This window comes from Aphelocoma coerulescens, chromosome 2, assembly GCF_041296385.1.
Source record: "Aphelocoma coerulescens isolate FSJ_1873_10779 chromosome 2, UR_Acoe_1.0, whole genome shotgun sequence".
Taxonomy (NCBI): Eukaryota; Metazoa; Chordata; class Aves; order Passeriformes; family Corvidae; genus Aphelocoma; species Aphelocoma coerulescens.
The window spans coordinates 140900711-141044889 of NC_091015.1; the positions used below are offsets into that span (position 1 = coordinate 140900711).

The following is a 144179-nucleotide window of genomic DNA, read 5'->3' on the forward strand; positions in this document are numbered from 1 at the left end:
TTTCTCTGCTGCCACACAAGGCACCTAAGTAAAGGTGTCTCTGTCACAAAGCTAACAGAAGCAACTCTCTGTATGGCAGATGTTTCTGTAGAACATGAATGCAGAAAATTCTCAAACACTGTATCATCCACCCTGAGACACTGCGACACAGAGGACTTCATTTTGAAGCTTTACTAATAGAAAAATAATAATAACTTTATGGTAGTTGAGAAAACCCTGTTTTGACTGTACTTTTGTGACATCAGGCTTTAATTCAAGCCCCAGATTCTCTCTCAACCATGATTTTTTACTCCTGACTTAGCTCAGGCTTGGTTTGTTAGTCTAAGTTGCAATACCCTTTCCTAGTAAAGCAAACATTAGGTATTTCTAATCAATTTTTTTCTAGACTGTTGTACTGACAATACCACATGTAATTGATTGCCTACCATTTTTTCATTATCTGGTCCTCTTCTTCTCTTGGGTAATTGGAATATATTGTTTGGCTGGACACCTAACTTAGGTTACTTTGCGTTTCTGGTGAAAATTCCTGCCAACATAGTAAAAAGACCAAGAAGGAAGTTTTATGTCTACAAACAGAAGTCCATACGCTTCCACACAGTAGTTCCTTTCTGATGTACTGGGAGTGTGTATTCATCCTGTGGTCACAGTCTAGGGTACAGGATGTGTGCCCAGAAAACATTTACAGCCACTAAATCATCAGAAAGCTTCTCACTGCACATGCTGATACCACCCATAAAGGGATTTTCTTAGATGTTCCCTACTGGTTTTTTTCCTTCATTTTTTATTTTAAACCACAACACTTTCTGCAAAGTCAAACACTTAGCATTTAAGAGTATTGAAATTAATACGTGCAGCCTTAATGATAAATCTGTAGGAGCATCTATTACTCTTGAAGGCCATTGAACCTCACAGGAAAACACTGTAGGAAAAATTTCAGGATTATAATTATGTCATGACCCTGTCCTTCCTTTCTTTAAACTCATGCTAGTCATGTTTCTTGTTATTCCTCATAAATAACTTGTAGTTTAAAAGTGTAAAAAACTTAATTACTCTCCCAGCCTTTTCTGTCTAACTATAGACCCTGCTTGTGAATGAAGCCCCCTTCATTCCCATGTAAAGCAACAGACAGGATCACATAATGAAACAGATCTTCCAGATCAGAGTTTAATAGAAATTAGAGGGAGGTAGAAGGTCTGGGCTATACTCTGATTAACAGCTTCAATAAACCAAAGTAGTATTTGGGGCTTTTTCCTATGCTGCTCAAACCTGAGGCACTGAATTCCCATTATCTTGTTTCTTCTTATATAGAATTAAGCAGCTCCAAAGCTTCTTTCTGTACCTGAAAGAAATAAATGTAACATAACAGTGCCAGTTATAGGCTCTTCTAGCAAAACTTCCCTCACAAGCACCCAATGTTTCACTGCAGTTGTGTAAATTCAGAACACTCCTAGGAATAGTCATTTTTCTTCTGTAGTTCAAGATGCTCAATACTTGAAACGAATAGGAATAAAACACTTAAGCCAGTGTCTTCAGTGTAATTCATTTACTATATATATGAAGTTTATTTGTGTTGAATACAGATACTAGCTCTTGATTTGCTACAGTGAAATAGTAGCATGCAGGAAGCTGTCCCACCTCTGACCATACCCAACCAACCTAGGGTTTACAACACTGGATAGCAACTAGAAGTGCAAGACCATTTCTGAGGCTCTGTTTGCCTAAGGTTTCTGGTTAAAACCGAATAAAATTTTAATATGATCTCTAACATTCATATTAAAACACCCCCCTACAACAAACAAAACAAAACAGCAAAAAATTCTCAACACCCTCTCCTGCCTCCTCAAACCACATGAAAACCTCCAGCCCAACAAACTTCTGGTATTGACATAGCAAGCCATGCACACAGTGTAGGCCAGATACCTCTGGGTATCTGCAGTAAATGTACAGAAAACCTAGTTATGCTGAGACAAGAATTCAAATGTCTTTGCACAGGCCAGTTTCCTTCATAGTGGACTATCAAGTCTAATTCCCAATGAATTTTGCATTGTACACATTGAGCCAGAGAATGGGGAGAATACCACCTTTCTCAGTTCAGCAGCTCTGCACCCCTCTATGATACTAGGAAATAGATGTAGCGGGAGGCCACAAGTAGCTGAAGCAGATCAGCGGTTTAACAACTTGGCTACTGCACAGAATTCACTCCTCACTGTACTTTTTGTATGGTTCCTAAAGAAAGACAAGTTTTTGGGATCACTGGTTTCAAGTGTGCCTCCAGCTACTAGTAACTGTCAGAAGAACTGACCAATTTCACACACACCTGAGACCACTACTCCTTTAGGCTGTTAAATTCCTAAAGATTTTGCAAGGCACTGGAGGAATGTAACACTCATATTTCCACTGAAAGATGTTACTAAAGGAACTCACTTTCAGAAGAAACAGTTTGAGGCTGACTAGAGAATCTACAGAGGGATTCTGAAACACTACCTCAGTAGTGTTTTTTCTGAGGTGTGAAATGCAAAAATCCTATCAAATGTATTTCTTATGATTAGGACATTCAGAGTGTTGTATGGACATTCAGAATGTGCATCTCAACTGCAGCTTACTGCTAAATGAAATAGAGTCAATCAACTGTAAGAAAAATGAATTGGAAATGAGGCTTTGTTAGTCCTGATGTTAACAGGATTGTTTATGAAAGGTAACTGCACCTGCTTTGGTTTATACTGAATGCCTTACCAGGTATGGACAAACCTAATGGATTACCTCTCCTCGAAGTACTTAGAATGTTTATGTAGGAAGCAGATGCCTACCCTCCAAACCAGAATCCTTCTGTGCAGTTTCGAAGGGTAATTAAGTGACTCATGTCATCTAGCATTTGCTAGATTTGCTGTCCAAGATACATTTCCTTAATTTGTTTTATTCAGATTGTCTGGATCTCTCCCTAGGGGCCTAGGAAGGACTGCAATGTTAAGGTTTTGGTACCTCTGTGGTTTTTTCTTCCTTGTGTTCACATGATTGTTAGCTATTCCAAACTGTGATTCCTACCTTACCCATTTCAGGCATAGGAAAGGTCAATCTGTGTTCACAAAGAAACTGGCTAGTGCAGGTGCCTGCCTGAAGTTCAACACAGCTAAGGCTGGATTGTTGTTAGCAATATGAAACTACCATGAAGAAGAAAAGATAACGGTTCTCTACTATGAATAAAACAAAATTATTTCCAACCACTGTTTTCAGAGGTGGCTGGTAACATACTAGAATTTTTTGGTGTTGATGTGATTCTGAATTATAGGTGCTAAACTATAATTTCCTCTGAGTTAATTTTATAAAACATTCCACTGCCATGATGTCATACATGTTGGGTACAATATATGATTGTACTATTAAGGTTCTTCCTACCTGTTTGTCCTCCTCTGTCTGTGCAGGATACTCCTTTGCTTTGCTTAACCACAGAAGAGCCATCTTCTTATTGTTTAACTTCAAGTATGTTTTCCCCAAAAAGAGCAAATTTTTGCTGTAGAAATTTGGATCAGCTGCATAGAGACAGATGAAAATCTTTAGATGAGAATTAGCAGCATACTATACTTTGATACTATATACTATACTTTGGTACTTGTTTCAGAAAACAAGAGTAGTTTGGCTCTGGATCAGAAGGAAGCCAATGTAAAAATCACTTGGTAGATTTTGGTCTCATAAGCAATTATACTAACTAGCAGCTTGTTAATATAGTAAATAATACTAGATTCCTCACAAAGAGCAAAGCAGTGAGCTTAATGCATAACAGCTTTGCTTTGCCGGTTTTGGCTTTTCTGGACCTAGCACATACAACATGCAATGCAACCAGCTTAGCAGGTAAAGGCAAGGGAAAATAGGGCACATTTCCTAGCACATGCAGATACCAGCTTAGTTTTTGCTGCACAGAAGAAAACAAAACTATTTGTATCTACACAAAACATTTTTTAAAGGAAGATTTAAAGCTTGCTTTTATAAAGCATCATCCATTATTAAAGAGTAATCTTGTCTACTGTTCATACTTATAGCAAAGGCTCTCCCTGCTGCTGGATTTAAGGTAAGGTTTCAAAACATACGGAGGTGTTTTGGAGGCAAATTTTGAGATGAAGTTCACTGTTCCAGTTCACAGCTGCATTACTTGACACCCAGGGGAAGACACACTATGAGCTTTTCCTTTAAACTTCACTGATTTAACTATGTACAAATCTTTCATAGAACACTGTCTTCCCTTGTCTTCCTTTATCTTTCAGCTAGTCAGTTTTGCTTATGGCTTCACTCCTGGAGAAATACCATGTTCACTTTTTATTTTATATCATGTGGACAGTTTAACTGTCAGGTTGGCACTCTTGATCATAATACCTTCTGAAATAATAAAAAGTCTGCTTTTTCTGTTTTCTATTTAGAAAACGGAGAACTTTTGAACTCTAAGAAAATTCTGAAAAAGTAACACAGAATTCCCTTTTTTATTTCTTCTGCCCCCCTGCACTCCAGTTGAATTCCTTGGGGAAGAGTACTTTATTCTCAGGAAGGTACAAATTTCACTTTAATACTTACTCTGAAAAAACCTTCATGTTACACTGTAAGTGGTGTATACTAGGTGTGTAACATACTTTTTAAAGTGTGTAACATATTTTTAAGTATCTCTGATAAAATGTTCCAACGTAACAGCACAGTGTGCTGACTGGCCCACCACGTTTATTAGCTGATCATATGCTCCTGTTTTGGGTTTGGTGGCTACAGTAATTAAGGTGATATTGACAGCTAGAGTTTTACTGCAAGTCATCAATCCTAACAGATATTTTTCAGTCAAAACAAGTCACAAGTATTACCTTCTTCTGCCATGTGGAAGTAACGAAGAGCCTGTAAAAGACAAAGTTGTGTTCTTTAAAGTGGAGAATAAACTCAACACAACAGTCAAATTGCAGCCTTATGCACATACCTGAAGGAGGAGTTCCTATGAAAATGTGTGGATCCATGATATCCAAACATTTTCAACTAGTTTCCCATCCAGCATATATGAAATTTCAGTCCATCCCTACCTTTTCCTAATGGTATTAGTTGGAGGGAAAAAGCTCTCACAGAATTTGAAAGTGTGGACATATCTACAAAACAGATTTTGTACTGAAACTGCAGAAGTCCTAGCAGTACAAGTTTACTTCTTCAGCGACTTTTAAGTGCTACAGAACTGAATGCTGGGACTGGCATGATTCTGGCAGTATTTGAAATCCTGGCTGACACTCTGTATTCTTCTGAGAGTGGTTTTTCAGCAAAACTTACAAGCTTGACATTCCATTAAAAAGTTTTATTTCTTTTTCAATCAGCTCTTAAATTGCCTTCTGTGTAACAGCAAGCGGTCTTCTACAATCACTTTCTAGTGACTCCTGCCCCCGCACTTTTAAGAGAACAAAACAGTTATTGGTTGCTCTAAACAAACAAAGATTAAAACAGCTGCAGCAAACTTTTCTATTACCAATTGTATTGTGAAGTTTCTATATATGTACGGGTGTTTAAGTAAGATCCACACTGGTTTAGACAAACACTGGTTTAGACACACTATTTTAAAAGATAAGATCTGGATAGCATGTTTTAGGGTGTATGACAACAGAAATCTTCATAGAAAAGATGAAGAAAACTACTTCCAACTGAAAAAAACCCACACCACATGTGGCCAGAGAATGAAAGGGTATTTGTTCATCTTAAGTAACAAAGCAAGCTGTTGCTTTTCGCATTTAATATAAGGGGACAAATTCTATTAGAACTAGCAAATAAGTACATGGCATAACACCACTGTATAAATCATCAGCACTGGACTAGTACAGACAGTTATCTGGAACAGAGCATGACACTAAATACAAACTAGGTTACATATAGCTTATAGCTTATTAATTTCTATTGCACAAATTACATGAAATAATTTTCACTATTCTGTGTGTGCTAATTGTTTCTTTGGTTGGGTTTTTTTTTCTGTGTAGCAATTTCTAAATAATAGAAATCATCATCATAATAAAGCTGAAGAAAATTAAAGGTTTTTATGTTTTTAGATATCCTTTACTGTCCTGTTATATTCTCATTTTATTATTGACAGTTGTAAACTCACAACTCTATGCTTATTCCATAAGCAGAGGCCAGCTTTGTCAGGAAAATAAGTAAAAAGTCTATCATTAGCTTTCTGGGGGGAATAATAATCTGTGAAACATTTTCATAATGTACCTCTTGAAATGTGGAGGTTGGTGGTGTGGCAAACAGCGTCGCAGCTATTTTTCTTTGGTACCATGGCATCTCAGCAAAGGAGTAACACCTGAAGCAAAAAGACATGTTTGTATCTAAAATTCACATTTCTCTTGTTTTCGAGCAACAGTCTCATAATTGTTGTTGGACATAAAAACTGGATGTCATAATTGTTGATTCCAAGAGTCAAAACTGCAGACACACTGCAAGTTCTATAAGCATGTTCTCACATCTGTACAAGAAAGTAACAAGATGTCTGAAGCTGCTACTAAAGAAGTTTTGGTGTGTATTTTGCTGGGAACTAACTACATTAGCTAAAACTGGGACAATTACTAAGCATGAGACAGATTTTGAGCTTGGATGATTTATGTGTATTTTGTTCTAATGTATTTGCAAAAACAGCACAACTGAGTAATGTCATTGCCTTACCTCAACACTACTTTGCTTTTCTCAATTATTAATACAAAGTAGATCTGCAGTACATTCCTGAGACTCTGATCTATAAGAATGAAAATAAATTCAAGAATCAAACCACTGTGTTCTAGGCTAAGCCATGCTATGCTGTTTTTCTATCTACTAAATAACACAGGTAATCAATCAGTCAGTTACCTATCTTATTGGTGCTGGAAGGATTAAACATTTTTATTGAAGCATTTCAAGTGCACAGAACATTCTGGATGTAAACATTAAACAATGCTATTCACTTTAGTAGCCTCCCACGATGAGATTACAATTATTACTCACTGTGTAAAATAGAGCATTCTAGAGGAGGTGAAAAATTAGTAACTGTAAATGTTTGGAGGAGAGGGGGGCGAGACATGGAATACACAGTCTGAGTTGAAATTGTGTCATTAGATGTGCCTATTCAAAACGAGATTCAGTCCAGGACAGATTAGAAAGAGAAAGGAGAAAAAACTCAAGAACTGGCTGATACTAAATGCCAGTTTCAGATCAAGATGGCTCTGGAATTCAGCAATGAGTACATTTAAATATACAACATTTTAGAGCCAAAAGCAGTATTAATCTCACATTTCTGATCATCTTTTCTAATTTTCCTTAGGAACAATGTCTTAAGTACTTTTTAGAACAAGCTTCCTATTTCAAAATGGACCCTGAGGCTTAGTCAGTTAGGAGCATATACTTATGCTTAAAAATCTGGACTATAGCAATTCTTAGATCATGTGGGAATGAATAGTGGATGCCAAAAAAAAAAGTTTCTAAACTAGTAAAAACCTCTGGAGCAGTAGATTGTCATTTTCTCCGATACTCAGGAGTCAAAAAAAAAAATGACAGAGAAATTGACTGTGGTTTTTAGTATATTTTTAAGGTGAAAATACATTGCCTTTCTTTTTTTTCAACCTCTCAATCTTACAATAGAGATCTCCTGTAAAACAGTGTAACACCTTTGGTCTTTTTCAAGCAAATAACCAAAAGTGCTGTCTGGAGTCTCTCACTAACACATAAAACTATATTGCTTTCCATCACACCACTTACACAGAATACCCTGGTTAGTATGGAAAGTTCTATTTCCAGTCCATTTGCCTGCTATGTAACAGTAATTCTTAGTACTATTTTCACTGAGAAGTAAATTAAATTTCAACAATTTTTGGTTAATACATAATACATAAGCTCCCTTTATTTAACATAACTTTTAAAATACTGTATCATGACAGATAATAACAGAAATATTTTCGGAATACATCTCACTTTTGATAGTTTTTCACATATTGTATTAAGTTGCAGCTGTCACTGAAATTCAACGTGAATTCAGTGTTGAGTTTTGACTCGATTCACATACTCCAGAACAAAATGAGCACTACTCACTATCACTTGATGCCCACTTTGGATTCTATGTAGCTAACTTAACGACTGCAAAATGAATTTTTAATAGTTCCATACAAATAAATTAAATGAACAATTATTTTTCGTCTTTTTGAACTGCATAAGAATTAACGGCTAGACTGTTTCAAGGCATGATGTCTTATATCTGTTCAATATGTTTTCATGCTTGTATCAATTACAAGCACATTCTAAATTATTCCAAGCAGTTCTGCAATTCATGCAAGGTATCTTATACTCTTGCATTTTTCTTTGCCATGTGCTTAACTTTAGTTTGAAAATACATCTTACCAAATCCCTATAAGATGAATTGTTGTAGCATCTTTTGGATTCAGTTCAATGGCTCTCTGGTGAGGGGAGAAAAAAGCAACACAACATGTGAAGAAGTTGTTCTAATATGTGGATTAAAATATATTTAAAAATAGACTTGTTATCCTACTGTTAATTAAACCAGACTGATAGTGTGTAGAATTTCAAGGCAATACACTATTTATTCAGTGCACAACTAAAGCAGCTCACCTCCAAAAATCTGATGACACTGACAGATGTCTAAGCACTTCTCTTTAGTAGGTTACTAAAAGTTGCATTTGAGACTTGGCATGTTCAGATTTTGATATAATCTCTGGTGATATAAAATTAGTAGTCCATGATCTTCTCCACTATTTGTCCTTTACTGTTACATAATCCACAGTTAGAAGGACAGCCACACAGCCATTTCTCAATATCAGTTACATTTGATCTAGTCCTAAGAGGTGTCTAAAGCACTTCAGCTATTTCAAGACTCCTTTCTATAGCAATGTAGTTTACTGCAGGAGAGAGTTTGTACTCCTTGTTTCTGGGGCATTTCTGGAGCATATGTCACAGTAACCCAAAGAACAAAGTGAACTAGGAAGTCTGAACAGAAGTACACTTTTGGTATTTCACCAAAACTTAGTTAACAGCTGTCACACAATCTACATATTGGACACATTAATCTTGTCATATGCAAAAAGCTGCATTACCTGGAAATGCTCTTTGATGACAATAGCATTTCCAATTTTAGTCTTGATTCCTTCGTAGTCTCCAACATCACTGAGGCAAATTCCATACCACTGTAATTCAAATAACAAAACCAAAACATTTAACACAGCACTATATTAATAGTACATTTTAAAAAGCTTGCAACCAGAACAGCTGCCAACACCACAGATGACAACAAGCAGTAGGTGTTTATTGTGAACAGCTTGGTCAATATCAGAGCAAGCTGCTGGTTTTCATGTGCAAGGGAATAAACGTCCTCTTCAGATCCAAGATACCAAGGCAACATTTTGCTACCTCTTTGCCTGTGAGTAAAGCAGCACCAAAAAAAAAGGGCAGAATGAAGCCAAGGCCTGAAATATTTCCAGTGAAACTCTACAAAGCCCAGGAACAGCATGCTGAATGTGGGATGTACATTTTTAAGGCTACATCAGGGCAGGAGGAGCTAATTACATCAGCTGTAATCACCCTGATCAGTCACCTCTTTCCATGGTCCTGAACACACTCAATCAGTTTCTGTTTCCCTAGAGGAAGTTCACCTGGAAAAGTCTGAACTCAGATCTTCCATAAACTTTAGGAAGAACTAGAAGTCTCACTCATTCTCAACTGAAAAGATAAATTATGCTGAAGTTTGCTTAAACAGCACAATGACATTTGTTCTGTTTTCTATAAGCAGAAATCAACAAACAAGGTTTCAGTTATTTTGCACGGCTCACCTTGTGTGCTGCAAAATTTGATTCATTTTTTTCAAGTGCCTTTTTTGCATACTCAAGGGAGTCATATGTCAGTTGTCTCTTCTCCTCTGCAGAAGTACTACCAAGCTGAGCCAGATCCCGTGACGACCGTGCCAGCCGCCACAACAACTCTGCATCATCACTAGTTAGGAACAGAAACATTGATGTTTTAAAGCAATTGGAAACAAAGCAAAGGTCTTAAAGGAGTCTTTCAAAGTATATCTCAAGTGGGTGATAAGACAACAGTGAATCATCTGTCATGCTATGCTATGTACAACCCCAAGGTACCAAACAGCAAACGAAAGCCCACCATTACAGACTGTCTGACAATACCTTTGTTCTGCCATTCTGGTCTGCAAAGCAAACACATCTGCAGGAAAGATCTTTGTTTTCTCAAAAAAAATACAGATTTAGAAACCCCAGTGGTACCACTCAAAACACCAGAAGGAAAAGGAGGGCTACTCTGTTCTTAGCTAGATGCACTCTACTGATTTGTATTGATGTCTACTTGGAATACTTAAAACATTATGCATCTTTTTTTCCTCTAATTGTACTTAAATTATTAAATTCTTCCTAGAAAAATACTGAAAAAAACCAGATGAGCCATACCACCAGCACATAAATCTGTGTATTTATGTATTTATTTATATCACCATATCAAATGGTGTATGGCAGGTTATAGTCAAAGCTAAAGGATCTTAAGTTTTATTTTGGTAACATATTGTTATGTAACACTGCTTACACTTCATTATACTTGAGATAACTACCATTTTAGTTTTGGCTTACTAATTTAATAGAGACTTTAAAGTCTTTCAGGATTTTTGCAGTATCTTTTAAGGGATTTTTAGAGTAACAAAACAAACAAGCATGACTGAAAAACTTGAGGGTTAACCCTCACCTTCTACAACTACCAGCTCTTCCTTCATTCATTTTTCCATTAGGAGGAAAAAGATCACAAGTCCTTCTTTCCTACTCCATAAGGGTGAAAAATAGGTTCTCCAGCATTCCACAGTGAGAATATTAGTTGAAAAACTGATACAGAAGAGCACAGAAAAGAAGCCACAGTATGTCACAAGGCAATGAAGTACCTATTTTTATGCTGAACCAGCAACCGATACAGCTTCTCAGTTTCTCCACTCCCATACAGGTAGTCTGCTTGTTCTATCACATCTTCCACTTAGGAAGGAATTAAAATTGTGGAAACAGAAGAACAAATCACAGTTAATTAGGACATTACCACCAAAACCAAAACATTTTAGATCAGGACAACCTAGCTGAAAATGATGTAGCTCATTTTTAGGCCATCACTGCAAACAACTTATAAGCACAGCAGGATTGAGTAAGCAACATGTACATGCACAATGAGGATGACAATCAGTGCCTCTCTAGTGAAACTACAACAGCTTTCAGCAACACAGCTTTGGATGCTGAACAGATTTAATAGTCCAAGGTGTCTTTCTCAGTGCACCAGACTACTACAAATAAGTTATTTTTTAACTTGTGAAAATGACAGAAAAGAAAAATAATGCATGGAAAATGGATCAGGAGGGCAAGTAAAGTAGAGTTGAGAGTAACAAAACCCCTTCATTAGTATATGTAGAGAATTTAAATCTTACAATAGCAAGGAAAAAACCCCAACTTTTAAAAATATTCTTCATTCTCAATATGGCTCCATAGTTTTGCCAGAATATTACTGCAGTTTGAGTGGGTCCCATTATTTACTCACAAGTCAAAACAAAACATTGCTTAAAGGTTTTCAGACTGAAGTCCTTAAGATTTTCCCAAATACAAACCCAAAAAATACAATTAATCTACTGAAACTCCCATGTGTTCAAGATATAAAAAGCAAAAATAATTTTGAAAATCACAACTGGCTTTCTAGAGTATCAATTTATGAACTAAGTACCATTATTTTTACGGTACTGTCTTATTCTAGAAAATACTCTGAAACACAACAGTGGTAGGGGAATATAATTTCCACAACTGGATGAATATAATAATACATAAATTAATATAGTACTTGGAACAGTATACAGGAAATAGAACGATGGAATTAGAAGGAAAAATACCCAAAGGGAAGCAGACAGGTAATTTTGTTTGATGTATGTAACTGTACAGGAGAAGAACAAACTTCAAGTTTACTCTTCTGCCAACATTAAAGCATTAAAAAATTACCTTTTAAGTCAAAAACCTTGTCTAATTTTTTACAGACCTTTTACCTATGCTTATTGTCTCTTTGGTATTACGCCTGGGTCCATGATCAAACTTAGAAGTCACATGTAAGCTCTAACCCCTTTCAAAAACATTAATCATGTTTATAAGGTTTCCTTTTTCAAGTTACCTACTAAATATGGTAGCCACATTTAAAGGCAGCACATTTTCTTTACAAAAGAAGCAAAACATTGAAGGCTACTGAACACAAAAGCCTCCTCTTCATTTCAAAAAGATCCTAGAATATAAATCAGTGCATTCTGGATAATTTTTAACCTTGCTGTCTCTAAATGTCTTCTTTCAACCCTTTCAAAGATAAGATAACGGTCTATGTGGACTCTGGATTTTAGTGTCCAAAATGAGCTTTGTGGTACATCTTCAGTATAATCTTCACTGAACTATTATGTTTGCTTGCTGACCTGAACACTACTAACGTATCTAATGACTAAATGATCAGAACTCAAAACTTCTGAATGCATCTCCCATAAGCTGTTTTATGCAAATTATTATGCTTTTATTACTTTAGAGTATTTTTCAGGTATTTCTATTTTACCCTTATTTTCACCACATTTATTACATGTCTTGTATAGAAAGCCCATTAGCATTGCTTTTCTTGGCAATGTAAATGTCAGATTCATGTGGGAGCACTGAAAAGACCAAAGGCAACTAAGCGATGTTATTTATATTCCTCATGACAAATGATGAATTCTTTATTCATCATTATTATTATTTCTTATTTGTGTACTGAGTAGCTATTTCAAATCTACTCACTGATGCTCCTTCTGCTATAGCACATGAAACAGCTCCTAATCCATTCAAAAATTTATTGTCTGAATTTTTATTTCTATCTGCATAAACATCTAAGATGTTCCTCTTTTTGAGACACAGAGAAACAGGTTACCTGACCTGGCTACTACCTCAACTACGCAGTGAGCGCACATCCAGTTTATGCTCATTCTCCATTCAGTCAGGCTGACTCTGAAAATCCTTATGTAGACAGACAAGTTCCAAGTCTGCAACAATATCCCCTTTTAAGATATTGTTACTGTCCTTCCTGCAGTGAGACTACCCTTACTGAAAGGATGTGAAAAGACATTTTACCACTTGTTCAATTGTTTTCTGGTAAGTGAAGCAAGGCTTTGCTTCCCCCTTCTTCCTGTTAGAGAAATAGAAGACATTTCTCAGTTTTGTATGAAGCGCTATCTTGGTGTTGCTCAACTAGATTAAACAGGAATCACAGAGTTCATTCTGAAAACATAAACTAGTTAAAACTTCTAGAAACAGATTAAGTTTTGGTCTACATTCCTAACAGACCCATATCTTTTCAATAAGAGTTACTTAAAGATTGGACAGCAAATCAGTTATCATCCACCTTGTGCATGTGTTCTATCCCTGACAGGATGAGCTACTAGATCTGCTTTCCATGATACCTGAAATAATCACTTGTTGAAGTGCTACCAGACTACTCATACCCAATTCAAAAGCATCTCGTCATGAAATGATACTGCATGCAGTCTTAATGGAAAAAATCAAAAGCATTACACCATTTCCCGCTATAATTCTGGCACTAAAAGCTGTAAGTTTCACATCAGAATAACCAACATATTTCAAAACTTGAAAATATTACCTTTGAAGCTTGCATGAACCTCAGCAAAGCCAGAAATCAGCTTATGAGCTTCATAAACCAAAAAGGACCCTGCTGAAAGGACAGCCCCCCTCTGAAGGCCTTTTCTAAGCACCTGTGTAGAATCATAAGATAGGTATTAATGAACATTATCACTCCGAATTAAAAAAGGTTTTTCTTGTCTGTATCACTGGTTATATTTCAGATTTTGAGCAAAGAGAAGACTTTAAAATGTTAAAAAAAACCCCTAAGACAAAACGCCACTTCAAGCGAGTACATTTGAAGTACATTCAACAGAAGCTCACAATTACGCCCGAAAACACGAACAGAGAACTAGACTGAATATAAACTGTAAATACAGAGCAAACACAAGTTTACCAAAAAAAAAAAAAAAAAATCAAACCCGTATTGCTCAAGCGAGCCCAGGGCTGTTTTCGCACAACCAAACCAGTCCTTCGCTACGCCCCGCGACGCCGGAGCCTCCACCCGCCTCCCTCATGCCGGCGGAGCGGCTCCGCGGGGGCGAGCGGCGGCCACACCCGTGGGAATCAGAGTGAACTAGGTTGGAAAAGGCCTCTGAGATTACCGCGTTCAACCTACAACCGAACCCCACCACGTCAAACAGAGCATGGCACTAAATGCCACGTCCAGTCTTCCCTTCAACACCTCCAGGGTCGGTGATTCCCCAACCTCCCTGGGCAGCGCATTCCGAACCGGCCGCGCTGCCCCGCACCGAGCGGCACCCCAACTACCTCGGTCCGCAGCCGCCCCCGGCCGCAGGGGCCGCCCATCGCCTCTCGCCGGAGCGCTGTCCCCAGGCCGCCGGAGCCACGGCGGAAGAGCCGCGCCAGCGCCGCCACAAGCACCGCCATCGCCGCCGCCGCCAGCACCGCCCCCCGCCTCCGGAGCAACCGCTCCGCCCCGCGGCCCTGCCCGGGCTCGGGGGCACACAAGGGCAAGGGGCACCCGCTCGGCCAGGCAGCCCGCCGTACCGAGAGCCGGACATTACGCAGCCGGGCCCCGAGCCACACCGGGCCCGAATGACCGCCTAGCCTGCCCGGGGCCAGGGGGGGGGAGACACACGGGGGCTCTGCGCCTGCGCCCCGGGGCGGAGCGTGTCCGGCCGCGCGGGTGTGGCCGCCGCGGGTCGGGGGTCCGGAGGCTCCGCAGGCTCCGCAGGCTCCGCGCTGCAGGTGAGGGTGGGGGCTGGCCGTGCAGCAGGGGCCGCGGCCCGCGGGGGCTGCGCTCTCGGCTCCTCCGCCTCGTCCAGCGGGAGCCGTGCGGGGCTGGGGCTGCAGGGCAGGGCAGGGCAGGGCAGGGCTGCGGGCGGTTGCTGTCCCAGGCGTTCCTCGCGTGAAACGTCCCCGCAGGTGCGGCCGCACGTCCTGCGCCGGAACACGGAGCGCGCTGCCAGCTGCTGCTGCGGGGATCGAGGAATCGCTGCCCCATCCGCCGTCCCGCAGGTAGTGGAACTCGGTGAAGTTAGAGCTGTAGGCCTGAAGGTTTGAGTCCGCAGTGCCGATCTGTGTGGCGGTGTAAACGCCACTCTGAAAAGCACCCTCACCTCTGACAGAGGAGGCTGTCGAGAGTCAGCATCGTTCCTGAAAACCACATGCTGTTCTTTCTGAGCTGCTGGTTGAGTGGGTGGTTGTTTTCATTCTTCACTGTAGTTGCATAATATATACAAGACAAACCTTAGATAAAGTTCATGTTGTCATAACTTACTCTTCCACTAGGGAAAAAGTTTTAAAATGTGAAACGTCTTCACTTTCGTTTACATACTCCTGTCTTCAAAGTCCGTTAAGTAGCTTCAAAGTAATGTGTATTGTCCTGCCTCCAACACTTACATTTATTTTCCTGGGGGGTTATGTCCCTGAAGGTTCGAGTTAAAGATATTTCTGCGGTGGTGCAGGATGTTTGTTTAGTAAAAGTAAATATAGTCAAGCTTAATCCCAGCTATTCTTATTTTCAGTTGGCGCTTTACATTTTAACTTCATATGTGTATAATCACAGAGGTAAGATGTTTCAAAGTGCATGCAGAACACCAACAAGCATTAGAAGAAAAAGAGGCAGGAAAGATGTTCAAGGAGTAGGAGACAGAGGTCTTTTTGTTTATCTGTTGTGGTGTTAGGAAGAATGCAGTTTTGCAACAAGTATGTTTGTGCTAAATATCTTACAATTAATCTATACTGGTTCATTATAGGTGACTGTTAGACTAATTTCAGTTAAGCTATCAAAAGCATAAATCTATTTCTGGTAGGCTGAATAACTAAGGTGTTGTTAAATGTCATCTGCCGGAATTCCAAAGTAGCAGAATGGGTACCACAGTGTTTGTACAGCCTTCTTTTATACTGAATGTTTCTCCAGGATTGAATGCTAAAGGGAAGCCACTCTACACATGTCTGGGATGGAGTTTAATTTTTTATTTTTTTTTACCTTAATTTGATTTTGGAACAAATGCTGTCATTACATGGTTTCCTAAAGGAAATACCTTCAGGGACAAAGTTAAGGAGTAAGCTACCTTCTATTCCTTCCTGTTTATTTCCTGTGAAAGTCAGAATGCTCTTCCAACATAAGTAACGTATGATCAACATAGTATTTGTAGATATTAGCTCCTGTTAAACCCAAAAAAATTACTTCTATTCTTAGATCAGTTAGGTAAAGATTAATACTGGCCCCTCCTAGCATGACATTTGAAGGTGTGGTGTGGCTTGTGGAAGCAAGTAGACAGGAAGTAGAATTGCAGTGTGTTTTTTTATAACCTTAAAGGTCTTTTCCATCGACTCTGTGATTCTGTTTGATTTCTTTGGTTTATCTTTAATATTGCTTTAGATGAGATGCTGTTGCTCAGACATTTTGAAAGGGCATTATTAAGTGTTTGAAGGATTTATGAATAGAGGAATTTTGAGGCTTGGTTGCTGGATCCAAGGTTCTGTTTAAGGAATAGTCTTTAGTGATTTGGATCACTTGCTTCATACTTTGTTCTGTGGTTGAAGGAAGACTATCCTGTAGATCCATTCCATCTCGTAGATGGATCAAGTGCATATTCACTCAGTGCGTTATCAAAGGCACAGTTAGGAGGAAGCTGAATTAGTTCTAGTTGTGGCAGTTTGCTTCTGGTACTTCCCCTATCCAGAAGGGTTGTTATAAATTCCTCGTGGCAGGTGATTAGCATATGTGCAATTATCTGATGTTTTCAGGAATTAGCATGACTGCTGTGTGCTTGTCTTCAGAGCCACTGCCTGTGGATATGCAGAGCATGAATGATGCCTCCAAGGCACAGGGAACGCTGAGTTCGAGTAGCTGTTGTGATACAGAAGTGAAGGGCTGCTGACTGGAAAGCTCTTGGTTTGCATATAGGAAGGTTTGAAATACCTCTGGGCTATAGTAAAGTGCAGTTTTGTGATTGTCGGTTTCAAGGTGTTGTTATTGCTTATACTGAGATGTGCTGGACCATTGCGGGATACTGATTTCATGGACTTTTCTTAGGCATCCTTTAGCTGTGTAAGGATGCACAGGTTTGCTAGAGCATAAATAACATTGGGAGCTGTTACAGTGGTGATACTGTAACGCCTATATCAAACCAGGAGTCCCGTGGAAAAGAAATATATATATGGACGGATTCTTGATAGATGTTTCAGAGAGATGTTTATTTCCCCGGCCGCATGGCCGGGCTCTGCCGAGGAACTGTTACAGTCAGGACCCGAGCTGCTTTGCCCGCGCAGGGGAACACAAACCAACCAGTGGGGAACGAGGCTGACCAGGGGCAGGGAAACCCCGTGCCTCCCTCAGGGCTCCCAGGGCTACAGGACGGGGGAGGGACCCCGACATTTCACCCGTTTTATTTTAATAAAAGGAGAATGAAGACAGCTGGATAACCATAACAAGAACAGTTTCAAAACAAAACAAGCCACCCTCCTGAGTCTTTAAATGTCCAAACAGATTCTCTGGAACATCTTATGGCTGACAGAAGGGAGACAGAACTCTCTGAGCATGCTTTGTGGGGAAACTGAGGCAGGAGGTTTAATTTCTTCCCTCCCCCTTTTCATCCCCCCATCGGCATCGGAGAGGAGTTGTAGGAAAATGGAATTGTATAAGGAAGCCATGGGGTGAAAAACGGATTAGGAATAAACTGGGGATAGGGTAAACTTAGGAAAGGGTTCATATTGGGTATAGGGTAAAAGGGGAAATTAGGCTGTGGGTAGGGAAATTGCTGGGATGGATATTGTTTATAATTTTGTGCATAACGGCTGCCTTTGACGGGAATACCTCCAGGCCCAGTAACATTCGCTGCTTGTAAACCCTTCTTTCCTTGAACTATATCAAATTGAACAACTTCCCCATCTCCTACGCTTTGCAGGTAATTTTTAGGGTTATTCCTTTTAATGGAAGTTCTATGGATGAATAAATCTTCCCCTGTATCATCTCGTGTTATAAATCCATAGTTGTTTTTTACATTGTACCATTTCACAGTTCCTGTGATTTTCGTTGCTAGAACGTCTCCAATCACGTGCTTGCGTGTTTGTCGTGGGTGCCGGTCCTGCGTGGCTGCTGCCTCGCTGACTCCGACGTCTCGGTCAGGCCCCCGCGTTGCGGCTGCTCCGCGCTCTCCGAGCGGCGCTGCTCCGGTGCGTGTCTGGGCTCTGCGCGGCCCCGCTCCGGTGCGTGTCTGGGCTCTGCGCGGCCCCGCTCCGGTGCGTCTCTGGGCTCTGCGCGGCCCCGCGCTGCCATCGCCGCTGGCCCCGTGGCCTGTGAGCGGTTCCGCTCCGCAAACTCCACGCTGCTTCGAGAGCGGCCCCGTTTCGGCTCGGCTCGGCGCTGCGCGGCTTCTCGTGTCACTGTGGAAACCGCCGCTTCTCCCTCCACAGGGCTCTCCGAGCCGTATGCTCAGAGCGGGCTTCCACGCTGACCTCCGGTTCCTGGCTGCTCGTGGCCCACGGCACCCATGGCGCCTGCGGCGTCGCTCCCTCACTCGCGGCCGGGTGGCCGGGGACCCCGAGACAGGGATGGGGTCCGCAGTAAGGCGCGTGCTCCCGAGGGGGCCGGGCACATCCAGCACAGGCACCTCCGCCGGCATGGCTGCAGTCATGTGCTCCTGGGATGGCGGCCGCGCGGTCTCGGCCACGGGAGAAGTATGATCTTCTGCTTTAGGGGTAATGGGACCATACAAATGCTCCTGAAGAGCGTCACTGATTATAAAGGATCCACGGAGAGCTTCTATCGCTCGTCCATCCCTTAGCTTATTGCAGATCTCGTTCCAGAAACACTCCTGACAAGATCCAGGAGGTTTGATATCAAAAAGTAAGTCTCGAGAAATATAGGGGAACCCTTTGAACAGCCAGATAAAAAAGTGTTCAAGATCTCCCGGTTCCAATACTTTTTTGTTTTGTTGTTCAAGGATTCCTTTTACTTCTAGATACATTTTTTTCTGTGGCTCAGAGAGCCCCATTTCCCACGATTCTTCCATAGTCCAGATATGGAATAGCGAAACAAAACCAAGAAGAGGAATCCAAAGTTTCCAGGGTTTACTCACACAAATCAGTCGCTTAGGGATCGGGGATCGTTCTGCCCTCAATTCTCCACCATATGTTACAGTGGTGATACTGTAACGCCTATATCAAACCAGGAGTCCTGTGGAAAAGAAATATATATATGGACGGATTCTTGATAGATGTTTCAGAGAGATGTTTATTTCCCCAGCCGCATGGCCGGGCTCTGCCGAGGAACTGTTACAGTCAGGATCCGAGCTCCTTTTGCCCGCACAGGGAAACACAAACCAACCAATGGGGAACGAGGCTGAGCAGGGGCAGGGAAACCCCGTGCCTCCCTCAGGGCTCCCAGGGCTACAGGGCGGGGGAGGGACCCCGACAGGGAGCCACTGATTTTGATCTACTTACTCTAATCCACCTGTTACCTTATTGAAAAAAATAATTTAATGAAGAGGACAAATCCAGTAATCGAGTCTCTGTTCTTAAAATCTTAAAGGACTTTTCTTGCTGGACTTTTATAATATTTAGTATATATTATTGTCTAACAAAAGCTCTGAGTATCCCCTGAGTATCGTTATTGTGCTGCTGTCATGGATACATAAAACTGTTGGACAGGTTATTTATTTTAAGAGGAACTGTAGTTCCTCAAACCATATGCCTTCAAACCTCTTGCTTTGATTGATCTATGGTAATAACAATTCTTGGTTTTAATTTTCTTTCATTTCACGTTTTAGTGCTACTGTTGGTTGAAGCTTTGGCCTTTGGCTGAGAGGCCCGGAGGCAGAGCTCTGTGGTAAGTTACTGTAACTCTTTTTTAGGAACTAGTAGTTGTAATGGTGAAGTGTCACAACATCCCTTGAAACGAACTGTAAAAAGGATTAGTCTAAAGTATGTGTTCACCTGCATCTTGTTTCTGCAGTAAAGTATTTTAGTGAGAGAGAAGTTTTTCTTTCTTGTGGGTAATGTTAATTATGTAGTCAATCAGTCAGTGGCTCTACACAGAGAAATTGCAATGAAGAATACACAATTTAAGATACTATTCACATTGCATAGTTAATAGGTTGTTTTCCATGAAATGATTGGTATAAAGATACTCTGATAAAGCCTATTAACATACATGCAAGAAACACATGTTCCTCTGGTTTGCTGCTCTGTGCTTAAAATAATTGAATTTTGAACTCAGGAGATCTGTACTTCTTAATTTTCTTGTTGAAGGCACAGTATTACCTTTTATAGTTTAGCTCACTTGAATTGAAACATCACCTAAAATACTTTTGTGTGGGGAAGGTGCTGGGAAGAACCAAGGATTAAAGATGTGCTTAAAGGGCAAACACATGTATACAGGATTTAAAAAAAAAAATCAGCAGAAGGATGTTTAGAAATAACTGTTTTGAAGTAATTTTGTGAGCAGGTGTCTTAGAAGTCAAATTCTTATTTTCTTTGTAGTGGGTTTTGTTTTTTTTAAGTAGAATTCCGAACATGTTCTTTGTCAACGTAACTTAGTGATGGATTTCTATACACGGAAACAAGCCTGACTTGTTATACCAGTGTCCTGCCAATTCAATAGAGCATCATAAAGCTTGTGTAAATAGATGATTCATTTCCCATGCAGAAATCTATGCTTCCGTTCTCATGTACACATATACCTCAGATTTCTTAAATATTAGCTTTTATTTTTGATTGGCATAATCCCCAGTAAAATGAGTGGTATGGTCATTAGGGTTTTATCAGCATAATCTTACTTGTTTAATTCAGAATGCTCTTATTCCTTCCTGCATACAAAATAGTGAATATGAGAATCACGGAGTCATTTAGGTTGGAAAAGACGTCCAAGATCATCAAGTCCAACCTTTGACCTATCACCATCTTGTGAACTAGACCATAGGACTAAGTGCCACAATGAGTCGTTTCTTGAACATCTCTGGGGGTGGCAACTCCACCACCTCACTGGGCACTCCATTCCAGTGCTTATCAACACTTTCTATGAAGAAATTCTGCCTGATGTCCAACCTGAACCTCCCTTGGTACAGCCTGAGGTTATGTCCTCTTGTCCTTATGTAACTTGTTGCTTTGGGAGGAGGCCAACCCCCATCTGGCTATACCCTCCTTTCAGGGAGTTGTACAGAGCAATAAGGTTGTCCCTGATCCTCCTTTTCTCCAGGCTAAACACCCCCAGCTTCCTCAGCCATTTGTCCTATGACTTACTCTTTAGACTCTTGACCAGCTCTGCTGCCCTTCTCTGGACATACTCCAGCACCTCAATGTCCTTCCTGAACTGAGGGGCCAGAAGTGGACACAGGATTCAAGGTGTGGCCTCACTGGTGCCAAGTACAGTGGGACAATCACTGCCCTTGTCCTGCTGGCCACTCTTGTCTTGCTACAAGCCAGGGTACCTTTGGGCTTCTTGGCCACCTGGACACACACACTGGCTGACATTCAGCCACTGTTGACCAGCACTTCCAAGTCCTTTTCTACTGGGCAGATTTTCAGCCGGTCTTTCCCAAGCCTGTAGTGCTGCATGTGGTTATTGTGACCCAAGTGCAGGACACGGTCCTTGGCCTTAGTGAACCTCATACAACTGGCCTTGGCCCATTGATCCAGCCTGACCCCTCTGCAAAGCCTTCCTAACCTCCAAGGTAGGTACAGCTGTCACTCAAGAAGTGATAGCTGTATCTGTACTATTAGAAGATAAAGCTTACTCTCAAGGTTTTGTGTGATTCTTCAAATACAGAACAACTCAAGCTGCTTCTGGTACTTACCTTGTCAGCACATCAGCTGGACAATTTTTCCAGCTGTGTTGCCTGTAAACAAACTGAAAAGAGGAGCCAGAATTCAGATTTAGAGGTAGAATTTTTAGAGAAGCTGGTTGGTTTGTTTGTTTTTTAAAATGCAGTGATGAAATAGGTTGTGAAACAGTCTTAGCTTTTGTAACCTTGTATAAAATGTCTTTTTCCTGTGAGGTGGTCTGTTTCCTCAAGAACTGAAGGGTTACTGTGAGATTTTAAAATATATATATTTATATGCATGTAGCCCAAGATCCCTAGCAATTGTGTTGCTACCAGCCCTATCAGTGAGAAGAAGTATCCATTTGTCATAATTTCATTGTCAGCTTCTTGCAGCAGACATGGCATTTTCTGGCTTTTTCAGTCTGGCACACAGTTGACATAAAATACTTAAGTGTAGCAAGAAGATTAGCTGATCAGGAGTAGATTTTATTTGCAAGTTTCTCATGGCCTTCCTGTGTTCATTTGGGCCCTGAGATACGTAAAAATTATGGATTTTTGGTCTATTGCCATTAGCAGTTCACAGGAACTAGGAAATGTTCTATGACACTAAATAATTTCTATCAGAACAGGTTTGAGACTTGTGACTAAAGACAGTGATGCCAAACCCACTTTATTACAAACCCACTTTATTAGTCTTTTTGTCTTCTAATTAGGTCCTCCTGCTTGTCAGACTGGATGCACCTGTAAATGAGAATATATCATTGTAATACATCTCTGCAAGGTTATCTGGGCAAGCCAACTGACATTGCAGCACGGAGAGGATTGCTACAGTCTAGCAGTTCCCAACTGCGCTTTTAGATCATTCTGATAATAGATCTGTTCCTTTCCAGGTAGAATGCCACGTTTGCAGTTTCTGTTGAAAAACAGACAATGACTCAGTTGTTCAATGTGTACCACTTACCTTCACTAGAATCATCACTGGAGTTCAAAGAACATTCTGATCTATAAAACTGGAAAGCAAGACTAGTCCTTGTCTTAGATTTTTGCTTTGATAATTACAGCTCAAGCAGAAAGACTTGTCATATTCTTAGTTGACCTAATCATGCTCTTGAGCAGCCTAGACATGGCAGAGGATCCCTTGTGACTGTATATCACTGCAGTTCAGATGCACATTATATACAGTAATTTTCAGTCTTTTCCTGTCCAGATTTTTTTTTTTTTTTTGAGCCTGATATGCCCCTGCAATCATAAAAGCTATTTCAAGAAAAAAGACAACCAAGGTGTCACCTGCACGCATTCTGGTGTGCTTTGCCTCCCTTTATGGTGTATGCTACATGGAGGGCAAACAGTTCATAGCTTGAGAAAAACAAGGGTTTTAATTAAAATTGACCAATATGGAGCACAGCTACTTTAGTAACACTAACTAATTAAATAACTAAATCTCTTGTTATGTGTCGTAACTTACTGGCAGTCAAGGCTCATCCTACCACAGCCCAAACAATATAATCTGTCCATGTAAAGTTATTCCAGAATTCCAAATGTTCAAGTAATCCAGTCATGTATCTAGAATATTTTACATTTGGTTTGCCTACTGGATGTGTTGTAGAATGGTATTTCAACAGGTAATGCACTAGTGCTGTCATGATTTGTTTTTGCCATCCTGGAGAGATGGCAATTTGCCAGACTCTGTATTGCATCAAGTCCTCAAGGAGAGGTTGCTTGCTTGCCTGGCAGTGACTGATCCTTGAAGATGTTCATCATCTTTAGAACCCCTACCATCCACCTCTCAAACCTTTGGAACTTTTCAGCTAGCACGGGCTTTTAGAAGTGAGGAGAATTGAGTGAAGCTGGAGTAATTCTTGGTTTCATGCATTTGGGATGATGAGGATTTGTGCAGCACGAGCAGAGCTCCAGCAGATAGTGCTGTTTGAAAGACTCCTGGAGCCTGACTTGACACAGGTGAAGCAAGTGCGCCCTCCGCAGATTCTGTATGGTGTGCAGTGTTGTAAGAGAAGTATCTCTTCTTTACAAAGTTTCACTACCTTAAATATTGCTTTGGATTAATGAGACTTGACTTTTTCTTTCTAATAAGTGTTTTACTAACTTTGAACATTTATAATGTTACTGAAAATCAGGTTGTGTATAACTTTTTGTGATAAAAAGTATCAGTCTTATGGAGAAACATTTTTTTAAGCAAAATAGCAACATTTTTTCTTGAAATGCATTACTATTACAGACATCTTTCACATATTATACAAATATAGATTCCTAATAGTCTCAAAACTTCTGAGGAAGATGCCTTGCATTATTTTTCATCTTGGGATTTTCAAAACTATAAATGGTAAATATTAAAGGACCATCTTGTGATTTGTGAAGGTTTGCTCTTTTTCTGGATTTTGGGTATCCTCCACTTAAATAAATGCATATTCTTGTTACAAGTTGTCTTTTATCGAATATGGAACAGTTGTTGCATTTCAAATGAGTATTTGCATTTTAGGGAAGAGTATTGGCCTTTTTATTCTTCCCTTCTCTATGCTAAAGGATGCTTTTTGCACAGCACCTCTTTTGCTTGATGTCGTGATTTGACACTGGTCAAATGCCAGGCACCCCACGAAGGCTGTTCGCTCAGAAAAAAAAAAATTACCAAAGGGCTTGTGAGTTGAGATGAGGACTGGGAGAAAACACTCTATGGGCAAAACAGGTTCAAATTTAAAGGTATAAAGTAAATTTATTATTCACGGAGTCAGAGGAGGATAATGAGAAGTAAAACAAGCCTTTAAAATAACCTTTCCCCCCCCCCCAGCCCCTCCCTCTTTCCCACCAACAGCAGAGGGAGATAGGGCGTGGAGGGTTTTGGTCAGTTTGTTACTGAAGATATTTTTCAGTTCCTTCAGGGAGGGAAGTAGGCGTCTTTCTTCTGTTATGCTGAGTCCTTACCACGGGCAAAACAGTCTTCCCAAAATTTGCATGGTGTGGGTCACTTGTCCACGGGGTGTAGTCTTTTAAGGATAGGCTGCTCTAGTTTGAAGTAAGGGCTCTCTTTCTTTCTTTCTTTCTTTCTCTTTTTCTTCTCTGTCTATTCGGGTCTTCCACTGGATCACAGCTTCTTCTGGCATCCACCCGCTCCAGCGTGAGCACTTTTCCCACGGGCTGCTAGTGGATCTCTGCATCCCCCGTGGACTTCATGAATTACTGGGGGACAGTTTGTTTCACCATGGTCCTCACCACGGCTTGCAGAGGAATTTTGGCTCCGACGCTTGGAGCACTTCCTCCCCCACCTTCTCCACTGACCTTGGTGCCACCATGTTATTCTCTCTTACATCTCCTCACTTCCTCTTCTTCTCTATCTAGAAGAAAAACTGCTGCACGTAGGTACCATTGCCAACAAGTTCCACTAAATCAAAGATTTTTGCAGTATCCCACAGCACCGAGAAGTTGATTTCGTCTAGGTTCTGTGTCAGGGAGTTGCTCACCATCTTTCCACTGTTGGTCACACGGCCCCGCTGCCAGTGCGTGGGCAGTGCTGGCTGCCGTGGCGCTGGTGCTGTTTACCACCTCTCTTCATGCGAGGTGGGCACACTGGCGCTATTTACCACCTCTCTTCATGCGAGGCGCCGGGAAGGAGAAGCTGCCACCGCTGCCTCTGCCCTTGTGCCCACGGCGCGACGGGCTAAGGGCGCCAGGCAGGCAAGGCTCGCCACGGGCTGCGCTGAGATGGCGGCGGCCACAGGGCACTGCCACCCCTGGAAAGAGCTGCACATCCGCTGTTTTGATTTGCTTCTTAAATGTGTCATCACAGAGGCGTTACCAATTTCTCTAATTGGGCCAGCAGCATGTCCATGTTCAGCCGTCGGAGATTGGCTCTGCTGGAAGTTTCCAGCCACTTCTCACAGACCCCACCCCCCTCCCCTGCTGCTACCAAAAACCAGGCCATGCAAAACCAATACACTTAATCTGCTCTTTTCCCACATTAGATGCATAGTAGGAAAGTTGGTGACATGGAGGAGGGGAGGAAGTAACAGAATTGATGTGTTCATGTGAGAAAGTACTTGAGATGTACAATAGGTGTGAGTACACACACAGACGTAAAGGGGAAAAAGCTGACCCTATTTTTTAGGTTGACTGGATGCTATCCGTCTACCAGTGATTTTGGAAATACTACCTTAACAAAAGAAATGTGGCTATGAGTGCTTTCAAGGACTCTTAGTAAGGAGGAGTTTTAGGGAAGTCAAAGCAAGAAAATTTTGACTGGTTTGAAAATGCATCTCAGTTCAAGTTTAAATTCTGTTGAGTTTCATGAAAACCCTTTCTATTTGCTGTTGCAGCATCAGTGGGAGTTAGAGCATCATTTTGTCAGCATCAAGTTGTTTTTCTGGAAACTGTCATTAAGGAGTCATGTACTGGTCTGCTCTGGATTCTGTGGGAAAGGCACTGACTGTTAATGAACTCAGCCTGGCAGCCAGGAAAGCAATAGGGAGTGGAAAATACCAGTATAAAAAGATAACCAGGAAAAAAGGGGCAGAGTGCTTTTAAGAGGTGTACAAGAAGCCTCAGGAATATTCCCTTAGACCCCACAATGTTTTCTTTCTCCTACTTTCTGTTTGTTCTTCGTCTTTTCCATGTTCCTTTCCCTTTTTGCCTCTAAAAAATCATTCATTTTCATGAAAAGTCTTAAGAATATAGTAAAAGGAAGAAAGCTGAGTTGGGTTAAGTATAGCTTTATATTCAAATACATTGCATGCCTATGTTGCAAGTGAGCTGACTAGATAGAAGCAGATACCTTTCCTTCTGCCTTGGTCTGTTTGATGTCTCATGCGCTTTTAAGATAAATTAATCCAGATGGGTACCTGATCTAGACTGTGAATTTACTGGAGAGAAGGCAAACCTGAAACTAAAGAGGCATGGGAGCTTCCAGTGTAGGCTGCTTGTGGAAGGATTTGGAAGTTTTAGTCTCTAAGTCAAGGACAATTGTACTGTAGAGGTTTACTTCCCCAAGAGTTGTTGGAAATGATCAACTCTATCCTTGAAGTGTATAATTATGGAGGTTTTCTTTTTTTGTTTTTTTTTAAATATATATATATATATATATATATAAAATCTGGTGCTCAGACCTTCTTGGGCTTGCAAATGCATGTTATACCAGTGTGGGATTCATAACTGATAGTCGAGTTGTTTCTGTGGGTTTGTAATATCTGCTGGTCTTAGTTCCAGTGGAGAATGATTGAGGTACTTAAAGAGAAAAATGTAAGAATGTGTTCAGTTACTCCTTTTCTTTTAAATGAATCTTCAGAAAGAACAGTTCCCCCAAATTTATTTGTTACTTGACTTCAAAGTGTTTAACCTTATTGTTAAAATTTGTAGTTGTTTTTCTAGATTTACTAAAGCAAGATCACCTGTTATCTGCTTAAACTCCTTTTCCAATTTTGCCCTGCTTATGGTTTCAGCATTTTGTTACAAAATTTTGGTAGAGGAGTATATAGTAAGATTTTTCCTAAGTCATGGAATTATTAATAATACCTACAATATAAGATACTGGCATTCATGTGCACTTTTGGATTTCATTTAGAGCTTGTGAAGTTTTATTGTTAGCAATAATATACTTCTTTGAGGTATATCCCATTTTTCATTTGGTTCCTCAAGCATTCTAAGAAACCTGATCTTGTTTTTTAAGTGCAGATTTTGAAATTAATTTTTATACCTGTATGGTATAAAGAGTGTGACAGTAATAGTGCTGTAATGTTGGTACATCATAAAGTGTAAAATTTGCATTTTAAACCTCAAATCATCACTTCTGACAAGCTCACACTTCTAGTGTCCACTTAGAGAGTTAATGCATTGTGACAATCCTATTGTTTGCTTTTTACTCCATTTTAATGATGATTTCTGTTGCTGCTTTCTAGTGTGACAGATGGCGGCACAGTGTGTGACAAAGGTGGAGCTGACTATTGCCTGCACCAATCTCTTGGATAAAGATGTTGGTTCCAAGTCAGACCCTCTGTGTGTGCTTCTCCAGAACACAAGTGGTCAGCAGTGGTATGAGGTACAGCCTGATGCTTCTCACAAATCTGTGAAAAACACGTTCTGAATTGTTGGACATTCTGAAACACTATAGCATATGATTTCATTAAAATATTTTAATTTTATTCCAGCACTTCTGAATACTTTTTGTTAGATTATGTCTCTAACAGTTACATGGGCAGCACATTAATAATCATTTGCCATTAAATAGAAACAACTGTCTGATTTTTAGCACTGTTCCCCAGCCATGTGTGGACCAACACCTTCTAAGTGCTTAAATGTGCTTTTATAAATACAGTACTCCAAAACTAGGGTCTCATGCTGGTTTTGACAAGATAGGATTTTATGTTGGTCTTCCCTGTGCAAAAATAGGTCCCACCTTAGAGGGAGTGATGAAAAATAGGTCAGGTGTCCCTAACTTAGAGCTGTGGGTTTTGCAATATAATGTGTATATATAATATTTTGTAATATAATTTATCTTTGATGAAAGGTTTGTAGAAAGATACTCCTTTGTACTTTAATAACTTTTGAATGTATTTAATAATACAGTATTTGATTTGCTTGTAAGTTTAGTTTCTGAAATATTGGATAAATGGTATCTTTCTAATTTCAGGTTGATCGCACAGAAAGAGTTAAGAATTCCTTGAACCCAAAGTTTGCCAAGAAATTCTTAATTGATTATTATTTTGAGCTTGTTCAGAAACTTAAGTTTGGAATATATGACATTGATAACAAAACCTACAATCTGAATGATGATGACTTCTTAGGAGAATTAGAATGTACACTGGGACAGGTAAGTATGCAGATGATTTCCCTTAGAGTCAAATTACTGAAAATCATTAGCCACTTCTACCTTAAATTTATGTTCTTGTGTAGTTGGAGTAGTCTTAAGTTGAATAGGATTCCCTTCATTTGTTTTTTCAAGCTTCAGTTCAGTGTATATACATTTTTATTTGCAGGTCTTGAGATGATGCCCTGAAATGTGCCCTAGGTTGGATTGTGGATTCTCAATGAGCACAAAGTTGTAGTAATTGCTGTTTATTTATTCTAATACTCAATTTCCTATTTTTATGCTCCCAAAAAAGAGAATCAGTGTAGAACAACATATGAGTGTTCACAAGGGCCATGTTATCCTTGTAATCTGCTTTCCACTCAATGCAAGCAGTGATCCTAGTTCTTCCAGCTGTAGGTTTACTTCTATTTCCCAGTCATATTCTGCTATTGATGCTATCACAATTGTGCAGCTTCTTTTTAACTTGTTCTTTTGAACAGATCCTTCAAAGTCACTTGGGATTTTTCCTGCCCTGTATCCTAAGTATTTTTATTTTAAGTGCATTATAAAGTTAGGGGCATTGTGAACTGAAATTCAGTGTCAATTAAAAATTAATCATTCGTTTTTAAAGTAAAGAAGGACCTGTAGAATGGACACACTTCTGAGGAAGCATTTCCTGAATAGGGTAAAATAAAATCAGCTGGATACTGTGCAGGGGAAGGCTGATTTTTTTTTTTTTTGAGTGGCAGACATTGTGTTTATAAATCTGTTTGCTGAATGCATTTATGAAATATGCCTTGCATGCATTTCAAAGGTATGTATGGGAAACTTAACAATTTGTAGTTGGAACCCATGGTATTACCTTTGTCCATGTATGTGTATTATGTTACTAGAAGACGTTTTATTTCTTATTACTCCTGAAGCTCTGCATGTGTTCATCTGCATATGTATTTGCAAAATTTTGAAGTGTATCAAGTATTGCCTATTTATTTGTAGAAGATTATGGGAAGGAAATGTAATGCTGTCATCTTTACAGTAAAGGAAAAATTCCTAAAATTAAATACCTCACTAACTCGTTTAATTCCTTTGAAAATCTATTAATTTGTGTTAGTAATGCTTGATACTCAAATTTTGTCTTGGCAGATCGTTTCTAGCAGGACTCTAACAAAACCATTAGTACTTAAAAATGGCAAACCTGCTGGGAGAGGAAGCATTACGGTAAGACAGTTAAGAAATAAATATCTTCAGAGTTCATCCTTAATTGTTTCTGGGTTTTAGTTTTAGTTAGTGGCTTGAATGCAGTGAGTCTATTCTATAGTGCTGTAAAAAGCACTGTAAAGCATTTTTTTTTTTCTCCACTAATACGTCTCTGTCATCCAATGCAGCCCACCTTCTGTATTACAAGTCCCATTGTATACCTCATTAGGGCATCCAGTGGGCTACTGTTTGGGGCATATCTTTGTCAGTGCCATCATTTATGGTAAATAGATGGAATGCAATCCCAATGTCAAATCAAATTGTCCCTCTCCCTTCACCCCCCTCACCCCCCTCACCCCCCCCCCCCCCCCATTTTTTAATGCTTCATTTACAAGAAAACATGGGGGTTTTTTTAGTGGACCTGTCATAGGAATGCTGTGAATATGAGATAGCTGTGTAGTTCTTGAATAAAACTAAGTATTTTGTTTGCCTACTTAGATTACAGCAGAAGAAGTAAAAGATAACAGGGTTGTTGTCTTGGAATTAGAAGCAAGGAAACTGGACAATAAGGTATTTAAATGATTGCTGTTTCTTTGATAAAGTAGTAAAATCAGAGTCTTGTCAAAGCAGGAAACATTTGAGTATTCATTCTCATTTTTGCTTAAAAAGTAAAATCCATTAAGGTTTTACTTAAACTAGAAAAGAAATTGAATTAAGATTGCTACAGAGTAACTTCATTGACTGTTTTGAAATGAATTGTAATGTATTTCTAAGTAAGATAAATGCATTTCAGGGGTAGGCTGTGAGCAACATGCTCCCATTTTACTGTAAATCCTTACATTTATTCATAAATATAAGGGAGTTTTGGTATATCCATTGGTTGGAATGGCTATATTAATGGCTGCCCATTACCTCTTTGAAATAAATGGCAAAGAGTGTACTTGGTGTTTATAAATTTGTTATGTTAAATATAGGGCTGGCTATAGACAGACTTTTAAAAACAAATTTAGAAAAATAATAAAAAAATGTTTTTATTTTTACCCTTTGATTTAAAGATACTTTTTTGGAACTGGATTAAATCCTTAGTTTCCTGTCTGTCCATTGTAGTACTTACTGGTATAAGTATTCTCTTGCTTGAACTGTCAGGTATTTGATATGTGGACATTTTTATCCTAAATTCAAGGACATTCCCCACTTTCTTTTTCTCTTTCACAGATGGTGGTATAATCAGACTTGCATTTCATCATCTAAAGCTTTTATTCCCTGAATTTACTTTTTGTTACTCTAAGTGTGTGTGTTAACTAGAATTTAATGGTATTCAAGCTACAGGCTGTTCTGAGATAATTGCATGTCATTTAAATACAGGATTTTTTTGGAAAGTCAGATCCTTATCTGGAATTCCACAAACAGACTGGAGATGGAAACTGGGTGATGGTTCACAGAACAGAGGTAGGATATTTTCAGTTAACAACAAATTGGTTAAGGTTATTTAATTTCCAGTGTGTCACAGCACAAGAGATACAGTGCCTTACCAAAAGAATTGACTGGCCTGGGAGCTGACATGCAGACTAGTTAGAAGTTGCACCATCTCTTCCACTGATTTTTCTGGGAAATCTACCTTATTCTCCTTACACTGATTTTGATTTATGCCATTCTATTTGGACGGAAAACACTTTTTGTTTTTTTTTTTTAACTTCCAGCAATCTAGGAGAAAACAAATGTTTTGAAAAAGAATTGCGTACTCACACAGGGACATTTGTCTCAGTTCTACCCACTGCCAGGGTAGGACTTGGGCATTCCTGACTGCTGTTCTCAGGAATGTGTCACCTGGCTGTACCCTTTACTAATGAAAGTAATGGTGCTGAATGCCTGCATAGCAAGGGCAAGCCAAGGAGAATGCAGAGTGAGGGAATACTGCTTGAGCAGCAGCAGCCTTTCACCCAGGAGGAGGTGTAGGGGCCCTGTGACAGCAAGTACCAGGCTAAGAGTAGTTTCAGAATGTTTCACTGTAGTGGCACTTCAGGGCCCAGTCACAGCTGAGGTGCTGTGCCCATCGAAAGTGGTGACTCTATTAAAATTGAAGTATGGATATTGAAGAACTAAAATCCTTTTTGTCAGACTTACAAATATAGTTTCCCTCATGAGGTGGTTCTTCTGCTTAAGGTGTGTTTTTTCTATGATGATTTCAGTCATTAACTTCAGTAATAAATCCAGAATTTGTTGTTTCAGCCTAGAAATGTCTGGTGGATTAGTTCTTTATGTTACAGGTTTAAAAAAACCTCTTTTTGTTACTAACTACTGTTATTATTGATTTAATTTTCAAGAGAGAATTCTTTCTCAACACTCCTACAGTGCTGGAAGTATTACTATTGTTAGGTGTTATTAATTAAGTAGTGCATGTTATGTGTAGTTTCTTGTACTTTTGTAAGATCATTATTCGGTTTATCAGGTATATTTATGGATACTTAACAGTTGACAAATTTTGAAGATCCTTCAGTATTATTTGTAAATAAAACTTATTTAGTGTTCAGCTTGAGAGGCCTTTTATCCTCATGCACTGTTTTTACTTTACTACACCACGAATTTCTTGAGGGCATATTTTCATAAATGACATTTCAGAATAAATAGTAAGTGGAAGTGAATTGTAATCTCCAGAGCACTGATGTATTTAGAAATTCCAATGTATTATTTTTCCATACATTCTTGGTAACTCATGCCTTAATATGTGTGTGTATGTATATATGTGTGGTTATTCAAAGAAAGCAACCAGTATCTTATTTATGTAATGATAAATTTAATTTTTTGCAGTGCAGTAGCTGAAGGATATAGCAGGTGACAGTGAAGTCTAACAAAATATGGAGCTGAAAGAGACCGTCTCTTTTTGAGCAATGGTATTGCATGTTAAGAGTAGTTTGTTTATATCCTATATATTAAGATTTGGAGTGCATTGACAGCAGCATTAGTGAACTTTTTTTTTGCATACAAAAATCATGGCATGAAGGTATGATCCATTATGATGACTGTTTTCCACCCTTGTGAACAATGGTGTTCTGCCTTTTTTTTTTTTTTTTCAACAGGTTATTAAAAATAACCTGAATCCTGCCTGGAGGCCTTTTAAAATCTCTCTCAATTCTCTGTGTTACAGTGACATGGATAAGTCAATCAAGGTAATGTATATTAAATGTGTGTATAAATTAATGCATTAAAAATTAAAATATGTAATAAGGGGAAGAAATGTTATTCTAGGTACTGCATTTTTTTGGTTTCAAATTTAATTGAAAGTATTAGGTTTCTTAATTGAAAGGCACAGATACCCATGCATGTTTTAGGGGAAAAAGGAAAAACACTGTACATTTGTGCTGCATTGTGTGGTAGAAGTTGGTCTTTGAAAGTCTGGGAAACCAGGTGAACACAAGTATCTTTGAAATGTCCAGTGGAGTTTCTTATTTTCATTGTACAGTTCTAGCATGGCATCAGCCAATACTGGTGGTGTTAAAGATATTGTATAGTGAAAGATGCATGTTAAAGGCTAGAATATGCTTTGTTCTATGTAATGGATCTTGTATTACTTTGTTACTGGTGCAACAGCTAACACTGATGAAATTTTTAATATACTGCCTGATAAATTACACTTAATGTACTAGCTAACAGATGTGGGTCAGATACAACTTGTGAATACCAGTTTTAGCAGGTTTTTCTCTTTGTATAAAACTGAATTTTCTGTCAGAAAGTTAACCAAGTCTGTGAAGTGGTAGTTCTACCAGGGCTTTAATGTTTTTTATTTTCTAATTTTTTCTTGAATAAATTGTGTTTAACTTCTGAATGTTTCTCTTCAGGAATTCCCTTTAGGGGTGGAATTGAAGCTAAACAGCCAATCAAAATGCCATTTATAAGCTATTATGATCATGTTAGAAACCTGATACTTTAGCATTTGAAAAAGAAACCCAAAAACCCAAATGCAAGAAACTACTATATTTGATATTCTTCCTCTGGGAAGGAAAACTTAGAGCATGATTTGCATGTGATGGGTATTAGTCATATGACTTGAGGCAATCCTGGAAAATGCTTCACAGCCACAGGGATCTGGGGATTACAAACACCTGGATGTGTTTAAATACATATTTATAGAGGAGACTAATGAGCAACTTTACAAGCCCAGAACCTTCTTCCCTTACTGCTTCTATGTTTTTTCAATCTTATTCTTTTCTGCTTCCCTTTTGCCCAAAACAGCTGTGACAGCTCTTATATCTCCATATACTATAAATAAATTTATCTTTTTCAGTAAACAGCTATACTGAAGCCATAGACCATTTGTCTAAATGTATCTATAAGGAGTTATTCTCAGATCTATCATCATTTTAATAAAGTCTGTTCTTTGGAATCTGATTTCAGAAGTGTAGGTTTATATCCAGAGGAAATAGACTTTACTTGGAATAGTTATGGACTTGCAGACAGGCAGTTTGATTATGCCTTAACTTAGAAATGCAGGATCTATCACTTCAAACATTAAGATGTAGACAGAATTGTATTATGTAATGTTATTGAAGGATTAAACAATGCCTTTAACACTTTTATATGCACACAGTTGCATGTGTAATGGGCTGTTTGTCATAGTAAGTAAAACCAGTGATTTTTCTATGAGTGGCTTTTCACCTCTTTAATGGCTTAGTTTGTGTATGCCCAGCAGTGCACAAACCAAGTTGATCCTTTATCTTCTGGATTCATGGTTGTGTTCCATGTGAGTGTGTTTGCAGTCAGTGAAGTTTTTCTGTTTTGAAAATGTGAGCCTTTCATCTGGAGCAGGCATGCCTAGTTCTGCTGGGAAAAGTATGTTAAATCACATTGTTCCCTATTGCTATTGCCTGTCCAGGAGGGCATATAAGGAAAAAAAGGAAATGCTTCTCTCTTATCTGGAATAAATATTAAAAATTGGCTTAAATGGGTCAAATATGTCAAGCAAGACAAATTTTGATGTCTTTGAAATAAAGAGGAAATACATCTACTAACTGTGCTAACAGGTATCAGAACTATTGGGTCAGGAAATACCTTCAGTTTTAAAATTTCAGCTACTGAAGCACTTGGCTGAGTATTTGATTGGCATAATTTATGGCATTCAGAAAAATTTACATAGCATCTGCCATGAACATTAATTAGCCTGTTGGTTCTTTGGCTGCTTGCAGGATGTAAGGTGCTGTTCAGTGCATGTGCATGCATTTTTTTATTAGTGAATTCAAAATGCTGTAGTAGTGCAAACTGCAAGATAAAGGCATGTTCTGTGCAGTAGAACTCCCAATGTACACATCATGTTTTGTAGTTCAACATTGCTGCTTGTTTTCAGAAACCTAATTTCGTTCAGAAGTTCAAGTGTATGTTGAAGTTGTTTGTTTTACTTTTTTATTTCTAACTGAAATGCTCAAGTAATCAGCTAAATTAGTTCTTGAATATAAGGTACAATATTTTCAGACTTGAAAGATGGACATGCAAATAGCTGTTCAGTTTAAGCCATACATATTCTGAAAATTTTTCTTGAAGTTTGCATTTTGATTCCAAGTAATGTGGGGATACCTACTTGACTCCTGATTTATTATTGTTACTATTTATCATCATAATTAATAAATTAGTATATTTTTCTGTGATTTGATTAAGTTAGCTAGCATGTCTGTATTGCTGAACTGAAATAAAATCAGAAGTGGATGGAATTAATATAAGCTTTTATAGATAAATAGCTTTTTATATAGAAAGGCAGCTGGGTCACGTTTTCAAACAGAAAAAAAATAGGTGTTTTTCACTCCTGCCTTCTTTGGTGGATTGGGCTGTTAAAAGGGTGCGTTGATTTAATAATAAAGCTAACCATTAAACTCTCACTATAGGAAAAAAATTTTTAGTTGACATTCAGGTCCATGAAGTGTGGATCATAATTTAACAGATCCACTGTTTAAATTAGCTAATCTCAAAAACCAAAAATTCAAATATTTTTTCTATGCTTCATATGCTTATAAATTCTATGTAATTTTGGGGATTAATGAAGTAACATAAAAATGTTGCTAAAACTCTTGTGATTGCTTACATAACTGATTTACTAAAGTTTTAGCTGGATGCTCAGATTCATGATGCATGTAAAAAACCCTACATTGTTTTCCTACTCTTCCCAATACCCCATCACTCTCAAAACATAGTTCAGTATAACTGATGTTACTTGCTCATTTAAGACCTGACACTACTTAGTGTTCTCATCTCTCCTTCACTTGAGTGGAAGATTAGATTCGAAACTGAGTGTATTGGCTTCTACCCAATCTTAATCTGTTTAAGTGCAACCCTGTGCAGTTCTAAGACTTAATGTGAGAAAAACTCTGCAATATAAAAGCTACAGGAATGTTTGGGATGTTCAGGTTTGCCATTGCAGTGTTTATTGTTTTTTGGGGCCATTTTTGTTGCTAACACTAAGTAATGCTGCATTTTAGGTCGAGTGCTATGACTACGATAGCGATGGGTCTCACGACCTCATAGGAAGTTTTCAAACCACAATGTCCAAACTGAAGGAAGCGTCTCGGTCGTCACCTGTAAGTGTTACATAGTCTAAGCTGCCTGTGTGCTCTCAACCAGCTGTTCTACTCATATTGGAGCAAAACTTAGGTCCCTGACTTGCAGGTATCTGAGTTATATTAGGCTGCACCTTAACAATGCTACTGTATTTGAGGCTGAATCAGCATTTACATTGTACATCTATTTTCCTAGGATTAATGTCTTGGTTACAGTTTTTATTATTATGTGTCCAAATGCCCAAGCATCAGCACAAAGAAATTATGCTAATCATAAAAATACGCAAATAAAAAAAAATTAGATTGTCAAAAGACAGAATGCAGCACGAATTTAACTACAGTTAAAAGACCAAAGCTTGTAATATTTTTTCAAATATTACTTAATCCTTTATTTTAAAATGTGGCACTTATTAACTATTATATGTACTTATTAACTATTATATGTACTCATATACATATATGTATATGAGAAAATTCAGTATTTTTGCCAATGCACAAAACTGCAGGTGTGTTACTTTAGGTGGCTTTTCTCTAAAATGATATTACCATTCCTGATCTTATGAACTATAACAATTTCCAAACCTTTTAATAGGCATGGTTTACCTGTAGGAGACAAAAGTTGGCATAGCAAATGTAACATAAAAGTATTTGGTTTATGGATATGTGTGTTATCAAGATGTTTTGCCATATTTTCTTTTATTTCTGTAAAACCTGCGGAACTATTTCTGCATTAAAAGTACTGGGGTCTGTATACATGTGCATGCTTGTACTTTTCTAATATTTTGTGTGTTGTATTTTTACTAAATAATAAAAATAATAATAATTCCAGCCACAGCTGCTGGAAACACTGATGCTTTTTTTGAATTGCCATGTCTTTACCAAAAAGAAAGTTGTTAGCAAAACCCTCAGAGGGAGAATGATAAGGAATTTCTTTGTTTGTTTGAAATACAGTTGCCAAAACAAATGTATTTGTAACCTTTTGGGCAAGAGAGGATTTCTGTCTTGGGAATGTGTTTTTTTCTTGCTGATATTGGGCAGGCAGGGTTTAATTTTGCAGGATTATGAAATGAACTGCATTTTTAGTATAAGCCCGAAGTATCAGTTTTGAAATATTAAACTTGTTGCATAAATGATATTATAGCATTTTTGTTGGATTTGTTTGCATTCACGCAGGTTGAATTTGAGTGCATCAATGAAAAGAAAAGACAGAAGAAAAAGAACTATAAAAACTCTGGCATCGTGAGCGTTAAGCATTGTGAGGTCAGTAATATATTCTGGTATGATTCTGTTTTTAAGTGTTAAGGCATAACAACTCTCATTTAGTATATCTTCCATCTTCAAACTGTAAGAAACTTTAAAATGTCTGTAAGTTCCAGACATGGTAAGTATTTAAGGGACTCTGATTCATGTAAGGAGACAAATTGAGAGCTGGATCACATATCTGTCCTCTTATGCCTTCACTTTCTCTCGAACAGAAAGGTTGCTTACCAGTTTGTAAAGTCATTCCTGAACCACTGCATTTCCCAACTCACTGTTTTATGTCAAAGTAAAATTGTGTAACTCTGTCTTAATGTGTTATTTTTATAAAATGAAAGTCCTGTGGGAGCTGCTTTGGTGTCTGTCTGTAGTTTTGTTAAAGGCCTGATTCTGATGCACTGAGTGTATGGTGGCACATGTTGCAAATATCCTCATTGCAGTGGGTGGGTGGGATAGCTGTAGGGCAAAACTAGTGCTTTTCATGGGTAAAGATAACAAATCTGGAACCTCAGAAGTTGCTACAATAATACCAGCTGGCTTTTTTTCCCATTGAATAAAACAAAATTTCTATCTTCCTATTTTTAGATCATTGTAGAATGCACATTCCTTGATTACATCATGGGTGGGTGTCAGCTGAATTTCACAGTAAGTTAAATCATTTGTATGAAGTACCTTTTGAGTTTTGGAACAAATTGAAGTATAGAATTGATTGGCTGTCTGCTTTATTTGATTATTGTATTTTTTTGTTGGTGTTGACTTCATTTTTGTTCCGCAGAATGGAGCAGGAAGGTATTTTGCCAGACTGCTTTCTAGTCTGTTTAGAAAAAAATAGTCTTTACTCTAGGCAAAAAGTTCTGAACCTCTGGTTATGTTCATTAGGAACTAGCTAAGTTGTGTGGATGGAGAGTAAGGAGGAATTTACAGTTCTTTGAAAGCAACATGCAGAGGTCATCATATGGATGAGGACCCTTAAGTTACGTAATTTGTGAACGAAATGCAACACAAATAACAGTAAGATATCTTCATGTTAGTAATATGCTTCATCACAAAAGCAAAGACCTGTTGAAGTCAGAGAAAGAACTCTCTAGGCTTCTGTGGAGCCTGACTAGTTGAACTTCTGAGAAGAAAGGTGTGTGTGGCAAGATACAGAATGAAATTCATTTACCAGCTTTTGAAGAGCTGCTGTGAATAGTAACTGAAAGTAAACACAGTGAAAACCTGACAGGATGCCCAGAGAAGCTGTAGATGCCCCATCTCTGGAAGTGTTTAAGGCCAAGTTGGATGGGGCTTTGAGCAACCTGGTCTTGTGAAAGCTGTCCCTGCCCATGGCAGGGGGTTTGGAACTAGGTGATCTTTAAGGCCTCTTCCAAGCCAAACCATTCTGTGATTCAGATGAAAGTAATTTCAACCCTTCTGGAGAGATGCAGAGCTTTTGAGGGCTTTGTAGTGGCATTGTTTTAAGAATGTTAGTATTCCAAGAAACCTGCATCCAAGTACTGTGCCTGTTAGATTTGTAGATGTCCTTTTTACTACTCTTTCACGATTTTCACTTCAGCTTTGCCAGAGATAAGCAGCATAATTTAACCTTTAAGACCAATTAGATATAAATACTGCATTTGACAGGTGGGGATAGATTTTACAGGCTCCAATGGAGACCCTCGCTCTCCAGACTCTCTGCATTACCTCAGCCCTAATGGAGTTAATGAATACTTAGCAGCCATTTGGTCTGTCGGGATGGTCATTCAGGATTACGATACGTAAGTGTCAGATTTTTATTTGGATCATTTTCTTAGGTATGTATAGACATTGGTGGTAGTTTTTTAAACTAGTGTTGAAGATGCCTGCAGATTTACTGGAATGAAATTTCTGAGCTAAGCTATAGAACTAAAAAATAATAATCACTGTACCATCATAGAATTGCAAGTATAAGCTTGTGTTTACTTCAGACAAGCAGGGCTTTTCATATGTGATGAAAAGAGCAGCATTCATTTAAATAAATGCTTGCATTCTTGCTAGTTTGGTGTTAAAGACTAGTTTTGGTCCTAGAAACAATTGCAGTGGGGAAGTTTAATTGTGCCTCTTAAATTGCATTTTTAATAATGAAAAGCAGCACTGATAACTAAACTTTTGGAACTAGGGCAACTTTTAATGGAAGCCACTGACTTTGTTTTCTTTAAAATTCCTTTTTTAGAGATAAGATGTTTCCAGCCTTTGGATTTGGTGCACAAATTCCTCCTTCCTTTCAGGTAATGGAAAGTGTAAATGCACTACCTAAGACAGCTGAAAGCACTTACTTCAGGAGGAGATTGTATATACAGTCCTGACTATGTCTTCTGTGTCTTCACAGGTGTCTCATGAGTTCCCAATAAATTTTAACCCATCAAACCCATTCTGTAATGGTAAGTCTGAGAAAGTAACATCAGACATAGAGAGTAAAATGCCTAAGGTGAAGGCATAAAGACACTTGAAAAGTGAACGAAGCATGTTGTTCTAATTAAATAATTAGTTTCAGTCCTGTAGCAGGAAACAATTTGATAACCAATTTCTTACTTATGAGAAATTGCATGGCATCTGTCTTCTGTAATGATTTGTGAAAGAAGTGGTTTAAACAGCCAGGGCACAGGGCTGGGAACAGTTCTCTTGTGTTGTCAAGCCACTTTATTCTACTTTGCTGCTGGTGTGGAGTTGTCTGGTTTGGGTGTCGGCTGCTAATGCCTGTTCAGTGTGGCCTCTCTGATCACACTACCAACCACCACAAGCTTCCAGGTGAAGAGAAGTGCTGTAATTCAGTTTCACGCCCTTGAGCATACAGTATTTGGCCTTTTTGTTCACACAAAGCCAGTCATGTCATGCATGTGCCTTAAGCACTGGTCAAGCTGAAAGCCTCCATTGCTCATGAATATATTTCTTTTTTCTACCATGGCTAGTTTTAAGTGTTGGCATCATCACTTCAAGTACTGATTTATACAGCTTTAGAAAAATCAAGTACTTCAAAATATCCTAATTCGAATATGAAAAAAAAGAAAGATTTGTTTCTGTTCTCTAGGGATCCAAGGCATTGTTGATGCATATCGAGCCTGTCTTCCTCAAGTGAGGTTATATGGACCAACAAATTTTTCTCCAATTATAAATCATGTGGCAAGATTTGCTGCTGCAGCTACTCAACAGCAAACAGCATCTGTAAGTTCTTCATGGTGTTGTGTGTTTTTCTTACCTTTTAATTTTCCTTCTAGTTTCTAAATACTTCTTTTCTCTTTTAAATTTATACGTGTATTCATTTGACAGTTGGCCCTTTACCTTGTGAATGTGTTTGTTACCCTTACGATAAAAACTAATATTTTTTTCCGTTGTATATAACAGTCCTTTCATCAACTAACTAAATAAACTCTTCAGATTTGAAATAGAATTTTACAAATACAGAATACCTTTATGGTATCTTCTGTTCAAAGCTCTTGCAGTACTATACAGATATTAAAGTCTAATTTAAGCCTTTATATCTAAGACAGTGGTTTAACCTCAGCTGAGAAAAAAAATCAACTGGACTTTGTTTCACATCAGAGAGCTGCAAGAGAGGATTAACTAAGATAGTAAAGAAGTGGATGGTACAGCTCCTGACAGCTAGGTACCAAAACAGATACTTAGCTGTGCTATAAAGGTTTAGGTGCTGTATGGGCTGTGCCTTCCTCCGTATTAAAATTGTATACCTGAGTTGTTGACCGTATTAAAAATAGAAAGTCTGAAAACCAAGTCTTGAGTATTCAGTCATGTAGATAATAATGCATGGAAGTTCAGAAAATCCTAAATCATTGATGACAGCAAATACCGGTGTATTTGACGTCATGTAAAATGAGAAAATAACAGCTATTTTTACATATAAAATTGTCTGTGGAAACCAATTTAAAAAAAAGCTATGGATTTTTATATGCCATGAGGCTGGAAAGGTTTTGCCTTGGTAGTCTTGCATTAGCCTAGTAGCTGTCATACATATATATATATGTGTGTGTGTGTGTGTGTGTGTGTTTATATCTTAATAAAAGTAGCAAACCTCTTGTCAGTTTTGGTTTTGTTTGTTTGGTTTTTTTTTTAACTTTTATTTCTGAGCATGTAGTATGCCTAGCAAGTAATTTATTTTTCCTGCCTGAAAGGATGTATTGAAGACAACTTGCTACCTTGACATTTAATACACATCATAGTCATTTTGGATTTGCTTTTGATTCTGATGCATTTTTTTTCCAATATGGAGCAAGTATGAGAAGAGAGAAATAAATCCAGTGTGATGTGCCATCCTGCTGCTGTTGCTTATAGCTTTCTGTGGTCGTAACTGCTTTATAGATGTTCTTGCTGGAGTGGGGGAATGGACTAGCGGAAAGCAGGGAGAAAAAGTGATACCTAAACAGACAAGATAAGGGAAGAACAATTATTTGGAGGCAGATAAAGGCCAATGGGAAGGAAAGTACTGAAGAGGAACTTCTAAGAATACTGGGAGTATCTTTGGGACTTGAATTTGTGCTGTTCAGTAATTGTCTGAAATGAAAAGTGAGGGAAGACTAGAAATTCAGAAAGCATTTGATAATCTTCAGACTTTGTAGTTCTAGCTCATTTTTGGTGCTCCAATCCAGAACAGAAGCTAAGATGCCAACTTCTAGAAGCCCCAACAGAATAGTGGAAGCAACTCAGGTGGTACTTAATTAAATTACTGATGTACTACAAAGTAATCTCAGACACATTGATAATTAATTTCATGAAGCAGCTAGAAAATGTGATTAAAGGAATTTGAAAATGGCTGGGTTTTTCAACACTAAAAGGTGTGATTTAGGATTTTTGGGATACAATGAATGAAGTAAAGGGAAGTGTTTCATAAAGGTATTGATAGACCAGAAAGGAAACATATACAAGTTTCAAAGGTGTTATCTTTCCAAAACCTCAATAAACTGCCTTCTATCCCAGAACAAATAATGGGAAAATAGGTTAACTGTTGGTTTGTCTGGGGATATTGGAGAGAAAGAAGGGTCATACCGGTGGGTTTTTGGATGGTGGCTATTTAATGATGACTTCTTTTAAAAAATTATGTTGTCCTTATGAGCTTCTTCAGACTGTACAGATGAAGCCTGACTGGAAATGAGATGTTTGATTGTAAAATTCAGTGAGCACATTGAACATGCTAAAGTGACAACACTACATAGTCTGTATGTGGGTTTTCTAAGTGTACATCCCTAACTGTTTTTAAAATTTAAAATTTCTTTGTCATAACACTGTGTTTATTGATTTGACAGCAATACTTTATACTTCTGATCATAACGGATGGTGTGATAACAGACCTTGATCAAACTCGAACTGCCATAGTTAATGCTTCAAAACTGCCCATGTCCATCATCATTGTTGGTGTTGGAGGAGCAGACTTTGGCGCTATGGAGTTTCTTGACGGTGACGATGGAGTTCTTAGGTCCTCGTCAGGAGAACCAGCTGTCAGAGACATTGTCCAGTTTGTGCCATTCAGGAAGTTCCAAAATGTAAGTAATCTTACTGATACGCTTAATAAATGTTTTAGAGGTATGCTCGGCTTGCTAGGATGTCCTACATCTAGTCCTAAGCTTTTGTGGTGTGTCAGTATGAACTCTGAGACAAGTCTTTATCAAATGCTAAAAAAACCCCAAAAACCCCTCAGTTTCTGGTTCTAGCACTGTATTTCTGACTAGTTGCTGCAGCTGTATGACCTTTGTAAAACTCTCTCAGACTTGATTAAACAAATGGATGTGTTTTTCATTTGTGAGGAAAAACTTACTATGGTTTTGTTCTTATGGTAATTTTTCATTTTATTGTGGGTGCCCATTTGTGTGTGTGGTTTAGTCTCACAATTTAGTGTAGTAATAAAATTCAAGGCCAAGTCATAATCAGTAGAAGCTCTGTGTGTCCATAGTAGTGGTGATAGTTTTCATTTTCATAAAAGTCAATATAAAAAACAAAGGTGGCGAAAGAATGAAGTACTGATATTTTTTAATTTCTATAAAACCCAATAAAGTATGTGTAGGCTAATATAAGTCAACTTTTAAGTGTCATATTGTTGGAAAAAGTTGACTTAAATAAAAATCACCAAAATTTCCTCAGGATGGGCAAGATATAAGATCAATATTTTTATTTCCATCCTAATATATTCTAATTTTCATGTCTTAGTATTAACTTGTGTTCTAGTTTGAAAACAAACCAGTGGGAGGCACCAAGTCAGAATAACAATTTAATGGGGAAATTAAAGAAAAGGAAAAAAACTAAAAGAAAACACTGGTTCAAACTGACCAGAGTCAAGATACCACCTGAGTCCCTGTTAGGCAGGGTGGTGGTAGCAGTCCTCTGAAGTGGTGATCCTGTAGAAAAAGGGTCTGTTATTCCTCAGAAGGTCCAGTGGTGGCTGTGTAGCTCCTGTCCTCTGGAAATCCAGTGGAAAGGGTTCCCTCTGGTGTTCAGAGTCTCAGATTATATCCAGAATGGAATGCTTGGTTCCTCCCTCTGGGTGGAGCATCTCACAATGGTGTAATGAGTCATGAGGCCAAGTGTTGATTAGGCTCGTTAACAGAAGATAGTCCGGAGGGAGTTATCTCTGAGTCATGGGGCAGGACAATGATGGGCCATTAACAGCAAGATAGTCTGGGGGGAGGAGGCAAGGAAACACTGCCCCACCTGATTTCCACAGCTCATGAGGATGGTAATAGAATACACTGCAACCCAGGACAACTTGTTAATAATACTCCTTATGACTTCTTTATTTTGCTTTTATATTTTTACTTTTGATACACATTCTTTGTTTAATGTCAGAGTAACTCAGGCAAACTGAAATGAGAAAGAGAGCGCAAAACCAATACACAATATGCTTATCAAGTAATGCACTTGGATGTAGATTAACTAGGGTCAATATTCAGTATAATATTATACATTCAAATGCTTTCAGTTTCTAGAAAAAGAGATGTTTTTTTCTTATGGATACTTAGTCTTACAGTAAAAACAGTATCTCCAGAGGAGCTGCTCCATAGAAATACAGTTATTGTGGATGATACTTGGTGCAAAAGATTGCAGATGATTTAGACAAGTCCCTGAAGGGCCGTCTTAAGCAGACAGTGGAAGTATGTTTACATGGCTGAAGTCTGATATCTGCACTGTGCATTTCATACAACAAAAGGTGTCTTCAGACATGGCAGCCTTTTGTGCACTCAGCTCCTGTTTCTTCAGTGGCACAAGACAGCCATCTGATTGGTGGTGATGGGGGAGAAGGTAAAGCTGACAGGGAAGCTTCCATCTGTCATGTCACACAAGGGCACTGTGTAAAGTCCTCTGTAAAATGTCAGACTTTAAGTTGGCCTTCCAGAGGAGGTGCTTATTACTTGCCTTAGAATCTTTGTTAGCAGTGGTGAAAACTAAAGCTTTGTGTTCTTTTTTTACAAGTCTCCCAAAGAAGCTCTGGCTCAGTGTGTCCTGGCAGAAGTCCCTCAGCAAGTGGTGAACTACTTCAGCACCTACAAACTTCAACCTCCTAAGAATCCTGCTGCAAAATGATTGGGCTGAGCAGAGGAGAGACTTTGTGCTTGCTTTACTTGCTGTATTTACAGACTTTGGTTCTCGATATACTTCTGTATACATGTACACATGCCTCTCTATTGTAATGTCTTAGCTTTTGCCTACAAATCACTTTGCCAAGTTTGCCTTTTAAGGGCCAAAATTGTAATGGTGTTTAGATTTGATGTTGATTTAAGAGACAGTGCTTGTATGGATGCATTTCATTTTGAAGAGTGGAAAAAAATTTCTATTAAGTCACCATAACAAAGTTTTGACACAGGTGTTTCATATTCGGACAAGTGCCACAGAGTGTGAAGGCCCTTTTGCACACCTGCTTCTTGTTTGCCCCTTCAGTGCCTTTGGGCAATGCCTGGGATTCAGGGTTGTGTGAACATAAACCAAAGAAGTCATTAAAATATATATTCTTTTATAGTATGCCTTATCTTAAGGTAGTATGGAAATAACTAGGGTGAATCAAGGTAAACCTCTGTCATCTCAGAAGAATACTACTGGCCTTTGAGGCTACTACTGTAAGGCCTGTAAGATGTGTTCCAATGTGCAGAGTACTGGAAAATGGAAATTCCAGATTTTATTTTGGTAGGGTTTTTGTTTTGGGGTTTCTCCTCCCCTCCCGCAAAAACAGTCATGACTACTGATCTTTAGAGGGCTTTTTGTGCAGTAAGAATTCACTTTTCAGTTAAAAAGTTTTGTCTGATTTATGACTACATATTTTGAGGTAAAAGCAGATCTTCAAAGTGCTACCTGTATTTACTTCTGTCATATTTTGAATCATGCTGCTTTTCCATGAGCCCACTAATGAAAAGTGCCTGCAAAAAAACCAATATTCCCTCTTTTGTGATCCGGTTAAAACCCAGAAGAGTAAAGAAAATTAAGTCTCTGTGTATAAACTGGAAAGAACTTTGAAGGTTCAAAATATACCCAAAAATGAGATTAAAACCAAATGTGGTTTGTTGGTGCCAAAAAATGGATATATTTTATTTAATAGTAAAAGAGGCAAAGAGAAAGAAAAAGAAAGAAAGAAATAGAGAAAGAAGTGTGTGTGAGGGGTGAGGGAGGCAGGGGGAGGTGACAGGGGTTAGATGGAAGCATATCACCCATCTGAGGGTCCCAACGATGTCTCATTGCTCCCCTCCCTCTGGTCTTCTTGGTGGTGATGGTCCCCTATCGCCATGGCCATGCCATCACATGCTAAACAGTATAGAATCCTATGGATTAATAGACACTTTGGGCAGGTGGGAACGCCCATGTGCCTCCCTTGCAGGGGGCCAGTTTGACATTGTCCCTTGCAACACTGAGGATTTGTTGCATCATCTCTGGTGCAGGGTCTGGGGACCCCTTTGGGGGTCTTTGATGGGCCACGACACCCCCTCTGTCCTTCATGTGGATGCAGCTTCTCCTGGGTGAAGGGGCCCCTCAGCTGGGCTCCTCTGCACAGCAGAGGGTGGGTGTTACCTGCCTCTGACCAGAGGGTTTTTCACCACACACCCAAAGCCTCTCTCCCCCCACCCTTTGGTAGGAGAGTTTGTTTGAGCCTGGCAGCTGATAGCCCTGGGGCCATGATCCCCACTCCTGAGGTGTTAAACCTGTGCTTTGTGAATGTCCCCAGCTCTGAGTTGTTACTTTTTCTTATCTTCATCAGCAAGGGGTCCAGGGCCTCTCAGAGTCCCCACACATTCAGGATGTGGTAGTCTTCTCTGAAGCTTTTCTAATACAGTTTCAAAAGTCCTTCAAGAAAATGTTTAAGTCATAAGCTATAATATTTCAGTCTCTGACACCCTCTTTCTCTCCCTTTAGGAAGACATTCAAGTCTCTCGAGCCCTAATCCTGTAATCATACTGCCTTTCTCTAGGGCAAACAATTTCTGTTTTATTCGCTTGGGTTGAGTTTTCCCTTCACCTTTTATACCAAGCATAAATCATGTTGTCTTTGCTTAGTGGGTGGATGGAGGTTTCGTGTCCCCCAGTTGCATACTGCTTGCTGAGGATCTCTTCTGATCCTGCCACTGTGTGTCACATAAGTGGATGGGAAGGTCACATTTATCACTTCTGAAATGCCAATCTTGAACATTAATTTTACAGTTTCACGTTTGAAGTGGTTTAGAGTTAGACATCCAACATCTCATGTGGATGGTCTGGCTGTAGTATGTAAGAACAGAATGGGCTAATGCTAAATTTAGCACATTTGGACACTCAAGATTTCACCAGGTCATAGTGTATTTGACTTTTGGTTGCTGGAGCTGCTTAGTGTGGTTTTGGTTTGGTTTTTTTTTTACATTTATAATGTTGTCAAAAAGTCTGAATTCACATTAATGTTGATGGATGAAAGATATCTGTATTGAGATTATCTTACACAAGACATATCAAATACTTTGTAGACAATTGACATTTATTAATCAATCATGAATGGATATATTATCCATGTACTGCATTTTTCTTGGTGGAAGGAGATCCTAAATGCCAGCAAGTAGTGGAATACTAAGGAAGAGAGTTTGATTCATATTAAGCCGAGCTCTTTCTTTTTTTAAATGTAATTCATGTATTTTTGTAAAAAAATCTGTAATCATCTTTTTATCAGAGTAGTGAAAATCTGTTACTACTTTATGTATAAATTGCAATGAAGTGTCGTATCAGATATGTAACCCGAAATATTGAGATCAAGGAAGTTACTGTAACAAACCTAAATCACACTGCTGCAAATTGAGAGTGTATGATTTTGGAAGAGAAAGCTGTTTCACAGCTACCTGCTCCGTGTACAGAGAGGACTGGATGCAGTTTTAATGCTTTGTCTACATTAATTGAGGTGGATGAGTACTACTGATAGGAGTACAGGATACTACTGAAGTTCCTCTGAGCTGTCTGCCAAAAATATAATGCTGCACCTGAGTTGTTACCAATTCTGTTTTAAGTTGCCATGGAAGTCCATTTAAATGTGTTAGTATGTATTATTATACTAAGTATCTGCTGCACATAAAAGAAAACCTGTTGTTTTGTCTGTATTCTATACATAAATTCTGAGTTTCTACAGTAGAGACTTCATCATCTCTTATTAGAGAATTGCTCCCATGTTCCTTAAGCTTAAGGAGTTAAATAGCATAATAGCAAAGCCACCTAGTTCTCAATGTGCCCTTTTCTTTGTAAATTAAGTGTTTCAGACAGGACCATGGCAAGAACTAGTATGACTTAGAAGTGTGCAGCTACTGCCTGTTGAAAACTTCCAGGGTAGGCTGAAGTGATATTCTGAGTGAAGAAATGCAGCAGATTGTGATTTAAGGGGAAAGGGAGTTACTATGTTGTTTTGCCATTTTTCTTTTGTTTATTTTTACGTGTAAAAATTGCATTAATAGCTTGAGGGTGACCAAGCAAAATACTGTCCAGGTTTTGTAAAGTGAATGTGCTTGTAGGTCACTGGCACCACCTTGTGATAAAAGTGGTGTATGGCAGTCTTGGTCATCAAATGCTTTTTGCCATGTATTGGTCATAATATATACATGTGTACAGCAGAGAGCTCACCTGTAACCAGAATTTTGTACTTTTATATGTATTTCAGTTCTGATGATGTTAACTGATTTACAATGCCTATGCATTAAAATGATTATTTCAGTATGCTGCTCTGTGGTGCTTTTGTATTCAGCATGTTGTGTGTCATGCTAAATGCTGCTTTTGTGATTCCTGTGGTGAGTATGCCACGAATTTATAACAAATATAAAAGGGAGAGGAAAAATGCCTTTCCACTTAGTGGTTAGGACTCTGCAGTTTATTCTTCAGAAAGCATCTTATACTGGCTTTGAGCAGGAAGATATTCTGAAGCTGGACAATTTTAACTCTGTTTCATGCTCTGTACCACGTTAGAGTTCTCTCATGCATACTATTTCATACAATTATTATCAGGTTTTCCAGTACTTTTTTCCCAGAACAAAGTCTACATTTTAGTTAGAGAGGCATAGAGAGATGGTTATTTGTAGTTTTCAAATACATTATCCTACTTCCCCCTTCAATTTCTTTACATTCAAGTGTAGTCAAGTCTGAGGGACTCAACTGTGACATTAAGAGAGACAGGAGCCAATGTTGCAGTGGAATGTGATGCCACACAGAGCCTGAGACAACTTTGATACTGGAGCTGCATCTTCCAAGTGCACCATAGTAATTCATTCTGCTTCTTCACCAGTCAGGAATCTATAGGGTAGAATTAGTTCCTGAAAGAATTTATTACATCTTACATCTTGACCTTCATTGCACCATTCCTTCTGGTGAAAACCTTACAAATAGTTTCAACTTTGATTCGTGGAGCCTTCTTGTGCCTGCCAACCCTAAGAATGGAGGAATTGTGGGAAGAGGAAAATACCCCAACAATAGAAAAGTTGGATGTCAGAGAAAACCAGATGGATGTTCTTTATGTGTGCCCACTTTCTTCTGCACTGATGCTTCCCCTATTTTGTTTTGGGTCTAAGGAGCTCAAGAGCTATGCATAACTTAGTAATCTTGCAGACAGAACTGTCAGACTTCTCTGCAATCCTGGGCTGCTGCGAGCTGTAGCAAAGCAGCAATTCCTGGGAAGCTCTGTCACTGCAGTGAAGCACTTGCTGCTGCAGTCTCAGCCTTTACTTTGTAATTTATATCAGTGTGTGATTGACGAACTTAAATATGCCCACAGGGAAAATGTTTGAAATTACCTGGTAGCATTTGTGTAGGCAGAAGGGAATCAGTTCTTTTCAATGAGAATGAGCTTTACTCGTTCATATAAAAATGTTAAAATATAGGGAATATTTTCCTTCTTCCATAATGCTTTGACAACCCCCTCTCAAAAAAAAAAAAAAAAAAAAAAAAAAAAAAAAAAAAAAGATGTGAAACTACATATTGTAATGAATTCATCGATTTTTATTATTCATAGGAGGCCTCATTCATGAAGCAGTTCTGCAGTACTTCTGATCTTGAGATTTCATTGAGAAAGCCCTAAATGTGCAATAGATGAATAATTCTTTATGAAACAATTTATAATTTTCTCCCTCTATTGTGATGTCCTTTTTTCTTACATATCAAATAACAAGTAGCATACAAATAAAGATGATTCTCTCCACAAAGCAGTTGAACCTTCACCTCACTGCTAATGCAGCAGAACTTTCTTTTGATAGAGATTAGGGTTTTGGTCAGGTCAGAGGATTGTGGAATATGCAACATATGGAATTCAGTCATCCAGCTTTTCCTTGGGCAAACTTCCAGCTTTGCCTGTGATTACAGAAGTTGAAAGGCTTTAAAGCACAGGGCTACGGAATGCATAGCCTGCAAGGTCATATATAGCCTGCAAAGTGAGTGTTTAATTTTGGCCTGGTGCCTTCTTTGGTTGGCTGGTCAGCCAAGGAGCTGTGAAGCCTGCCCTTGCCAGTTCTTGGCTTGGCCTCTGCATAATGTTTTTAATTAACAAAACTGTTCATCCAGTGGGGTCTGAAAGGGGATTGGGAGAGAGAGGATATGCAAACCCGTGGAAGAAAAGAAAGTAGTTGGGAGTTAAGCTTAAAACACAGCTTCAAGCTTTTGCGTAATACTGCATCTGAGACTGATGAGTAGATGCACAAGGTTGGCAGTGTGGGACCTCCTGGATGGGAGGCTGTATCCCACAGCTGTGGCACTCATAAAGGATTTACTGTAGTTCACAAGTGTGATGTAGCTAAGACAGAGAAGACACAGGTTTCTCTTTGTACCATTAGTCAAAGTCTATGATGTAGGTGAGCATTGGTTGAAACTTTGCAACACAGAGCCAGAAAGGGTAAATCCTGCTTTTTATAAAATAGCTTTTATTTTTGAAGTGGCTGGTTTAGATACCAAGATTTTTCAGACAGCCATATCAAGTGCTTACTTTTCAGAGTGTATGCCCAAACCCTTAACAAGATCAAGCAAGTAAATCAGCAGCCCAAAGTTACAGGTCACCTCTGGAGGGTCAGCTACCTAAGTCTTTCCCATGTTAATTTGCCGGAGTCAAAGACACCTGGAGCAGATGTTTATGCATTCAGAGGGCTGGTAATAATTCTGCAATCTGCTTCCCTCTTGCAGATTTTGTGATTTATTTTTTGACAACGGTTTTGTTATGTTGCCCTCTGTCCCAGGGTAAAACATCCCAAAACACAGCACCTGCTGTCCGCTCTGAGGCACGCTAGCCACAAACCCAGGTCACTGATTAGAAGGGGAGGAGAGAGAAGGATAGAGAGAAACATAGGGAACCTTAGCAACAGTAGGGCAGTAGCAAGGAAAAGGATAACTATGGGAAGGCAAAGGAGAAAACAGAAAAGAATACATTCAAAAGAGCAAACTGAGCAACAGGAACAACAGTAAGAAAGCAAGGATAATGAGAAGAGGGAAGAGGAGTAGTAGGAACAAGACAGAGTAAGAGGAAAGGGAGAGCATGGTTAAAACAAGAAACAAGTGGTTGTGAAATACAATCTGAGTTTTAATTTCTAATACACCAAAAGTTCTCTTTTCGATGTCAAGGTTAAGAATATAAATAATTTGTGCAGTTGTGCCAGGAGAGGAGAGCAAGAAGAGGAGCTGGAGTAGATTTTTCTCATGAGTAGTCTCTACTTTTATCTTATGTAGCCAAAAACAAAGTCCAGCCAGCCCTCTGAATGCAGCAAGACAATAGATGGGGCCACACCCCAAAGCACCATCTATTTATTTTCTTTCTCTTTAATTTCAACTTTAAGGATCTCTCCTTCTCCTGCTCTGGGGGATGGTGTCATACTAATGATCAGAGACTCCTTACTGGTTGCTCTCTGCATAACTGCAGGTTTAGCATCTGCATTTGGCTTTTCCTTTTGAGCAGGGGGAGCAGAGGAGGCTGGGGGCTCCACAGGCTTCTTCTTCTCTTCTTTAGGCTTCTTCTCCTCTTGTTTAGGCTTAGTCTCTGTTTCAGTTTGAGTTTCCTAGAAACAAGAAGTTTAATGTTTTCCAATACTACAGAAGAAATTCAGGAAGTAGTTCTGTTCTGTACGTGCCATGGAAAGGCACAGCATGGCAACTGTAATAATGGCATACAACACATGTAAATTTCTATTCAGATGCTGAAAACTGGTTTCTAAATGAAAAATGCAATTTCAGAATCAGAATATCAGTATAAAACCTAGGAAATGCTTGTGGATATTCATAGCATCTGCTTCTTAATAATATAGAGGGATGAAGCACATCCCTCTATGGGGGGTATTCCCAGCCCTGCCCTGGAGGGACATCTGTTGAGATAAGGAGAGTGCCTAAACCTCGCAGCAGAACTCCCTTGGGAAGGCAGCTACTCTGCAGTTACAGTGAGAAGACAGACTCAGAATCCTCTGGGAGACCCTATGCAGATCCACTGTAACCCACTGGCCTTTACCCTCTGACACCCACCCCCTGTATCCCATAAGAGCTAGCCCTCTGCCCCTGCGAGGGCAGAGAGCTGCCCATCCCTGGCTCCCCTTCGCCGGAGTACGGACCGATAAAGCTGCCTCGTGCGGAACAGCCACACGGGCCTCTCGTCTCTGCCTGGCCTGGCCTGGAGGTGCCCTGCAGAGCTGAGCTGGAATCACGAGCTGACAATCACTAAAGAGCTGACAGCTCCTGCACGGGCCCTCCTGGCCAGCAGCTGAGGGGAGACACCGGGCCTCGGGAAGGCGATGGGACCATCTCTCCAGACCGGTCACAGCTTCCTCGGTCAGAGCTACTGACCCCTCACCAGCTGTCATACCTCTATATTTGTAAGAAGCACATCCCTCTATAGAGGGATGGGGCACAGAACCCTTCCTTAGGTCTTGCCTTCCTTTATGCGCTTACACTAGCGGAGAAAGAAAGAGTGTCACATAAATCTTGACATACTTGACTGCCCCAATTCCTTGGCCAAACCTATTTGCTATTAAGTTCACAAATGCACTCTGAATTGAGCAGTATTTCTGCTCCAATCATAGTGTTGTAGTCATTTGTGTAAGAAAAGTGCAAAGCTCTTTATTAAACTTAAATATAACCACAGCTATTTCAGCTATAAAGAAAAGAATTCTGCCGCCTTTAGGTAAATATTTAGAAGTGAGCAGATTCTTATTAACATTAACGTTTCTCAGAGCAGAGTATAATGTGGGAATTATTTTTCATCAGTTAAAACAGCAGCTTTCTCAGAAGTATGAGATATTAGAGATTTAATCAGTTTTAGCTGTGTGGGGTACACTTTATATTTTGTCTTCAGGATTTTTAACAACCAGAGATCTGACACTGAATTGGAAGGTTCACCATGTGCCCGAGTCAGCTGGATCAGATTACTATGTTTGGGTATTTCTGTATTTACTGTTGTTTACATAAAATTAGAAGATCAGATGCCCTTGAGGCCTTTGTAAAATCCATTTATCCTTACTTTCTTAGAGGTTTTCTTGTTTGCTTGCTTTTTTTCCCTTGCTTTTGTTTTCTCTGGTCTGCATAAAGTCCAGGTTCAGAAAGATTGAGCCAAATTTTAGAATTAGTGTTTACAGAGATTAGGAAAAGTGATTATATCTCAGCTACTGGGAGGTTTTGCTGTTGATTGCAGCAAGGCTAAATTTTCATCTACTCTGTTTGCCCAAACCTTCTCAGTAGATTCTACTCTGTTTTCTGTGTCTTTACCTGAGTTTCTTGTTGTCTCTTCAGCTGCAGCAGCTTAGCAAGGCCCTCTTTTCCTCTTCCTCCAAGCATTGCTTTAAACAATTTTGGAGTTTCCTGTTTCGACCCAAAGAGACTGGCCAAGCCCCGTGGTTGTTGCACTGGTGGTCCTGGAGGAGGTTTCCCCTTCTGCTTCAGCAGCACCCTGGAGGCAGAAGGGAATAAGAACACACAGCAGTGCTGTGAAAATGAGCAAAGTTCCCGCAAAGCTGAAATGCCACATTTATGCATGATCCAGTGGGGCTTTTTTGGTTCCCAGGTCCAGTGACAAGAGCAAAATTGGAAACACTAAAGGTTTTGCCCTAGGCTCTGGTAAAGTTGGAGGCAACTGTTCAAATTTGGAGTTGCTTACCTGCTTATCCTGGAATATAAACAAGGTCTGGCTCAAATTAAGGTGTCACAAAACAGAGGAAAGAGTTTTACAAGGAAAGAAGAGGTGTGGAGGGGGATGGGTGCCCCATACCTGAGGTGGCAGTCTCTTATCTGGCCTTCTGGATGCAAATTCAGAGAGCATTTAGTGCTCTACTGGGAGTCCAGTTGACACTTGTGTAGGAAATACTTTACCAAACTAACTTCTAGCATGGCTCATCTCTCCTAGGTCAGGTTAGGCAGTGGTGCTTATTTTTGGACCTCTTCAGTAGAAGAAGACACCCTGACGATATAAAGACTACTGCCAGTCTTGTGGCAGACTACATTTTCACACAGTTCTGTAGCTGTACTGATTTGCAGCCATAATGACAAGAAGTGAGAATGAATAAGAAGGGTAAAGATTAGATGAAAGATCTGAGATAGATGGGACCAGTGAAAATCAGAGGGTTCCCATGCTTTCAGTTTCTATTAGATTACTGCACAGTTTTCAAGGCCACTATCCTTGCAAAAGCCTTGACTTAAGGGTCTTTATGAGAGCAAGGACTGTACTCGCAGTCTGAAATACAGTAATCACACAGTACTGTAATTTTCTCCAGTATCTTGTACTTTGGGAATTTCAGAAGTGAAGGCTTTACTTTTTTTTTTTTTTTTTTTTTTTAAATTTTGTTGTCATAAATTTTAAAAGTGCACTTCAGCATCTTGCCTTATTATGTAAAAACCATACAGGGGTTATCGGACAGGAAATAATAGAACAAATTTCTTGCTTGAATAAATGCTTTCAGTTTATTTCAAGGAGCTCTTTAAGGGTGTCAGATAACCATAGAGAACTCTATTGTAAACCTTCCAGGGCAGAACAACTGGTTACTTCATTCCAAAACCATAACCACAGTCTTGATGAAAACAGTGCACAAATTTCCTCTTGGTGCCTAGTTTTGGCAGAATTTGTGGATGCCTAGACAGGTGAGCAAAATCCATGCCCTCATGCACAGGGCAGGTACTCCGTATCTTGAAAATTAAACAGGATGTCCTCGTTTTAGTCTGATACCTAAAGAGGTCTTTGAGCTCAAATGGGAGTGCAGATACAAAAAGTGGATGATTAAGCTCCTTGGTTGAGAAAGGCTGTCTGGAGGAAGCAGAATTTAATGGATGGGCAGAATATGCCTAGGGGGGACAAGAAAGCAGAAGAGGCGGTGTGGGACAGAGAGACAGAAGTAACAAACAATGATGGTTATACTACTGTTTAGATAGAAGCTGGAGAAAAGTCAGGAATGATACATGCTGGGATCACTGGTCAGTGGATTTGTTCCACTTTTCTACCTGTTAATGCTGGTTTTGAAAATTGAGCAGTCAGCCCATTCTTTGTCTGGGTTTCTCGTTCCTCAGGGGCATCATGATTCTCAAGATACTGTTGTTTGACTACCAGGGCTGTTACAACATGATGAATGCAGCAGAAAAACAAAATGTCTCTCCCGTGCTATGTTTAGTCTTCTCTAGGGGGAATTTCAAGTCTGGGACCAACCTTCCAACCTTTGATAGCCATTCTAGGCAACAGTTGAGAACAACAGGAGTGCTGAAGCATACTAATAATGAAAAACTGTTTCAAGTATTTGAACCTTTTACAAGGTAGCAAGGTACTCATTTTGTCATAATTTTTATGACAAAATCTGACAATACTTTGCCTGTTCAAAGCTGTGAAAATGGTGATCCTAGAAAGCTACAGCCATAGGAAGGTGAAAAACACTCTTGATTTGAAATCCCATTTTGGAATGCTTTTGAACAAAATGCACAGGTATCTAATCTGTGTAGTTCCATCTTGTCAGGCCTTACTTTAAATACATTCCTAAATGCTGCTTGAGGTTTTGGAAATGCATTCAAGTCTGTGATGCATTGAAGCATACCGCTGTAGAATTAATTGCCAGTGTTTTGTTGCATCTTTGAAAACCTATTCCTTAACTGACATCTGTCCTGCAGTTTCTTTCTTGACAATGTAAGGAGTCCTGATATGTATCCTTATCTCCTATTTTTTTTTGTTACCTTAAATACGATGCAGAAGGCAACTACCTTCAGGATTTCATTCTACTTACCACATTTCCACAGCCTTTGGGATTCTTTCCAAGACCACGTTTTCTGCTAGAAACTACCAGGCAAATCTGACCTCTAACACCAAATGTGTTTACAACTGTTACTTTCCCAAGAAACGAATGCAAATCATCTTGAAGTCACAACTGTCCATCCTACTGCTAAATGATATGATTTAAAAACTGTTATTAGGACATACTTTGCTTTCTTCATGAGAAGTTTTTCTGAGTCAGGATAGTTCACCAAGATTTCATTGAGTGTTTTCTTGTCCAGAATGAAAAGGTTGGCAAAACCATGAGCCACCACGTTGGCAGTCCTTCGATTTCCTCCACCTGCAGCTAATAGGCTGGAATGAAAATAAACCTCATCAGTCAGTGTTACTTGCCCTAGTGAGGAATCTCTGCTGGTGGTTCTCCATTAAAGTCACTGTAAAGTTCACTTATGGAGCTGGCTATTCTATCCAGTGTTCTGTAGAGGCCCTGTGCAGATGGGATTAGAAATCCCATCTCAGGAAGGCAAATTGTCACTGTTGGTCAGGCATAAGTAGATGCTAAGGACTGTGAAAAGTTTTGCTACAGAGGGACATTTCTGCTAAGAGATACCCACAGCTCAGACTGCACTTGTTTTAGTCCTCATGTGAACTTGGCATTTCCTCAATTTTATTGCTGAAAGTTATTTGCATCACTAGTAGAGCAGCATTATTTACAGTGAATGAATGATTCTCCCCCAAGGATTTTCATTTTCCTGAGTGAAAAACTTCTGTGGGGCTCTAGTTTTCAGTTTTCCCACATACCACATCTCACATTTGAATGTTGGCAAGTTGAATGATACATCTTAGGAAGATCTTCCAGACTGACAGTTACGAATGTGTCTGCCAGAAAAAGAAGGCTATTTTGTTTTGAACCTAAGGCATTAGATCTGTTTAGCCAGCAGCAGCTGGCCAGAGGGAGGATATCTAAAAAAAAAAAAAAAAAAATTAGATGTACAAATAAAAATAAATTGTTCATCTTGCACTAAGCAATTGAAGAGACTTCACTTCTCAGCTGTGCTGATAAGTAAGAGAATTTGCATTTTACTCTTAGTACTAAAATTGCTCTATCACTGTATTCAAGATCTACCCTAAAATTTGTCCCTTAAAGATTTCTCAGTGATTGAATATTTTTGGAGAACATTTAGTATTATCTGAATTTGAAAGTTATTAATAAAAGATTTTCTGGGCCCCAGTAAACAGGAACTGATACCCATCTAAAGTAATAATCAAGGATATATAAATATTTGTTTCAATATTAAAGATATTTTTAAAACATATTTCGAACTATTGAATCATATAGATACTATATTTTATTTATAAAGGATAGTAGGAAACCTCTGCAACTGTGTGTGCAAGGCTATTTTTACATGCTCACAGAGTGTTTTTCTGCAACTCAAGACAGCAATCAATACATGAACTGAAGCTGAAAATGCAGTTTTTCGTCTTCTTTTTACAATTCTGTACAATTCCTCAGACAGAATAAAACTCTTTGCACAGTAGGAAAAGCTGCTAAAGAAAATTGCAAACACCTTTTGAGCTCTGCTGAATCACTTCTCAAGAAGCCATTGAACAATCATTTTTAGGCTTTCCTAACAGAAAGCTCATTTTATCAAGGTAGATGAGGACTAAAGAGATCAGGTTTTTCATTATGGTGATAATGTGAGGTGAATTTTAAAAATAAAGCAGTCTTTGCTCAAACAGAATTATCTTTGACTAAGGACTTATGTACTTCAGCATTCAATCTGGTTTGGTTAGTGTGTGAAGAGTTATATGACCAAATTTTTTAAAACAGATACATTTGCTTTGCAGTGTTAGTGTAACATCTATACTAATCAAAAAATTTGCTTTCTTTACCTAACATTTTTTACTCCAGTTGTGAGCCTGAAATGATGTAATATTAGTACATGTTGATAACCTTAGAATTCTTATGCTAGCAAATTAAATTTCAAGCTATAAAGTTGTCAGGGTGATGGCTCAGCTTACCAATTGTTTTTATAGATCTCTGTAAGAAGCTGCTGTTAACTGAAATTGGGGAATGGCTTTTGTAATCAGCTGAACATGCAGGGTTATGGTGGCTCAGCTGGGCACTCGTGCATGTGAGGAGAACTGGAAAGTCAGGAAAGGGAAATAAGTCTGGGTCTTGCTTCTGAGAAGGATGTCAAACTCCAAAGGGCAGAGCCTACTGAAAAGCAGCAGCTGCCACTTTGAGGGAAATCCTGGGCCAAAGGAATGGAAAATGTCATCAATCACAAAAATAAATAGTCCCTGTAGTTTGGATTTTTATATAAAATTTAAAATTACAAAAGACCTGAAAGCTGAAGCTGAGATCAAATATTTAGAGATCTTCCTGTCAAAATTTTACATAAAATGGAGAAATGTTTTAGTTTTTCCAGAAGTAACATTTTCTGATAGGAAATAGCTCCGGTGAAATACCAGTAAATGGATGAATGAGGACATCTGGCTTCAAGTGTAACTTTCTCTGGGCTAGTGAAATGTTGTTATAACTGATTTTCTCTTATTCAAAATTGTCTGTGCTGACAGGCTCTCATTAAGGCAACAATCTGTTTGCTTCCGATTCTGAAATTATTTTACTTCTCCAAACTGATATTATCTATACAGGAAAGTTGCAGTGAGGGTAAAATGCTAATTGGAACTCCTATTACTTAATCCCTTTCTGTAATAATTTTCAAGGATGAAATTGGCAAGGGACATGTTTGATCATTTCTCTTCCATTGGCTTTCTTGCTGAAAGTATGATTCAGGGCATTTTTTGGAAATAACCAGTTTTTATTTTCTTTAATTCCTTTGCCCTGGAGACTTCTAAGCATCATTTACATGCATTTTGAACAGAATGAGATTAAATAGCAGCATCTTATAAATCATGTACCTAAACCACTCAGAAGGAGGCTGACGTATTTCTCTAAACAAATCTTGAACTGGAAATCAGAAGGCAATCAGCCTGACATCAGGTTATAACTGTTATGGAGTGAGAGGAAAACTTGGATGTCCCAAAAGAAGTCGTATGTAATCCATTAAAGAATATTTTTTCCATTTTCTTGTGGTATTCTGTATTCAGAAGACCTTGACAAAATTTATATAAAAAGGTGCAATACAAGCTCATTATTTTCTAGCACCTTGCCACAAGGAAGAGCATACCTCTACTGACACACTTAGTGCATCATGTCTGCCAGTTGCTGTGGTTTTTCTCCTCGAGTTTATCCACTGCCTGACATTTTATATGTAAATTTCACGTGTCTGAATGGGTTTGCTGCTGCAGTAGGTCAGTCATGAATAAAACAAGACTAGAAGTGTAGCATTATAGCATTGCTGAGGGCTTTGCTGTCCATACTGGCAAATATGTAAAGAAGGACGTACTGGGAAATGAATTTTTAAAGGTCATTGCATGGTTCTCACGTGGAAACAAGTGCTCACCTGTGTTAGATCAAAAGTGTAAAAATCTCTTCCTTGTTTTAAAACCAACAGCTAACATTTCTCAGTTTAAAATACAAAGTTGTCACTTCAAATACCAGGCTAATAAATAATTGAAAAATGATGTGTGTGTTACATATGGGGGCTGCTTTGGCTTTTTCTTCAGTCTTTTCATTATTCAGCCCTTATTGATGAGTTCATTCTCAGTCTTTCTGCATAAGTTACAGTACAGCCTTTTGTTTGGATGCTTCACTCAGGTATTATTATATTGTCACACAGAGAAATACCTTCCAAATGACCTTCTCTCAAAGAGCTGATATAATTTCACTTTCCCACTTAATGAACAAGTTCTGTAACTGTGAGATTTATCAGACGTTTTCCACTTGAGGTCCACAAGTTCTGTACACACATCATTGGATAAACAGGAATGTTCCCCCTACTACAAAGGTAGACACAGCTAGAAGACAAATGTAAACCTGGCACAGGGCTGATTACTGCTTTTCAAAAGCCAGATTAAAGCTACCAGCAAGAGGATTAACAATAACAGGAAGGTAGCTGGAATAAACCAAGGATCCAGTTTATTAGATTCAGCAGCACATTAATTTTATTACTTTTCCTTGGGCCAACCTCAGCAGGGGGGTGCAGTGCCTAAATACTAGCACTTAATTGGCTAGTTGGGGAACATGGCACATAAGAGTTAATGAATTTTGCATAGAAAGTACATGGAGAATATAAAACCATTTGTAGCCACCAGAAAAAAATTCTCATCCAGATAAATTCAGACAAAAAAATCTGATCTATCCAGCTTTTTCTTTTTTTGTATGCTCTTAAAGGAATAATTTTTCAAATTGGGATGTCTGATTTTCAGTAATTTAATCCCTACTTCAGCTCCTAAATGAATGATTTTTTGTTACTATTTTAGATTTTTGTATCTATTTTGTTGGAAATTAATTTTCATCTTTGCCAGCTGCTGTAAGGGCACCTCTTATTATAAGACAATAAAATGCATTTGGTCCTCCTGTATTGCAGACAGCATAACAGGGAGATGTGTTAAATCTTTAAAATGCCAAACAAGAAATTTGTCTATATCCCTGTGTACGTCGATCAAAACACTGGGCTCAGATCTTACCCTGTTAATCACTGATGCTTCACTTAGATTTTCCTTCACTTACCAGCATCTCCTTCCTCAGTGTCCTCTTTGTTGATCCTACCCACTTTCTAGCCTCCCCATGATAGCTGTCATGCTTACTCCAGAGAAGTTAAACAAGCACTGATTATTTGACAAGTTCTAAAAATGGTGATGGACCTACCTGATCTCCCCAAATACAGCTCCTGCTCTTAGTGTAACCAGGACTTTGGTACCATCAGGGCCTCCAAGGACTTGAACTTCACCCTGTTTGATGATGTACATCTCTCTGCCAATCTCTCCCTGGGCATACAAAAACATAAAGATCCCATGTCTTAGCAGTGTTTTTTGTTGTTTCAATAATATGACAGGTTCTTCTTTAAATATCTCTCTATTCTCTTGTGAACAGAGGGTGTACCGCTATTATGAGGCAAAGCAGCAATTTAGTTTTAAAAGTGAAAAAGCAGCAGCAACAAAGCCAGGACTGAAAATGTAGGGACTTGCACTTCCTATCTCTTCACTTGGTTCTCCAAGCTTGCGTGCAGCATCTCCTTGGTGAGGTAGGGTGAGACCAAAATACATCCAAAAGGAATGTGGCTCCAACATTCCCTGCTACATGTTGCAGCATTAATAAGATTGCTATGGTTGTTGTTCACACAGTAGATTTATACAAGTGAGACGCTTTTTAGCTCTGAATCAAGCTGTAATAAGTTGATACTTCAATTTCTCATAATCAATCTTTGGTAAGAACCGTTTGCATCAGACTGCAGTACCAAGACATTGAATCTGTTGCTGTCCTTTATTCTCTCTGCTGTGTCAGAGATCAATCTAGTCTAAGATCCTTTTATGCTGTGCATTGTATAAGCAAACACACCAAACTACTCTTCCACCCTTCTTAGCCGACAGTAATCCTGGGATTGGTCTTTGAAGGGATACACTTCATCCTTCAGTGTATTCACAAATGTTTGACTTCTACACAGTGGAGTCAGTGGAACTAACCCAGCGTTCTGGAGGAGGATTGTGTGCTTAACTCTTGGAGGGAACAGGGCCTTAGTGAACATGTTGGACCAGAACTGCTAAAGACAACTTAAGGGGTTCTGATGGTCACTTCTGGATGTAGCAGGACCTGTGGGTCACTTGCCAGAACAGTGATAGTACAGATTACTATTCACCCCCCCAAGCCTTAATTGCATCTTACTTTGCCCTATGTTTGTTTATATGCCTTCTGGAAAGGGACTTGGGCCAGCTGGTCAGAAGCTGAGTTCTGCCTGTGAACTACCTGTCTGGCCAGGTTTAAGCCAAAATGCTGAGACAAGGTAGGCATCTTTGCTAAGAGACAGTGCGACATCATTCAGCTGGAAACCTGGAGATGGCTCTGAGCTATGAGTGAAGGTAGAGCAGATCCTGCTGGAAGGAGCTTTATAGGATGCAGTATATTTTCTACATTCCTAGATAATTTTACTCAAGTGTCTGAGTACACAAATGAAGCACTGGCAAAGCTCATAGACTGAGATCTGTAGGCTGGGTTTGTATGCATAGAAGTATAGAAACAGAAAGTTTGATCCATTTTAAATATTAAAATTTCATGAGGTATCATTAGATAAGCCCTATTTACATTAAATGCTTTCCCATATTACTATAATTTCATGTTTAGTAATGTAACTAATAAAATCCATATTGTCTTGCTCTAGGTTGAAATTTGAGAGCACATTTGTTGTTACTACACAGAGTAACTTAATTAATTTTATGCTTTCTAATTCAGTCAGGATTAATTTTATTTAAAGGACATTGTTGACCGATATTTGAACTCTTTTTCTAAAATACATAATATAATTCTTATTTGAACAAGACAAGAATGCTCACCTTTTTGCAGACAAAGTCACCAGGTAAATACACAATGGATTTCAACCTTATCAGCATGTCATGTATCATCTGCGTATCACAGCCCTGTTAAAATAGAGTTGATCACTCTGCTAATTCAGTATTAAAAGTGACTATTAGTGCCTCAAAAGCCAACAATATAGGAATGACCCAGGGATTCCATAAGTGCAATGCAAACTCAAAAGATCATAAAGATCAGCTATTAGAGCTGAGAAAAGACTGAAAGAGTTGTTATTTCAAGTACTTATAAGGTTCTCTATGGGTTGAACATATTTTCATTTTTTTACAAAGTGAGTTTCTGTATGTCCAGATTTTTGGAGGAAGCTCAGTTAGTGTTATGTTCAGAGCTTTATGTGTCTTTTATGGGAATTTTATGGGATTTTTTTTTTTTTTTACTGATCTGGGGGAAAAAAAGCAGATCATGTCAAATGTTGATATGTATCTGTGAGCTCCATTCCTTCAGCAAGTATGGAAAAACTGTACAGTCATGTAATGTTTATACAGATATAACATGTGATTTCTTGCAAATGTAAAACAAGAAAATTTGCTGTGTGTACTTCTAAAAACTCAGGGTCTCCTTGCTTTTGTGCCAGAAATACAATTTTAAGTACACATTTAAATTGTAGCTCTGCCAAACTACCATGATAAGTAGAGAAAAAGCTCCTTTGCACAAAAAATGACTTTGAAGCAGCTTTCTCTACACCAATGTTACATTGCCAGAACACAGCGTGGGTGATCTCTCAGGCACACCTGGATGGCTACAGCAAGGTGGACTGCATTAAAAATTAGCTTATTCTCTGTCTGACTCTTGAGATTAGTTATACTCTGAACTCACTCACAGTCTGACCATACCATCAACTACAGTATGTTGTCGTTAACAGGATTTTGCCTTAGTCTCATTTGCTTTCTTTAAAGATCACTGCCTTAACTCAAAAGAAATCCAAATGCAGGCACTTGGGTTTGTTCTGATGTCTCCATTCACTGAGATATTTCTTAGACTTATTTTGCCTTGTATGCTAACAAACATGTACTTAAGTCTTGCAAGATGCACAAGACAAGGTTTCTGTACGGAATACCACATATTTCTGCATTCTCCTCTAAAACTACTTGCCTTGAATAAGTCCACTTTATTGACAATGGCAAAGTTCACATCAATTGCGATGGCCAAGTGCATTTTGACTGGCATCTGCTCCAGTAATTCTGATTCATCTGAAAAAAGAAAAAAAAGACAAATGAAGGAATGTCCACAAAAATGAGCAAAAATAACCTAATGGAGTTATTCTAACATGAGTTCAAGTGAGGAAGCAGCTAATGTGCTTTTACTAAGATGCTTAATATATCTTGTCTAAAATTATTACCAAAACATTGTATTAATGAATAGAATTTGTGAAGTAGTAAGAATCGTATTGCTTTGTAGTTTTGTTCTTTTCCAAAGTAAGTTGAGCACCCTCCTCTCACTTCCCACATGCAACTCAGAAAAGGAGAAATGTGATCTATACAATCTCCCTCACTCAGACATGCTAAGTAACTGGAATTGGAAATCCTCACCCAGCATTCCTTGAGAGTCCCATGTGTATTCATACCAAGTTCGAACACGATTTTGCACCATTTTTGGAATAGAATAAGTGTTCATATAGGAGACAGTGTTGTCCACACAGGAACGAAAGTAGTTCTGCCCTGCTGTTGCTGCTCCAATGACGTCTCTCATCTGTAAGCATCAACTGTTGTCACTACACATTTCCGCAAAAATAGTCTTGATTTTAAAATCTTGTCAGCAACATATAAAAATAATATAATACTTTTTGCAAAATCATTGACTAATTATGCATTCAGCTGCATGTTTTGAATGTTTTGTACTTCATCCGCTTTTTCAGAAACATTACAAATTTAATCTGATTGTCTTGGAAAGTGTAACGTCATGATTTTAGAGGAGTAATTTCTTATTCTTCTGTCTTGTATTTCTAGACATGGATGAAAATTATAGATAATACTTTTCTTAAAATCCATAGTAAAGCTACTCTGCATTTGGCATGCAATGCAAGTCAGAAGTGCAGCAAACTGGGCTGAATTTCTGTAATAACACCACTAGGTGTAATAACACCACCACTTCTGACACCACTAGGACTAAAATTGTGCCACTGTTTAAATAGTTAAGAGATCAGTCCTAAGCTCTGAGAGCTAAAAGGTGACCCTTAAGTTTTTAATGCAGGAACTTCATTTAACATTTCAACTCAAATGTAATTCAGTTTTTAGAAAGTGAATGAGTCAATGTTCATTGGCTTTAAATCAGATTGTGTACAAAAGAGCTAAAAACCAGGGAACTGATTAAACGTGTATTTATCAGAAGACTAAGTATGTTTGACATTAAAATAGAGGATGGAAACTAAACTTTATCCCAGAAATAAGCTCCATTAAATTGAATATATTATCACTACATTACAGTAATCTGAATATAACATGTTATTAATTATTTTATGTACCTGACCAATTAAACTGGAGAAGACAAAGACGCCCATGAAATAATTCAGCAGTTGAAAAACTATTTCAAACAGTGTTTGTGGTTCTGGTAGGCCACCGATGGTGATTAAACTACGAACTGCCCAGTAGTAACACCTCAGGTACCTGTGGATACAAACAGCATTTTTCTTAGACTGTAGCTACTTATGTGTTTGAAGTTAAGCATATGCCTACCTGAGTTGGGCCTTTCAGTGATGCTTTTCAGGCCAAAAGACTTTCAGCATTTTATGAAGAGTTATGAATTTATAAATGATAGTTACATAGGTCAGGTTGAGCTGAACGTTCTCAGAGCAAAATAAGAATGTATGGGAAATGCAGCTCTAATTTACTGTTCTCTAGTAACTCTAGGTAGCACTACAGAAGACTTGTGTACAAAATTGCCAAGATGGACATTACAGTGCTAGAATGCTCCTGCTGAAGATGGTCAAAAGCAGTGTGAAAGTGTTAGAGACTGCCCAGAGTCTCTCTGTCGCAGCATACTGGATGCTCAAACACCTGAAGGTCCCTTTCAGGGCTTTCACTTGATGGCACCAGTGCGAAGCCTTATGGTGGGAATGACAAATGCAATACTGTTCTTCTTGTGTCCCTTTCTTCCATGTCCTTTAACCATGTTGGTCTTCTTCCCAGTCTGCTTCTGAGCACCCTTCACTGGCTCTACCTCCTGGGTTATGTCAAACAAGTTACATATTTCCACAAGCTGTGTGTTAATCCAGCTTCTCCAAGCCACCTCACTAATTCAGCACTGAAAGGTCGACTCCTCTATTAACATCTCCTAGCTGCTAGTCTCCACAACTCCTTCTGTCACCTTAACAAACTCTTTCTTGCCTTCTTTACTACAGAGTCTTTTGCCTTTGAGTCATGTATTTCTACTAGCATGATAACACAAGTTTATGAAAGCAACAAATGACCTGGAGAGAATGCTTTAAAAAAGTGCCTTGGCATCTCTAAAACCCTGGTTTAAATTTCATTCTAGAACATTGAACCACAACAATGCAGCGTTGCAGTGGGGAATAACTAGTTCAAATTATTGTTGTGAGAATGCTATAATTTCCTTATTTTCTGAGCAAACAAGTAATTGTTTTAGGTATATTTTTTAAAGACTGCTACTAATTAGAATGTGATTTCCTAAGTTTCTGTACAATCAAACTTCAGCTTTGCTGATGATTAGGAGTGGAACTTCATTTTCCTTAATTGTAAAGTGGGATTTTCTATTATTTCAGCTGTGACTACTGCTTCTGAAGCAATGATGATACCTTATGTTTGTTGAATTTTATTGAGTTTTAAATAATAATTTAAAAAACCCAAACAACCCTCCCCAAACACTAAGACAGAGAAGTACTTTTGGAAATAAGTTTGTTTTGAAACAGAAAGTCTCACATGCCTTCTCTGAACCTGAGGCCACCTGGTCTGCTTGCAGACCTTAGGTGTATATTTTATTTAATGGCCTCCACTTTCAGACTTCTGTCTTTTTAAGATATGAACTCCTATAATGGGACATTCATGTAATAATACAACTGCAGGGTCGGTTTTGTGCAAGTGTGAGTGTGAGAAAATAAAATCACAATAACAACCAATTCCAATGAGGCTTGTTTTTTCTTAAATCACTTGAAAGCATTTTCAAGTTTTTCACCTAAAATGTAAGGCTTTACTTAGCAATTGATTCTGCTTTTCATTACAAAGTCACTTTTTTCTTGGTTGCAGATTAATAAAATGCATTAACAATGACCACTTTTACCATAGTTTTTTAGTTTTAGATGTTAACAGTCAGAACTGGCCATTTTCATTCAGAGTCCTCAAATAAAAAATGCATTGCATATTTTTCATCTTATCATTTTCCTTGTTAGGGATGCAAAATGAGCTGCTGGATTATGCCACAACAATATTTTCAATATTTTCAATATTTTGGGATAAAAAAAAAATCACGTGTGCGTGTTTCCAGCAAAGTATGCATAAGTGGCAGCTTTTTCTAAGACTTCTGTAGTATAAACAAATTATAAGAAAAAGACTCAGGTCCGTTTTGAAAGAGTTACATATTTAGGCATAAAATCATGCTTCTAGCTTGACTGAGGGGAATTATCATGTAAAGCATATTAATATCATATTGATTTGCCATAACTGAGAATGCTGTGGTGCTGGAAACATGTATAATTGGGTAATATAAGAGTAAGTAAATTAACATAAGTTCTGTGCTAGTTACTTTAGGAAACAAAAGTAATTAAGCAATTCCCTCACCCACAATGGCTCTGCATGCCAAGTTTGCAAACCCCACCATGATAGACAATATAATCTTTATTCTGGGAATGTCTACAAAGAATGAAAGCAACTCCTCAGAGGAATTTAGGGGTCACACTCCTCTTTGCAGTTTTTATGTTCAAAATATGAGATTTTTTTATCTGCCTACCCCTTTCTTAAGATGTAGTTAATACACTGTGTTCTTCTGTAATTTTACTTCAAAACAAACTTTCTATTGGCAGAGGCACATGATATTCTCTATCTCTTAGGCACAGGTTTTCTCCATTTATGCATTTTTATTTTAATCTGAAATGGAAGTTGCACAGCTGAAATACAGAGCAGCTTTTTTCTTCCCTAAGAACGGGAGAAATGAGATTGTAAATTTTGTTTAAGGAAAGCCAGAAAAAACAAACTCCTATTTTAACAGTATTAGCAGCTCTGCTTCCTACCAGCATGTGTCTGGAAATCATTGCTATTCACTATACAGCTTACCAGCCTGCTATAAAATTACTGTTGAAGTAAACAACAGTCATGAGACAAGAAAGGGATTTTCCCTCTGTGCATCATAGAGAGTATGTTTATCCTTCAGGCAGTCAAACTACTAGATTTTCCCTTAAAAAAAACCCTAGGTATGAAAACATTCAGAAACACTAAAAATAAGATACCTTGTAATATTATGCCAATAGAAATATCTTTTTCAGAAAAGTCCATTTCAGAATACACTAAACTTCTTTCATGGTTTTGGTTAGTGCAGGTATCAAGTCTTTGTGCATGTGTCTCTCAGCTTTTAAGGTGGTATTCACATAATCATTTCAGCCCAGGTAGGCATTGTTTCAGGGCTCTCATTTTTGACTTCTCTCAGACTACAGCCAGGATGGGTTTAAGCAGAGTAAAGAAGCAGCCTTTATAAACTAATGAATTCCTTCTTGGTACCTCTTCTAGAGTGATGTGTTCATCAGGTGCCTTCGGGTCTGATGATCTCAGACACACTGAGGAAACTATAACATTTTCACCTAAAAAAGTATGGCTGTGGGTAGCAGGTCTGAAAGTCTGACATGTGAGTTGGGCTGTGCATTCACAGCTTGTCTGGAGGCACAAAACTGTCTTTGCATAGCAAGCACTGGCACATCAGACCTATTGCAAGAGCAATGCACAGCTGATATCCAGGAGACGCATTTCAAGATTTGTCAGTCTCACTGTGCATTGGGCAATGCATACCAAAGGAGAGGAATTGCTCTAGACACGTACAGTGACCATTTTCTGGGACTTCCAGACATCCACTAAGTCTGTGCTCAGAACAGGAAGGCAGAAAGCTACAGAAAAACATAATTGGGATGCAAATAGATGTCTTAAATTTGCCAAAGAAGTTTGCAGACTGCTTGTGGATGACTTGCAAACAGCAGAAGTATACTATGAGCAAAGTGAAACGATTTGTTTTGCCTAAATTTACTGCGGACCTGGAGGGTTTGCATGAGAATTTCAGCTCCCTAGTTTCAGTTTCTCTGTGAACAGTGATGAAAGAGATATACTTCCTTGGGACAATTCAGGACAATGACATTACATTTAATTCCTTGAAAAGGATTTGTCCATTTTCCTCAGGAACTGGGGAGATTGATCTTTTACTTAGGTAGTTAAATTAGATTGTAAATAAACACATATAGTTGAAATTGTCCACTTAAAGAGACCTTTTCAATATGCTGCTACTGTCCTTGCACAGACTCTACACTCTGGTTTTGCCTTAGTGATGCTGTGCTTCTGCATTAGGGGAGACTGAGGTCTTGCCAACTCAAGCTCACGAGTACACTTTTAATGCTGGAAACATTGTGTGTGGCTAATTTGGGTGTGTTGCAGGGAGGTAAAACTGACTGCCTTTTATGCCTCAAGTCAAAGGATTTGACTGAAGGCTGCTGTGCAAAAGAACTCAAACCTTGGACTGACACTAACACTTTAGGGTCTGGACAAGAACTGGAAAAAATAGAGCTTGCAGAAATTTGCAGAAGCACTACTTTGATAATTTTGCTTGTGGTTTGAGTGTTGCGTATAGCTGTTAGTTACAGATTTAGCTCACCAGCTAGTGTGCCTGCTGAGGAACATGTATGTAATCGAACTGATAATGGAAACTGCTGTCTGTTAATTATTTTTAGCCTGGAAAAAGAAAAAAAATCCTAGGAGTGTTGACATTTTTAAGAACTGGTTTTGGCCATAACTATCAATATTTTATGGACACAGAAGGGATTCTGCATAAAGCATTAATGCCACTAAATCAGTGCCAGATCATTTGCTGTGGGTCAGTGTAATCTGAGATGGCTAGAATTTTGATTTACTTGTCAAACTGCTTACTGTCATTTTGTTAAAACTAGCTAAGTAGCTATGTTTGCCTAACCTTTCTGAATATGTTCCCATTCTTTGTGAGACTACTGGCATATTTTGCTTCAAATATTGTCAACCCTGAACGCTCTATGAAAGCAAATTATATGTTCACTGTTGTGCCATAATGTTGTGTATGCTGCAGTACTAGTCACTTTTCCTGACATTTGTTCTTATATCTGCTTTCCACATAAATGAATATACCTAGAAGTATCTTGTCTGATAAGTTTAAATTCACATTGCATCTCCAATTATAACTAATGTTCACACAATGCCTCTCTGTGTGAAAAAATCCTCAAACATTTGATGATTACATTTTATGTCATGCCTAATTCTCTAGGGCAATGACTATCCCATACAGTCAGCATTTGCTGTTGGTAGGATACAAAGCTATACTTTACAAAATGCAGCTCATTGTGGAATACTCTTTGGGGTTCCATGTTCATGGCACTATATATTCCAGCATGAGTTAGATACAGGCAAAAGAATAAAGTCAGACATTCACCAACCAGTTGTCAAGATGAAGTAGATTAATGGCTTAATGAGGTTTACATGGATATATCATAGAATCATTGAATGGTTTGGGTTGGAAAGGGCCTTAAAGATTTTTCAGTTCCAACCCCCTTACCATGGGGAGGGACACCTTCCACTAGACCAGGTTGCTCAGAGCCCCATCCAGCCTGGCCTTGAACACCTTCATGGATTGGGAGACCACAACCTCTCTGGGCAATGTTTCAGTGCCTTACCACCCTTATAGTAAGGGACTTCTTCCTAATATCTAATTCAAATGTGTCCTTTCAGTTTCAAGCCATTTCCCCTTGTTCTATCTCTGCATGCCCTTGTAAAAATTCCCTCTGCAGCATTCATGTAGGCTCCCCTTTAGGTACTGGATGGTGCTACAAGGTCTCCCCAGTGCCTTCTCTTCTCTAGGCTGAACAGTCCCAACTTTCCCAGCCTGTCTTCAAAGGAGAGGTGCTCCAGACTTGTGATTAACTTAGTGGCCTCCTCTGGACTTGCTCCAACAGGTCAATGCTTTTCTTGTATTTGGATATTTATATACCCAAATATGCATTTTATTTCAGAATCTCAGTTTAATGCAGAACTTGAATTGTCATTTTATTATCATTGTTTCTAAAACAAATCTGCTCTAAATTCCATGTGATTGCAGTGTGACTTCATTTGAGAATTTTTTTTGGTCTCCTAATGGAAAAGGTATCACAAAATATTAGAAAACCTGGCCATTGTGAGGACACAACTGCATTGTTTGTGGCAAAGCCAGTAAATAATTTCTACTGATTGTTTCTCTGAGAAAAATGGGAAATATTTTTCTCTGTGAAAAACAGGTAATTCTTTCTTGTTCTTTAGACTGTTCTGAAGAAGCTTGAAGACTGAGTAAACTCTCTATTTTCAGAGTTTTCAGGTTTCTTACTCTCATATACCTTATTTTTTAATTATGAGGCAAGTATTCCCAAGAATCACATTGACAAAAAATATAATGGAAATTGCTTCTGAACTTTTCTTGTCAGATTTCTGCAAACCTCGATCCTGCAGATAAATACCCATCTATAACTTCACTTACGTAAGTGGTCCCACTAAGCTCCATGACCCTGCCTGCACGTCTGACTGCAGTACTCAAGCTGTGTATTTTAGCGGTGTTTGAAAACTTCAAACATGTCATTTTTTTCAAGAGCTAACCCTACTTATTAAACATCAGTGCTGCTTTACACAAAGTGTGTTTTGCTCTCAAAGGCTATTTTCTAGTCTTTCAAGACAGTGACTTGACACCAAACTTGTAAGTCTGACAAAACTACAAACGAGAGGAGCACATCTCCAAGAGAAAGGTGTAAAGTTGTTTAGGTGATGACAGCAGTAGGATACCATATGTGGTTTTGCAATGAATGTAATCAAAGAACAAATTGAGCTTCTGTGGCTTTAACTGTATTATAGCCTTTGAAAGAAATGAATGTTCATAAAATTGAACCTGCTAGATATAAGACTATGCACAGAATATATTATGACTTCGCTGTTTTCTCTTACTTCCTCTCTATCATCTTAATAAATGTTCCTTGGCACCCAACTAGTGCCGTCACAAGGAGCTTGTGGAAAATTGTGCCAATATCCAGTTGTTTCCCCCGAAAACACTCTGCCACATGTTTAAGCATGACCTTCTCAAAAGATCAGAGAGAGCTGGTGGAATTTTGTCAGACCAATCACTGTGGTGTAGAGGGACTAAAATGTTGCACTTTAATGACACAATGCTGTGTGGCAGCAAAAGGAACTCCCAAATTATCCCTGTGTTTCCTTTGAGGGATTGCTATACAATCCTTCTAACAGTTCCTATGTGCATATGCAATCAGTAAGTTTAATTTATGACCCTTGTTGCTTTCTAAATGTTTAATTAAGTTAGTACTTAGCACTGACTCATAAACCTATAAAAGCTGAAAGTAGTGAACTGATTATTCACTGCACCTGCCCTCCAAATATGTGTTAGTATTGAAAACTCCTAATCAGCAGTCATGGTGCTAAAAGTTTGCTATCCAAGCACTTATAAAGTAAGGGCATACCCTGCAACCAGTGGCATGGGAGAAGGACGGGGAGGCAGGAAGGGGCAAAATCAACAAAAATCTCTTGCAAGAGAAAAGGACTTACATGTTTCCTTCGCCGTCATACACCCATCTAGTGCTGCCAATTCCTTCATAGTCTGAAGCCCAATAATACAGGCATGCATTAATGTGCAAGATAAACAGCAAGTATCCAGTTGTTCGAATGACCCTATAAAAGTCAACAGATTTCTGTAAAACAACTTATATTTTTCCTTTATTTTAATATAGACCCCATTACTTTTTTGGATTAATAATGTTAATGTTAAGCATCCACTTAAGTAGTTCCCCACCTGTATTGATTCAATGAAAAAAATGGTTGGCAGTTACCCATCTCTCACATCTGTCCAAGGTCAAATAAATATCTTTCCTAGAATATTTGACATGGGGAAATTTTTAAATTATGGTTCCCTGAGGAGTTTATAGTCCACTTCTTTAAATGGCTATGAATATTTCCAGAAATTTGAAACTATATTAATGAGGGTACAGGGTAAAAATTAATGTGTTTCCCAAACTCTGTCCAAGATAGGCTGTAAACTTGTGAACCAAAGCCAAGAAATGTCTGAGGTCAGAAATGAACTGCTTTACAAGACCTGTAGTAGAAAGCTTGCAGTAGATCCTCTAAATAGCATGATTTAGTCTCTACAGCAGGAATTATATCATTCCTAATCCCAGCTCTTATGATTATGGCCAGTTCTTTGAAGAATATCAATGATGAACTACTTAAGCACCAAGCAGCTTTCTGTTTAATACAATAATGATCTCATTGTATATCCTCTGTTCAGTGCATGGGGATCAAAAGAAATATCTCCTGGATTTAGATCTCTATTGAAATACTCATACAAGCAGGGGATAAATAAGCAGGAAAAGTACAGGACTTGTCTAAGTACAGGCTGGTAGGTAATGAGTTTATCTGCCACAGCTAGAACTCAATGCAGTATGCAGTACAGAATAACTGAATAAGTGGTTTTATGAAAATTTAATAAGATCTAACTAAGTCGGGCCTATAAACAAAGTTAATGGGAGATAATATCTCTGTGGTTGCTACATTAAGCACTCCTTTGCTGCTTCTTCAGCCTTTGCATGCTGTCTTTGGCCTCTCCATGCTGTTAGGTAATCTACCTAAGTGTACACTTCTTCTTTATGATGCTCACAAATGAATACTATTTCTCTGTTTAAAAGTTGGCATGCTTCCAGGACAGTTCTGTTTAGGATTGCAAGCTGTAGAGACCAGCAGATAGCTGTTGTGATCTAGTAATGTTGCACTATTGCCCATGCTAGGTCTTCTGTTCAAGTTTGAATCCATGAAAGACTCCGGAGGTCTGAGTGAAGATTCCAGAAGCCTTTGCTATGTTATATTTCTACAGACATATGTTTAATCTATCACAATGAGAAGATAAGATGTAAGTAACTCTTGCTAGCTCTATTCCTACAAACTCAAACTAGTTAGAGAAGAGAATCCCCCCAGGTATATCAAGTTGCTGTGTAGAAGCTTAGTTTGATATTATCTAGTTAATTGGTGCCTTATTGCTCAAAGTGTGACTATACCAATCCCAGACCAAAGCAGACCAAAGATTTCCACGTTAAAATAAAATGCAGTAGTTTGCGAAAAAAGACTGGGGTTTTTAAGATCCTTTAGCTCCTGCTTGTGCTCTTCTGTACAACTACCTCTGTTCTCCATTTGTCAATGAGCAAAACTGGGAGTCAGTGTTTTCTGAACTATGAATTAGAAAATAGATTCACTTTGTAATATTTAGATTCTGCAGTTTACGTTCTGGAAGTGATTTAATATTGTAAATCTGAGTGGGTCTTTGACCAGGAAGAAAAGACACAAGCAGCAACACACAGTTGTGGTTCTCAACCAATATCATGCTAAAAAACTCTCTGACAAGCCAGAAGTGCTTTGCAGGGTAGCTGACTTATTTCTGCAGCACCAACAGACAAGAACAGTACATACTCCAAAACTGGGACAGGGAAAATAATCTGTTGGTTTTGGTATTACACAAGGTAAATTAGGCCTGATGACATTGACAATAAGGATGACAAAGTAGATGGGTTCATTGGGTCTTATTATCAGCATCACTGACAGCTGAGGGGCCTATGAAACTTGCCATAGCTATGTCCATGGACTACTTGAGTTGGATCCAAAATTCCTTCTGTCAATGCAGAAGGTGGCAGCTCGGCAGACTATGGTTATAATCACTACTTGAGAACTGTGCTGAATTGATCCTCATTCCAACTGTAGTCAGTGCAGTGAAGGATCAAGTTTCTGTATATGCCAGGTTCATGGGGAGAGCATGTTTGAAGAAAAATGTTGACACAGGCTCAGGTTCATAACTCCTATTAAGTACAAATAAACAGCTACTGAGGATTTGGAACTGCTATTAGCAACCTGAAGAAAGTATTCTTAAGCTCTTTCACTGAAGAAACTGCTTTCTGATACTTCTGATCAGTTAAATTTTGGCAGCAGCCTCAGTTTGGTGAATATTTTGCCTGAACCAGGTCAGCTGAACTGAGGTAGATTTCATATGTAAGTGAAGCCTTATATATATTATTTTAATGATTACCATAAAACAGATGTTTTAAAAAACCCTTTAAATTGAACAGTTAAGGATGTATCATATTCCACCCAGTGCTTAACTGACAACTCATGAAATCATATGAAATGCATTCTATGCCAAGCTTTGCGTGCTACTTGAGTTTTATCAGCACATACCTGTAGATGTATGCTTTTTCCATAATAGCTTCCAAACGATCATTAAACTCAAAGAACGTGTTATGCTGCATGGAAAACAAACGAAAGTAATCCAATCAATATTTTTCAGTAAACATCTCTTTTATAGTACTACTGGCATTAATTCACATACACATTTTGAAAATGGATTTTTCAGTAATCAAACTTCCTATAAGCATTGTCCTAGTTCTGGCCAGGACAGGGTTAATTTTTGCAGTAGCTGGGAGGGGTGTGGCTAGGAGTGGATGTTGTTCTGTACCACCTCAGATCATTGCTTCGGGTGGGATAAAGGGTCTCTCTCTTCCAGGGAAGAAAGGTATTCCTTCCTGTTGAGAAAACCTGGCAGAGGGAGCTGTCTGATATTGTTTATTATTGGGGAGTTTTTCCATGTGAATAATTTCTTTTCTTATATCCTCTGTCATTAATGTCCCTGTTAGTGTTCATTTTCTTGTCTCATTGCTGTTTCCAGTAAATTGTTCTTATCTCAACTGGTGCTCTCGTCCTTTTGTGCCTCCAATTGGAGGGGGGAGAGGGCGTAGCCTACGGTTCTAGTGGGAGGATTAAATTGGGGAATACTATTCCTAAACCACAACAAGCATTTAACAAAAATGTGAACTGAAAAGCAAAGATAAATTTGAATTAAATGTCTTTTTGGGTGTCGAAGGACCCCTTAATCTGATTTCAGAAATAACCTTGCTGTTTTATTCAGAGTACTGCAGATGAACAACTCCTACTTCCTCAAACATATATAATTCAAACATATATAATTCAACCATATATAATTGCTTGGGCAACACGATCACAGAGAATTGCATGCATTTTTTCTCTTCCTGAAATTCCAGTAATTCTCCAGCAAGCAATCATGTGTATCAACAACCACATACTAGAGGATATTCTGTGGTATCAACTGCAGCTGTATCGAAGTCTTCCTGTTTAGTATTTGCAGTTGATCTTTAGTGATTGCATGAATCTTTTTTCTTTGTTTTTATTCAATACACAGCTGATTGCCTAATACAAGGTGCTATTTAACTTTTCATTCTTTTATATTATTTTCGTTCTGATTTAAGGAATTTTGAAGTTTTATTGAATACCAAAGTGAGGAGCACCCTCATTTTATTGTCAGAGTTCTTGTGTCTCCCCCCAGCTTTAAATGAAAACCATTTATTTCTCAACATGTTGTTTGTGTGTGCAGAGAAATGCATTTAGCCACAGAGTGGCCTGCTAGGTACTGCTCTAATCCCTTCTCAGACCTTTCATTACACAACTCCAAGTGTCCTTGGACTCGATAACAAAAGTAGGTTTGTGCTTGATAGGTATTCTGTCTATAGTTTATGTTGTCCTTAAAATTACCCCCTTTGCTTTTAAACACTTGACATAAGCAGCAGAAGGGGAAAACACATTGGCATTAGCTGGTGATTTTTTAAAAAATCTTTGAAAACTAAGCAGGTAATTTGAGATTAATCTAATTTAAATAATGTGAAAAAACCAGCTTTAATCAAAAACTACATTTTGAAATTGGGAAATAATAAAGTCAGAAGAAAAATAAGAGAATAAGGGCTTAATTTGGCCAGACTATGACTTGTATTTTTTTTTTTTTAGTTATATTGTACCTTAGCCTGAAGATATTTTACAATTTCTAAGTTTCATGTTCTTAAATACTATAAAAAACTTTCTGTTGTGTTGCAAAAGCATCAGTGCATGGTTAGCCATCCATCACTGACACAAATCTTACCTTTAGCATCCTGTTTACTCGAAGTGCTGGGTTAAATCCAAAGAAGAAGTATAAAATGTCAAATGGAAACACTGATAGCACATCAAGCTGTTGAAGAGTAGAGAGGTCAATTTAAACTTCATAGTATTCATAATGTATTTATTTGCTGTCAAAAATCTGCTTAGACTGAATCATGAGTGCAATAATATTTGAAGAGTCAGCATGCTAAGCATGTAGCTTCCTAAGTACTGGCAGGCAAGATTATCTCTTTGAAAACACCAACAGCTTGGCTCTGCCCTGCTGTGCCTGAGATTTTAATCTGTTTCATGTGGATTATTAACAGTATCTCATATACTTGATTATTAATACATCCCGTTTTTTCAGTTGTAGTTCTGGCCAGACTAAAATGTTTGGCATGTGGCTGGTGAGTGCAGGTGGGGAGGCCACTACACAAGCACTTCTTAAAACTCCTTCAGCTTTTAAAAGAAGGCTGCCTAAAGCAATTTGAGAGAGCACAATGAATTAGATTTCTTTCTTGCAACCTGCAGAAGGCATGTGTTCCAAACAACAGATTCATCATAGGATGATAAATTAGGCTGGGCTTTTTGTTTGGTTGGTTGGTTGGTTTGAGATTTTTCTAAATAGATTTTGTCTTCCATCATATTTGATGCTGCTTCTTCCCATACCTCCAAGGTTTTCAATATCTCCCTGCAGTCCATCAGCTATGTGATTACTCTTCTTATCTTCATGCTTTGTTCTTTCCAAAGACAGAGAAGGAAAGCTGTGGCAAATTTATCTTTTTCTTTTTAAAGATCCTGGGATACCTTGCTTTGTTGCTGTTATTGCTTGGGAGGAAGAGAGGGATGTCAAACTCTGGGCTTCATCTCACTGTAATCAGAAATGCCTTTGCTCTGAGGGGTGTAAATCATGTTGGCAGCAAACAGCCTGCAGCACTGACCTTTTATTCCATGCGAGTAAGAAACAGTTAATACCTGAAGAGTGTGCAAAGCAAACCAAAAAATTGATTGAGGAGAAACAGCCTCTTATGATCTCTCTCTCTCTCAGACATGTCTAAGAGGAGGCAAAATTTAGTCGAAAGTGCATTAATATCAGTAACTGTTAATTAGTACTTAATCATATGACAAATTCCAACATTATATCCATATCTTGCGTGTGGTGAGAACACTCAAATCTCATTAGTTTCTCCAGAAATCAAGAGCCCTAAACATACAGCAAGTGTGAGCTTGAAATAAAACCATACAAATCCACTTAGGTGTCTTGCTTTAAGTTTGACTCTGTCAAACTCATTTGACTGTATATCCTGCACTTTTGGATAGCTTAATCTCAAGTAGTTAAGTAATGATACCACAGTCACTGAAAAAAATTTAACTGTGAACAAGGCAGGTGCAAAAGTAGAGAAGAGGAGGGGGCAATAACTGAGATGCGTGTTTAGTGTCACAGAGCTGTATGTGCATCAGGTATTCAATAAACTACCTACTTTCTGTTGGCAAAAAAACCCCAACATTTAGGAGCAGCATGAACAATTTTCCTAGATCAAATGCATCTTTGTTTTTACAAAGTGCCATGCGCATCAAAATTCTTAGTTTGAATTTTTGACTGCTCCTGTGAGTGATGAGCTGTTCAGTGAGGTACAATGTAGGCACAAGTGCAACGAGGTACTTCATAAGAGTCTACAGAATAGAGTTGTCATGTCTCTTCAAGAGTTTTAATTTTGTTTAATGAATCTCTGGCAAATGGTGCTATTGTCTTTAGTGTGTGCTGGGATGACCTCACAAAAACTAATCAAATTCTATTTTATTAATTTATTATAATTCCAAAATAATATTTAGAATTGCATTTATAAACATTCTGTCTTCCAGTTAAACACTGTTTATGAAGATGGCAGTCTTCAGCTGGTGAGCACTGATATGCCAACGAGCCCATGTTTTCTGGTGATATTCTTAAACCAACAGTGATTTTCAGTGAATGAAAAAAAATCCTGTGAAATCCTACAGCCAGAACTTCATATTGATATCAGTAACACAGGGTCTACTTACCCGAAACTTCACAGTGCTGTGGTAGAATTTCTTCGTTTCCACTTTGTCTGACTACATTGACAATGAAAGGAGAAAAAGTCATAGTCAGGAACAGAATGTCAAGGATGAGCCTCTGCTACTCAACAATAGTAGGGGTGATGACAGTTAAGTTAATGATGGTCTAAAAGTATGAATGGAGAAACATCTGTAGATATTTCTGAGAAGTAGTACTTTTATTAGTCTAGCTTACATTCGATCAGATTTTATTATAACTACTTGAAAAAATGAGGGCTGGGGTTTGTCTGATTTTTTCCCATCTGGATGTTGGTCTAGAAAAGTACATTACATTTTTTCCACAAAACTTCCCTCCTGAGACATCTGTACCACTTTGTGCTCAAGCCAACCCCCTTCAATTTCACAGTAAAAAAATCCTTTTATCTGCAGTGATTCCAAGAAAAATGCAAAGAATATTTTTAATGATGCTGTACAAAATTAGCTCTTTGAATGCTAGCATTAGCATGCTAGCATTACTAGCATTATAATAATCAACACTGCATTCATTATTAATGATTAGCTTTTTATTTTTAAATTGTTCTTCACGGGAACTGATGCTAATATAATAAGAAAGGGTAATCACAAGTACATAAAGAAATTTATCTATTATACTTTCTGTATTTATATCAGGGAAACTTCAAAAATAGATTTAAGATCTTAATCATATTTCCATGCCAACTTTCACTGTTATCAGTTTAAACACTAAACTAAATGCAGGAGATCAGGCAGCAGATGATTTCTGTGCACTAAAATCTATGAATTGTAGAGACAGTTTCAAGGGAAATACAAGCTGAGCTTCATATGTTAGAGTTTTAACTTTGTTCATAAAAACTGAGTTTTGTGGGATTTAGGCAAGATCCAGTTACTGAATGTCTTGGTTTGGAAAAACTCATTCCACTGCTCTGCATTTAATACCTATTGAAATGATATTTTCACAGTTTTGTCTGTAAAGGTGTCAGTAATATCGTGTATGTACAATGTATAAAATTTTTTGTAAAAGCACTGAACTAAAGCTAGTTCCAAATTAGATTTGAGGATATATAATTTTGAATTTTCTCTCTGTTAGGCACAGTAATGTCATACTGAAGTTATCAAAACTTTTTTTTTTCTGAATTAAGTTCCTTTTTTCTATAAGAAGTCAAAGAATCAAAAGCAGAGAAGACTTTAAAGAAATGTTAATGGTCTAGATACCCTTTGGTAGGGTAAGGGCAAGCTTTCAGGTAGCTGATTAAAATTTTATTTTGCATTTTTTCTATAAAAAGATAACACAAAAATAGTAGCAAGAATCAAAATTGAACATACATATTTTCCCAAAACAAATTATCTCAAATGAGTTATTTTCAAAATATCCTAAAATTACAGGGATTTGCTCTGATTTTGGAAAAAAAAACAAACCACCATCTCACAATGCCCTGTCCTCAACTATAATTCTGGCACAAGGCAAATAGAAAGGTGAAAGTTTCACACAAGCATACAAACAGATGCATATATGCATGAATACATATGATATAATCACTGATTCCAGGCAGGAGTCTGTTTAGAGCTATATGCCTGTTTCAGCTGCTCTCATCTGTTACTTTCAAATCTGTTTTTTTCAATTTTTAAGGATTTAAGTAATGGATATGTTTCTTCCTGCATAGGATAATGGAACATCAGTGTAGAATGGAAGGTCAGTGAAGAAGAATGTATGTATCCTTTGATAAAAAAAAAAGTTACATAGACTTGACACAGTGATAGAAAAGAAGTGTCAGATTGGATGAATTTCTAAACTCTAACACACAACTACTGCCCATGGAAGTCCCACTTCCAATACTTACTATTATATCTCCCCCTCTGATAAACCGCACTCGGGGCTGGAAAATTATTAAGTCGCACAGGTAGCAGATGTCACACATTACATCGATGACAAACCAGTATATTGTGTTACTGGGAGTTTGATATGGGAACACGTAGCGCAGGGGAATAAACCAGCAATTCCAGTTATAGGCGATTGTCACAAGCATGAGCCATGCCACATAACGGCGATCTGAAAGGAAAAACACTGGATGTGGAGGGAGGCATGAACTTGGAGTCTATTGTCATTCTTTTAGACACATTCATTCTGCTGTAGTTTCTAGGAATGCTTCTACCCAGAGCAGCCTACCATTCTCCCTTTTGCAACTGGACATGCTGCTAAAGTGATATGGCTTGGAAATAGGAGTCACACAAGGACTGTGCAAAAATGAGAGCAAATAGAATTCAGTGCATCTGAAGAAACTTACATGATCATTTTGCATGCTGCTTGTGTATATTATATTTGACAGAAGAATTTTTTGTCTCTAATGAATGTACATTCATTAGAGTACAAATTCCAGGTCAAGAAACAGAAGACTTGGGTTCTGATTCTGGTCAGTTTGCATAACATTTTTGTGCATACCATCTTTACAGCTGGTGTCACTTTTCCCTGTTTGTAATAAATATTGTTTAGGACAGGACCTCTGTGTCCCTGGGAGCTGCAAACTGGAATATGTATCTTATGGTGGCTCACAGGTGCCGTGTAAAACCAGACCACTTCAATATGACTTAACCCCAGTCTATTAAACAGCTTTTAATTTACCTGTGTATGAGTCAATTGTATCTGGTAGCTTCATATACTCCATGTATTTTTTCAGTGGAGGTTTCTTGAATTTACAGCACAGCATATCACAGTAATGATCCTCCTCTGGCTTTGTTTCTGCCTCCTCTTTCTTTTCTTCTTTTTTTTCATCTTTTTTTTCTTCTTTTGGTGGGGGTGGAGGCTTCTTTGGTGCTAGACACATAGATTACCAAAAACACTGACATTTTCATAATGGCTCAATTAATACACCCTGTTTTAACATGAGCAAAAGCTTCATTATGTTAAAATATCTTCTACAAACCCTGGGCAGTGACTAAAGTTACAATTCATTATATTAAATACATAGAAAAACACTTGAAGAGTAAAATCACTACTGGTATAAATATGTGCATCTGCTATCATGAACAGGGCACTTATGTTACACAGTACAATCTCTATATTGCTGAATTTCCCTGGACAGTGCCTGTAAGTTATGCCTTTTATAAGATTGACAAGAAAACTGCTAATTTATAATTCAGCATTCATTAATGCAACTGAGGATTTCTCCTTACATGACTGTTGCAAAGAATGAATGCAGTGAGGGTGGAGATAAGAAAAGATACCTGTGCCATGGGCTGACCTCTCCCCTCTCCTGATACCTGATATGTGAGATGCAGCAGGTGAAACTAATGGGAAGCCTATGGTTTTGTACATTTCTAGGCTTATAAAAGTCTTGTAGCACTCCTTCAAACCCCATTCTTCTGTCTTTGAGCTGGATACTGTTGTTTGCACATGTGTCCTATTAATTCTGGTGGTTTTACCTCTGATTAGGATACACAGTCTTAGCAGTAAACTGGCAAACTGAATCTATAATAAGTTAGGAAATAAAGGTCATAAGTTGTACAAAGAGAACAAAAGTGGTAGATGAGCAAAGAAATAATTTTTTAAAAAGAAATTTGCTTATCAGTTGGAATAGTTTATTATTCTTCAGGCACCATTTTTTACAGCTTTTTAAAAAAACACCTAAGTGATGAACAGTTTTAAAAAGTGACAGAACAAAAAATCACTACACTCAATTCTTTGTGGAAAGGAAAAGGAAAGTTAAACTTTCCCCTGAAGAGGAAAAGCACTGATTTTTGTTTTATGTTTCATATTTTGTCAAAAGTCAATAATTAATTAATGTCAGATGAGTCTGCTCGATTTAAAGCATGGACTTAAAGTCCTCAGTGTGTCCAGATTTCTGTCAAAGCTAAAATTTTATTTGCTTTATTTACGCAGCAGGTCTCATATCAAAGTGACTAACATCCACTCATAAGATATATATGCTTCTTCATATGTTTCCAATTCATCTCCATGAATAAACATATCTGGAGGTTACTTCAAAATACAGAGAACTTCTTGACATGGATGATTTTAGATACTGCCTCTGGTTTTTCCCCAAATTCTTCAGTGATGTCATTCAAAAGGACATTGTACCTAAGGACTCTGGCGTACTGTAGAGAAATAGGGATAAGTTGACTTCAGTGGGCACAAAATGATCCTTTCCAGTGGATAAACATACTATACTTACAAAATAATTATCACAGTATTTTCTGTTGCCACAAAATTATTTTCAGTTTTAAGCTGAAGAAATGCATAGCTGTTTCTAGAGTCACTTACAAGCTGTAGGACTTCCTTCAGGTGAAGATATCACTGGGTCATTCAGCTTTTCCTTATAGACGTCTGCCCTTTCACGCAATCTTTTGACAATCACTTGAAGTTGGGCATCAGCCAACTCATTTGTTTGTAAACCTGGACGTTTTGGGTTCTGTACGCTAATTAAAACAAAAGAGAAAAAAAGCTTAATGTCCTGGAAATGAATGGAAGGAAACAGTGGTAATTCTATTTCTGAGCTGAAGTCATACATTAAGATTGGATCTTTACTGAGCACAGTGCATATTCATATCACTTAATTCATGCTAATTGGAAACCTAAGTTACCTCCTCTTGCCTTCTGCTCATGCCAGCAGCAGTCTGTGTAATTTCAAGCAGAAAAGGTCAAGGGTACCCTGTTTATCCTACTGTGCTAATGGCTTCCCACCACTGCTTTTCACCAAGTTCTACTGTGGCTGTGTAAGGCCTAGAGCTTGCCTGATGTATTCACTAAGTTAGTTACAAGGCATTCTCTTCACATCTGTGTATAAAAATGTGCTTGTTGTTATACGGTAATGTCCTAATGATGACAGGAAATGCAGATGGGGGAGGAGAGACTTATGCTTACTTTATAATTTCTAATGTTGGGAAAATTTATTTCATCTATGTTTTTTATGGTTTGTTATGGCTAACATGAGGTAAAAAAAAATTGCGTCTGTTTTCAGTGGAACAAAACACTGGTCTTCTTGCTGAGGTTTCCTCTTTTTCTGCTAAGAGTTTGCTCAGGGTCATAGTAATACTAAGCTGATATTCCAGCACTCACAGCATTCAAATCTGAGGACTATTGATTTTCAAACACCTGAAAACTCATACTCTGCACTGAAACTAATGTTTTCATTAGGTTTTATGCATGCTGAACAGTCAAATAGAAAATCTTGGTGAAAGCAATTCTTGATCAGCTCTTCTGTGCTTATTCTTACTTGAAATGTCATCCTCAATTACTTGGTACTGTCTGATTAGGCAGACTGGGTTTGTTTTTGAGTGCCACTCAGCTGTCAGCTGGGGCATATATTTGGACTTCCTCTATGTAGAGACCAGGACATGGGATTATTTTCTATATCCTCTACTCAACACTTCTCAGCTGATGTGATACACCAATGTCAGAGATGGCTGGAAATAGCTGTGACAGCCACAGGGTAGCTCAAGGGCTCCTCCTGGCCTGGTCAAAATTGCCACCCCTGTACTGAAATCCTGAAAGCTATGCCTGATATAGGGGCTACAGCAGGGAATTGTTCTTTCTTCCTTATCAGTTTTTCAGCTCTGTCCCAAGTACCACAAGGATGTGGCTACAGCAAGAGCAGCAGCAGACCAAGAGTGACATATGCTTGAAGTGTCCAGATTCTTGAGAAAATCTTCCCAAATGTGAGTAGAGGGGAAAGTGGTATGACAGTAGGGAAGAAATGAAAACCACTGCAAAATGATCTTTGAATAAACACCATGTCTCCTCAAGACCTAAACCTACTTTGAAATTTCTAACAGAAGGAGCTGTAACTAAAAAAAGAGTGTGTCAGAGTGGGATGTGTGTAGCTTTTTGAGAAGCAGTTTTCTGGAGACCCAACACAAATCACAGTGCCCGAGGAAGTATAACAAGCATGTGAAAATCCTTCAGCAATAAAACCATTGGATAAAGTGGAGATATGCTGTTAGAAGCATCAGAAGAAGCAAAAGCTTGGAATTATATACTTGTCATTCCTCTAATTTAAGTCTTGTATACTGTCTAATTTTTAAAACTCCCCGGTCAGGAGATTAATCAAAACGGTTCTGATGCATCTTGTAATCTCATCACAGTTCCTTTTGTGTCACATTGCCCCTTTGCCCAGGCTATCTGCAATGTAATGACATCCTTTCTTGTTTTGAGCTAACATCTCACAATTAGTTTTTGCTTCTGTGCAAAGAATTTAAAATAACTCTTAGTCTTTGCTGTTGCTGTATTTGGTCAGGTGGTTAGCTATCTTATAGTTAGATACCACTCACCATAAGTGTCATGCCAAAGGCCCCTTCTATCTTCTTTCTAGGAATAAACTACAAATTGCTTGAGATTTTCCTCTTATTTCACAGACTTTCCAACAAAAGTTAAAGTCTCCTCTACCATGAATTTGGTGCAATGTAGCACACAGGAACCATGTTTCCATTTGGTACTGATTAGAATCTGTGTGACTTCGTTTAAAGTTATTTGCCCCACAGTTGATGAGAAATTGATTTTCCTTGGCCTACTGCTCATTTGGCTTGCATTGCCTCCTACTCCATTATTTTCTTGTAACAAAATGCTTACTTTAAATTTTCTTTGGTTAATATGGATGGAAGAAGCTGCATGTTGAACACTGCTGATTTGAGGATGTTTATTGTATATGTACTTTGTGTGGATGTGCACTTTAAATTGCCTGGGCTAATGAAGCCCATTTAAACTTCACAAAATCACTTTGAATTAAACTTGACTCCTTCTCTTGCATGATGTGGTGCTATGCTACAATTTGGTTCTAAGCTGTAATTCTTCAAGATTTTTTTTTCTTTAAACCATTTATTTTTGACCTTTGTGCTGTATGTTACAACAGGCCTAGGTCTATATTACTTACTCTCCATGTAGTCCTTTACAGAGTGGAAATGTTGTTTCCCTGTGCAAGTAATAATTTCATGTGGCCTAGGAAATGAAAATCAGGACTGCAACTCATGTGCTATGCACACAGTCACGTTACTACCTCAAACATATTTTGTTTAATGATAGCAATATATGTAACATGAGAAGTATAATAATATAGTTTTCTGATATTTTTGATTTGTAGATTTTATTTTTGTAACTTGTAGATTTAAACTCGTTTGTTTAGTGATAAAATTGCAGTGACTTTATTATTCCCAAGTCACAAGAGAAGATTTAGACACCTATAGACTATTTAAAGAATATCACCTTGAAATAGGCTATGGAAGTACTGTATTGAGTGTACTAATGTATGCAACAGCTGTCAAGTACTGTGGCTTGAAAGTTTTCTGTGTTAAGAGTTCAAACAAACAGTGATAAAAAATACAATAGTTGTTTCAGAAGGTTTGCCCTTTTCTAAGTTGCAATTTAGGGTTTGATTCCTTCCTGTTTCTGGCCATAAACACCAAATACCTGAATTTGATTCCATCTTTTATCTACCAGGTGACCCCTGAGAAAAAGTATTTCATAAATGTATGCTGCCTGGAAAATATCCATAACACTTTTTGCTGATTTCAGTTATAACCCTCTTCTTTTGCAGCACTTAAGATAACTTTCTGCTAATTACATGGAAATAAGAGTTCTTGATCTTGCAATAGAGCTTTCAATGCTTTTATTGAGCTCTGACGCTGTGATTTAGGATTGCATTTACAAACTGTGTCCTGAAAAAAATAATTTGTCTTTTCTGAATAAATTATGAGGAATCCTCTAATTCAGATAAACAAATTTCAGAAGGATATGATAATATGCAAAACATGATGGTATAGATGAGAAAGATTTCGATGAGACAGAAAAATGCCATTCCAGGCATCATGAAATGTACTGATTCAAAAACACATCCTCAGTTTTTGCTGACACTCCCAGTGTGAGTAATGCCATAGAAGCCCTGAGATCCAAGCCTAAGATCACTCATCCTAAATTACTAGGAAAACTAGTAATAGAAAAAACCCAACATGTTAGTCACTTGCTTGGTACAGCAACAGAGGTATTCCAAAAAGCTAACTTTCACTATTTTTATTATGCTGTCTTTATTGTCCAAAGAAGGCTTCCCTGAGGAGAGGCTCAGAATGACTGAAATCGGTTTCTGCTCTGAATTGCCTGTGAAGAGAGACAATTCTCCTTTACCTGCACAGGATGCTGATGGTCTTTTAGGAGTGAGCTTTAATATTCTCTTTTATGATTTTGGTACAAAATGTAGCTGTGTACTAATGATGTTTAATAAGACATTGGATTTGGAAGATTAGAAAGTAGGAATGATTCCTATGCAGGAAAATTTGAATTATTTAGTCCAAGTAATAGAAATGAGGGCAAATCTAATGCCCCATACTGCAGACATATACTTAGAATCAATTTGTAAGAATTTCTGCTGTAAATGCTGGGATCATCAGTTGCAGGTGAAAAATGGATAAATATCCAAGTGTTTAGTCAAGGGGAAGGTGCCTATGAGCCATACATAATCTGGCTATGAAAAACACTGGTGCAAATGTAACTGTAGGTGCATATGACATACTGCCAGGGAAGTAAGGATTAGTATTGGGATATAAGCCCATGAGAAAGTTTTTCTGACCAGCTATACGCAAAAGGTGAATTCCCATAGGAGATTCTAGAAAGTCTCTTAGAATGGCCAAGGCTACTGGGAACATGACTTTGAAAAGCACAACAAAGCAGATTGAGACATAATATGATCATTGTCTATCAGTTCAAATTTTGATGGAGAACCATGGGAAAAGAGGCATTTGATCTGAGAAAAATTATTGTGAGAAGAATAGATGTGAATAGAAGTGCAGTGAATTCGCATGAGTTAAACGTCTGAAGAAAGTTTTCAAGCCTTTAATGGCCAGAATTCTAGGCAGCCTTTACTAGGAGGGAGGAGAGGCTGAAACAAGTGTGACAGACTTCAAGATTATATTAGCTAAGATCATGAAGACTGTTGTAGGCTGTGATTCCCAACAAAGCAAAAGAATGTATATATCATGACAGGAAATCCTTTTCAGCAAACAAACTTGAAATATATAAAGGTTTGGGAAGTGGTTAAGTGACTTAACCTGTATATTTACCACCTACTTAGTCTACTTCTTCCAAAACTCTTAAGAGCTCAAGTATTAAGAAAGTAAATTTCTACGTTAAATATATTATCTTAAGGTCTTGGAACAAGCTGTTCACACATTAGATTCCATGAAATTTCAAAAAGCTCTTAATTAAATTTTAATTTTCCTTAACAGTCTTGAAACTAGTGTCTTCCTCTGACCCATCATCTTTTCCTGTAATCACAGAATCATCAAATTTGGAAGAGAACTTCAAGATCATCTAGTCCAACAGTCAACCCAGCACCATCATAATTATTCCTAAACCAAGTGCCACATTCAGATGCGTGCCTGAGCAATTTATTCCAATGCCTGACCACTCTTTCAGTGATAATTTTTTTCTGATATCTAGTCTGAACCACACTTGGCAAGGGAAAGTGTCTAATAAAAACCCATCTTTACTGATACAGAAGATTGACTTTTTCTATTTGCTGCATTTTTGGCATTATATTAACTTTGCAATAAAACAGAACAAAACACATTTTTATTTTCGGATTGTTCTTCATAACACAATTTTATTTTAAACTGATTTTCCTTTCCTTTCCCTTACTATATATTTTATTACCTTTTTCATTAATTTAAACATAGTGATATAATATTTCGGTTGGTTTTGGTTTTACGTATATATAAGCAAGAATGGGCCATAAGCATTTATGAGCTTTATGCAGACAACATATAAATAAATCTTTCCATTGGAATTCATGACTTTCCCTTAGTTCAGAATCTTTGTGCAGAAATCTGGCTTGTTCTTGAAATAAAATGCAGAGATCATCCATTTCCCAGATCTTATGTTGTATTCATAAAGCAAAACAGATATGGAAGTAACAGTTTTCAAGGAAGGCACTATCTTTCAGACTTATCTACTCGTATTGAACTCAGAACAAACTTCTTGATGCAATGCAGACTGAAATCTAATAATCTAGGCTGCAGAGACTCCTGCTTTTTAGCTCAATTTTTTTCACACCAACTACTTTGACAATCCTCCTAGTTATTCAGTCACAACAATCTGTGAATCCTCTAATCTTCTTTACAGTACTCTCTAAGGAGAAGTCTGTTTCAATGCTGAACACATGGAACTCTCACTGAGGTACCAGATTAAAATGTGAATAAGATTTTATTTTAATTAAAAATTCTGCAGTAGGAACTATAAAAGTAGTAGAAAGAAAGAAGTATGAATATTGAAAGTATCAATTAGCTATGAAAAAATCACCTTTCCTTAAGGTAACAGGTGATATAAAATTCTTAATTGCACTAGCTATTTACTATAATGTGTAAAATAAGGTCAGCATAATTTCTAATACTAATTGCTTTAGAACAAAGGTATAATAGTCTAATGAAGTAATCCTCATTTATTTCCTTATCTGGTGCTGTTGAGTCATTGGGGCTTTCTTATCTATAAGTAATTAAATCTGTCTGGGGCATCTGCCACTTACCAGGAATTTAAAAAGATATTTCTTATCATGTACACATAATGTCTGTTACATTCAAACACATTTAAATGCAAACTCATAATTTATTTACATAAGCCTATAATTTATGGCCATGTACAAAATAATTTAATCAGAGTAGGATCCGATGCTGTACAGAATTCATGAGAACAGCACAAACCCTTCTTCCTATTTTCTATCTTTCAGTTTTTCTTAATATGCAGGGAATTAAAAGCTAAAATGAAAATGCCATAAAATTTCCCATTATGAATGTTTTAAAAGGTTGAAAAAAGTCTCAAATTTTAAGAACTTGATTTCCAATACATGCTTTCATTTCTTGTCTGTTTTTATAGACTCCCTAAAATAATCATACAACCATAAGGCTGTAGAGAAGTTTGAGACATCCTGTCCCCACAGTTCAAAGCAGGATGAGGTACACCTGACAGATTCTTATCTAGCCTTTTCTTAAATATGTATAGCCGTGGCTGTTCCATAATCTTCCTAAAGAATTTATTTATGTGCTTCATTTTACAATTTTTTTTTCTTGATGTAAATCTATTTTGGTACAATTTGTCCTATGCACTTTGAACATGGGGTAAAATGTGTTGTCCCTTCTCTTTCATCTCAGTTGTTGGCCATTTGAACATTTTAATTTTCTCACTTTTTTTTTCAGGTTTTTTTTTCAAACAAAAAAAGATTTGGTACAAGGGTAATAATTGTATGATGACTAAGAATATCAGTTAATTCTATAATTTTCAGTGTGTGCTCCCAAATAAGAATTGTTTTGCTGATACTAGCTTCAGGAAGCTCTATTTAAACTAGCTAAATTAGAAATGAAAGAGAAAAAAGTAATGGCATAGTTTCAGCTTGTGTGGCAACTAAAGTTGCTCCAGTACAGGGAACCCTGACAGACTTTTACTGTACACTGAGCGTCATGCCATGGCCATTGTTGCCTAGGCTAATTATATAAAATTATCTTGGTGTTACAAATCTACCTTCATTAGGGTAAACTGTTATACAGCAACCTGTGTAGGAACTCACTACATGTACCTTTCCCAGGATCACAAAGAAACGTGGAGACAAAGAACCTATTCCTCTGAGATGACTTCCATTTACAGCTATTTAAGACCATCCTTTTCCCTTCTGCAAGATCCTGACATATTCCTTTCCAAATGCAGCAACAAAGTAGGCATGTTCACTGCAGACACTGGCCATCACATTTCGTCTCCTGAATATCATTTACCCAGGGCACTGAACAAAACTGGGCTGCCAGATGTGTTTGACTTCTCATCTGATCCTCATATCTCCACCTGTCACTGTTTCCTCTGTTCCTCTCTGGGGCTGTACAACATGGGATGTTTTCATCCTAAATTGCTAAGATTTGGAAAAAGAGTAAATAACTGGAGACAGGGTGTTTTAATAAAATATGTTGGACAAGGTTAAACATAGGCATGAATATTTACACTTGTCATGGAGTAATAAGTTTACTTTTACTAAATGATAATAAGCATTATGTCTTAGATTTCTATGTCTTTTAGATTTATCAAGAAAGGCCTTGATATATTTGCAAGTGTTTGGTACAAATGTGATTTAAATACAAATGCAATTTAAATATAAATGTTTTATATTACATATAGTAGTGTACCTGTCACAATGCTCATTGCTTTGCTTTTTTCCCCCCAAAATTACTCAACATATAATAGCAGAGATAACATTTTGAATAAATTATAATTTCTTCCTTAATAAAAATTTCTTCTTAGTCTGAAAAATATTAGGTAAATGGAGGATTTACACAAAATGCACAGAAATTGCTTCTAATTAAAGAAATCAATCAGTGGCAAAGTATGACAAACTATACTCTTACTTTGTTATATGTTCAAGAAACCCAATTTCTTCCATTGATACAGTTAGCAATGAATATATGTGAATATTATGAGCATATGATTTGAAATAACGCAAGGGGAAAAAAAGCAGCATTTCAGTTTGTATAATGACATTCCTATTCTTTCCTTGCTTCATTTAATCTTCAATGAAAAACTTCTGAATCCACTACTTTTTAATTTCAGGCTACTGACTTGATTGTCATGCAGAGTGAGTGACATTAAATAGCAAGGGTAACTGCATCCTGCAGATTGGATGGAATTTAAAGGCTCTAGGAAAATACATCTCAGCAAAGATTACAGCAAGTTTAATCCATTTTGGTACAGGCAGCACACCACCACCTTTCTATTTAGTTTGCAGGTTCTCAATGTAGTGATTTCAGAAACTCAAGTCCGAGAACTAGAAGTGACAAGCTCTGAAAAAAAACTGTCTAAGTAGAGGGAATATAAGTGCTAAGAAAAGTATTTTTATTTTTTAACACATTAATGTCTTTTCAGTCAGGCTTAAAAAACATACTGGATGCATTCTATCTGTTTACAATTTCAAGTACTGTAGTGATTAGCTGGAAACAACTAAGGAAATGTATTAGCCTCTCCATAAAATGTACTTGTGTTTAATCTGGGATTTTTCATAAGGCCCAGCACTGGCCTTGTTTTACTTCATCTAAATTTGATTGGAGTTTATTGCCACGAGTGCCATTTTCTTACATCCCCAGTGTTCCTACAGTAATCAAGGATTTCTAGACACGCTGCAGAGGGTTGATACTGGGTCTGTCTCACTAATGTGCTCAGATTTTGTTATTGTGATAGGACATGGTTCCTCTAAGGTGCATCTACTCGGTGAATTGATGTGTTGTAACTAGTGGATGGCAAGCAGTAATAAGCACAGTAATTTTCTTGGTCGAGGTTACTGAGGTAAATGAAGTGCATTACTCACTAAGAAGATGCTACCAGCAGGAGTTCTCTTTATTAACCTGGCTATGCACCACATAGCAAATTGCCTCTTAATCTTTGTTTTGTTTTCTTTTCTTGCTATTAGCCAAATTAAAGAGGAAAAAAAATCTTCTTTATAGAAGGACTGGTAGAGTCTATTAAGTAATAGGATGTGGATATGAGAAAGGCAAACCACAAGCATGAAGTTCAGTTTACCTGAACCACCCATGCTCATATGGAAGTTTGCAGTACTGGAGCTCCCTTTTTTGGGAAAATGTTGAAAGTTGTGTTTCTGCATTTGAAAAAGCAGAATCAGATGAGTACACTTTCTAGGTGGGAATGCTGGGGTTTTTTGTATAAATTTATTATTTTATTAAAATTTCCTTAGTGCATTTTATATAACATATTCTGTTTGTAATAGCTAGATTCTGAAGAGGGCATATCAGATGCAATTTTTTGTTCCTCTCTAAACATAACTGAGCATATGTAAGATTTTGAGATAAAATCTAAGAGCATTGGAAGTCCCAGTTACCTACTGCATTTCTTCTTCCTTTATGTGGTCTTGAATATTTAGCCTCCAAATATGGATTATTATTTTATGCAGTATTTTGTGCAGTGGGGTTCATGATCTTTGTCTGGGGTTTCAGTGCACTGCCTTAGTATAAATAGTACATTGTAATCTCTTTGCTAATCTGGGAAGATGAAGTACTTTTACAAATTCAACAGGGTTTAAAGGCTTTTAAGACACAGAGGAGAGGTCATAGAAGCTCTTTGCGTCCCTCCATTTTCTGTGATCTTTGCTCTCAGATGCTTTGTTTACCTTCTTCCATACTCTACTTTTTCCAGGACTTGCTACAACTTTTTTGTCTTGTACCTTGAAGCTTTGTGCTAGTTTCTTGTTAATAAGACTCCGCTGTCTTCTATTAGAGTGCAAATGAGGTGCCGAGTGTTCTTCTGCTCCCTCATTTCTTGCTGTGAGGAGACAGTGTAGTCTCAGCCCACCCTTCCAGAGATTATTATTACTCAGCAAATAGCTATTAATGAAAATTACCTGTTTTTCTGTTACATTATCGATAAACATAGAGGGGAGAAAAAATATATTGGAAGACAGAGCCAGTTTGTGTGCAATTCTATCCCAGCCATTAGGAAGCAGACATTAAATTTTTCAGTCACTAGGCTGTAATTCAGCGCTTGGCACATCATCCATTCTCCTGGGTTTCTTCTTTCAGACATAGTGTTCAGATGGCTGAGACCAGTGCTGTGTGTCTCTACTCTTTATTAACATCCATCACTGTGTACTGCAGTATTTTAGAAAATGAGGATGTGCTAAGAGGGAAAGACCTTTTTTTTCCCTCCCCCCCATTTTTAAATTTATTTATTTATTTTTCTTTTTAAATTTTTTTGCAGACAAACAATGTCTATTGGAATTTTTAGGAGCAAATGCATTGTCAGTGTTGTCATTCATTTAGCAAGCAAAAAAAAATATTTGCTCTTTTAGAGGAAATTAAAAAAATATGCTGTTCCAAACAGGAAAACTGCCTTCTTCCCTCTTCCTTATTCTAGTGTCTGAGCCTGCACAGGTGCATTTTAAAAAATTAAATGTCCTAGTAACAGCAGATAAGGTGAAAACTTTTCTATTAGCATTTCCATGAAAGTTTAAGTGCTCTGGATGTATATGATTTGTGAAAAAATATATACCCACAAACCTTATTTCATTATGTATATTACTCAGAGTCAATGGGCATGCTGATGATTTTTTGCAGATCAAATAAATTTTGATTAAAGTTTGACTGTTGACAGATGATTAGTATAAGAAAATAGTCTATATAAATTAATTGCCCTGGGACTTCCAGCAGGACTTCCACCCACACTCTATTGCCCATGGGTCTTTGTTGTCCACTTCAGGTCAGGCCTTGGTCACTGCCTGAGTTATGTCTAGGTGTGTCTACCTCCAGTTCTCTCTGGTCCTGTCTCCTAGATAGACTTTGGACCTGTTTTGTAGCCTTGTCTCCAGCCTTGTCTCTGACCTTGTCTTTTTTGCTCCTGACTGGACTCCCAGGATGGACTCTAAACCTGGTCCATCACTTTGCCGTTTTGATGGAGCCTTTTGCTAGGATCTTGCTCTGCTTGCTATGTTCAGACCCTGTGAGGCTGAACCTTGCTGGTTAAGGGCACTGCTTGTGCTGAGGTTATCCTTGGCTCCCATCTCCTCTTCTCTCAGCGGGCCCTTGCTGCAACCTGAAATATATCTGGGCAGAGTTGAAAATTCCAGCTAAGGAAATTCTAGCTGTGATTTTGCCAATCTTGATTTCCATAACAATATCATAGAATCACAGAATTGTTTGATTTCCAAGAGACTTTTAAGACCTTTAGTCCGTCCCATCTGCTTTGGGCAGTGACCTTGTCCACTAGATCAAGTCGCTCAGAGCCATGTCCAACCTAGCCTTGAACACTTCCACAAATGAAGCATCCACAACTTCTCTGACAAACCAGTGTCTCACCACTCTCATCACAAAAAATTTCATCCTCATATCTAGTCTAAATCTGCCCCCTTTAAAGTCATTACCCCTTGTAGTATTGCAAGAACAATCACAATTCTCTTAGCCTTTCCTCATAGGAGAGGTGCTCCACCTTTCTGATTATTTTTATGGCTCTCTCTAGACCAAGTCAAGGTCTTTCTTGTACTGAGGACTCCAGAGCTAGATGCAGCACTTCTGGTGGAGTCTCAGCAGAGTGGAGTAGAGGAGGGTAAATCACCTCCCTCGACCTGCTGACAACACTGCTTTTGATGCAGCCCAGGAAACAGTTGGGTCTCTGAGCTCTGAGCACACATTGCCATCCCATGGCTAATTTTTCATTCACCAATATTCCTCCAAGACCTTTCCTGCAGGTCTGCTCTCAATCTGTTCATCACGCAGGCTCTATGGATACTGGTGATTACTGTGACCCATGTGCAGAAACATTGCACTTGGTGTTTTTGAACTTAATGGGGTTTGTGCAGGCCCACCTCTGAAGCCTGACAAGGTCCCTCTGGATGGCATCCATTCCCTCCAGTGTGTCGACTGCACCACACAGTTTGGTGTTGCCCAAGAGACAACATTACCCATTACTAATCTCTGTTTGAGCAGTATCCAAATATGGATTAAACAGTGGCAGAGAAAACTCCTGGAAAATGGGACTCTTAGTTGACTATGCTGACTGTCCTAACAGTCCTTGATATTGCTTTGACTAGTAAAACTAACATTTTTCCAAATAACTCCCAGGTATGGAAATACCTAGAAATTAGCTACGAGCAAACTCTTCAGGAGGCATTTTTGTATTGTTCTAGTTGGCCTCAGTGCTAGACAGTGATTTGAGCATGTTTTATTTGCTGCTTCTTTTGTAGATCACATGTATCTATTTGACTCCAATCCTCAGCTTTTCTCGCGTGATGAAGGCAGTTGATTTCCCTAAAAATATTCTAGTGAGCAAATTTGAGCCCATAGACTCCATAAGGCAGTAACCTTGATCAGGAATGGTGTCTAAATAGACTTCCATGAACCTTAAGAAGCAATGAATTAAATTCTCTCAAAGGCACATTTTAAGAATCATTCTCCCTCCAGCTCTGAGAGTCATACAGCAGATCTGGTTAGTTTAGTTTCATGCCAGTGCAATGACACCAGCCCTGTACCTTCCAGCCTCTACTGCATAATTTAGTGGGTAACTGTTTTGACTGTAAATTTACCAAATATTTACTGTATTTTTAGAAGCTGTTGATCAAATTAGACTGACTAGGTATATCTGGATACAGACATGACACTGAGTCAGAACACCTCTGAGAAAGCAATGTTTAACATAAATATTTTAAATTTCCTTTTAACAGACAGATTTTGTTTCTACTAATAAGCAACATACCCTTTTGTTTCATAAGCACACAGTAATTATGTTAACCATGGTTACAAGATTTACCAGTGGAACTGTAAGCATTGAGTAACATATTGTATGATGACAAAAAAAGGGAGATTCTTATATAGGTTTTCATTTTTGACCTACTGTTTCACATTGAAATGACTGAGTTATTTATAACTTTTCCATTCTTTCTAGTCAGAGTTATTTTTAATTGCATCTATTATTTTATAGAGGCATGTGCAGTAGCATTTTGCTTGATTATTTCCAGACACAAAGTCTGTTTAGTAAAGGGGAGGAAATAGATAATCATCTCTATAAATTAACTCCATGTCAGGGAAAGACTTTTTCTTTGTGTCATTAGGATAATCAAAATTATAGAAGGCAAACACAAGCAGGAAGAGTTTCTACCCTGTTCTGTATTGAGTGTGTCTGCTTTTCTCCACTCAAAGCGATCTCAAAAGGCAGAAACTTCATTATGCATGGTAATAGGCCATGTGAGAGCAAAGACTTGGAGCTGACTGACTAGATAACAGCTTTTTATAAAAGGATCTGGGGGTCCTGGTGGACAACAAATTGAACATGAATCCACAGTGTGTTCTTGGAGCAATGAAAGCTAACTACACATTCTGATTTAGAAAGAGCACCAGAGGCACACAGCAAGAGAATGAGAGGCAAAAGAAGCAACTCGGAGCAAATGAAAATTTAATTCTATTTAATTTTTGTAGTAAGGGTGCTCAAAGGGTGGACCAGATTGCCTAGAAAAACTATGAAAATTCCATTCTTGATTATATAGACTCACAGTTATACTGAAAAAAGTTTTGGGTGCCTTGATCTAACTTGGGAGTTGGGTCTAACCTCTAAATATTTTCAGCAGGAATTTGGACCTCATTCCTTCTGGTGGAATCTTCCAACCTGAGCTGTTCTATGAAGAACTTTATTTTCTACAGTGACAGAGACAGTGACAAGTGCACACTCAGCAAGTTTGCAGATGACACCAAGTTGAGTGGTGTGATTGACACTCCTGAAGGATAGGCTGCCATCCAAAGGGAGGACCTGGACAAATTTGAGAAGTGGGTATACAGGAATCCCATAAAGTTCAACAAAGTCAACTACGAGGTCCTGCACCTGGGTCTGGGCAACCCCCAGTATTAATACAGGCTGGGCGTGAAGGGATAGAGAACAGGCTTAGGGAGAAGGACTTGGACGTGCTGGTGGATGGTGGTGGAGCTGCTGGTGGATGGAAAGCTGGGTATGACTCAGCAATGTGCACTTGCAGCCAAGAAATCGAACTGTATCCTGGACTGCATCAAAAGAAACGCCAGCAGGGAGAGGGAGGTGATTCTATCCCTCTCTGCTCCACATGGAGCACTGTATTCAGCTCTGAAGTCCTCAGCTTGTCATAGACCTGTTGTTGCAGGCCTAAAGGAGAGCCAAAAATATGATCAGAAGGCTGGGGCACCTTTCCTATGAGGAAAGGCTGAGAGAGTTGAAGTTTTTCAGCCTGGAGAAGAGATGGCTCCAGGGAGATCTTATTGGTGGCCTTTTAGTATTTAAGGGGGGCCTATAAGAAAGATGGGGCAAACATTTTAGCAGGGGTTGTGATATGACAAGGTTTAACCGCTTTAAACTTAGAGAGGGCAGATGTAGATTAGATATAAGGAAGAAATTTTTTACAATGCAAGTGGTGGAACCTGGCACCTGTTATGCAGAGAGGTGGTGGATGCCCCATCCCCGGCAACATTCAAGGTCAGCTGGGATAGGGCTTTGAGCAACCTGATCCACTTATAGCTGTCCCTGCTCACTGCAGAGGGGTTGGACTCAATGACCTTTAAAGGTCCCACTGGTCTAACCCAAAGAATTCTATGATTCCATGAATCTATGAATCTCTGCTTCTCAAATGACTGTGGACTATTCCAAGTTTATTGTTTTCTAGACTTCATATATATTTGTATTTTAGGAAAGCAGTCACCTCAGCTTTTTACAAAGGTTGAATGACCCTAAATTTTCCCCTGAAGGAATATTACTGTTTCATTTATTTGTCTCTTTTCAGAAAGAGATAGTACTAATCTTCTGATTGTGGAGACTAATGCTGATTTAATGCTATAACTTAGGAAAAAAAATGTGCAGGGTAAAAAGTTTCAAGCCAGAATGATGTGACAAACATTCTAGGTATTCAGGGCAGCATTCTGGGACTTTCTTCTTCTCTAAGAAATAGTAATAATTGAGCAGCAGCACTGCTAAAATTAGCATATAACTGCAGTTGAGCAAATCCTTTTCCTCATTCCTACGATTTAGGATGATGTACACAACAAACCAACAAAAGCACGTAATAAATGAATGCCTCATATATATATGCTACCTTGAAATTGAAATAAAGCTCTTCAGATCCTTACAGGAGGGACTTTTAAAGAACTGATATATGGCCCACAGAAATGCTAATTCAGGATGTCAGGTAGAAACTTCAAATTTTTAAATTGAATTTACTCACTTAGCATCTTCTTTCCCATCTTTGAGTTGATGCTCTTCTGGTTGAGGTGTCTTAGCTAGTTCAGCTGAGTTTTCAGGTTTTGAAGGCTCAGGTGCTTTTGCTGATTCTGTACGTAGAAAAAAGATTTTAGTTTTTGAAAATGAATTTTTAAAGAATTATTATAATACTTTTGAAGGAATCACAATCTGTCTGACATTATTTCTTCAGTGGACATGCACTAAAAGACACTGCTTCTGGGACCTCACCTTTGAACAATTTCCTGCATAAATCTATTTCAGTGCCAACTGTACACAACATGTTTATGATAAGTACACCTTTTAGAATCTGTAATTTACTTGTGGTTTTTAACTAGATTCATCAGTAGCTAACTCAACAATGGTTAATTCAGAGCTTTTCTGAATTTATGAGGGACAAGAAGTCATGCAGCATGGTAGAAGATAGAAGTGTCCAGAAGTGCCTTGTGAAATACAGGAAGAAAAATGAGGAGTAGCCTATTTGCTTATGAATAGAAATGCTAAAAAAATTATTTATACTTCAGTGTTTGTACTGCATTGAAGATCTTGTTGCTTCAGCTGCCATGACAGTCCTGTTCATTGCTGAGTAAATGATGATTGAACTATATCATTAATGATGTGGGTATGTTGTACTTTGTCTAGTCTATTTCTTCATTTCTGTTACTAGTAACTTTTTCAAAGGAATCTAAGCAGGAAATCTGTAGAGTTTGAAACAAATGGTATAGTCTCTTGCCATTTAAGTGGCCTTAAGTGATGATTTCTTATAATTAGTAGCATATCTTTGTTTTAAACTTTCATGTTGAAAAATAATTTGATAGCCCTGACACTTTGCATAATGGGTTTTCAAAAAGCAGAATGTTGTGAGGCTAAGCATAACATTGGAAGAGCTGGCAAACTTCTTTTTAGTTTCAGCCTGCTCATGTAGGACCAACTCCACTATCGTAAAACTGAAGGCACTATCGTAAAACTAGAAGACCTTTTCCCAGAGATGAAGCTGTTGTTACAAGCAGATTTGTCATTGCTGGGAGACAACAAAACACAAAAAACACAACACAAGAGTTGTCATTCTTGCAATAGTCATTTTAATTCTACTAAAGCTCTCAGTCCAGGGTATGAAAGTGTTGGTGGATCCAAAAGTCTCTGTCATAGAGCTAGCCTAAAGAGGTGTTGCAAACTTCTCTTCTGGCAAAAGACCATGTCAGCAAAGGACTCTAAAACCTCATGGATTGTGAGGAATGAGACAACTCTTTGTAGGAATTAAAACAATTTATTAAAACAGAAAAATTGAAAAATTGCAAAAACTAACAAAATATAAAAATTTGGGATCCTAGTGGCTCAGGAAGTATGCCCCAGGAGCGCAGGGATTCAGGAACTTTAGGCTTAAGGCAGCTCTGAACCTCAGGTAGAGAAAAAAAAAAAAAAAACAAACCAAACTTGCAGTCTAGGCTGGTCAAAAAGAAATCTATTTCTAAAAGCCCCTAAAAAGGGGTAGGTTTCTCCAGCACTGAACTTAGCAAGCTGGAGAGGAAGGGAGAATGAGAGAGGCGTGTCTGTTTTTCTCCCTTTTATAGCTTTTGCTCCGCCCACAGTCTGCCCACAGCCCACCCCTTTGGTTCAAGGTGATTGGTGCTCTCCCTTTGGCAGACCATCTCCGTCCACCAATGGCTCTTCCTGGTCAGAGGGGGGATATTAGTTGAGATAAGGGTCATGGAGCTTACGGGGGTATGGCTATGGGGGCTGGGCTGTTTGTTGCAACTGGGGTTTTTTTTAAAATCTGCCCTGAAACCAAGATACAAGTAAAACATAAAAAAATACATCCAACACATCTTAAAACACTTGTAAAAGTATACAGTAAACACAGGAGGACCATAAAAACTTGATTAGTGTACCTGGGCTGATGGGTTAATTTTAACATTGAATTTAAAAATATTAAGCTCAAATTAATTAAGGCACTTAATATGCAAAGACCAAGCACAAATAGGGATTTCACGTATGACATGGATCCACTCAGATAAATCTTATTCCTTGGCCACTAACATGATTCTTCCAGCAGAAGGGTGTTAAGATGCTATTTTCTACTGTAGTAAGAAATCAGCATAAAGAAGGGCAGATTAAGTTGGTAATTTTACACTAATTCATCATTTGTTCTACTTCCCAGTCCTATTTCTGCTGTTATTGATTTAACTCAAAAGCCCTGGACTTGCAAAAGGTGATTACCACCTCTCCAGCCTGGCAAGGACAGCTCCTTCTTCTTATTCCGTGCAAAGGTCAGTACAGAGACTGAGGTGCTAAGATGCCAACCTGCTGTTCAGAGCAAGGGAAGAGACTGCCTGAGAAAGCATCTGCAGCGGGTCAGGGACAGAAGAAAAGCACTTTGTACTGTGAAGACCACCAGCCCTACTGGTTATTCAGCATCAGGAGGTGTGCCTCTGCAGCAGTCAGACAATCTGAAGGGACTTTTTGCCAGGAACTAATAAAACATAGACCTCTCAGTCACTAGTCACTGGTTTTAAAATTTTATTATCATCACAAATATATTTGCCTTATTGCAAATAAGGCAAAAAAAAACCCACACCAAAAAATGACAACACCCCCAAAAAGCAAAGCAAAATGTCAATAAAATATCAGTTTTTAGATATCAAGATAGGAATAAATGTCAGCAGCTGGATAGTAACAGTCTGAGTATAGAAGAGAAAAAACGCTTTCTCTTTGCTATACTCCAGGAAGGAAAAAATCTTTTTCCCAGAATTCCCAGCCAGCTCCATTGCCTTGTACTAGCAGTATGACCAGTATCACATCTATCCTTCCTCTCCTGTCTGTACTGGTTGGGTTTATGTGAAAGTACAACTAGTCATGGCTAGCATTTACCTATATAAAAAGCAAAGTTTCCTGGGCTGCTTCTTCTGTCTGTTCAAAAGCATGTTTTAGTTCAACTTTATCATCAACTGACATGATCTTGTTTAATTTTGAATCCACAATGTATTGTTTTATAGGATGATTCACAAAACATTGGCTCACTTTTATCTTCTTTTTCTTTGGTTGAAGCAGTATTTCCATCAGAACACCTAAGCATAATGTCTATTTCATATTAATTAAATGTATGGTCAAATTCTTTCTTCTACTGGTAACTTTTAAGTGACTTTTATAAAAATGTAGTCATTTTAAAATACATTGATGCTTAAAACTACTATATGATTTCACAATGATAATGTTGTACTAAGTATAGTTTATTGAGTTGCTATGTATGTAATACAGTTGTAAATGTTAACTCAGTTCTGATGTTTTTTACCAGGATTAATGTAGGCAATGTTTATTTAAAGAAAATTTAATGTTCTTTTTTTTTCTCCAGTAATGGAAAAATCCTGCAAATCTGATTGGCCTGAACTATCTTTATCTGTTTTCCAATACTTGGCAGGAACACAGAAGAGAATTAGTCATGGTAAACAAAAAGACAAAGATAAAAGAATAATTTATTTTTCTTCTATTGAATATATATTTGATTGTTGCTTGAAAACTTAGCGTAGCTTGATGTTTGTGCTCTGTGCTGGCTTCAGCTGGGGTAGAGTTAATTTTCTTCACAGTGCCTGGTGCTAGGGCTGTGTTTGGATTTGTGCTGAACACAGGGCTGTTAATATAGAGATGTTTTTGTTATTGCTGAGCAGGGCTTGCACAGAGCCAAGGTCTTTTCTGCTGCTCATACTGCCACACTGGAGGGAAGACTCGGGATGCATGGAAGGCTGGGAAAGATAGTTGGAACAGCTGACCCTAACTGACCAAAGGGATATTCCAGGCCATATGACACTTTCTATACTGACCATGCTCAGTGTATAAAGTGGGGGAAGGAACTAGGAAGGAAGTTTGGAGTGATGGTGTTTATCTTCCCAAGTAACTGCTGCACATGATTGGAGCCCTGCTTTCCTGGAGATGGCTGAATACCAGCTGTCAATGAGAAGTGAATTAATTCCTTGTTCTGTTTTGCTTGTGTGCACGGCTTTTGCATTCCCTAAAAAACTGATTAAATATCTCAACCCACAAGTTTTCTAGCTTTTACCCTTCTGATTCTCTCCCTGATTCTGCTGGTTGGGGAGTTAGTGAGAGGCTGTGTGGAGCTTGGTTGCTGGCTGGGGTTAAACTACAACATGCTCACATGGTAAAACTATTTTAGGTAACATACAAACAACAGTGGCAATTTTAATGGTGCATGGAAACACTTGAGGGTAGATAGCATTGTTTGAAACAGGAAACATTGTATAAAGACATGGGTAGAGTCTGCTAGTAGGAGGCAGTGACTAATATTTGAGTAATCTGTTCTTTTTAGCAGGGACATATACACCTTAGAAACATACTTTTAAGCACTTAAAATCAGTGATTTTTTGGGGCCATTTCCTCTTTTTGCAAAGTATTAAACATTTCAAAATACATTAGAAGTCTCAAATTGGCTTTTAAGTGGTATTGCCTGCAAAGTAACATAGAGAGCAGGTTCTCTTGAATAGCTGGAGTAAAGACTGACTGCACTTGGAGCAATGAAATGGGAATAAGAGAACCAGTCCACAAACTCTCTGTGATACTTCTGACAGAGTTAGTAATTTGCCTGATTGTCCTTGCCCCCCAGAGATGTTCTTGAGCCATCCAAAATATCTAAAAATGGCTATAGGGTCATGAAGATCTCAAGAGGAAAATAAAAAACCACAGGAAACCTATGGATGAAGGAGAGAAAAGACATCAGCTCTGACATTACAGAATGCACATCTTTATGACTTTACAAGCAACATTTTTTTAACAAATGCTTTGTGCAGGGGAAAAAAGTTCAGAAATCAGCAGGGATGAAATAAACCAATCAGTAAGTAGGTCCATCTTAATTCAACTGTCAACTTCAGTGGCTAACAAAAGCATTATTTTAGTTTATTTTCCATAAGGAATGAAAGATTGTATGTAAAAGTTGAGTTTGTTTTCCTAGCATTTAGACCTGTCACTCATGTGGAAAATGAAGATCTGAGAGGAACTAAAAGATTTCACATCAGCAGGAGTAGAAGCAAGCTGATTAAATGTATTCAAGTCCTTGGTAATCTTTAAAGAAAACATTTTATGGGAATAATAGCTGCCTGTTTCTGAGTGCCAGTGACTAGCATAAAGGATAAGGCAACAAGGAATAAGATTATTTCAAAGTATCTTTGGATTGGCAGGTTTAGTTCATTGGGCTGCAGCTTATAAAATCACATTCTGCATTTGTATTTTTTGAAATAAAAAACACTTATTTAACTCCAGATTTTCTGGTACTAAGGGACAGGTTTTGTAAAGCTGCTTAAGTGCAACTTAAGAGTCAAATTCATAAGAGGCCAAACAGAGGTTTGGACTGTAAAATTTCACATTTAATTCAAATCACCCTTCTCAGAGGTTTAACTCAGTTGTAGTCCATGCAGAGTTAGTTGGTACCTAATTAACCAGAATAAGCCAAGATTTTACAGCATAGGATTTTGTTACCCTCAATAAATACACCTGCTTTATTTCTATTTCCAGGAAGAGAGAGCATCCATATTCTGTAAAACAGCTAGTGATCAAGACTCTCCTCTGAGAAGAGAGGATCTTGGCTCTGGGCCTTATTTATTTGCAATAGGGCCAGATACCTGTTGGGAGGATTTTTTTTTTTCCCTTTTTAAAAGATTCAACAATGTTGTAATACAAATACATACTGAAATCAAAGTCCTTCATTCTTCCTACATGGTTAATGTTTTGATTAACTTCTAGGTTCATTCCATGCTCCATGTTTAGGTTAGTTACATGCTCCATGTTGCATTCTAACTTCTCAGATTCCACAGGGTTTTGCATTCTTTTCTGCAGGATAACCCAGAGGCTAGGAATGCCACAGAACTTCCTCCCACACCTCTCTAGTCTAGGTTTTACACAGGTAGTTGGGGAACTCTACAGGAAAGTGAGAGGTATGGGTTCCAACTCTTTTACTATGAAAGAGGGAAGGTGTGACAGGTAGGCTAATATATATGAAAGCCAACTGCCTAGGGGGAGCTATCAACAGCTTCTGCTTTTACTTTTTTTCTTAGTGGAAAAGTGGCTGTTCCTCAAGTAACTTAGAGAAGAGGGAGTCTGGAGTGGATTGAAGTTCCTTTTGAGCAGCCCTTTCTCTGCAGTGCTGCACTGCTTACTTGAGATTCTTTCCAAAGCATCTAGGCTCTGAAGATACTAAATACCATTGAACATTAACTTGGTAATCTCCCAGAAGTGAGGTTCTGTCTACCTTATGATCTAGAGGTGCAATTGTACCATGTATAGAAGTACCTATGGTAGTTTAGCTTTCTCACTCAAGTCCTGCCAAGAACAAAGCAGTGTCAATATGCACTTTAGTAAAAGCTGAATAAATGTGACTGTGATTCTGGAAAACATCTTTGAGACACTTGTTAATTTAATAGAAGTAGGAAGATCAAAACCCAGAATATTATAAACAGACTAGTTTCTAGTAAGGGAAAAGTGTAAAGATGAGGACAGACTTCGGAGAAGTACTAAAATGTAGTTGGAAAGAGTCAGACTGGAATTAAAGATGGATGAAAGAAATTGTAAAACAGAGAATGATAATGCAGTCACCAGCTGGCAGGTGGAGGCTGGATGTGTCCTTCTAAAGAGTGTAACCACCAACAGAGCTATTGAACAGCAGTGGGTAAAACAAGGGAAGTAGTTGTATAGCCAGTCAGTTACAGGAGGTGATAAATATACAAAGAAATTATAGCAATTGGATTCAATATCATGGAGAACCTGCAATTAGGTGAATCATACTTTGTTAAATACACAAAAAAATGCAGGGAATAGATTAAAAAAATTAATCCATTATGGAACAAACTGACAGCACAGAGAATTAATTACAGAGTGAATTAATTATATGGAGAATTAATCACAAAGCAAGCTAGTGAGAGAGGGGGCAGCTGTGGAAGTGGAGATAGGGCATTGAGTAGCCAACAAAGAAGCCAAAAGTACCAGGAGTTGCTGACTGACCTAAGTGGCCAAGTTTTAATTAAACAGGCTCCAATGGTACCTCCTGCTGGATTCTCATGTGTGCTGGAAACATTGTGCTGCTTTGTGAAGTACACGGAGAAAGGGAGAAGGTAATGGCTGGTTTTGGCCATGTGAAAAGAAGGGGAGTGAAGATAAGCTCTACTCAGTCTGTTGATTTGTATTCAGCACTGTGGAGCTGAAAACTGATACTATGATTAAGGGTTTTCCTGGTCTATTTCATTTTGATTATACCAGAGAAGGTAATGAGACACCTTGGGAAGACTTTAACACATTTTAAGTTCTCTGTTTAGCTGATCTGCCTTAACTAATGTTGTTTGAGTGCTGGCTGTGCTTTTAATAGTTCTCTCCAAATTTGTACATACAGCATAAAATGCTTTCTCTAGTCTCTCACCCTCTGCTTACCCACACAAATTCTCATTTTCTTCTTCCAGAAGATAACCGCATGATTTTAGGTCTGACACAAAGTGCACAAATTTTTGCAGAAGTTTTATCTAGACGTTCTTGTGAACTGCTTTAGACCAGCCTCCCTTTTCTGTCCTGACATAAAGAAGTTTCTTGTTTGGCTCAGGTGATAGGGACTTACAGTCAGGGGGGTGAAATTCATAAGCTTCTCCTCATGCGTGATCCCTGTGTAAATTCTCTGGCTTGTATAGCCATTGTCTATCTAATTCATTAATACCTTCAGTGTCTTGCAGCTGTTCGAAAATGAGACTTGAAGTACCTGCCAAACAACTCTGGATTTAAAAATGCCACCAAAAAACATGGAGCCTACCTGTGTTATTATAATTTCCTGAAGTGATTAATGGTGTAGCTGCTGCTATACCACCACTTATATTTTAGAAGGAAAAAAAAAGTAGTTTAATATCCCAAAATATATCTTAATGAGTTATATTAATCTGTAAAATTAGATTAAGTTTTTAATGGAAACAAAAAGAATTTCTATAATGATACTCCATTCTGTGATGGGATAGCATCTGTGACTTAGTGTTTCTAAAAAGCCAAGCATCAAATTTGGTTTTTTACACTGTTGCTACAGTTGATTCATGTCAGACTTTGTTTTCCCTTGATTTCATGCTACAGCCACTATATAACAAGATAATTGCATTAAATGGACTTTGTTTAAAGTTTCATTATATGTGGAAAGAAATTGTGACGCTATGATTACACAAACACAATTAAGGATTATGAAAGTTTTCTTTTAATCTTTTTCTAGTCACTCTGCTCTTCTTAGTTATTCTTTATCACAGAAAGCTGGAGATTCCTGTCTTTGCTGTGCTGCTTCAGTGTAATGAACATGAACTGCTCTCCTAAAGAAAAAGCATGAGGTGGCAGGAAAACTGGACTCTGATTTTCTCCAATACTGGAGGATGGAAAAGGCTGCACCACTTGTACTGTGAGGGAGGGAGGAGGGGATATGGCCCAGCAGCAGTTGTTGCTTCACCCATCCTGAGCCTTTATTTTGGTAGCTGGTGTAAGCAATCATTTAGTCTCTGCTTTAGGCAAAACAGGCTTGGCTACTGGAGGTGGGGGAAGAGGAGGGCAGGATAGCCATGCGTAGCTGCCTCTGTTTTCAGAAACCCACTGCTTAGGCAAATAATTACCTTGTTTTACTGTCCTGAGTTCCACGTTCCCATGTACCAGTCCTCAGTAACATCTGAATGGTAATGGCAAATATTTTTAATGGAATTGGGTTTGTTTTTGTTTTGTTTTTTTTTTTTTTGTTTTTTTTTTTTTTTGGTTTTTTTGTTTGTTTGTTTGTTTGTTTGTTTGTTTTCCAATTTTTTGCTTGTTTGGGGTTTCTTTTAAAGTTTAGAATGACTGTTCACTGAAATATTTGAATGTCAGTTTTAAGTCTGTCTTTTCTGGTACATGTGAGAAATATCGCTAAAAGAAACATTAAAATTGTGCATTTTTTTTCTTAAGCTACTAAATACCTTTATTTTAAGATTTCTAAGGAGTCAAATTGCAGTAAAAGCAAATAGAGTTTCCTAGACTAGCTGATTAGAGTGGGCAAGCTCATGAAGGGACTGTGTGCTTGAAAGCTTTTTCCTTTTGTTATTGTTGGGTACTCCTCCTACACTTGTAACAAATCATTGGTCTGGAGTCAATGACAATTCAGAGATCCTTATTTCTTCCACAAATGAAAAATAAGAGCTCCTGCCAGAGCACCAGGAAGAACAACAGTTTTATTTAAAATCCTATACAGTATACATATATTGTGTCCAGATAATCTTTGAAAACTCATAAATAGCTTATTACTGACCTTGCTGCTTTGGTACAGGCTCTGCTTTATTATTGGCCTCTTCTTTCTGTGGTGCATTTGTTGTTTTGTTTTCATCCTTAAAAAAATAAAAAAGATTAGAAACTTTAGACGGTCACTGTTGAGAAAGATAAGGGTGGTTTGATGACTGCACATTTTTGTAGGAATTTGATTAAGTTGCCACACACTGACCATTGTTCCTGGGTGTTCTGTGTGTTTCCAGATCGATTTACAAAAGGACTTGTGATGGATGCTGAAATCAAAAATTGATATCTTCACATCCTCTGTGCAAACACAGTTGCTTAGCTTAGAGTTCTGCTGCTGCCTGTTTGCAGAGCTGACTTGTTCAGTGCAGCCTCTCACAAGCCAATGTGCATCTCTGAGCTAGTCATGCTTCTGCCTGAGCCTTCTGTTGGGCTAACACACCTGATATATTATTACTGCAGGCCTGGGCCCTAGGGTATATCACCATGTCCCACAGCCATAGGGAGGAGGAGGAGGAGAGAAGATCCAGCAGACAGGAATTGTGCAGCAAGATTGATTTATTTAATTATTTTACAAACTCTTTTATAGAGTTTTTTTCTTCATAGTCTAATTGGACAAGGATCAGCCAGCCCTTGGGGTGATTGGCTAAAATCCTAAAACATCCATTGTCAAAATAGTTTTCTACTGTACCATAAACAAGACTTTTCAAGGTTGCAGGCGGTTTAGTTGTTTACATAACTCTGCTACATCTTCTGTGAGAGAGAAAAGTCTCTCACAGACTTAGAAAATAGCAAGAAAATCCTTGCTAGCAGCATTTTCGTATCTACAGTATATTTTGAGCTACCTTACCACAATGATAGATCTCTATCTCTACAAAACACTGAGATGGTATCAACTTTCACTGCAAAAAATTAACTTTCTCCCACACTTACTGACTTAGGTCCATTAACTAAATCCTTGTGTACCTGTACCTTGGTTCATGTCAGCTTTAACAGAGTGGCCTTTGGAGGAAGAAGTGAGGTGTGCATGGGGAGTCCTAGGTGTTCACAGTACTGTGTACCAGCATCATGTTAATCAAGCTCATGAGTATTTGCTGTCTCAGAATGAATTTTCCTGGTGTGTAGCATACTTATTATTAGGGAAAGGCATTAGGGTGTATCAGCATAAGGAAAAATTATTTGATATTAGGAGCTTTTTGGTCTTCCTGCACTTTTTTTTCCTTTCCTAAGTCAGTGACTTTCCTCTTGTTTGTGTTTCTGAGAATAAGTTGGGGTTTGTTTTTTCTATGAAAATATTTGTGTTTTCCTGTCTGTTTTTATTCAGAGAATCAGGCACTGAAGCTCTAATATACATATGTAGAGAGAACTCAATTATAATTTATATATATATATATATATATGTATGTATGTATATTAAAATTCCAATCAATGTCTGTGCATACTCAAGGTTCTTGCATGGTGTTTTCTTGTAAAGATTGTTTTCTTTGTTTCAGGCTCCCTCCTAATAGCATAAATACATAAATTAGTGCATTAATTAGTGCATTAATCAGTTACCAGATATTATGTACTTTCTTCTTTACTCTTTAGATGGTAGCTCCTTGCAGGCAGGAAATGTCATAATCCCTGATCCATTCACATGCCTCCATTTTAGCAGTGTTTTGAAAAGTGGAGGCTGATGTTGATATGATCTGAGCGTTGCACTGATGTATGAAATTATTCTCGCCAAAAGAGTAATCCATGTCTTCAGTGAAATCTAAATATATCTGTTTAGCTAGAGCACTTTGCCTGTTGGAACCCTGAGTTCTGAGAATTTCAGCCTTTCAGTGCTGACAGACAGTGATCCTCAGAAGCACACTGCATTTAACCTGAGGCCTTGGGAAAGGCTTCCTAAATTGTGTGATAACACTGAGGTTGTTGCTGTGTAATTAAAAGTTATGTCACTGGGCGGAGTATGTAGAGATGTAGAAAAAATAGGTTTATGGGATTTAGTAACAATATGGGGGATTTGGGGTGTGGATTTGTTCTTCTTCTTTTCTCCTTCTTTACAAATCTGGGTAGTTTGGTATTGGTTTAAAAAACCCGCAGTGTGGATCATGAATAGTTAGTTATTGGATTATAAGTAAAAATTAATTAGTTGGCATTCCATAATTGGGTAATTTGGACCTTAAGAGACCTTGGAAGATAGAACTCAGGGCCATTTTCCACCTTGTTAACTTAGAGGCACACTCTGTGCAGCTGTATTATAGATAAAATATAGTAAACATCTAAGTCCGAAGATAAAATCCCTGTCTCCTGTATTCTAATTCTAACTCTGAGTAAAAGAACTCATGAAACAGAGGCAAAGAAGAAAAAAAACGAAATGGAGACAATTAATATTTGCCAAGTGAGATGTCAGCCTGCAGAGAACTGTTGATATGCAGCAGTTTTCTTCCTTTAAAGCAGTATTTTATTGACACATAATAAAATGTGTCAATACAAGAAAACTGAACCGTAAAAGAAGCGTGAACAATGCTTGTAGATCTGCAGTATATAAAGGTTATTAAACAGACATTTTTGCCATTTTTTGTGGATGACAAAAAGAGAGTATGAATATACCTGTTCATCTTATTTGTAACAGTGATAAATCAAATCTGAATTGTAGTTGGGCTGGATTAAACCACACCTCTTGAGGCTGTACAAACCTATGAGCTTTAGAAAACATCAGTTCTAGGAAGTGATTCTGTCTTACAAACAGTTTTGCTTCTATCAATTTTACTTAAAGCTGTAAAATTAATAGAACTCTTGTACATGTAAGTCAAAGCTCTCAGAAGTTATGTCAGAATTTTCGTATATGCTCAACTGTTGTGAATGTGTTAAAAGAAATCCTTTTCTTAAAACTAACTTTATAATGGAGGAGTTTTGATTGTTTCAATAAGCATGAATGATTAATAGCTCATGCTGATACTAAAGAACCTTTTTCATTTCCCTAATTATTTAGTGAAACCATAAATTTTTGCCCTTTTGCCTTGTCAAGTTTTGATTATGTCAAGCTGGAAAAAATAAAAATGTTTTCCAGGGAAATTATTGGGAAAAGATAAAAATTCAAAGGCAGGAAGAGAAGGAGTACTTATCTTTTTGCTTCATTATTTTCTATTATTATTAATTAAATTGAAAAGAATGAATTAACCTTTACAGCAAAGAAATACTAAATAAAAATATAGACTAATATAACTTATTTTTTTTTCAAAGAGGATTTACATTATTAAAACCAAGCTGAAAAAAAAAATTCTTTCAAAAGCTACTTAATTACTTCATCTTTCCAATGGTTATCAGGAAGCAGGCTGATATATAACTGCATGACATTCTATATTCAGAAAGGACACACTGAAATTTCCTGCCAGAAGGAAACAAGATGCAGAAAAATATATCATCATATGAAAAGCAGCAATATCTGTATCTCTAATTCTCCATTTGCAATGTTGATCATGACCTCTCATAAGCCTATACTATTTCAGGTGAGCCCTATTTGGAAAGCAGCTTTGAAAAGGAGAAAATTATATTTTCTTAATAAAGAAAAGATGGTAGGGTGGAGGAAAATAAAGACATTTATTTCATTTTTCTAAATAAAGATTGATACCATGTTCAGTAAGTATATTTGAAATTCTAACTTTTGGCATTTACTTACATAAATGCCTTCTAAAAAAAGAGTATTAATGAGTCTATAATAGACAAGAAAAGCCATACCTGGCCTGTTGATGTCTTTGGTGGTGGAGGGGCACCTTCATTCTTGCAATCTGCTATCTCAGGTGCTAATTTTGGTCTAGAAAATACTGATTTTAGTTTTCTAAACATCTTGCCTCTTCAACTCCCCTGAAGCCTCTATAACTCTTACCATGAACAGGCTTATAGCACACGTTTTCTTGCCATCAGTAATCAAGCCAATTAGACCCTTAATCAGGTTTAGGTCTGATTAGTGCCTGAAAGAAATTCCTTGCAGAGTCTGTTTCAGTGACATTTTTTTGTCATCATTAGTACCTTTATTTTTTATGTTGTAGACTAAATTATTTTTAAGTTTTTTTTAGTCATGACTGTTACACCATATACAGTTCCACTTTCCATGCAAAAAGTCAGAGGAGAGTGACTCTTTTCTGTTTAGAATAAACCAGTGTGTAATCTTCTATGTATTGGATGCTAAACATTTAATTTATATTTAGAGATAAGGTTTTAAGTTAGCATACTTGCAGTTTAACCAGGAAATGAAAATTTTTAATTAATAAATAATCAACAATACGGACAAGAGATCTCAAAACATTTAATTTTTTGGAGTCCTGAACTTATTTTTTGAGCGAATGACAATAAAAAGTCTTCTCTTGGGGTTTGTTTTTGCAACTTTATACCTTGTTTTATTTCATTCTTCTTATTTTAAAATATGGAAAAAAGTTAATCTTTCATTTTCTAATGCATTTGCAGGCAATACAACTTTATGTTGTCTTAGCTACAGTCTTGATGAGAATAAGTGTTAGGTGAATGAATATCCTATAAATTAGTAAAATATAAGCTTTTATCATTTATAACTGGGACATGATATTGCGATTCTATAGGCTTTGGGTCATCCTATATAAATCTCTGTAAAATCAAGCATGGTTTAATTTACAGGTCAATTCAGTTTCAAGTATCTCTAAGGCTATGTAGAGTAAGCCTCTGTTAGCAAGGATCTTTACAACTTAATTGTCTCTTTTTATCCTTAATTTCACTTTATGTACTACCAGTCTATGCCTTCAGTTTGAGCTTTGAATTTGAGCTAACAGCTTACAATTGATTTATGCTGATCATTAAGGCATCAAGAAATACAGAAACCTACTCCTCTGAGCTATTCCTTAAATTACATATTTAGCAATTACATCGATGTTTTAAAAATGTCCCTCCTTGGGGTGTATTTTCTGGGAAGGATGGTTTCTAATCCATATTCTACCATAGAAGTAACTGTAAGAATGAAACAAAAATTTGAATTAGTTTGCAAGTTTTTTTTCCTCCAGTGACACTTATGAAGCAAACCTCGTAATAGTTGGCCAGACTTCAGTTTTGTAACTGGGAACCTCCCCATATGAATGATTATTTCATAGTTGGTAGATATAGCAAGAGCTTAGAACCTCCCCTTTTTATTAGCTTCTATGACCTGATTTACTTTAAAAGCAATACAATTCTTGCTAATCTTTCTCACTGTTTTTAAAATTAGAGTTTGAATGGGTAAATTATGAATTAATATCTAAAGTATTTTTACATATTTATGCAAGTCTGGACAATAGGTAGCTTTTTTCTTCTGGATGTGAATTTTTACATCTTCTCATAACAGAAGAATCTTAGAAAACAACTTAGTTTTTCTTTTACTATGTGAAGTTTTATTGGATTAAATTGACCAATTCAGGAAACTTTAAACAATAGCCACATACAAACCATACTTGAAGACTGAGCCTTTTTGAGAGCAACTGTTTTCTCTAAAACTGTTTTTCCCTAAAAAGAAATTCTTAATTACTAAAATTTTTTAGAACAGGTAGTTTTAGTCCTGGTTTATTAAAAATTGTAAAGTTCTGCATAAAAAAACGTTTGCAATGAAAATATATAACATTTATTCAAGAAAAATATGTATCTCTCTTAAGAATTTCTGCAAAATTAGGCCCATTCATCTTTTCAAAAATGCGAAGCAAGCTGTTTTAATGTTTTTTTTAAAATATAATGTTTATGCTGGTAAATAATTTATGATTAATAGGCATGCAAAAGGAATGTACCAGACATTAAAAGGAAGGTACCATTGGGAATATGTTAATAACTACGGACATCCACAGTTAATGAATGTGATATTTGTTTAGTCTGTGACTAATTAAAATAAATGTTTGAAACCACTTCATGTGACCTGATTTTGTAAATAATAAGCAGATCACAACAAAACTTGTATTTTGATACCAACAGAGGTACAAGTTCACATCCTGACCCTGGTAAAGTGATTATTCTGCTTCAATATTTCATATTTCTTCTATGTGCAATGGCTATTTATGTATTTTTACCACACTAAAAGCACTTCAGGGAATTGAATACCATGATGCACTGTTAAGTAAGATTAAGAGAGCAGCAGAAAAGAAGATAGCCTCTGTCCAGTTAGCTTCTTAGCTACATTGGCTTTGGCCAAGGCTTACTAGGTGCTGTATTTATGGTAAACCCCAGAGGGTACAGGGATTTCAAGCCTGCCTCATATATTCTCTGGGTACAGGTGGAGTATATCCTATATTTATTACTGATTTACCTCCTATCCCTTTTTTTTTGTCTTCAAGGAAATATTTGTCTTCCAGTAAAAAATGTGACATATGCTTTGGCTTTTCAATCTTTAGATAAGATTTTTCTTCAAAAGATTTTATTTTTAATCTTAAAGAGTGAAGTACTTAAATCATAAGAATATAAAAAAGGAAGCATGACTTCTTTTTCTGAATACTTAGGAGAGTTGTTAATAGGAAGAGATTCCCTTTTTCAGGACTGTTCTTTGAGGTGGTTTGGTTTTTGTTAGTCTTTTTTTGACTGGAACTTGTAATAAAATGCTTGAAAGCACCATTAGTGCAGGTTTAACTCCTGATGTAGTTAATAGGCATAGAGTGAATTCCAAGGACTGTTCTTCATTCCTCCAAAGGCAGTGTCAGTTGCTCCATTTGTTTGAATGTACAGATCAATAGATATCACTTGGAATTTTTATTTTGTATTAAGTCATGTGTAACATTTTAAAAATATCAATGCCTGGGTTTCACTTCTGTTCAGATATTCCCATGATGCAAAATATAGGGTGCAGATGTTTTTCATAGGTATCTTTCTTCAGTTTATATTTGAGATTCAAGGATCTTGACAGCTGAGTAGTACATCTTTCTTTAGAGCTCTGTAATAGCAGTCAGACAAAAGCTGAATCTAGCACTTTTCATAATTTTTGCCTCTTCACAGTGTAAGATTTGACAATTTTCAATATTTTTGTGGATTAGCAAAAATTATAACAGTAATTTATCTGTCATCCTTAATGCTGAGGCTTTTTGTTAAAAGACATTTTTTATTTTTTCCTTGGAAAAAAATTGGTTTTGGAGCTCAGATTTTTCATATCTATTTATTGTCTTCTTTTTTAAATGAAGGTGATAGTATCTTCTAACTAACTCTACCTTAATGAAGAAAATTAATTCATGCTTTCAATGGAAATATATCTCCTTAGGCTTATTATTACAGTCATGGCCAGATGTATGCATTATAACTTTAGCATTCAGTGAGGTATCTCTAGAAATTGCAAAGATTACTTAAAGAATGATTCCTCCACCATTTTACTATATCTAATTTTGCACTGATTCATAAGAATTTTCATATGTTGCAGTTTATATGCTGGCACAAATCCTCTGCATCCTAAGTTTGAGGCAGTAATAGGTCTTGTGGTCTGAAGGAATCTGAAAATACACAATAATCTGATTGTTTTGGCCCTCAAGGAATGCAGACTTACCTTTCAAATTCAGTTTTATTTGTAAAATCCAATCATAGGAATTATTCAGCTTACCACAAAAAAGAGACCGGAACACTTCTTTGGCAATATGCTGGAAAAAGACAGAATGTTGTTATTTCCTATTCCTTTCCACATTCCTCTATATAAAATTGCTTAGTTAAGTGGGGAGCCATATCCTTAAGACTCATTTTCTAGAGCCTGCATCAGATCCTGGCTAGCTTTGAATGTGATCATAGAATCATGCTATAATGTGACGTGTGGGTTGTAGGAGGTGACAAATTGACTGTCAGCCTGCCAAAATTATAATGGCTGATACCGCTTTTTGCTAGTGACCTCTTTTGCTGAAAGTGACATATGAATCAAAGGAGTGGGATTTAAGACAGAAGAAAAATGCAAACCTCCTTATGTTTAGTTATGACATTCATCTGCAGGCATAATAAAAGCTGAAGAAAGGCTCTTGTCTATTAGTAGAAGGTACATTTTCCTTAGTATGTCTGGCTTTTTTTCTTTTTTTTTTCCCTGTCTTTTTGGCATCTTTCTTTCCCCTCAGCAGAAAAAAGGCACCACTAATAGGTATTTATTTCTTACATATCCTTATGGGCAGAATTTCTTTAGTAACATCATTGTCACTGCCTAAAATGTGACTCATCACATGAGAAAGCTTTATCTGCTAAGGTACTGCTCAAAAGTACCTCTTTTACTTAAATGAGTTTCCAAAATTAATCTCTGGACCCAGGACCAAAAAGGAACAGATGCTCCAGAATGGTAGCTGCAAGAACTACTTGGAGGATTCTCAGCTACATCACTGAAAGAATTAGGTGTCCTGCAGCCCCTCCAGGAAGAACATATAGTCTCAAACCAGCAAGTTATGATTTTTTCAAGTACCTTCATGGGCAAGAAGTACTGGTTTGGAATGTGTAAGGGGTCACTGTTGTGTCAGAAGCAAACAATATAAAAACCAGTGCTTTCATGCCACATTCAGCCATTTAGTAACCTTATACTGCTGACGTCATAGTCCCCTTTCTTTTCCCATTTTTTGTCTCCATGAAGAAGAAAAGATTGCTGTGAAAGGGAATAAATTCTCTGCCACAACATTTATATGGGAAATTGCCTGTATGTGGTCTGCTCCACGTTTCCCAGGAGAAACCCTCTGAGTGTAAGGCACTTCAAGGGAGACTGAACTAGTTCAAAACACGAAGTTCAAATGCTAGAGCTTCTCAAAATATGCTTGTGCTGGTTTAAAACCCATTGGGAACATTAGACCCACTCAAACTGCCCCACTTCCCCCCCCTTCTACTAGTGGAGGAAACACTATGATAGATTAGAAGATGGAACCACAATTTGCTTAAAAATTGCAATAACCACAGAGATATTAATGAAAGAGTGTACAAAAGAGACAGTGTTTTACTCACAAAAGGGTATTTACTACCAAACAAACAAAAATACTTCCTGAAGACAGTGCCTGGTGTGGTTTTCCCAAACAAAGGCAGAAATGAAGACTGGCCCCTGCTGAAACCATGCCCCTGCCATGATGTTATTGGTTTAGAGTTAACAAGAAGCCCTTGTGTATCTAACAATGACAATGTGAGATGAGCTCAAACATCCTTCTGTACTGTTGAATTTTTTTGGTGAACACATACTCCACCTGTTTACAGTAGGAAAGTTGACAAGGGCTCCTTTTCTGAATTTCTTCAGTAGGAAGCCCCAGGAGGAAAATACCTTTCCTTTGAAAGGCCTGACTCCTGGACTGGGGCCTGCATTTCAGTGTGAAGCTGTGTGGACTTCCTTTGAACCAAATTTAAAAACTTTTACTGAAAACTACTGGACAAGTAGTTTTTTCTGCTTGAAGGGTATTTACATCAAGAGTTTGAAAATTAAGTCACTTTGGTAAAATTATTTTCCCTCAAATGCTAGTAGGAGCAGTAAGATCTCTGAACCGTGCAAGCACACACTAAAATAGTAGGCTGTCAAAAATTTCAGTAAAATGTCAAGACTCCCAAAATATATGTAGTTCTGCTGCTTTGTTTTCTAGCCTTATAAAATAACTTTAATCTTGATTTCTTCCTCTTGTTAAAAAATTTGATATTGTGATGTTGGTTTCAGAACCTCTGCTTTACATGTATTTTTATACTCAAAAATGCAAGGGTTATTTATTTTCTAGCGACTATATTTATGTGATTTCACACCAGACTAGCTGCTTATCATTTACTTATTTAGCCACTAATCATTGCTTCTCTTATGCAGAATACCATGGATAACAAGGATGGTAAAGTGGTAGAAAATAATTTCAGTCCCTTAAATAAAATTGTAAGAAAACATCAGGTGAGTTTGTCTTTCACACGAGTGCAGCAGGAAAAGGAAATTTCATTGTAATTGAGAAGAACAGATATTCTTGAACCACAACTGAATCTCAAATTTTGATAAGTTTTAAGTCTACATGCTTCATTTTGGAATTCAAAACCATCTAATGTGAGGTGAAAAGGAGCCCCCATAAAAAAAAGGACTTTTTTCTTAAAAAAAATCACAACTCAAAAGCAAAAACCCACAGCCAACCAACCAACCAACCCCAAAAAACAAATCAAACCAATGAAATAAGTGTCTTTTGTTCAGAATATTTGCAATATATAATCTCATTCTTGGTGCCTGGTTTCTGACCAATGTCATCTCAACATTCCTCAATTCTGTTCTCTTATAGGAGTAAAGTGGGGGTGGGGAGGAAGAGAGAAGGAAATAGTTTCTTACTCCGAAAAATACCTGAAGGTGATCAGGATAGAATTGCATTTTCATGTTCGATATTTGTGGGCTTTTGAAGATTCCCTTTCTAATAAAAACAAGAAGTTTAAGAAACAGAAGCAGATGTGATAACTTAAGTGATGCAGTTCCCCTAATTTTTTTTTCTTAAGACTACTTCTCAATTACTTTAGTTATAAGAGCTTGACATACTCTCTTGAAGAGGGACTGTGGAGATGATGACATGGCTTAATTTAGATGAAAAAGGACCCAGAGGTGCAAGACAGGTACCTGTGGGGACGAACAGAAATAAGTGTGGAGGAAAAACATCTTAGGCCACTGTACTCTCTTGCAAGAAAATTATCACTGTGAGGAGGGGAGGAAGAGAGGATTATACATTTAGGGTCTTTCATACCAGCAATGTTAATGCTTGTATATGTTAACACTTCTATGTGAGGGAAATGGAAATAGAAATTTGGTTATAAATTGCATCTCTTCTGGAAAGCTGAAATCCATTGTGCTATCAAAAGAAGAAAAGCTCTCAGAAGTGTGTAATGTATTCCTCTGAACCCATCATATTTTCTATGTACCCTCAGAGCATCCTATTCCCACCGCAGTGGTGCTAAGCCTTATGTTTCTGCTAACATAAATATTTAAAGCATGCCACCAACACAAACTACCTCATCTAGTCAACAACATGGCAACAAATTGAGAACTGAGTACTGCAGAAGCAGTGCCTTAGCAGAGAAAAAACCCAGCACTTTAAACATAGAGATAGCTTGATATAATTGATAAAGCACTGAACTGGGACTTGCTCCAGTTTCAGCCAGTCCATCAAACCTTTACATTTTTACTTCGTGTACTTTTCTCTCCGTAAGAGGAATTAGTGTCTGAGGAGACTTTTGCCTGCTGTGCACAGATTGAGACCAGTCTATTCTTTTTTCAATTCTAGCTCTTTGTTGCAACTTTCAGAATTGTCGTGATTGACAAATAAGTTGTTTGGATGGAGAAACCTCTGGTGGAAGGTGTAGGAATTCTTACTATTTTTAATTCATTATTAATGGTACTTAACACTGCAGTTCCCTCTGATGAGATAATGCGTTATGAAAATATTCACATTAGGCAAACATTAACTCTTTGTGTAAGTAGCTTGGCTCAGAAAAGTAGTATCTAACATAATTAAACTCTTCCAAGTGCTGTACTGGCTTCTGCTTTCTCTTTTCATCTTCTTTTGAAAGGGAGCAGTGAGAATATTTTAATGCAATAATCTAGTGAATTCTATCATAAGCTTAAATCCAGGACCTGTCTTTGGTTCTGACCTCTGACAAAAAAGGATTCATATTCACAGTTCCCACTCTTCTGCAGTACTAGGCTGACCTTTAGTAAACATGAAAAGATCTATCCTCAACATTTCCTGTTGAATCAGTACAGCTGTATCTATTATAACTCAAAGATTAACACAAAATTAGAAGGAGACCCAGAGCAAGTGCTAAGCCCTGCACCTCCATCATTTGGAAAGGGCAGAGCATACTGATAGCTTCTCTTGTAAAGATGGGAAATTTTATACAAATAATTTCATTCCACTTACTGGATAAAATATATAAAACTTCTAGGAGTGAAAATCAAATGGAAAATTCTTTGAATAAACCTTGACTGTACAGCAGTCATGACCTGACTGGCCTGCAATTCATGAAGGTCTGGTGTTAATGATGGACTTCATTTAGCAACTCATTTGATTCAGTAATAAAATGCAGAAGACTAATGACTCTATAAGCAAGACAGGCTCCACTTCTAGTTTCTCCTGGACCTCTCTTTCTCAAGTAGAACATTGATTATACTTCTGGTAAAATGTAATCAGCTCCAAGAGAAGAGGTTAGGGTTGCTAGAGTCATTCCTGTTAAACAGTGAGATAGATTTAAAAAGAAGGGTATTTCATGGCAAAAAAAAAAAAGTCCTTTATTGGCTTGGTTGAACTCTCCACTTTATATTTGCAGGAAGGGGTTTACTTACATTTAGGTAATGCTATGAAGAATTCATATTCCCATTTTAATAATATTTTTGGGGGGCAATGTGAATGAAAATGTGTTCTTTATTTACAAATTTTAAATTGATAAGTAGTTACTCAGACATTCTCTCCTAATGAAAAATAATTCATCGAACTGTGACGTTTCTGTTCTACAGACAAGAAAATCCTACAACATCCATTGGCCTGCTAACCACAATAATATTTTTAAACTTACCTGATTTCTTTTCATTTTAGTTGATTATCTCTTTAACCTCAATATTCCCACCTCGCCACAAAAGAGCCTTTCATTACTTTTAAGGTTACCTCTATGGACCTGTCACATACTTTAAGGAGAAGGGTAGTTTAACTTTTTTAACTCAATGTGCTGAAGCAAGTTTGCACCCATTTGAAAGATCAGTCTGTCTTCCACGTCCCCACATACCACTGGGATGGTTCTTGTAGGCATACCACAGTCGTGAAAGACAGTTATCTGTGCTAGTGACTTTTCTACTTGCTATCATCTGTCATGCTTTTTGATTCTGGTTTCCTGAGATATGCGAATTTGGATAACTTTTAAAAGGTGAATTCCTTCACTGAAATTATAAATTAAAAAAAACCCAAAATGATGTAATTTTAGCTCACCGTGTCCATAAATCTTTGAAAAACTATGTCTTAAGTGTTTGGAGTTATACTTGAACATTCTTAGACTGCAGTAGTGCGTGCTGGCCAGAAACCTAGATGAAGAGATTCTAAAGGTGATATAGCTTGTTTAGTGGTAAAATGCACTAAAACTTTCACTTTCCTGAGTCACTAGTACTTCTATTTAAGGAGGGAAAAAACTCCCTTAAAGAACACCTGAAGAACTTAAAGGAATGGTTAAAATAGAGCACTTCTTTTCCCCCTCCTGCATTAGACTTGGCTAATGTATTTGATATCAGGTTTAAGTTTGTTCTTGGAAAAATGAAAGTTCTTGCAGTTTGGGAAAATAGATTTATTTAGTATTTAAAAGCTCAATCAGTGCTGTACAAGCTGGAAAGAAGCCATTTCCTTTCTGTTATAGATTTAGCTTGGTTATGGCTCTCGCTGCTACAAAACTGCCATTTCTTATTCAGATAAAATATGACTTTTTTTCTCTCCCCAGCCATTAATCAAAAGCACTAGTAAGTTCATGATTAAGCAGTTTATGAAGAGCAGTAAATTTTATCAGGGCGAGAGAAGATTTATATTTCTCTTTAAAATTATGGTTTTTCCAGATTTATAAAGCAGCAGAGCAGTAGTCACTTTTCCTTCAGATGAAATTCTGGAAAAGTTCTATCTTTCCTGTTTATTTATACATCTCTGTTTGGTCTTTAGCAAAGACCATGTATTTTTAAGGTCACCTGACTGACAGAGGGGGACTGGAAACTATGGACTCCAGGATAATCCCATTCTTCTACTTCCTTCTATGAGCATGTGTAAGAAGAGCACGGAGGATGGCATCTACTCATACCTCCAGTTACCCATGTCTTTTGCATCCTCAACCCCTTCATATTGTAAGAAATATGTTTCTTCACTAGGTTAGCAAAATTTACCCTCTTTTCACCCCCAACATAATTTCAACCCAGAAAATCTACGAGTCTTGCTATCAGCCATAGAATTATTGATTTTTACTTGCACAATGATCTGGAATTCCTTCCTTTCTCACTTGCATTTTGCAAAATGTCTCCTAAATCTTCTGATTTCCCTCTTCAGCTTGCTCTTATTAAACATTATGCTCTTCCTTGGGTACTTCATCTTGGTTCGTACTATGCCATTACCAGAGAATCCTGAGATCCAGGATCACTTTGTTCTGAGACCACTAGACCTGCTCCTCCTGTCAGAGTTCCAAGGCTGTGCCCTACCTAGAGATCACAACAGCTGTTACAGCAGGTCTCCTTCATCTGCTTCCTCACTCTAATTTATTTTTTATTAATCTTCTATAATCTTTTTACTTTTGGTCTGTCAAATCTGTCAGAGAGAAAGCAGCCTGTACAAGCTGATGGTTGTTCTTTTTTGGGATCTCAGTTTGTACTCTATTAGCATGAGCAGTGGCAAATTCTAATAGTAAATGGAGCTTCTTGTACCACTAATGCACAAAGCAAATCACAGTCAGAGCTCTTCAGCTAGGTTTTTGGACAAGAACATTATTTAGACCAAGCAAAGGATGACAATGGTCTTATGGACAGATATGTTTTTCTGATAATTGAGCAGAATTTGTTTGTAGATCACGAGTTGAAAAGTTCTGCTATTTAACAATACACACATTGAGCAGATTTGAAGGTAATGCTACAGCCCTGGCAAAAGATTGAGTGCATTCTTTTCATGTCAGTAATTTAGAGTGCTCTTCTCTTTGACAAGAGCTAAGCATTACATCTGCAAAGAGGTTTCATTGCTTACTTCTCTTTTAAGTCAATAGTTACTGAATGGTTATTACAGTATAAGGCACACAGAAATACTTTTTGTGGTTGTAATGCTTAAGGGCCAGGTTTGGTGAATTTACAACCAAATGCTATAGATTTAGAGCTTCCTGCTGCAGTCTCTACTCTCCTGCTGGATACTACTTAAAACTCGTCATGTATTAATTTATTCTAGTAGATAATATATGAGAAGTCATCAAGGTCTCACTTTCTTATTAGTTTATAGGTATGTATTGTAGTCTTCTGAAAATTAATCAAACTTCATCTTAGGCATTAGCAAAATTTTAGGTTTCCACTCTCCCATCTCAAGGCTGTTCTGAAAAGCTGTGTAGCCTGTAGTGAAATTGCTGATTTGTCCTGCTATTTTTTACAAATAACCAATCTCTGCTTTCAGCACTGCTCCTGCTTTAGTGGTGCCCTCAAGCACAAATGATGGAAAAATTGTCAGATAATTGCACCACTGTCAGCTGGACAAGAATGTACTTTTTTCATATACTCTCAGCTGTCTGTTTTGATAGACAAAAAGGTAAAAAAAACCCCAAATATTTTCTGTGTGGACGTATGATCCTGGACTCAAGGGAGAAGCAGCCTGTTTCTTAAGATAATGTAATGTCTTTATAGACTGAAAATTACCTTTTGCTGTTCCTAAGTGAAATAAGTAGCTCATACAGAATATGCAAACTTTTTAATATAGAAGCTTCTTAAGTTTTTTTTTAATAGGAGCAAGCAGGTTTTTCTGTACTGCTATGTAACACAAAAACTTGAGATAAATACATCCTAGAGGATGAGCTACACAGGGGAGTTTATGCATTCCCATTAGATTCAGCAGCCTAATTGCATGCAAAGCTAAAAATGGCTTTGAGGTGCTTACTGCTTACAGAATCTGCCAAGAAACTGTTCTTCCTTAATAGAAAAATACAATAACCTCAGCCACCTACTATGCTTTAGCCTTTGATAAATATCAGGCTCCAAATAATCTGCCACTTTCTTACTGACTCTTTTTGTTTTATTAATTATTTTTTAATCCTGTTTTATATTTTATTTGCTCTATTTATGCTGATTTACTCTTTGTCACACATCTGCCCAATGAATTTAAAAATGAAAAAGTGGAAAAGAATTTTATTTGACTATAACCACTCTATTAAAAAACTTTATATGGTCATCTGAATGTAACGTTTATTATTCTCTTGTCTTTGCTATGTTTTAAAGCAGTGCAGAGACTGAGATTCATCCCAACTATCTGAAGGGGGAGCAGTAGGCCTCCTGAAGGGAGATTATGATCATTTATGCCTTTCTTCTCACAGCATTATGAAGGGAACCAAGACAAATAAATTCTTGAGTTGGACAATGCAGATGAGTGTCTAACATGATGTCTTAGAGGTCTTGTAGCAAAGCCATAAGAATGTAAATATAGAGATTTCTTCTCTAATGGACAAATTTTGTTCACTGATGCATATAAATCATAATATGTCATAGCACAGAAGGCATAATACTGCAGTAGCACTCAGGGATGAAAGTGTCCTTCTCTATTTCCTTCTCACCTTGGAAGATGCACATCTTTTCTGTCTTCTGGATTGAGTCACCAAGTCCTACTCTTAGCATAATCTGCAGTGTAGAGTTCTCCTGCACCATCTTTTTATGCTTTTTCCTTTCTGTAAAATGGAAGACCACAGTTGCTCTTCAATATTTTGCTATCTTTGCAAAGGTAATTCAAAGTATAACTTGGGAGTGGTTGTGGTGAGGTGTCTGTGTTTTTCCTGTACCTTCGTTTGGGAAAAGACAGACTGTTAATCATAGAATCACAGAATGGCCTGGGTTGGAAGGAAACTTAATGATCATATAGCTCCAATCCCATGCCATGGACAGGAATATCTTCCACTAGGACAGCTTGCTCAAAGCCCCTTCCAACCTGGTTTTAAGCATTTCCAAGGGTGCAGCGTCCACAGCATCTCTGGTCAACTTGTTCCAGTATTCCATCCCTCTGACCATCTTTGTGGCCTCATCTGGACTTCCTGCAGCAAGTCCACATCCTGCTCGTAACATTTCTTTTGGTGCAGGGTAAAGCTGGCTTTCTGGGCTCAAGCATGTGATGCCAAGGCATGTCAAGCTTGTATTCAACCAACATCTCCCAGTCCTTTTGTCCAAGTCTGATCTCAATCCATTCCTCAGCCAGTCTGTGTTTGTGATTGGGATTGCCCCAACCCAGGTGTAAGACCTTGCATTTGGCCTTGTTGAATTTCATTAGACTCTCACAGTCTCACATCTCAAGCCTGTCAAGGTCCTCTGGATGCATCCCTTCCTTCGGGGGGTTAACCTCACCACTCAACTTGGTGTTTTTGACAAACTTGCTGAGGGTGTACTGTTGCAGTGGTTGAGTCCACTATAGGATTGGCCAGGGAGCCTCAGGACCCCAAAACCATTGAGGTCCACTGGTGGGCAGGCTCAGAGGTCTAAGACCACCCCCTTTTACTCTTTCTAAGTCCATGTTCTGGATAGTTCTCCTTTCCTTGATATCCCACTGGCTCTCAGTTCCCTTGTTCTACCCCTCGCCTTCCCCACTGGTCACTGCCCTGTCACCCCATGTCCTCTCCACTCCCTGGCCCCCAAATGATAGGTTCCCGATGTTATGCCCACCGCCAGTGCCGATACGGATAAAACCCCAGATCCCTCAGTATTCTGGGTTCTTTCTCCCTGGATCCTTTCGAGTGGGGACCCTAATAAACCCCTCAGAACTCCATACAAAAGTTTCTTCCTGCCTCTTTGTCCCCAGTGACGCTCTGTGTGTGTGTGAGTGGCTGTGAGAATCCACCAACTACAGTGTGTCAGAGTGTGTCCGAGTGCGTTTGCGCGGCACCCCCTGGAGCTGCTCCGACAGGGACACGATCAGGATGGACGCGAGGCTCTTTCAAACTCCCCCCCCACTTGCGCATCGTGTCAGTGTATTCAATCCCACTATGTCCCCAACAAAGATGTTGTAGGTCCCAACACCAGCCCCTGAGGAATGCCAGTCTTGGGAGGAAAGGGTTAAAAGCACAATAATGGTGAGGAGGATGGTAGCTTTGTTTAAATGGCCTTGCAGCTGGGAATGCCAAGGCATGGAGAATAAGGGTGTGGGAAATCCCATATTTTATGCCTGTTGCTGTTTATCCTCTGTCTGGGTTTTTGAGAAGTAGAATTTCTGTGTAGAGATAATGCTGGCATTTGAGAGACTTGGAGGCACCCTCATGGACATGCATGAGCTCCCTCTTCTGGGAAGAAGAAGATCAAAGCTCAGAGATCATAAAAAACCACAGGGAAGGTCACAGCATGCTGGCAAATTAGTGCATGGGCCCTAGATAAACTGGTGCAAAGAGCAGGCCTGCCTTTTGCTAGGAAGAACTGACCCTGGTGGTGCCTGCGTTCCCTCTTGTGTGTCTCTGCCTGGGTGTTGCTCAGGGATCCTCTGGTTACTGAGGTAAGGAAATAAATGTACTCTTTACATTTCATCTGTGGTTTTGTGGTTGTTCTGGCTTCCTGCCTCTGTCAACTCACACAGCCACTCATCACTGATCTCTACTTGGACATTGAGTTGTTGACCACAACTTTTTGGAAGTGACTGTCTAATCAGTTCCTTATCTACCAACTGGTCAATCCATCAAATGTAAATTCACATTTCTCCAGTTTAGAGAAAAGGATATCATGTGAGATGGTGTCAAATTCTTTACACAAGTCCAGGTGGATGACATCTATTGCTTTTCCCTTACTCACCAAATTTACAACCCCATCATAGAAGGCCACTAAATTTGTCAGTAACAATTTAACCTTAGAGGACTCATGGTGGCTGTTCCCAGTCACATCCTTATTTCCCACGTGCCTTAACATAGTTTCAAGCACAGTCTGCTCCATAAACTTGCTAGGCATGGAGGTGAGACTGACCAGCCTGTAGTCCCCTGGGTCTTCCTTCCCTAATGTAGACAGAAAAAAATCCTAAAATGGCTTCTAACTTTGGATGTTAGATTAATCTAAAGAATTATTATACCCTGGATACCAGGCATGGTTACCGGATATATGCAATAAAAATGGCATGGGGAAGTGTTGGATTATGATCTATCAGAAAAGTTTTTAAAACTGGATTTTAGTGCTTCAAGGAGGTGGATCTATTCCATGTTGTCACAGCAAGGCTGTGAGTTAGGGTGAGAGCACATTAGATGATTGAGTTTGCTGGTCTTGAATTGTGGACATATGGAAGGGTTGAGGTTATTGCTGGGAGATTCTCTCTCCTTACTCCTATTAGGAACTGACATGCATCCTTATTACCTCTTCAGGTGCAGAAGTCGGGACAGCTTAGTGGAGGAAGGGTAACTGACAGTGCCATGCCATCTTAGATGACTGTCTCTTTTGCTTATGTGGCTCTCAATTGGCTGCCTGCCTTAGGTTCATAAAATATGATTGTCTGTGACATGAGTTAAAACATCCCCATAATATTCAAGCTTGCTAAGTCACTTATCTTTTCATTTGACCAGCTATTCAAAAGTCACCATATCTCTTAACAGACCCACACCTCCTAACAAAAATGTGCCAAATATATACCGGAAAATGCAAAAATACTTGAAATCTTTGTGATCAGAAAATACAGAGCTCAGTTTATGATCCAACATATATAAAGGACATTGTGATTTTACAGGATGGACAAATATTTATTCAGCTTCTGAATAGACAAATTAAACATGGTCTCTGCTAAAAAGAGTTAATAGTATAAAAGGTAGTCAAAGAGGCAGGGTATTTTTATAAGTTCAAGAAATATGTGCATATGTGGAAACATTAATGAAGTGTTCTCACTTGAATTTAACAGAAACTTAGTTGAAGAGAATATGTTATGTTCCATGCATGAGTTGAACATGGTATGAATGATTAAAAGGTGAACAGAAGTAGCAATTAAATAAGCTATTGAAAATGAGACTGCAAAGACTGGAAGAGCCAAGAGGCTATTTGGATGTTCAGTATAAAAAAATCCAAGATGAGAGAGCAATTTCCACAGAATTTTGAAAATAAAAATAATAAGATATTTATACATTGGGAAGGGAGAATTTTCTATAAAGAAAGTTCTATAGACAATATGATGATTATATATGGCTGCACTTTAGGACAAACAGGTAAACAAGACTTGATCTCAGAGTCATCATGGATCCAGATGCCACAAAATCTACTGGTGAGAAAAAGGTATAAATTTCTTCATCTTCTCACTTGCTTACAGTGGTATCTTAATCCTGGAATATATCTTAAATTTAAAGACCATCCCTCCATTTCTGCTGTGGTTTAGAGTCACGGTGAATGGGCTCTCATGCTGTTTTGGAGTTTGTTTAATTGTTCAGTAAATGTCTTCCTGGGAATAAAAACAAATTAAGCAAATAAAACACTTCATTTCTCTGTGGATTCTGTTTCATTCTGTGAAGCCATAAACTCAGGAGTTGTGTCCTTTCTCTGTTCTGTATAATTTCTTCTCTCAGTGTTTTTACTGACTAGAAGTATGACTGTGTGTATATATTTTTAATGCTTTGCAATAATCCCACAGGATTTATGAATCAAGGACTGTTCTGTATCCGTGATGAGAATTTGTATTTGGATAGGAACATAAGTCTTGCAGTCCCTTGGGATAAGAATTTTTATCGTATTTCTTCATATAGGTTTGTTTATTCAAAAGAAAAAGTTTTAAATTACTTGAAAGATATTTTGAGAAGAAAATCATTAAACAAGATACATAGTTTTCTAGAGAAACTGACAATAAGCAGAAGGAAAAAATTGCTGCATTTTTGAATGCAAGATAGTGGAGCAGTTACTGAGCTATAAACAGAAGTAGGCTCAAATATATGAGGGTCTTAAAGCATATTTCAAAAATACTAAATTTGATTTTTAACCATGCGACCGATCACTCAAATTATACCGGTTGCGAAGGACACAAAGTCCTTGCCTTCAAATCCTTGCAAAGTGAAAAATTTCAAATAACAATTCCCAGTGGATTTGTGTTTCTGCAACATTTATTTCACATTTTCACCATTTACTGGTTTAGAACATTTTCAATACTCTTTAGTTTAAAAAAAGTTCACAAGAGGTTAATAGGAGAACCCATTTAGGAATGGATGAATTCTTAGCCATTGTCCTGAGACAGAAGAGTGGTTTGAATGAAGCGCCACATCATTAAGTCTGTCCTTGTCAAGTCCATTTTATTTATCATTAAGGCCACTGTCAGATAAATAAGCTTGCACATGGCATTGTATTGCATATACCATATATATTGAATAGTATATTTAACAGTGGCTTACATCTCCCAGCTAAGCAAATTGTTATGCTGAATTTCTTTGCTTTTTGGTTGAACTTGGATGGTGGTATGTCTCAATTCAGTTTCACAGTAGACTTTTTTGGCTATTTTATTCAATAAGAAACAATGAAAAGATATTAATTTGAACAAATATTTTGTAGAACTCTTCCTTATAACTATGCCACAAATTTGAAGAGACAAGCCTAGTCATCTTCCATCTTTGGTGCACCTCTAGGCGCTTCCTAGTTTATATGGGCAGCACAAACCTGTTGGAGCTTGCGATAGCACAAAATCAGAATTAAGCTGCAATGAAGCAGTGTAGGAGGGAAAAAAGGCTCTGAAAAAAAAAATGTCTTTTAAGAGCATTGCCTTGCAGCAGCTTCTGCTCTAAGAATGCCTGCTTAGCCAGCAGGGGTGAGGAGGAATTCTTCATCTCTGTGACTTCTCCCAATGCCATAGAATGGCTGAGTTAGATTGGAAGAGGCACTGCAGCTGGGAACAGATGGCAACAAGCTGTGCCTTGTCTGATCAGCCCCACTGGTGCTGCTCTGTAGTCTCAGGGCTGGGGAGAGCAGGGGACGGCTGCTGGGAGACCCTGTGCTGCTCTGCACAGTTGTACATGTGCTGCGGGGCAGAAGGTGGCACGAAAGACATCTGAGAATTCTGAGTGCTTTAAAACTTCTGCCATGCAGCTGCTGCTCTCATCACCTTCAAGAACAGGCATTTTAATACAGGGAAGGTGAAAGCTTCAGCTTTGACTGGCTTTTAGATGGGCAAAATACCTCTGGAGCAGCCATTTAAGCACTTCTACGACAGCAGTATGGCCAGTTTGAAATTATGGTGAAAGCATAGCAGGAAGGAATTTTGTTGGGACCTCGAGGAAGAGAATTGGATTAGAGTTAGTGGGGAATTTTCCACAGGAAAGGCTTTTTACACAAGAATGTGTTATGTGTTGCTTCAACAAAACAGAAGTTTTCCTGAAAAAGCACATGCAGAATCTGACAGAAAATACAATTTAATCGAGGGTAGATTTTTTTAATCAAAAAAAGAATAGAAGAGAAACTTGAATGGCAAAGAGACAGTGTCAGGATCAATTTATTATTTTCTTTCAGATGGGTTAATCTCCTTGAGTTATGATATGGAATTTTAAGAAAATTAGCTTCAACCATAGAACCGAATTGATTAAGAGATGATGGAAGCTATTTCTGTGGGAAATATGTGCCAGCTGACCATCAGACATGATCATGGATAAGCTGGATAATACTTTATGTAAGAGTAGCTGTTTTTCAGTGCTCCTATCTCCACAGGTGTAAAAATTCTTCATGTGTACTGTTCTATTTTGTAACACTGAACAATAATGGTTGTTTTTCTGAAGTTATTGCTCACTGTGAAATTAATAATAGTCCTACATGCAATCTCTTATTTCTAACTGCTCTAGTCCCTTCATTTTTGAGCCTCACTACCTTCTTGGAAAGTTGTTATTTATTCTGCTTATAAATGATTTTGTATTTGCCAGTGTAAGCATAAAAGAGTCCAAGTCTGAGCTAAGAAATAAAAATGAATTGAGTATCTCTACCTTTCAGGATATGTCCAAAGACAGTAAATTAGCTAATTGCTAAAAGCTTCTTTCAGAACTCTGCAGCCACCAAACTTACAATAAACCCCAAGGCAATCTCAGGACAAACAAATAATACTGCAAACATAGCATTTCCATTGTTCTGCTTTAATTTAAAGTTTAAGTTACATGGACCATTGCATTAAGCTGTTAGAACACCATGAAAAGTTTTCCCAGAATCAGAAGAGAAAAGTACTTCAAGGGGATGATAAACAGTCTTTTGTTGGGATTTACAGGGTATACTCATTCAGAATTTCTGTAATTTTGCAGTTTTTCAGCTACCCAATAAAAACCAGACAAATTGTAACAGAACAGCATTGATTGCAATAACAAAGTGATAATGCTTTTAGCCTAACTTTTTAATAATATTAAAAATATTATATGGACATGTTGCCTGTTTTTACTTCACCATAGTAATTTTTTAATGTTGGCCTGTTTAGACAAATCTGGCAAAAACTGAAAGGTATAACCCTCTCAGGATATTAGAGGTCTGAATTTGTGTTCCTGCTGATGCTGCAGGAAGATGTTGGCTGTGAGCTGATCAAAGGGAAATCAGCCAGCCAAGAAATCTATGAATAGTTGTTGTTACGTCCATAGCTCTGAATCAACCCACTACATGGTGGATTGTGTTTCATCAAAGTGGTGGGGCAGGAGGCAGGACAGATCTGGGATCTAGAGGATGAAAGGAAAATATAACTTTTTGTTCCTTGGGAGAGGTGCTGTGTTACACACACTCAGTGATAACTGAGGTTTGCCATTTCTCCTTAGAAAATAACTTGGGAGGCAAGCGATGGCCACACCTTTCTTCCCCCACTCCAAAATATAGATATTTTTCTATTTAGAAATATTTTTAGGACATTCATCATGTGTCTAATATCTTTTTGTAATGATTTGGGCTTTGGAACAAGTGCTGTGTCGTCAATGCTCAGATTCATACTGATTCCACTTACAAGTTCACATCATTTTGGGAAGAGAGAAGGAAGCCCTGAAAGACTAATGAATACATCTAAGGTACATCCCAGTACTATAGTTCATGTTTCATTAATTTATTTTGAATGATCCTCACCAGTTGTTTTTTAGTTCTGCCTTGATGAACTTCTGTAATACTGTTACAATTCTAGAGAATTTCTGCTGAGTGTTCAAAATGCTTTGTGCTTGAGACCTCAAGCCTGAAAAATACAAATTTTGTTCAGCGCTAATTGCATTTCCCTTGAAGTAGAATAAAAAAGCAGAAAACTGGAAGAACTTAGAAACATTGGAGTATAGGGTGGAGAAAACTGCCTATGTAACTCAAATGATTATGATGGGTAAATCTCTTGACTTTGATTCTTCAGTGCTAGAAGATTTTTTTTCTTTTAAAAGAGATGGAATCAAATAGCTTAAGATTTAAACAGAATCACTTTAACTTTCTTATGACTTTCTGTAGATTAAATCATATTTGGAGCCTGACACTCCTTCTCAGATAAAATTTAAATTAAAGCAACCTTCTTTGAAGATAGTGGAATAGTTCCAGTGCAAAATTGGCTCCATTGTAAGGGTAATCAGGCCAGTGAGTGGATATGAGAAAGATGACAGCAGTTTTACCCATGGGAAGTATATAGAGTTGCTTTAGTCTCTGCAGGATATCTCTATGTGCACTTCAAAGAGTGCAGTCAATAGAATAAATACCTTGGTCACATTCTGAAAATTACACTTACAAAAGGCAGTTATTAGTTTCTAGTTTCTAGTGTTCAGAGAATTTAAAGGTGAGATGCGCATCCCTGCATACTGAGATCCAAAGGATGGCAGATAGACATAAAAAGTTATCTCACTTATTTTAGTGAAAGAGAATGCAAGATCAGGAAAAACTCAGTCCTGCTAAGATTGGAGACAGCGTTCCCTTGGTCTCTCCAGTAACTCTGTTTGAAAGATGGTTATTACCATTTTTTAATGTTGGAAGAGTAGTAGTCTTGTATTTAAATCATGTACCTCAGCATTAAGGGTTTCAGATGGGTTTCTCAATATTCCTAGAGTTGTGTGAATAACGTAATTGCTCTGCTTCCTCATCTGAAAAATTCTGTATATTTCCAATTTGTCACCATTAAAAATTCAGTTATCACTAGAAAAGTATTTTATATTCTATTTTCTGTCAGGTTCTGTCTTCTACCTAAGCCCTTCACAGTGCAGGAATAGATTTGGGTGAGTAGAAACATGAGTAATACTTTCATCCTTAAAATGATTATCTAGTTCCTACCTGTAGTTGTTTGGTTCCAAATATCCATTACTCCCTTATTTTCCTTCTGTGAGATAAGAATTAGGGGAAAGCAAAGCAGGAACAAAACTTAAAAGAATATAAAGAAGTTTGTTAACAGACCTAAAAGAAGGAAAAAAGTCAGACTAAACCTTCAGAACACTTCTCTTCCCCCCACCTTTCTCCCTTCTCCCACTGACAACATAAAAAGACAACCCTTGAAATTTTCAGTTTACCACCTCTATAATAATCTTTTTTCAGTTCACTTAGGGAGAGGAGTCTCTCTTGCTCATGCTACGGAGACATCTCCACAAGAAATAGTTCTCTCATGGCTTCAGTATCACAGCGAGACAGCCTCCTGGGTTGGTTCTCTGCTTGCATGTGAAAGTCCCTTCCCTCGACTTACAGCTTTCCCTACAACTGCTTTCGAGGGTTCAATCTTTAGCTAATGGAGTACTATTTTAAGGTTGAGCTTTTCAGAAGCAAAGGTTCTCTTCACCTATCTCTGGGAGCATCTTCATCTCTAGGAACAGAGGTCTTCTTCCCTGGGAGCAAGGGTCTTCATCACTTTCATCTCTCTCTGTTCAAGCTTCTCATCAAATCACAGCTACTTCAACATTTGCTTGTTTCAGCACAGGTACTTTTGCTCACAATTGCAGTTTGAACGCTCCACCCCCCATGCTTTCATGAAATTACAATGGGTACTCTGATGTATCATAGTCCATCACCATAGCTTTACAATAGAATTTCAGCTTCCAGGTTTGAAGCATCTCCTCTCTCTCCTCCCTCAGGGTTTCAGCTCTTCCTTCTTCACTGACTACGGTGTCTTTATGGTGTTTTCTTCACGCGCCTTCACCTTTCCTTTTCCTCTGACTTGGGAGAGGATTGATGTCTGCAGGGTTCATCTGTTCTGGAGGAAATTTACAACACTAAAAGGGTTAATCGCCCCCCGGCCTTGCAGCTGGAATTTGCTCATTGCTGTTGGTCACACCATCTTTGCCGGGCAGCATCCTCAGATGAATTTCAGCCACACTGGGTGAGGGCCGGCCTGGCCGAGCCGCGCTGCGGGGCCGCCTGCACGGAGCAGGGCTGTGGGAGGCTGCCCGCACAGAGCAGGGCTGTGGGTGGAACAGGGCCACTCGGCTCCAGGGTGGCTGTCTCCTGGCTGGCCCGGCCCGCACTGAGGGGGCTGCGCCGGGCGTCCAGCGAGCAGAAGCGGCTGAGATCTCAGCCAAGCCACGCTGCGCTGGGGCCGACCCGGCTGGGCCGCGCTGGGCAGGGCCCGGCCTGGCCCCACTGGGCCGCCTGCAGGCCCCCCCAGTTACCTGTCCAAAAGCTGGAAGCAAGAGAGCATTCCCAGGGTTTGTTTGTTCTTAAATGTGGATCACAAAAGTGTGTCAAGCTTCTTAAGGGGCTTAAAAAAGTGGCCAAATTCAAACTAGCCAGTTGATTGGTTCTATTGGGTCTAGAGGAAGCTGTAAACACTTCTTTGCAAAGAATCACTTCTGTGACTGATGGAGCCCTCTTTAACTAAAAACCCAAACTATCCTAAACCATGACACTACCCCAGATGCATATGGTCCAGCTGCAGAAAACCTAGTAAGCTGGGATCTGTCCACAGCAGTGTAGAAATATCCAGAATGTCTGTGGTGGAATTAGGCTAGGTAAGTTACTGCAAGCAGTAGATTTAGCAGGTTTTGCTGCAGGAAACATGGATGCATAGACAACCACAGTCTTCTACCTTGGATGTTCCTCTGGATGTGCACCCATAAGGCACACTGGTTCACCTGGTGTCAAAAAGTTCCATCCTGTCTTGTTTCCACTACATCCTTGTCCTTGACTGCAGTACACTAATTGCCTAGTAGAACTCTACTCATGGTTACACCTGTGATGTTTGCATATAAATGCCTAGAAATTATGATGTTTAGCAGTAGTGAGAAAATGTTTACAAAGATATTCTTAAAGTCTCATTTTTAGGGAACTAATGTGAAATTATGAAATGCAAATTTCAAACAAATATGATTCAATGAACCAGAGACAAATTAGCTGCCACTTAAAAATGTCATTAACACATGCAGAAATGCCTTATTTACTAACATCTTCAGATAGAAAATAATACTAGGCTTAAACAAAAGCTAACTTTGAATTACACTGTCCAAATATGTGCAGGAAATATTGCTTGATATTATAAATTCTAGCAGACTTAATATGTTCACATTTTACACTGAGAAACAGGGAGAATACAGATTTTCTTTAGTCTCTCAGAGTGGCAGCCTACCCTGGAGAGGGACGACCTCTGCTGTACCCACTGCTTTGGAAATCTGTTGAAACAAATTGGATGTTCCTTACACAGGAGTGAAATGCCACCAGTGTAACTACGGCACTTTTTCCTCTTCCTAAAGCAATTGGTCATATTTTTACTGACTTATAGGTGCTGCAACAACAGCTGACTCCCTCGAAACTGATACTGTTTCTGATCATCAGACAATGCACCTGGGGAATGCTTCTGTGCTGGTCATGATGCACATATTTTTCTTCTTCTCCTTCTCTGCCTGGTGTATATTTGTAGGGAGAAATTCAGCTCTTTTTGGGTCATTACAATCTAAATTATTATCTGCTCTTTTTTATAGCTCAGTGGAGTGAAGGACTTCAAAAAGATGTAAAAGAATGACATAAAAACTTGAGATTCTAAATTCTGTGCATCTTGCCAAAGGTAATTTAAATCTGATTGAGGTTTGTGGCATATCTGCCTAAGACTATGGCAACACATAACCCAAGTATTGCAATATCAAATGTTATAAACCCAGACTTAGAAGTACACAGGCTCCTGTGTTTGACTATTTCTCGGAGTCTCTATAAGAGTTCACTTGGGGTATTGAACTCAGTAGGATAGTAGCAGCCATGGAAACTATGAAATTCTGTACTAGTCCTTTTTAAAAAAAAATGCATGCACCAAGGCAAAACTTAATCTGATTTATACTGCCTGCTCTATTTTCCTTCTTTGAAGTGTCAGAGAAAAACCATGGAAAAAATGAAGTGTAGGGATGGAGGCAAACGCAGGACAGAAAAGCAAAGCTATTAAATGAGTTTTGAGGTGAAACAAACTATTTCGTCATGGAGGGAGATTAATGGCAGTTTGAAGTCACTTGAATTTGGATTACTTTGCTCTTGCATATGTCTTAAAATCAAGTAGAACCATTGGTAAACAACTTCAAGCATTTCTTTATGAGCATCAGAAGTTGTAAACTTGCATCAATGAATAAATGAAAATATTTGGAACAGAATCTAGGGTCTGCTTCTGCTGAAGTCACTTGCAGAACCCCAGACTGACTCTAATGTTCAGGGTGAAGGACCTGCTCTGTACAGTAGGCATCATCTAGCACATCCATGTAGTTGAAACATAGCTGCTTCAGAAAGAGTAGCATGTTCAAAAGCTGGAATTATAGAATAATGAAGGGGCTTCTTTAGGTTATTAGGGATGGCCTAAGGCATTTGCTCATGACCTTGTCCAGTCAAGTTTTTAGTACCTTCAAGGAGGAATATTAATCAGCTGGGTAAGCTGTTCTTGTGGCTGATCACCTATATTGTGATCTCTTTCCTAATATCACCCATCACTTTATTGTTGTGTGCCACCAATGTCTGACTCCATCCCCCCACTGCCTTGTTAGGTAGCATGTCCAGCTAGGTCACCGTTCTCCTTCTCCAGAAAACTGAATAAACTTGGCTCTCAGCTTCACTTTGCTTGCCATGAACTTCAGCCCACTGTCCATCTGGCTGGCCTCTGCTGAGCTCATTTCACTGTCACATCTCTGTATCCCTCCTAAAGTTTCTGTTATGCAAAAAGGGCAAGGGATGTTGCTTTCTTTTTTTTCTAGGTATGCTTGCAACTTCCCCTCACTGAAGGTAAGGAGCAGGAGAGAAATTAACAGAGTAGGGTACCTAAAGCATCTCTTCCTGCCTGTTTCTACTGCATAGTGCAAGAATTTTGCAGCATAAGAAATTGTACATCTGCAACACAGGTATTTTTCATAATTTCGAATCAAACTATTTTAAAACTGAGTTGCAATAATTTTTCTGGCTGACTGAGGACAAATGCAGTTGCTAGGAAGCCAAATGTTGTTTATCCAGGGAGTTCAGAGGGAGGAATAAATTTAGATCCAGCTGTGTAAAAGTATGAAATACTTATCCAAGACACTTACATAATCATAATTCTTCCCTACTTTATTTGCAAAGAAAGATCAAGTTTACTGGTTGAATTACTTAATTTAATCAGAGTTCAAAACCACTAAAATGTCATAACCAGAAGTATAAGGTTTTGTGTGAGGTCAGAACACAAAAAAGGTAAAGTTCTACTCTAAGTAAAACTTCCTTGTAATAGAAAAAATGATCCCAAATCTTCACGCATATATTTTGTGCAATTTTTAGGTAGCTCATAGCTGAGGGTACATGCAGCCATGTTGTGAATACTGAACTTTGCCTCCTATGAACCTCTCAAAGCCAAGAGCCACAAGGCAAAGGCCATCAGGAATCTCTTAATACAGTTTTGAAAAATAGATTAGTTGTCTTAACCCTCCAAAACCTCAGAAGTAAACTTCAGCTTCCTCTTTACTCCCTTACTACATGCAAAATGTTTCAAAAAGCAAAAACTCCAAATTAATAGAAAAAGCTTCTTTTTCATTAAAGTGGTACTCTTTATCAGGGAAAAGAGAAATAGTGCTTATAACCCCACATTCTAGAAATTAGGCTAATACATAGCTGTTCTATCGCACCTCACATCACCAATATAGACTAGCAACCTTCATTTTAATATATATCTTGTGGCTCGCATGAAACCTTTGAAGTGATTGAAATTTATATTGAACTGATTAAATGTTTCTCCCTTTCTCCCTACATTGCTTGCAAAAGGTCAGTGTGTATATTTAACAAAATTCTCCTGGAAATTCAGGAAGGTAAAAAGCAAAGCCCACATGCAGAGAGATAAGCAATCCAACACAAAATACAAATTAAACAAAGGATCCTTCTTGTTTTATAACCTGTCCTATGATTGCATTTGTAAATACATTATTTCTTTTCTCCTCTCTGGCAGTCTTATACCTCTTCAAATTATTAACATTAGAGAAGATATGAAAATTATAATCCAAGGGTAATGAAAACCAAGTTGTAAAATTCTGAACCACTGAAACAAGATATTTCAGAGTCTATTATGGGACAAAACAGATAATATTTTAAATTAGCTTGCTGATACAGCTAAGTAGATATTGGTTAATGTTTCAGAAGTTCTGGATACAAAAAGAGATTTAAGTAGTGTGATGCACACACTGAGACTCACAAGCACATGCCAAGGCCAGGTGCCTAAATAGGCCAACAGCTTGTGCCACGCAGTTGGAGCTTGCTGAAATTCTGCCTTACCTGAGTTTGAGGAAATGTATTTGGGCAGGACTGTCTGGATCACCCCTGGCTCCTTAGTGCAAACCAAAGTGATATTACTCTTGGCATGTAAGAGATTGGCTGGAACCCAGCAAAGCAGTCAGTTAAACATCTGTGCACTCCTTGGTACTGTGTGTTCTAGGCACATCTACTGTGTTACAGAAGAGCACCAGTACAGACAGTGTAGGCAGAAGTGGTGGTGTTCCTGTCTTTTGGTAAGTCTGAACCATTATGCACTTGGGAACACAAGATGCAAGGGGCAGTATAAGAAGACATGCATGAGGGAGCATGACTTTGCATTAATGTTAGGGTGCATAATGGAGAAAGGGCTGGAGCCCCTCCATAGGGGCTAATGTCCTAAGGACATTTTTTTGCATTTTAAACCAAGCAATTACTGATCAAAGTCCCCATATACTTGTGATAACAGAGTTTGGTAACTGCATCATTCTTTTGGGGGCAGTGGGAGTACCCTAGCCTTACTTGTCTGGTGACAAATCTCTGATACCCAGAAAGCTCAGGTGTTCTGCTCTCTAGAAGAAAGTTCTGGGCTAGGATACCATGTTGGCAGCACTTTTTTCTCTTACATCCATGTAAGTAATGGGAACAATTGAAACTTAACATTTCTATAGGGTTGGGATACCTAGTTTGTGAACCCCTGTTGGAGTTTTAGTTATCCTCCTGCTTTCTTTTTCTCTTGAAGAAATTTTCCCCATACATGTTGCCAGGGGGACAAATTACTGGGTGCTTAAGAAAAACAAAAGATCACAGGGGTTGGGTGCATCTGACTACTCTTTTTCACTTGCGTTTGTGGGTAGTCATTTCCCAGCGTTTGGACGGAGAGAGAGGCTGCTTCTTCAGCTGCCTTCCTTCTAACGGAGAGACCCCCGCCCTTGCTTTGAGCCTTCGCTACTCTGTAGCCCTGCACGCCCTGCCCATGGAGATCTCTCAGGTTTTCCACTGCAGATCCAGAATTTCGATACATCTCGTCTGCCACCTGGGATTTGTGCTCCTCCCTGCCGTTCCAGCCTGCTGTTCCCGAGGGTCCAGCTGGACATTGGGATCCGCTGCCCAGGGGTTTGTGAAGCCTTTGTTCCATCCCTTCCCGGGATCCCAGGGCACCGGTGCCGTGTGCTCCCCGAGCTCGCTCCGGAGCGCCCCCTGCAGCCGCGGGGGAACCATCGCACCTGCCCTGCTCACCGGGAGCCGCCAGCGCCCCTGCCGGCTGCGAGCGGAACTGCACCCGAGGGGAAAGGGCCTGACAGCCGAGAAGGCCGGGACTGGGTTTGTGTTTGCTGTTACTGCCATGGTTATTGTTGTTTGTTTGACTGGTTATACACACATATATATAATAGTAAAGAACTGTTATTCCTCATATCTTTGCCTGAAAGCCCCTTAATTTCAAAATTATAATAATTTGGAGGGAAGGGGGTTGCAATTTTTTTTCTTCCATTCCAAGGGAGACTCCTGCCTTCCTTGACAGACACCTGTCTATCAAACCAAGACAACCCCAAACAAGCCTGCATCAGAAAGAGGGAGCACATCTGTCAGCAGATAGGAAATCAAAGGTGTGGACCATAAATATTAGCAAAACTTGTATTCAGAATTTTCCTAAGGTATGATGTTAGTAGTTTTCATTTTTCACATAGTTGCTTCCATACCAGCAAACTTTCACTCAGTACTTAATTTGTTGAGGATTTTTTAGTTACAAGCAATGTGACTGCTTTCTTTCATCCTTAGGAATATGAAGAACAATGTAAGGAATACTATTTTCCAATTGTGAAAGAGTGTTGTGGAAATACATGCTGCAAACTGAGGTGGAAAACTACCATGTTTCAAGTGGTATGTCAAGTTTGAATTAGGTAAGTGTATTAAACTCATGCCTGCTCACTCCTTGTTTCTTTGTCTCAGTAGGGGTAACAGGGATGATAAAAGCAAAGCAACAGTGTTACCAGAACTCTTTTCTTCTAAACAATGAATATTCAAGTATCATCTGGGATTGTTCCAGCTATGACACACAACCAAATGCCATTCCTTTCCATTTTTTGCAAGAACAGTACAGCTAAGAAGCAGGGAAAGACAACCAAGAGCATTTGGCTGTTCAGAGAGTTTCTAACACCAGACTGAAAATTCAGCTAACTCCCCAGATGTCATGATTATGCATTTACTTCCCCTTAGCTCCATTCTGAGAATTCTGGTTGGTTTCAGCAAGACCTGGAAGCTGACACCATTGATGAGGGTGAAACAGAGCTATATTCTGAACCATGTAAATAAAAGATTTGCAAATTAAAGTAAGACAAGTGAGAAGAGCATAATGAACATCAGAATCATTCATATCAGTTACAACTTATCTTTCCAGTCAGAGTGGTTTGCAGTCATTTGTATCAGGTAGCATTTTTGTGCTTATTTTACAAAGTCAACCACACCTTCATGTTTGTATTTTTGCTAAGCTACTAAACAGTGTTTTGTATTGCAAGGAATCGGTTCATTTCTGGGCTTTATTTATTCCTTTATTTTTAGGAGCATTTCATGGGCAGATCTTCTAGATGATGATGAAGAAACTTATTCAATCCCTGTGGAATACTGAAAGGATGTTTCTTCCATCTACAGAAGTCTGCCAAAATACAGTGGTTTTGATTGTTCAGGTTGCTGATGGCCAGTGCACCACTCCTGACCACTCTGCTCTTTCCTTCTTAGGATTTTTCTGTCCCTCACCTTATTAATATTCCATAGGTATTACTGATTTTTACTTTTCCTGTCCTGTTTCAGACTCTGAGTTTTTAACCATGAGAAACATGACACTTCTATTTGTTCACAGTCTGGATTTACATAGTTTGATTATTTAAACATTTTATTATCACTTATGAAGGTTACAAAGGAATTTTCTTTGTCTTTCATCTCCTCTTTTACCTCATTCTGATAAATGTTTCAATTCCTGCCTCTCATTGTCTAGCAATGGCTATAATCCCTCCTCTTTCTTTTCATGAAAGAGAGTATGAAACTGACCTGCTAATGCTAGAGAAGGTGGAGAAAATTCTATATAAATTGAAATGTAAAAAAGCTGGCATTAAAAATGTACTGCACTGCAATGTCCCTTCAGTCATGCATCGTGACATTTCAGTTTGCAGTAGCTCAGAATGTTTGGATGAGATAAAGTGAGCTGAAATGGTGAAAATGAGTAGTTCCATCTTGCCTGCAGTGAAAATATGATGACAACCATCTTGCAGTCATCCTCAGGAACATAGCTAATTAATTTTTATACTTTCTAAATGCAATAGTTTATCCAAAATAAAAATCACAAGAAACAAAGGTAAAACTTCTTAGATTTCCTTTTTTTTTTTTTTTTTTTTTTTTAAAAAAAAAAGAGGAACATTTAGAAATGTTGAAGAAAATTGAGGAAAATCATGAAGTCAGTGTCAATGCTCTAAGGATTATTGTGCAGTTAATTAAAACCATTTTACTCTTCAATCTCTTAAATGAAGATGTTTGTACAGGGATTTAACGTACATTAAAGATGAGAACAGAATGTTCCTTGATGTGTTTGCATTACTGTTCTGAGTATTTAACATTCAGTCTGTAAAACAGAAGTGAGTGACTAACCAATAGTAGGATATCTAGTGTAAAGCTTTATTTTTAAAATTAGGAATAACACTTACTGGTAGATTATTTGATATAGAGTTAAGGAGAAAATTCTCATGAGCTTCAGATTTCAGTAGGATTATAGTGGAATACAAATCAATCTGTCCTTAAACCCAAACTTGCAAGATGTAGAACACTGGTCATAGCATTTATCATGCATTCTTTAATAGACGTTTTTCAGTAGTTAAGAATGTTCATATGGGACCATGCCAAAAGGCAATTTATTGCCAAAATGGCAATATCCTACCACTGAGATTAACCAGAAGGGGATTCCCAGGAAAACTTGTATGAAGAGTGAAAGCAGAAATAACATCAATATTTCCCCTGATGATATTTCAGATTCTAAACTTTTTTAGATCTAGACAAATGTAATTCCTGGGTAATTCCTGACCCTAGGTAGTTTTTTCGTCGTGAATCTCTCCAGTCTTTCACTGAAAATATTTAACTTGTGTAAATGTTTAAAAGGATGCTGTCCTTCATTTAGATTATAAAGCTAAATAAATATAAAACAGCTGAAGAGGTGAAGGTTTTCATAAGCATAGGAAAAGCAGAAATTTAAAACTCAATATATGGACCTTTTTCTTTTCTTTCATTTCAGATTATCTTCCAGCAAAATCTGGAGTACATGGTTCTCTGGATTTATTGGAATCCGTGAAAATTGGAAACTAAGGAATAATTTTGTTGTTTATATCATACTGGAGAATTTGGTGAGACTTGGTAATGTTTCCATTGTTCAGGGTGTCTTGGCATTTTTAGTAAAACAAAATCCAAGCCAGATATTTTTTAAAGATAGTTTTAAAATTATAATTTTTACTTGCACCCAGTTTGAATCAGAAAGTTTCTAACATACGGCAGAGAGAGAACATGAAACCATATGCACCCAGCACTAGGACTGTGTTCCTGAGAAAACAGTTTGCTATTTTTATGTCGGCCAGCAGGTGTCAATACCCCAAAGTGAAGAAGCTGCCCAGCAGCCGGATACAGTTAGAGGCTGGAACAGGGAGTATAAGTATTTTGGATGCCTCACTTCGAAAGCTGACTTTGTGAAGTGCTTTGTCACCACCAGGAAGGAAGCCATCTTCTGAGGGGAAAGAGGAGTGGGAATTTGAGCAACCCTTCCATTCCTCTAGTAGGAACCTCTTAGTTTCTTTTCCTGCTGATTCTGGAATTTTTATTGTCCATCCCCAGAGCTGCAAAGCTCTGTGGTCTCTGACTTCAGTCTTCAAGCCCCTCTGTGCTCCCTATCCATTCTGGCCAAATCCAGAGCCAAACAGTGGAAAACCATCTAAAAGTGGGATACTTGGCTATTTTGATCAGTGCAATGGGCTTTAATCAAAGCTATTGAAATGCTATTGCATCCTATCTATTTTTCTCCTAAAAGGGTTCTTCTAATCCATACCGTTGGATGTTTTCTGTGGTACCTGTTAGTTGCTAAAATAAAGAAACCTGAAGTGAAATTTGTTTTCAACAAAAATTTCAGCGTTTAAGTAAGTATTCTCTTGTCTCTAGAATACTCTAAAAGAGTATTCAATTCTCTAATAGAATCTCGTAATATTTTGTGTAGTTACATGATGTCCTCCTAGATTTGGCTTTGAAATTTTTTCAGTTAGTAGTAAAAACATCCTTCTTTCCATATTATTATAGATTAGGCATAATCAGCACAGACTGGGTAGGTCTTAGAAAAGATATGTGATTCCTCGACATATTTCAGACTTTTTTTTACTGATTTCCACAGCAGTAGTGCCTGAAAGATTTATTCTTATGTTTTAAACACTGCATCACCCTAATAATGAAATAGTCATATCCATTACATTGTTTCATTAATTTTTTTATTTTTGCATAGCTTATTGAGGTAGAACATTTTGCTTTAGAGTTTATCTGGTCTCTGATAGCAAGCAAAGACTTGTCAAAAGCTGATGCAATTAGGCAAATATAAAATTTATCATATTACTCTCATAGTACTGTTGTCTATTTACCACTTCTGAAGAAATCTTGTCTGAAATTAAATGTTTTGGGCTATTGAAATTCTGGCCTTAGTTTTCTACCAGATGCTGTTTTACACTGAGCTGGTAAGAGCTAGGAATTTACATACTCCATTTTTAATTTAATCAAAGGCTGTCAGTAAGCATCACATGTTAGATGATATTTCCATCAGAAGGAACTTAAAAACAACAACCTGAAAAATTAAAAACCTCTTCCTCTTGAAGATAATAATCTTAGTGAATTTTAACAGATTGCTTTAGCAGACGGAGATGTGATATTCACTATAGTAAATTACATTAACATGCTCTCAGACAGAGATGTCACATTTGCCACAGTAATTTACATTAACATGATTTAAGACAGATTTG

The 144179-nt window shown here is 38.0% G+C and overlaps 3 protein-coding genes across 5 annotated transcripts; 1 reads left to right on the forward strand and 2 right to left on the reverse strand.

The window, feature by feature from the left end:
• Positions 1 to 1139: 1139 nt before the first annotated feature.
• On the reverse strand, positions 1140 to 14620 carry RMDN1 (regulator of microtubule dynamics 1). The gene is made up of 10 exons (XM_069005052.1): positions 14412 to 14620; positions 13663 to 13774; positions 10913 to 11000; positions 9807 to 9966; positions 9075 to 9164; positions 8365 to 8420; positions 6217 to 6304; positions 4836 to 4866; positions 3394 to 3527; positions 1140 to 1339 (listed from the first exon to the last, which is right to left on the reverse strand). The coding sequence occupies exons 1-10, from the start codon at positions 14529 to 14531 to the stop codon at positions 1301 to 1303; spliced, it is 918 nt and encodes a 305-aa protein (XP_068861153.1). The 5' UTR covers positions 14532 to 14620; the 3' UTR covers positions 1140 to 1300.
• A 133-nt stretch (positions 14621 to 14753) lies between these two features.
• On the forward strand, positions 14754 to 48822 carry CPNE3 (copine 3). 3 transcript variants are annotated; one of them, XM_069005048.1, is made up of 18 exons: positions 14760 to 14852; positions 15030 to 15122; positions 19883 to 19941; positions 27775 to 27914; positions 28506 to 28685; positions 29808 to 29882; positions 30360 to 30431; positions 31227 to 31310; positions 32939 to 33028; positions 36323 to 36421; positions 37574 to 37660; positions 38243 to 38302; positions 39281 to 39414; positions 39849 to 39903; positions 40005 to 40056; positions 40704 to 40837; positions 42931 to 43167; positions 45089 to 48822. In XM_069005048.1, exons 4-18 carry the CDS (start codon positions 27783 to 27785, stop codon positions 45197 to 45199), a joined length of 1602 nt encoding a protein of 533 aa, XP_068861149.1. In that variant the 5' UTR covers positions 14760 to 14852; positions 15030 to 15122; positions 19883 to 19941; positions 27775 to 27782; the 3' UTR covers positions 45200 to 48822. The 3 variants fall into 3 exon arrangements, with proteins under 3 accessions (XP_068861148.1, XP_068861149.1, XP_068861150.1); XM_069005047.1 differs by lacking the exon at positions 15030 to 15122 and having other exon boundaries at positions 14754 to 14852; XM_069005049.1 differs by lacking the exons at positions 15030 to 15122; positions 19883 to 19941.
• A 2238-nt stretch (positions 48823 to 51060) lies between these two features.
• CNGB3 (cyclic nucleotide gated channel subunit beta 3) lies at positions 51061 to 111799 on the reverse strand. Its single transcript, XM_069005053.1, has 18 exons — positions 111684 to 111799; positions 107980 to 108055; positions 98683 to 98788; positions 83259 to 83413; positions 81621 to 81812; positions 80842 to 81050; positions 78992 to 79042; positions 76956 to 77042; positions 75206 to 75270; positions 72539 to 72661; positions 65254 to 65395; positions 64322 to 64481; positions 63885 to 63982; positions 62756 to 62839; positions 61077 to 61195; positions 56507 to 56653; positions 53824 to 54004; positions 51061 to 52130 (listed from the first exon to the last, which is right to left on the reverse strand). The coding sequence occupies exons 1-18, from the start codon at positions 111789 to 111791 to the stop codon at positions 51876 to 51878; spliced, it is 2358 nt and encodes a 785-aa protein (XP_068861154.1). The 5' UTR covers positions 111792 to 111799; the 3' UTR covers positions 51061 to 51875.
• Positions 111800 to 144179: the final 32380 nt, after the last annotated feature.

Coding starts and splice junctions, on each gene's coding strand:
- CPNE3 (XM_069005047.1), top strand. CDS start 27,783: ATGGCGGCACAGTGTGTGACAAAGGTGGAGCTGACTATTGCCTGCACC. Junction 37,661..38,242: donor TGAGCGTTAAGCATTGTGAG/GTCAGTAATATA, acceptor TCCTATTTTTAG/ATCATTGTAGAATGCACATT. Junction 40,057..40,703: donor ATCAAACCCATTCTGTAATG/GTAAGTCTGAGA, acceptor TCTGTTCTCTAG/GGATCCAAGGCATTGTTGAT.
- RMDN1 (XM_069005052.1), bottom strand. CDS start 14,531: ATGGCGGTGCTTGTGGCGGCGCTGGCGCGGCTCTTCCGCCGTGGCTCC. Junction 11,001..13,662: donor GGTTCATGCAAGCTTCAAAG/GTAATATTTTCA, acceptor TTCCTTCCTAAG/TGGAAGATGTGATAGAACAA. Junction 6,305..8,364: donor ATTCATCTTATAGGGATTTG/GTAAGATGTATT, acceptor TTTTTGCTTCAG/GTGTTACTCCTTTGCTGAGA.
- CNGB3 (XM_069005053.1), bottom strand. CDS start 111,791: ATGTTTAGAAAACTAAAATCAGTATTTTCTAGACCAAAATTAGCACCT. Junction 108,056..111,683: donor CAAAGACATCAACAGGCCAG/GTATGGCTTTTC, acceptor TATTTTTTTAAG/GATGAAAACAAAACAACAAA. Junction 62,840..63,884: donor ATAAAGTGGACTTATTCAAG/GCAAGTAGTTTT, acceptor CTATTTTAACAG/GGCTGTGATACGCAGATGAT.